Below are 144,179 nucleotides of genomic sequence, written 5' to 3' on the forward strand. Positions count from 1 at the left end.
CACCTTGCAGGGAAAAGTCAACAGGACCAAAAATGGCCAGGGCTGGGAATCACATACATCAAAGAGCCTGGACAGCAAGCACCCGCTGAGGATCCATTTCCTACTCAAACACTCCAGCCAGAAATCCGGCTGGCCAGTTTTGTATGGTTGCTTCTTTTAAAAAACAATCAGTGGCTGCCCAGCACTTTATTACCTTGCAATACCCACACATGTGCACACACGCACACCAGAGACTGCAGCTGTGGGAATGACTTTACACGAATAAAAATATGCAGTTTTTCCTAGGGAAAAAAAAAAGATTGAAAATTCAAGCTGCTTGCAACTCATCAGCTTGACAAAACCTATTATTTCTACGTTCACACCCAGCCTTGTGCACCATCATTTGTTACTGCAGAGAGGTGGAAAAAGCAGAGCTGGCACAGAAGCAGGGAAAAAAAATCAACCTCGCCCAACACTTACCCCAAGCGTGAAAGTCTTTGGAGGCTGAATTCTGCACTGCATCGTGGGAGGGACAGTGCTGCCTACGCAGCCCACTGTCTATTGGCTGATCATCAGGCCTTCTTTCTCACATATGTAAGTTAGTAAATTAATACTATTAAACTGACTTAGTAGAAACTGGGGATTTATATGACTAATAAACACTTCTGCGAGTTTTGGGGTCTCTGTCCAAAATAGGGAACACGGACAATAGACTATTTTGCTCAGGTTATGCTGCCCATAAATAAGCACAGTAGTAGTTTTGACTATAAAAAAGATTACAGGCTCATGTATCATTCACCACAAAGCACACAGAAAACAAAAAGTGCCATGAAATTTTTCATTTTCTCCTGTAAGCGCCGGATTAGCTGTAAAAAGCCAATATCTGTACCCCACAAAACTATGATACAATTGTGTGCTTGGGATGGAATTCCACACCATGTTGAGGCAGGCTGGCCATTGACATATTTACATGATCAGCCTGATACACATGTAGAGCCAGACTCCAGCAGTGCTGCTTTCTGAGCTATCAGCTCACCTGGGCTTCTGCAGGTGACCCTGTACATGGGGATCTTTTATTATAGTTAATGCTTTTGTTCCATGATAAGAGACAGAGATGGACATTCTGAGTAGGCCAAGATGTCCATGAAATCAGCTAACAGAAGATAAGGCCCCCCTCTCACACTCTGTATTTCATATTGCTTATCAAAATACTTCTATTTCATGTTATTTCTGGTTTTGACATATTTTTTAAATAAATACTACAGAAAGAAATTATCCCTCTAATTCTAGCAACCGAACCACAAACCCTCTGTTGAAAATGGAAGGAAGAAGAGAGCCCACTCCCCCTCCCCAACATACACACAAGTGGCAGAACTAAAGTGATGCTACTGTTGCCTGGTTGAAATAATTTTTTTTCCTCATTTGTGTTGTCTTATTAACAGTAATGCATTTTCTAACAGATGAACTTACTGTCACTGCAGAGAATATCTGTTTGATTGACGAAAAGAAGAGAAAATCATTAGCAGCCATGTTGGTGAAGGTGCAGACCTTGGTAGAAACAGAATGGAAAATACAGATAGTATATTAAATGGAACAACTCTCAGGAATATGAAATTAGTCAAGTGCAAAGGCAAGTGCAAGACAAATCACTCAAGGAAAAAGAGCCATACAGTTGAAATATTTGCAAGTAGTCCAGCCCTGCTAGCCAGAGTCAACTCTGTCATATTAGGGGACCCAAATACTCTGGTTACTGAAAAATCCAAGATTATTGACATATTACAGGGATTTAAACAGCTCTATAGACTCAGCTGGAATGAAGCAGGGCTTGCAAGTCATGGTTCAGATCTGTCCTCAGCTGACCTGGGCTGGTTCCTTGCACAGCCACTGAACTGCCTCCACACCCCTTGGCACTCTACTCCTTTGGGATCTTATTACCCGGATCCCCAAGGCAGCCCAGAGCCAAAGCTCTGAACTCCAGTGGCACAGTACTTCCCAGGAACAGAGTTTTTCCTGCCTAGGATGAAACCAGCTCTGCCTGGTGGGGCTGTCGCTGAGCTGCCGCTGGCCCGACGCCACTGTCTACAGGGCCATCTGGTGCTGCTCTTCCCTGGCTCCTTGGCCATGGCAAGGGGCTTGCCACTGTGCAGAAAGCACTGGCAGCTAGCTGGGGATTAGCTGCTTGCTGCTCTGCCTTTATCCTTCCATGCATTTATTATGTAACATACACCAATAACAAAGGAGAGATGGGTAAGGGATGAGTTCTGAAATGATGTATTTTAGTATAGTCAGATCAACTTTATTCCTGGAATTTCTCACATGTCCAACAAACACAGTATTTAAGGACAGGTGTAATTTTAGGCAGGCAACTAATCTCCTGATGTTTTGTGTTTGTGTTAAGCATTTGCCATAATATACAAAACCCTACGAAAATTAGAATTCATTTTACTAAAAAAAAAAAAATTCCATTGCTCAAGGAAAAAAAAAACTAAAGGCTGACAAACAAGATAATAAAGAAATATATGAATAACTTTCTATTGTAATTTTATTACAGTCTTCAGGAAAAAACCCCAGAGCTTCTGAACAGACCTTTTGCCCACTGAGTATAGCTTAAAGGACATGTTTTCCTTCGATACTTAATATGAAATTAAAGTGAAGTGAAACCTGAAGTGAGACCAGAAATCCTAGTGGACTGCTCTGCTGGAGCTAATTAGTATGTCCTGAAGCTGCCTCCCAGCCAGGAAAGGCTAAGGACACTGGAAGATGCCTGCCTCTGTTCCCGGGCTTGACTGAGGCTTCACATGCGGTAGTAGTGCCTTCCAGGAAACTACTGTGCATAGTGATCAACAAATGTTAGAGCTGGACAGGAATTTTCCACTGAAGTCTGTCCTTCAGCAGAAAAACCCCACAGTCACTGTAACAGCTACTGCCTCTCTCCCTGACCCAAATCAAAAGTTAGGATTTTCATCTGCACAGTCCCCCTGGCATGGGAGGATATGGTGGTAACTGATGATGAAAGCAGTGTATCAGGGAAAGAAGTGAGGAATGCATTTTAAAGCCTTCTATTTCATAAACACATCCATGTATTATTTCATATATGCATTTAAAGCTATAAAGCATTTGTTTTACACTGAATTTTATTCTTTTTATTAGACTATAATTCACTTCTGTGTATAATGTACCTACATTAATAACATCATTACGGGTTGCAGTGATCTTATAAATATCTTAAACTTGCAGAGGTCAGAAGAATCCAGCCTCATAGCTACTCAATCAAAACATCCATAATCATCTAGTATAGTCATATTCCAAACTGATGTGTCAACATATCATGGTGACAAGGAAAATTGCAAACAGGAACCAAAGACAAACCACTGCAATTCTCCTCTACCACATCATTCACCTCTACTCTAAAATTGTTATTTTTTAAGTTGTATCACTTGCAGAAATGAGTTGGTTTGCTTTTTTTTCCAGCAAATTCTACTCCTTTATGTTGGAATGATGTTTGCTTCCTTCCCTGTTATTTCATTTAAACAACAAGTCACTCCAAGGTGTTCTCCCACCCATGTCCTGAAGAAAACTCCTTTCTTCTTTTATTGCATTTTGTCCCCCATGGCCTTGTCAATCAAAGTTTCCCTTAGAGAATTCTCTACTCTAGTTCACACAGGTTGCACCTAGGGAGATGCTGTCAGTTTAGGGAGCCATGGAAGGAGAATGATTCCATGAGATTTTTGAACTCATTGGGGCAAATCAGTAGCAGAGAAAATACAATTTAATATTGAAATCAATTTCGATCTTTCAAGTTTGACCAGATTTGGGAAAAAAAGCAAGTGCTGGAATACTGAAATTTCCCACTAGGTGGAAACTGTGATTTTTAGTCCAGCTCTAATCAAAAGCATTTTGTTTGAAATGAAGCAAACAAAACCCCCTAATATCAGGTTTTCCAAAACAATTCTTGCTCAAACATCAATACAACATGGACTATATTCAACTATACTGAATAATGTTGCTATTTATATATTATTTGTTTTTTGATAAGTGAGTTTTAAGACTCAGTTCAGTCTTAATTTGAATACACATAAGTTCCATTGGCTGAACATATCCTTCTTGCTGTGATAACTCAAGATTTTCAAAATCAAGGAATACATTACTTTTTAGTTACTATGCAAAAATCACAGAAATTGGAAACCAGTAAACTGGATAAATGGTAAAGCACTGATTTAATGAGAAGCTGCCAGTGCTTAGGCATAAAATAACAATTACAAATATTTTTTTTATAATTGCAACCAGCGTCTAGCCCTGTAGATGCAAAGCTCCTTGAATGCTGAATTACCCTAGACTATCATAGACAGAAAAAAACCTTTCCTAAACAATTCTGAGATTCAGAAGTCTTCATCCTATCTCAGAAAAGAATTTTAGGAATCTAGAATTCTGGAAATTATTTTGGTACACGGCCTTTTTTCTTCCAAATTAAAAGTCTCAAAGTTGTTATAACATTCTGGTCAGTTTTGAAGTAGATGTGCACAGTGAATTATATTCAATTTTTGTCCAGATTTGTCATTCCAAAGTTGGCACAGAGCTGATTTCAGGTGTTTATGAAAGGGAAATACCCCACTTTCACCTAAATTTAGTACCTGTAGATACCTATACTTAGACAACTGAAGCATCCATCACCTGCCCACTGGTAGCTAAGTTTGTTATTAAGAACAACTCACACTGTTTTCTGTCAAGAAAAAAAAGAGAGAGAGAGAGAAGAAGATATTTAGATATTTCAGTGCAGAGCGTATGGCATCATGAAGGATGAGTTGAGCTTTGTGGGGTCTGGGGACAGGAGCATGCATTATATTTTGTGGTACTTGCTGAAAGAGAAACAGAAGCAGAAATCAGTAATTTGAAGTCCTTTACTGGGAAACTTTGAGGCTGTTTTGGTCTGACACTCTTCAGGCTCATAACAGACAACCATAAGCCTTGCAGCAGTGCCTGAGACCAGGCCATGCCCCTGCATCACATCTCATACTGTAGTGTCAGGGCAGGTGCTGTGGTCAATGTCAAAAAGGTGCCTGGCCATGTCAGAATACATCCTGGCCTTTAGACAGTACTAAAATATAAACTCCTGGTTCTGCCTCATGGTGCTTTCTAGTGTGCTGACAGAGAGGAGAAGACATGAATTTAGGACTGCTATGGCTAAGGGTGATGGGTCTGGTGAGATTAACAGCATCACTCTTTCCCTGACTTGAGGGGTATCTAGGATATCCATATTTATAGCTGAGGGCAGGAGGGGAACTCAAGAGAGACTGTAGTATAAAGGAGAGGGGGGCAAGACTGGGAGGAAGAAGTGAAGATAAATTCATTTCTTGAAAAACAGGACTGCAGCTGGACACAACAGATGTAAAACTAGATGCTGATTAAAGATGGGACAGCTGCTGCCAGCTTTACCCATTTGCTAGTACAAGACATTGGTACATTGCCTGGGCATGAGGAATTGCTGATAAAAGGCATACTTGCAAATTTGAGGGCTAACCAAACATACCTGGATGCATAATTCCTTCAGGATGAAGTCTGATCTGGCTATCTCCACAAGATTCATTGCCATTGCACACCTCTGTGCAAAAATAGTAATAAGAGAGGGGGTTTTTCTTTCAGTTATCCTCTTAATTCTAAAATTTTAGGTTCCTTTCTCTTTTGGTGGCATATAAACTGCTTCATACCTAAGATTAGCTCTGGTAGCTCATCTAATAAATAAAAAGTCCATAACGGCTCGGTGACCATATGGCATTACATATGTTTAATGTGAACTGCAGATGTAACACTCCAAAAATGTCATCCTTTAGCTGATCTGGATGTTAGTCCACAAATTGAACAAGTGGAGATCCTCTCAACCTTGTGAGCTACGGAGCAAATGCTCTGTCAGGTACGTCCTGATGAATGCTTGCCAGGATCCCCAAGAGAGCATCTGAAGCAGATTCTTCTTTTTAAACTCAGATATTTATTTTGACAATAAAAAAGAAAGCTTCAGACATGCATTGCTCTGCCATAACCTATAGTTACAACAAAATGAGCAGAGCTAGCTCTAAAAGGCTGCTTTGAAAACTCTAGTATGAATAATAAATTTACACAAAGCTGTCCTCCAACACTCCTGACCCGCAACTCTTTGCAGGTGCTGAACAGCATTTCTGGTCAGTGAAAAGGAGAACCAATCCAGCCTGGGCAATAACCTTTCCTGAAAGGCATTTATCAAGAATCAGGAGATCCCAGTTTGCACCCTTGTGCTCAACTAATCTAACACTAGGTTTATACACTCTTGAGTTTTTATTAAAGTGCTTTTTCTATTCCATTAAATTTTTTCAAACAATTTTAAAAAACATTTTGAAATGTCTGATGAGAAAAGTTTAGAAATGAGGCATTTTCTTTTGATATCATAATATTTTATATTGTCAGCATTTTTCATTATATTCTAGTGTACATACACACTTCCTCCTCTCAATTCCTAAATTGTTGTTTAACTCTTCCCTTCTCTTTCCATTTTGTGGGCATTGGCTCTAATACTGTACTGAGAAAATGGAAGTTATGAGGTTCTATGTAAAGTGGATTAAAGAAAAAAGAGTTAATTAAGACAAGAGACTGCTTTCTGGGAAAAAAATACTTTAAAATAATTAAGAAAAAAACCTCAAAGAAAGCCATAGCCCACAATCATTGAAATGTTGGACAAGCCATAAAGAATTCTCTGATCCCCTGGAGACATTTTTTGAGAGTAAGTTCCAAAAATGGTGCAAAACATACCTTTAAAAAGACTTTAAGTGCTAAAACTATACTGACTTCTGGGTTAGGGAGGGTTTTATGATTCATACATCTCCATGACAATTTCTACTTACACAGATGATCATAGAAGTGTAAAAATTAAGTGAGACAGTGCAAGTGGACTAATTTGTGTACTGCTCAAAGATAATACTGTCAAGATTAAATGAATTATCAGTGTGTCTAGAGGAGCAGACGGAAGCTTCAACAACCACAAATGTGGTCAGTCCAACAAAGGGCACAAAACTACAGCTCTAGGCACCAAACCTCATAGCAATGAGGTGGGTTTTTTTCATCTCTTTCTTTGAAATACAAGGAAAGGGTCTACCAGAATCTGCATAAATCAGCTTCCAAGGTTTGTCTATAATACCTTGCTCTGGTCACATCTCAGTATTTTGACCATTCACGATATATTCTTTGAAAAAGAGGCACTTGTCCTTTCCTTCCCATTTTCAGTTTGCACTTTTTAAATCACACAGAAAAAGGAGGTGTACTAAGTTTAGAATCTAACCAAAGATGGCTCAAGTGTCTACACTGATATTTTAGAAGAGACATAGCACCAATACATTAATACCACATTTGCATCACCATGATCAGTGCACGTCTAGGAGCTCTCCAGTGTGATTCCTATGTTTATCTTTTTCTGCAATACCAGAACAATAAAATATACACTTTAACAAAGGCTTTCCCTGCTGTAGTCAGGGACTGAGGTTAAATCACTTAAAGGAAGAATAGCCACAACCCAAGCAACCCTCCTGTGATTAGCAAATGGCTATAAATAGACAGTGATAGTTGTCGCCACTCTCTCAGGCAAGGCTGTGGCTATGGATCTCGCACAATAATTTTAGCAGGGATTCAGTAATAGAACACATTTATTAAATATAGAGTTAACAGAAAGTACAATGGTCAAATCATAAGGATTAATTCCCCACATTCATATCTTCCTTCCCCCAAGAAATCTGCAACTTGGCAATGTTAGAAAAAAACCTAATTCATCACTAGAAACACCTTCCATTATTGTTTCTTTTCTCCATTTTTCAAATTTTTTTCCACATACCTTTAAAGTACACCTTTGAGAGTTCATATTGTGGTTTTGATCTATTTGGCTTAGTGTTCTAAGTTATATTGAATTTAATCATGGGGTCACTTGAACCAAGTGGCTTTGCTGTTTCTAATCTACTAACTGCACATTTTTGCTGAGATTGGAAAGGACAAGTCCTATTAGTACTCTGACACCACAGGTCAATAACTCTTTATTTCTTCTATAATTTTATTTTTCATTGTGCCATGCTTTTCAGTTTTCCCAGTTCATACTGGGAAATTGAAATCACCCATCACTACAGCCTGTTTGTTTTCTTATTTTCCTCATGTGCTGAGGACTGCTACTCTTTTCCTTATACTGATGGCTTGTTCCAGGAGCAGACAGAATTCTTTTACTTTACCTAGTCTACTGCTAAGATGTGTATGTACCAAACATAAAGAGTCATTTTAGAAGAAAACATAGTTTTTCAGGTAGAAAAGTAATTCAGCAGATTCTTCACATATTTCTCATCTAATTCTTTACATTTAATTAAGTTTAACCTCCTCTACAAACTCTTCAAGGACATCACAGGAACAGTTTAAGGACATCATCTGCACACTGAAACTGAATTCTCCATCCCCAATAGCATCAACTTTAGAAAAAAAATCCTCAATGCTGTCTCTTCATATTATAAAAACATTATAGCTGGGTCTATGCAAGCCAAACCTCTAATCAAAGAAAGGATGAAAGGCCTCTCCTGTGATTTTCAGGCTGCTATCCCAAGATGATTTTAAGCCCACTGTCACTGGAAGAGTAAGTCTTGTCCCTCCTACCCCACAGCTATGCCCTCATCAGTCATGCAGCTCCACAGGGAGACAGCCCAGGAAACACAGCATGTGAAAAACAGGAGAGGGCATCACAAGCTGCTGGGAGGCACTTGCAGGTTGTACCCTGTTAAGACACTGTACTGCAGATGGCTGTGGTCTCTCAGTCCTTGTTTTCCGTGGTTGTACAGGCTGGTGAGCCCACACTCACCCGAGTACACGCACACGCACCGACTGCGGGTATAAATAAACAGCAAAGACCTTGGTTGTGCAAAGGGATGATTAAGTTAACCATTACATCTAAATGTTCTCAATCTAAACAAAACCTTCAAAAAAGCCTCTGTACTTGACTTCATTCAACAACAGAAAGAAAAATCCAGAGCAGAGGGTGAAGTTGTACTTGACCACACCTTGGTTTGTCCTTGTTTTGCTGTGCCTGTAGATACTGCAAGTGCAGCCCCAAATACAGTTTTGTTGCCATTCTGACTAAATGCTATAGAGCAGCCAGTCTTCAAGGCTAAATGCCCATGAGGCTCTATATTCACTTTCTGAGAATAACAACTCTTGATAACACACAGAAAAAGTTTTATCTATATAAAAAAGTATTAAGCAAATAGCAGGATATCACTAGTAGCAGTAAAGCTGCAATACTACCTTGTTCTTACAAAATCTAATCAAACAATTTCCTCCTTATGGTAGCAATGGTTTCTGACAGAGATGACTAAATAATAAAACTTTTTCTACAAGTTCATTGGAAAGAAATATCAAAATGTGGGGTCTGTGCTGTGCAATGAGGTTTTCTGTTGGTAGCTTCTTCCTTTGTACAGCCTACTTAGGTGTTGTGTACTCTTATCCTGCAGCTTGCACTCAAAGTCCCCCTATTTATCAAGAAAATAATGATCATTTAATGACTAGGTCCTCAGACATATTTTTGTCTTTATGGTTCCTGTACTATTACCTTCTAGTGACAATACCAGAAGTGATGATTCTTATTTTGGGGGGAGTGGAAGAACACTAAAAATTATAAAAAACCTCAGGTAAGTCTCCCAGAGAGAAGAGCAATTATTTTTATTTTCACCTACTGTTACCTGAAAAAAAAAATATATTAAAATAATTTTTAAGAAATCCTTTTATTTCTATATTTTTCTTCTTTTCAGATCACATGTCTGATAATTGCTGGGGTCTGAAAATTGGGAATGCCCATTAAAAGAAATTACAGTTCATTTCTTTCCTACTCACAGGGCATAGGTTATCCTCACTTCTTCCATACCACATAGAGGCAATATTTACCATTATTGGGCCTTGGAATTTAGAACAAAGCACACTTTAGCTTCTGTCATAGCACAAGTAATAAAATGTAAGTTACTCAAATGGAGACATATCAAAGTATATTTTATGATGATCTGAGTCAGAACACATAACTGATTTCTTTTGGTTTACTCCCTAAATATGGTAAAACGCACTGGTGGAAAGTTAGAGGTATTACCAAATATGCAGCATACAAAAGACACAAATGTACAGTTTAATCTGACATATATTTTTGTATCCTCTCCCCCAGTCAATGTGTATACTTTAGATATTTTTCTGCATTTTAGTCTTACAGATGATGGTGTATATCTTTATCAATATTTGTACAAAAATATATACACACTATATACATATATATATACATCAATCTCCATGTATATATATATATTTATAAAGAGGGAAAGCAAGTTATCTTAGCTTTATATAACTGCATTGAGTTAAAAAGGGAAAAGGGAGAATAAAATTAGCTTGGCATGACTGTGAGATTAGACACTAAAATTATCCTCCTGCAATCATATTTAATTCTCTAAACAACTTTAAATAATTTGCTTAGGCACACTACTTTCTAGTGAAACTAATGAAAAAAACATGCAGCCTCTGTGTTCATTTTTCTTGAATATTCAAACCTCTAAATGAAATAAGAATCTTTTTCTAAGCCTTTTTTTTTTAATCAGTTCATCTCTATAACACTCTCTTTGCTTACTCGAGCTGCCATTTTAGGCAATAGATTGTGCTAGAAGTGCTCATATTCCCTAAGTTTATTCATTTAAGGAACTTAAGGGATATTACATGACTATAGCCACCTATGGAATTAAACAAAATTTGCCAATATCAGACAATATTTTCCCTCAAGTTAAAAAAACAAAAACAAAAAAGAAAAACAAACACAACAAAACAAAAAGCAGGTAGCATTTGTTCACGTGAATTCGACCACAGAAGAAAAAATACAATAGCCAGACACCTAATTTATTCCAGGTGAGTTTTTTTCAGTTTTGTTTTCACTCTGTTCCAGGCACTAAACAATTTAGAGAGACTATTAGCACTGATTTGAATATGTACCTTTCCTCATGTTATGTGTTTCTGAAAATTCAGTTAATTTGCCCAGAGCTACAGAGCTCATTCCTGAGTACACCAGACCTCACATTGCTACTAAAAAAAGAACTGATTCTACACTTGTTTGGCATTTTTTCACTCCATCAACATATTTTGCCACATGCAAATCTATGGATACAGCTGTTACTCAATCAGTCAAAGATCACTTACAACTTCTGGTGGCCTTTACTTGCAAATTCTTTCCTCTGTCTCATCCCATCAGCTTCTGTGCTTCATGCAGATCAACCAGTAACCAGCAGAAGTGCCAATAACAATCAGGTGGGCTTGCTTTTCAGGTAGCCCTGGTGCTTTACCTCATTCTTTGTTTCCTAGAGTCATATGCAAGGTTTGCAGCTAATGACTTTCCCTCTGGCCACTGTTTGGTGGAAATCCAGCCCAACCCAATGCCACCCTGAGTAACTGCGGACATTCTGGCTAAGCAAGACTGCTAAATATTTGGGGGGTTAGGTTTAAATAGGCAGGCAATTCCCCAAAAGAGACAGTGTGTTCTAAGTCTGTGTGTAATGATTTCACTTTGCAAGAACATAATTTTCTGCTTTCTGGTAGAACTAGTCTTCCAATATGGTTGCTACATAACAAAACTTAGGTTCTTGTTACCTGCTGCTGGAAAGACTGATCTCTCACCACTATTGGTTACAACAATTTTGTCAACAGTGATTTTCTTATATTTTATTTAAATGTCAAGTGGAAAGCTAGAATATGCCTTGTGAAATAGCTTAGATGAGCAGTCTAGAGATGCCTAGCAGGTAAAGTATTCAGGCAAACCAAGTATTTTTGATTCTTAGCAATACTACCTTCCTAGTACCTTTCAGGGCATTTTCTGCAAGGTAATAGCTTTTTCTCCTTCTACAATTCTTAATCTGTGAGGTACATGTGACAGGCCTAAATCATAAGTAACTTAATGTTTGTTTTGATAAAGTCAATATTAAAAATAATACTTCAAGCATCTAACTAGAAGCCATTTTCCTGTTTTACTCACTAACTGTTACTCTGTGTAAACTAAATACAAATTGCTTACAGAGGACTCTTAACAGCAGTGCTGCAATTATCTTTGGCAAACTTCTGGCAATTTGAGATATTCTTTCTGAAAATTGCATGTGGAAAAAGCAAGTGCAGCCTGTGGAACGTCTGTAGTATATTAACACAGATTTTTGGTTTAGTGTCCAGTAGCCTAAAAATTCAAGGATTTCAAAAGCATAACATAATTTAGCATTGTCAAAGATCTGTGCTATCCTCTGCTGTCATTAAAATCAATCCCAGTATAGCAAAATGTGTTTAAACTGATGTAATTCCATTCAAAATGCAAAAATCAAGGCCATATATTTCATGCTGTTGCTAACACTGCCAGAACCTGAACACTAATAAGGCGCTAATTAGGAGCTGCCATTTTAAGTCTATCGTGCTTTTGCATGTGAACTTACCATATGCTCTAGATCAGATTGCCTACTGTGAAAAAGCTGAGATGGCTCAAGCGTATGATGTGCAATAAACCACTGCTTTTCAGTATTCTCTTCTCTAAAAATGTCTTTCGTCTGGTGATTGTTAAGTGTGGGTTTTTGAGACGATCACCGTATGTTTCTGCATCCCTTTTTTGTTTATTTTATCTGCTCAAGAAACCTGCTTTGGAAAATTATGGTATAGTGCTAGAGAACTGTCCATGATTAATACCAAGAGCTACCCATGTGACTGCATTCTTCAGACATTTAACAGGGTCTATTTACTAACATTAGAGATTTGCAGCAAAATGAATCACATAATCAATGCTGTTGTCTGTTGTAATATGTTTAGATTATTTTAAAACTAAACTTCATTCTACTTTTTTTCTGTGTCCAGACATCAAATGTAGAAGAAATACCTGATATTACAGATAAGCCACCTGTCCCATGGGCCTTGCGCTTGTGGCATTTTAGTCCTAAATTTAATCGCAGTAAATGGGAACAGTCTTTTTCTTGTCACAGTACACAAACTTTTCAAACTATGTATTTCTTAGAACACAGGTATTGTATGCAGAGCTGAAAATGGGAAGACAGCTTTAATTTGGAAAAAAACCCAAACCCCACAAAGTTCAGTTTGACAGTCAATTCCATGACAGTCAATATTTCATCTTGTTACAAAACTAAGCCATTATGTCATAATAAAATCTCAGGTTGCTGGAAACTGAATGCCTTTTGGATGTTTACAAGGCAAAAAAAAGCATGTTCTGGATAGCATCAACAAGAGTGCAAGTAATTGAGATCTGACGTTACTTAGATTTGTTGACTTACTGTGAAAATTCAATGTTCAATATAAATCAGAATTTTCCATTTCTTATACGTGTTGATGTGGGCTACTGGTAACATCACATTGTGGCACAAAAAAATACAGCCTGCAGCTCTTAGTCATGTGTGATGTCCCTGGATATAGTTCCACATGGGTCCATTGGGAGGAAACAAACCAAAAGATTTATGGGAGAAAGGAATACAAGGTCAGACCCCTAAGGAACACTTAAGATGTTCAGAAAGTATCTGAAATTCAGCCTGCCCTTCCTAGTTGTCAGCAGCTTTGCATGCAGTATGTAGACAAGACTTTTGTCTGCCACGTTCGGAAAGAACAGACTTGATGTGCACACTTGTGATACAGAGGGAAAAATCTCAATTTACACCTTGTAGGAGGCACTAGGTATCTCATAGTATCATTAGGGTTGGAAAAGATCTCAGAGGTCATCGAGGCCAACCCTTGACCTAGCAGTACCACCACTAGGCCATGTCCCTAAGCAGCACATCTACACATTATTTCAACGCTTCCAGGGATGGTGATTTCACCACTTGAAATGTCAACCTGTTTCAATGTTTGACCACTCTTTCACTGAAGAAATCTTCCTGAATATGCAATTTAAACCTCCCCCGTCTGCATCACAGAAATTTGAGCAAGGTAATGTTGGTCACAGGGGCTCACAGTTTCCACTCCAGCAGAGGTGAAGCGGATACAGCACCACAGGACAGGCAAGATACAGGGCTAACTTATCTGATGGTGCAACACTGTATTCCTTAACTGATCACCTCTCTAGCTGGATGCAGGAGGGCCAGTTTGAAATCAAGCCCAGAGGCAGAAAAGCAGGTAATTGCATTGCCCCCAGAGAAACTTGGCAGAGAGATAGTGACTTAAAAATCATAATATTCCTCACAGACTCTCCCTTGTGCTGGGTGGAAATGAAGTGACATACAGCTCCACCTGGGGTGATGTATGAGCCAAGAAACGTCAGTGTCATTGTGCCATCAGATGTGCTGGCAAATTATGCTTCTGCTCGTTCTTCATCTTTATCCATCTCTTGCCCCTTGTCTGCACAAAATGGGTTCTTATTTGCTCCTCAGAGCTTGCTCATGACCTGCACATAAAGCTGTGATAACTCCTGAGCTTAAAGAATAGGGTGACCTCCTCCTCCTCACACTTTTGAGAGGCAAAAGGTCTTCATTTTGCAAATAGGGACACAACTTTCTCGAAAGCAGCTTATATGTTCTCTAACACATTTAACCAAGAAATTATTGATACACAAGGGGAAATGTTGAAAAATACCATCTTGGAAGAGAAGCTTTCACAGACATTGGTTTACAAGAAGTAATAAGTTTAAGTGGATATTATTATACATTCTAAGTTAAAATCTTTCTCATAATTTCTATATGACATAGTGAAAGTGTGAACATTAAGTTCTTTCTATGTAAACTAACAGAAAAATGATAGCATGAAATTTAGAGACTAACAGGGTTGCTAATATCTGAATCAATACTGCAAATCATGATAGCAGAGCTGGCTACTTATTTCTTGGAAAAAAAATAGCAAACCTATAGTACCATTAGATGCAACAAAGGATATCCCAGCTTTGTCTGGCTGGCTTACTTAGATCTCTTTTTCTTTGCCTGGAGACATAAAAGATCACGACAGAGTGAACACCTTCACCTTTTAAGAGAAAAAACCTGAACTATGAGATGGATACTATTAATGGAGACCTAACAAGACGTTCAAGCCAATGGTATTTTAAATAACATTACAAAGTTAAAGAGCACACTAAGAGCACATGGCATAGAAGAAAAGTGGAAGGCAACCCTAACAGAATTAATTAAGTGTTTATATGCCCTGTACTGGCATGGCCATACTGTCTGGGGAAGTGACTACAGTACAAAAATCTCAAAACTTCAGGGTAGCTCGGCTGATCCTTTAATCACTGCATCCCTTGATGAAAACAAAACTACAACAGAAAGTAAAACACCAGTCTTTGAATTTCTGTGCTTCTCTTGGGCTGCACTGCTAGCATTTGATGAGCAGCAGCCCCAAACCCAGCCCTGAGGGAGGAGCCCTGCTGATGCTGGGCAGTCGCTTGTCCCTAGAATCCCTCAGAGTGGGAAGCCCTCTGGTCGGTGCCTGTGTTGCTCCGTCCTCAAAAAGCATCCTCCTCTCAGCTCACCAAAATACCCCTCTGCAGCTGACAAATTTGTGCTAGCAGACAAAAATAACTCTGCAGGGGAAGTTTACAAGTACTTGCCGGCATGTGTATAAATAAATGTTGCTCTTTCCAAATACACACAGGGTATGCACCTTTCACATACCCTGGGGCTCACCCATAACTGCAGAGTCCCAAAACACCCCAGTGTAGAGCAGAGATTAAATTTAACTGTGTTAGAAAAATGCCTGGGCTTGTCATAAGAAAACAGAGGTGATTTTAGGCATAAGACCCTGGACAAGGTCAGGGAAGGGCAAGGTCAGGCTCAGCAGCAGACAGCTTTGGTGACCTTGCGCAGGTGTTTGCACCTCGAGTCCTCCCCTTTTTGAAACAGTTCTGTAAGGTCTTCTTGTCTCTCTCTCTGTCTTGCTGTTCAGACTGCAGCTTCCTCAGACTAATTCCTTTTGTGCTAAATGTAAAAGACTCAATCTGCATTACATGATGGAACTAGATATTTGTTGTAGGGAGTTAAAATGAGACTGATTTTCTCTTATGTAAGCAGGATGGCAAGACTCAGAAAGGACGGAAAAGACCTCCAAGTCCAGCCATCAAGTACCTCCTAATCTGGACCTACTCATTGAATTCCAGACTCACTTGAACCCGTCTGTCATGAACATTCCTGCTTGGATAATTTTCAACTTTATTTGGAGCACCCTAGGTCCCTCATTTTTTGAGAAAATAACCTGATATGAGGCCTTTCACAGCTTTCATTGGCCATGGGAAGAAAACATCACAAAATTAGTATTTTGGATGATGGAAAAACTCTCAGAGAGAGTTTAATATGTTAGGGGGAATGAGAAAAGCAGAAAAACTATCAAAGTAATACCATGGTGGAGGTGCAATTCAGGCAGCATATCAAGAGAAGTGAGGGCAAAAACAGAGAAATGTTGCACTTTGAAAGCCTCATCATCTGAAACATAAAGTGCTTTCTTCCATTTGCAGTTAAAATTCACCCAGTGTCGAAGGAAACAGGGGCAAAAATTGCCTTCATCCCCACCCACCTTAGTGTTTTGTACTGCAGGACAACCCCTGAGCAGTCTGCAGGGGGAAGGGAAGGAAAGCGGAATGCACAGGATTGTCCAGGTCTGACCTTTCATTTCTTTTGCCTGAGAACCCCAGTAGTTGTTTCCTCTCTCATTATCACCACACATTTCAGCTGCTGCCATGAGGAGTGGCATTCTTGTTCTCTGCAGTCAGTCAGTTATTTATGGAACATGACTGTCTTCCTAATTTACAGCATTCTCATGGAATACCTAGCTAGCAACCTGCTTACTCTTGCTCATATCATTTTGTTTTTATAAACCTGTGTTAAATGTAAACAGAACAACCCTATAACCTTTTATACCAATTTAGAGATTTAATTGCAAGCCAAATAAAAGAGAAGGAGTGACAGATTGGTGTTACTGAACTCAGGAGCAAATCTGTGTTCTTTTTCTTGAAGTTCATACAACCTGTGTCAGAAGAGATCAACTAGTCCACAGGCTTGTGGCTCACAGGACATTAAGTGTAGCTCAGAAAGCACAGTAAAATAACTTTACATGAGTGTGTCCATGTGTTAACCTTTATTCTCCAGGCCCTTTCTGTCCTCCAGAAGCACAGAAGATGTGGTTTTAGCTCTATATAAAAATGTCTGCAGTCTAGGAAGAAGCTTTACCCTTTGCACCAAGGGGTTTCTGTGAGATAGGATGGTGTTTCATCTGAGACATGGCTGCTGAACTCTTCAGTCATCGGTAAGCAGTTCTCAGAGTAGGCCCATTCATTTCTGTAGGGCCATTTATAAAACAAATTACTGTGCGTGCAAGGTAACATTAATGACAACTGCTCCCTGCAAATAAATAGTACCTGGAGGCTAAGAAACCTGGTGGAAGCATTGCTTACTTGAATAAAAAACAAAGCTTGTGTTTAAAGTGTGAACATTTTGTTTATTCAAGCAACATTTAATCCAAGCATGACAACAATAAAATTTTTTACTTCTATTTTCCCATCATTCCAGAGCCATGGTTTGCAAAATGAAAAATGACTTATTGCTTTAGCAGTTATCCCCATTTCCTTTTCCTTATGATGGCTGATTAGCATCCATGGACTTCTGTCGAGTGAATCTTACAAGGGGTGCAAGTGAATAATCCTTCATTTGCTTTCAGTTTCTAGGAAAATAGTTTCTTTACCTGTTGCTTGTTTTAAAAAGTTAACAAAATTCATGAAGCCTCAGAGAATAACTTAGCTCCAGCTAAGCATGTTTCATGTTACGATACAATAAGCCTCCCACATCACTTCTTCAAATCCTATTTTTAAAAAGAATCAAAACTTTGCATGCCATGGAATCAATGGGGAAATGGGAAATGTGCAGTCACTAGAAATTCATTTGGTATTCATCATAACAGCATTTATCATAATGTACTCATTTGCCATTCCTGTGGCTGTCACACGTAAGAGAGTTCATTTTAACGTACACAGCTAATGAGCATATAAAGTGTTACTGAATCAACATTACAGTGCAACATTTTCTTATTTGCATTATTCACATGCTTCAGGTTTTAATACAAACCAGGGAAAGAATAAAAGGGCAGCTTTGAAAGGAAAACAAATATTATATGCACATGTGCTTTTCCACTATCTACTATAATATCACTTCTTTCTAGGCATCTGCTGCTTCCCACCTAGTTTGTGTGCATTGTTTTATAAAAGATCTCCAACTCGTCATTCTCTACATTTTTTCAAGCTACATTCAATTACTCTGATTCTTTTACTTGCTTACTACATGCCTCCTTCCTACAGTGTTCCTGCAACACCTTAATTTCTGCATTTTTAGAATACAAATGGATTCACACTTATCTATTCTTGGTGGGATGAGAAGGACAGCCACCTTAGTTTACAGAATAATTCCTGTTTCAGGTAGCTTTCCAACTCTGTTGTTCATAGTGAGTTTTTAATGTCGATCCACCTCAAGTCCCCATTCCAGAATCTGTGCAAATAGTCTGAAAAATCATCAAATTCTCAGCAATGGTATAAAGCATTTCAAAGCATATTGTGCATTTTCTTAAATCCGTTTAATATAGCCACCCTTTCCACTAAAGTCTGCAGCATAAAATTGTTTGAAACTAGAAGAACAAGATTTTGCTGCAGGTATTTAGACAGCCTAAGCTTAGATTTAAGTCTATATAAACAGCTACTCTAAGAAATTAGACCATTTACTTGGTGTCTGAACAGAAAACTGTTAAAACAATGGAAAATTTAAAAAAGCTTGTATTTTTAAATAAAAATATTTATTTATAAAATTTATAAAAGTCATGACTACAAGTGGGATTTTGTATTTGGCTGTTAAAAAAATGATTTTGTAAGTGTAACTAACTCGTATGTAGTAATTTAAGGTGAGTGGAAGAAACACAGCTTCACTTATATCAGAGTTGTTTTTTTCCTCCATTACAGTTATCATGCTCCCAACTGTGTTTGCTTAAGCACTGAAACACATTTGGGCCTGGTAAACAGCTAAATAACTGTATTTCTTGTTTGTTAGAATTTAGAAGCAGCCTAATGAGAAGAGGAAATCTTTATCAGACAGAATTATCGAAGACTTGCCTTCATTGAGGTAACACTAATATTTGTGTGTGATTGAAAGAAACGAAAACAGAGAAGAGACTGCAAACACAGATTTTTAAAGAGAGACTATAAGATACAGTAGTAAGAGATACAGAAAATTAAAGGGATAATACCTTTTGTTATCAAAATGAGAGTTGTACATCAAGGGAGACCCAAAACTTCATCTACAATCACTTTTAAGTCTCTAGTATATAAGGCATATTTATTTGCAATTTTAAAATAAGGACTGGATATAAAAATTGCTGATATAAGACACTACTCTGGGTGTATTTTAAAGTAACTTGAAGCTTGTTTCTTTTACTGCTTTACTTCCCCTGCAAAATTATCAGCATACAAAACGTGAGAGACCTCTGAATCCCTGAGGTCTGATGAGGTCATAAGACTGGGGAGAGTTGGAACTGCCAAAGCTGTTTCCATAGAGTAGGTGAAATGTTGATCACAAATTAGGTATACCAGCTGAAATGTGCAAACATATAGTGGGGTTTAAATGAAAGAATCCTTACCGTGTCTACTAAATGCCTTCCCCGTCCTAAATATATTGCTTTCTTGGAAAACATTTCCCCTTTCACATCAGTGATTCTGTTGCCAGGTTCTATCTGCTAATCACCTACAATTCAATTTTGGGGTATATGTTCAGCTGCTTAAATTTTCTGCTCAGCAGACATGCACTGGGTTTTGTTTTCTACCAAAAATTAGAAAAAGTGTTTGAGAGGTACTGAAAAATGTTTTCCTCTAACCACATAACTGGAAGAGCATCCATTTAACCAAATGCTACTCCCAAGTCAGCAGTCAGACCTGTGCTCCACGTGACTCTTCTAGTACTTGCAGATCGTTATTTGCTCTAAATAACAATCTAAATAATTCCTGCAGCTCTGTTTTATTATGATATTATCAATTGCGGCTTTTTGCTCCTTTGGTGCTTTTAGTATAGGATAAATGACTCATTTGATAAGAGTTAAATGCAGGAAGGTAAAGCCAGGTCATAATATCGTGCTAGAAATGTGTGTGCAGCACATGACATAAGCTTCAGCACAGCGGGGGTTTAGGCTTTATTGACAAGCCTGAAAACATTATCTCATAAATTCATTGCACATAATTCCTGAGTAATCAAGGATTTTGAGCATTTTTATGTATTTTTTAAATGAAATATGCATATTACAGATTGAAAATAATGAATGTTATGATTGGGAGAAATGTACCACTTATATGTACTCAAAGCCTTCAACCAAACCCTTTCATTAAAGAAGAATCATTTTAGGCTAAATATTAAGGAAGTTGGAATCTCCTTTAGGTAGAAATCTCCTGTTTGTGCTTTCTGGTAGCAATAAAACTTACATTGCCATTTGTTTGAATATAAAATACATTTAAACAGAACATAAATGCATAGTGAAGCCCACCTGAGACCACAGCAACTCAGTTTAAGGATGTACAATGATAGAAGCAGGGCTTTAGAGCAATATGTCCATGTTCACCATTTGCTTATATAATTTTACAAAGTCCAAGTTTGCAAAGAGACAAAGGCAAATCTCAGCCCTCATCTGACTCCCCACTGGATCCAAGGCCAAGCAACACGACAACCCTCTTGGAATAATCTTGGCTAACTCACTTTGAGTCCTCTGTATTCCATAGTACAACACCATCCGTGTCTTCCCATTGCTGACATCGCTACAAGATCTCCCTAAAAAGGACAGTACACCCAGGACATGCCCGTCCACCGCTCAGGTAAGTGTGCTCTGAGGCCTTTGCGAAGAGGCAGCAGAAGCTCAGCCTTTCCTCTTTTCCATATTTCAGAGCTCTCCCAAAAGTGGTGATCTTGGATCTCTGCTCAATTAGTTTGAATTACAGGAGATAATTCCGTCTGCCAAGTATTGAACTGTGCAATGTAGGCATGAACATTCAAGCTACTTGGCTGAATGCCCTTTACAGTAACCTTAATTCATCTTACACTAAATTAGGACATCTAATTCACTGCCACCAAATCACCAACCAGCTCAGAGGACAGTGAGGCAAAGAACATATTTAATTTTCTAATAAGCTCTACTGTTTACCTGTTCTCTCCGTGAATTGCTATGTGTTTCCTTATAACATTATTCCTTGTTCACTAATACAGTATCCCCTTATGTCTTTATTCTCTGTCCACCATAGAAATCTTTCAATAGCAGTATGATTCTTTGGCTGATATTAGCAAAGAATGAACACTGCCAATGTCCACTCTCATTTTCATTAAATGATCTATGCCTTTTTATAGATCCTATTCTTCGTAAGTCCTTGTGTAATGGCGAGCAACAGGTTTCTTAATTTTTCATTCAATATAGCTTTCATTTATATTTTATTCATTTAAATTGTCCTTGTCTATAGGGAACATGCTACAGCCATATAATAGATTTCAAGGGTCTATTGTTTCTGCACTGAGCATCAGGATAAAGAACTAGAAAATATAGTTATGATAAGGATAAAGGACTAGAAAAGAAAGTTATACTCGAAGAACTTACTGTACACATTTAGACACACTTCTCTGAGAGCCTCTTCTCCTCCGTAGATTGGACTCACTATTGGAAGAGACCTGGGTTCAAATGGCAGTTAAGTACATTTGATTGCCGGTAAATCTGGGATAGTTGTACTGTCTTATTTCTTCAGATGAGGACAATAACATTTTATTCAATATTAAATAATTTGAAATGTGTTCTGTTAGCTGAAAAAAATAAGCATAGTCTTCAATTCTCTGGTTCCAAGAAGAGGTGAAATTGTATTTCAAAAGGCAAACCTCAAAACATGAAAGGTCTGTGAAGAAAGTCAAATGGAACTCAAATTTTACCATGCTATCTTTGTTCTGAGGAATACTAGTCTAAGTCTCCAAGATTAACTGATGTAGGATATATCTCTAAGAGGAAAGTGTCCAAAATTGCCAGGAAGAATCTCCAAACAGGTGCTGCTGAACAAGAAGCCAGTTCAAAAAGTGGTAAACACATAACACAACTCTGTCAGACTGCAACTCTAAGGGACATAATGCCTGAAATCAATTATTCAACCCATTTATTCACAGCTCTCTACTATGGAATGACCTAAAAAAGACTGGATGCAGTCAATACCATGCAGTGCCAGAACAATTGCATCCAACTAAAACTGGAGCTTTTCTGCATTTCTGTTATGTTCCACAGTCTTCTTCTGTACTGAAGGCAGCTACTTCTGCTTGATTTTTTTCTTTGTCCATTGGAGTAACATGTGATGACCCATAAAATTCTGCAAAATATCATTGATGTCAGTGGTTAAAATGCAAGCAAATATTAATATTAAATATTCAATCTACAAAATATCCATTTTAATTAGTACATTTGACATATTAAAAATCAACACTTGAGTAGTAAAAAGATTCTGCAGTTTAGGCTACACTCCACATGAATGATCATTTCAAAACTAAGAGATGCAAATTTAATCAATAGATTTAAAACTTTACATCACTTGAGGTACTCAAATTACTTCTAATCAGCCTAGTAAGGTAAAAGCAGCATTTAATTGTTGTTCCTACCCCCTCTTTGAAAGACAATCCCAGCTTCAGGCTGGAATTTGCTCAGAATTAGCTAGATTATCTGCAGCTTTCACTCTTCCTTCTTATTCTTGACAATTAAAGGTACACTATAATGTCCAGAAAACAAATAGGTTAAAATCCCAGATATCATTTCATCATTTAAGAAACTTGTGCTGAGTTAATGGATTTAAAAAAATAATATGGGTAAAGTGTCATTTTCTCATTGTAATACATTTAACAAAGCTGAAGTATTTTGTTGCTGATGAGATATCAACCTTTATATTTAAATCAACCTTTAAATTTGTGTGCTTATTTTCCAGAATTATTTTAAAAATTGCTTGTTTTGTGAAACAGGCAGTATAAAGCTCTCATGTTTTGGTAACTTATAGTATTAACCACAAATTGTCAAAAGTTAAAATCCCTTCTTTTTTCCCCTCCCAATTTTTAATTTTACAGCCTACATGTTAACAATGTTGTCACACCCATCTGTTAAAATATATGCAAGACACCTTGAAACACAATTCACACTGAATTTTAGCCCTGAAATATATTTTATTTTTCCAGAATGTTCTTCAACAACTTGTTGAATGTACTTCTGAAAAAGGGCAAGAAAGACTGAAGACCTAATTTTACATTTTTACATGAAAAGTCACACTGACATTGATAGAACTACTCTCTTGATGACTTTTTACATCTGGAATTAGTATGATTTTTTTCACTGTATTTTCTAGAATTATAACTGTACAGTAATAATTACACATGCAGTTGAACATATCTTAAAAATTCTTCAGCTCAATACTTAGCCTGGAGATTTTCAGGCTAAATCTTTTGACAGCATGCATAAAGCCTATATTTCCTTTGAAATGGACAGGTGGAATTATAACGGAGAAGAATATGAAAATTTTACTCTTTTTCCTTAAAGTTGTCTGTGGTAAGTGCTGCGTGAGAAAGCTCCATGCTTTCAAATGGAGCAGAATAACTTCTTCATAAATTCTGGTATGCCACTACCTAGCTATTTAGCCTGCAATAGTATTGTATTTATATGAAGAAACTTTTCGACAACATATTTAAATTGTTATTCACACAGTTTTCCCATGAGCCACTAGAATTACATAAATAATTATAACCTGGGGTTACTAGTGGCTTGTCTTCAGTGAAAAGTCAGCTTCTGAGTCATGGACAACAGGGTACTTAGACACCAGCATGATGTGAACTGGGTCAGCAATCTTTCCACAAATTTCAAGGACAAAAATCATATGACACACACTTAAGAAAAAAACCCCCGGGCATCGCAACAGAATCACTCTTGTATTCTCTGATACCAGATGAGTCACTCCAGCAGGAGTTTCCAGGGCAAAATATTTTTGGACATGAGAGGAAAGCAGAGAATATATTTCATGTTGTACACAGGCTATTGCACTGTCTCAGCACTGTGACTCCTAGAAGATGTGAGCTAAAACCAGCCACAGATTTCTGACACTGGTCTTCAGCAAGCAAACAATGCTAGTTACTCTGTGGTGTTGTGAGGACACTAACATATTCAGCAGTACACTTCTCAGTGTAAGATGGACTATCAGTATAAACTCACAGGTTGCTGTAAGGTTATGTCCTTCCCGTGCATGCAAACCCAGATAGGATTCTGACTGAAATATTGAGTTATTCCCTCAAATCCACATATGGGGGTTATCAGTTGTTAGGTGGGAAAAAATAAAACCCATAACAGGATATTAGAACTTTACCATGCATCACCAACCCCTCATTTAATAAATGGTGCTAGCGTGACTAAAGAAAGATCTAGCAAGGAGCTTTTGAAGGAAAGGCTGGGCCTGCAAATAGAAAGAGGGCAGCAGCTATTTTTTCATATGCAGCAAGCTCAGATTTTTCTTCTTTTGCTACCAAATGGGAACTACGTCCCGTACCATCTTTTGACATCCTTTGACAAGGGTGACAAAGCACTGCTCAAGGGCTGGTGTGAAACCCACCCCCTTCTCTTTTCTTCCACTTACAGATGTTATGTAGAGTACTTGCACACACAGGTCTTGTCACCCATGTTCAGAGAGGGCCATAGGAGAAGAAAATCCAAAGAAAGCTGAAAGAAAAGCACAGAAAGAGCTAACTTTTCAATTTGATTCAAGTGCATTCTGTCAAGATTTTATTCTTCACCTGTGATCGTGAACTGCTCTTGGCAACTCCAAGTCATAGCCCAACTCTTGCAACGTTTGGTATGACTTGCAGTACAGATTTTAATTGTTTTTAAGATTGGAAATGATCATCAGGCTAGCATACATTTTCTTTTGTTGTCCTTTTGGATAGAGTGCTTCCCTGTGAAACACTTTTGCCTGAGCTTCATAGGCATTGTGTAAGAAATAAGAAACTTCGAGATTGTCATATTTCCAAATTGTCATGTAATTCAAAAGGACCATTGTTCTTTCCAGAAATTTAATGTATTATTTGCTGTGTAAAAATCTATACTGCTTGTATTTTCTTATCGTTTCCAACTTGTATGCAATAGTTAAAATTAGGCAACATTCAATATTTTATTTACTAGTAGAAAAATAATTTAATACTCTGAACAGTTGTGTTCGGGAATCCATATATTGTCTGAAACAGTCAAGTTATGGGCTTTTCGTTGATTTTACAGACACTAAAATGTCAGTTATTTATTTACTTTACTAGATAATGTATGAGCAATCAGTTATCCTCTGACCTCAGATCCCCCAGGCACTTCCCATCTGTCAGACATTTCTGTAACTACATGTTCTTTCCCAACATCAGACTAATGCACTAGGCTTGTACGCATCCCTTACAATGAAAAAAGCTGAAACAAAAACAAGAAAGGTGTCACATCCAAAAAACTAACCTTTGTTTTCCCCATTCCTCTGCAAAACTCCAGGGAGTCATTGTTTTTACTGTGTGTTTGAGCTTCATAATATTATACATCTGTAAGACCATCAGGTTGTTTTTTCCTTTGGTGAGACTGAAAGCTTGAACTCTGTTCACTAAGGCAAAAAAAAAATCTTTTCAATGAGGCAGAACCTCAAGGGACCTCCTGTGATTCTGTGGCAGACCCATCAAAAACATGATCCCTAAGGGTTGTTTATTTTCCTCTCATTAATTCTTTGAGAAGGTAATTTTAATGAAATACAGAGTAATTGGACCTCTTTAAATGGTTAAATGGGGAGCTTCCTGGAAATATTTTCCCTGTGTATTTACACAGGAACATTTAAAGTGTAAATATGGTCCCAGGGTAGTTTTCTCACATTGTAATGGATTTAATACAGTGGTTCAGATTCAGAGTTGACATAAGTGTTCTGCAAATATAGTGCCATTAAAGTCAATGAGGCTAAGTCAATTTACACCAGTTAAGGGTATGACAGTGTGTACAGAAGATTTTTTTGGCATAATCATCCTGGGTTTGATAGCTTCATGGGCTGAGGGAGCTTTTAATATGATTGTGGGGCTTCCTGTAAAAAGGAGTTCTTCTGACATACAGAGGAAATGTGTGGGGAAAAGGAGAAGAAAAAGTTAAAAAGTCTGGTTATGATACAATAATATTGAAACATCTGCAGTATAAGAAAACTGTATTGGTAGATGCCTTCATTTTCCGATGGGTGGGCAAGTGACTTGGACTGCCTCAGCTGTTAGAGAGGTACAGGGATATGTTTTGTATTTCTACCTCGCCACAACCCATTAAAAGAAGCACGTATCTCATTCAATCCCACAGATCTAAAGGTCTCTCCCACGTGCTGTAAAGCAACAGCACACCACCCTGGGAAGAAATCACTATGATAGCCACCTGAGGGCATGCTAGGAAAAGAAGAAATTTGAGTCTTGTATACAAGTGTGGCTTTGACTCACCCAAACCCACAAAAACTTCTAGGAACTATATCTTTTATTGTATTTATTTGGTTCATTGTTTTCCCACAGATTATTTGCCTTTCATCTTTGTGACTCACTAGTGGGGAGCTAAGAGCATCTGAGGCATGGGCCTGAAAGGAAACGTACTGGGCCGGTAAAAACAAGTTTGCTCTTCATTTTGTGCAATACATCCTTCTGCTTTGGGAAGCAGTTCTCTGCAAGCAGAAAACATGAACAAAAAAGTAAAATCGTCCATTTTCCAGTTATTCTAAACAGTTTAAAGTTTTCTTTATTGTTGTTTTTTTCACTACTCTTCTCTAACTCCCTCCTCTAATCCGCATCTCCACAGAATACTTGCCCTTATTACAAGGGCCCAACACCCAACAGGTACTTTATAAATATATACAGGTTACATATTCAGCCTCATTTTCTGATTTATTTCCTCATGATATTTACTTTGCCTAGTCTGGTTGTTGTGGCCTTTATTGCTAAAGTTACCTGACAAGCTTCCCCATCACCACCTGGCTTTTAATATAAAAATATTGGAAGAATACAACAACTGAAAGATAACATTACTTATTAACAACTTTATCCCATTACTGAAACAAATACCTACTTTTATTCACTAAAGGCTTTCTTGGTACTTAAAAAAATTTCAAAATATGTTTTGGGAAATTCAGGTTAATTTTTTTTTGTTATTCGTTATAAAGTAAAAAGAATCTAGAAACTATTTCTATGTGGTTGTGAACCTATTTTGTCAAACTGTGCTGGGAAAGGTAGTGGCACGTATTTGGTATAAAGTATAGCACTACAGACTCATTCCTTCAGGATAGTTTTTGAGCCTTTTCTGAATTTTACAACAGCCTAGAAGACTTCATGGAGGCACTTGCATTTTCCTTTTGGGAGAATGGGAAATATTTTTAGTGTTAAACACAAAAGGAAGGAAATCACAACCCTACTTGCAGCATTAATTAAAAAAGAGAATCATCCAAGATTTGTTCATTTCCTTTAGTAGACTCAAATTACAGTGTTACAAATAGATTTTGAAAGTGTGGAGTTTTGACTTGAAAAAATAATAGCACATAATAGCCTTATCTGATGCGTGGAAGAGATGTAAACCAAATGAGCAGGAGCACCATAATTAGTAAAAAATACCAGAAAAGGAGTTCTGATGTGGTTATATTGTGAGAAATAATGGACCTGCTTGCAGAGAGAATATTCCACTTGATATATATACTTTTTAAGTTTACCAGTGGGAAAGTTATGTCAGGCACATGCACAAGCTTTAGTCTGTATTTTTCAACACATCATTTAAAGCACAGGCTGGTAAATACCTACTCAGGTTTTACTCATTGCTCCAAGAGGCAACTGCATTTCCCTTAATATGCTTGGATAATAAAACAGTTGGTGGTAATTATCTTAATGATTTCAGCATGAAGATTAGTAACCCTTGTAATTTTTATCCTTGCTAGTATAAACCAATTTACAAGGGCTCAAAGTACCTGTTAAACTGCCAAAGTAGTGTACACATTTTCAGCACTCAAATTAACCTCTGAGTTTAGAACAGCAATACTTTTTTCTGTACAAAAGTGATGCCTCTCTACTTTTTAAGTAGGAAGCATTAGTAATTGAAATACTAATTGGGAACAGACGTTGGATTTAAAGCACTTTTTCCAGAAGGAATGAGGAAATGCTACTCTTCAAAATGAAATTTGGATATAAATGACCCAAGAAAAAAACACCCTCATTTTCCTCTGTTTTTTTAGAGTTTTCGTACATTGGAATTATCATCATTACTGTAGCAATACATTATGTGTGTTTTGTATAGACTGTATAAAACCCACAATAATACTATATATTTTATATATATAGAGAGAGAGATATTATCGAAGTCAGTGAAGACCCTCAAATTAACACAGTTCAAAGGCACATAACTGGATGCATGTTGCAGCCCCTCTTTATTCTGTAAGTCGGTTCAATAAATTCTGCTTCAGTGTGAGGTTAAGTAACCCCCTAACCTAAACACACAAACACATTCTGCAGTTACACCAAGAGCCACTTGCATACTCCTAATCTGTCTGTAAAAAATTCCATTAAGGAATTGCTCTCCCACGTATGATCGGTGAAATACAATACATCTTTGTACAGATGAAGATTGAAAAGCAGTCAAACACTGTTTATAAAAGACTGGTAGATACATCCTTGTCCAGTAGTTCAATTTACTGTTGAACCTGTGTACTTTTTAATTACAAACAAAGAGTTTGTCCATGTCTCTTATCTAGAAACTCCTTTAATTAAGTATGAAAACACTGTTCCAGGCTATGATTTTCCAGCAAGAATCAGGGAGTAGACTAACAAGAATTCTCTAACTGGAAAGGAAAGATAGAATGAACATTTAGATTTTCACCCACAATCAGATGCAAGGCTGATAGAAGCTTATCTGATAAGTTTACTTATCTTTACCTTAGCTTGCCTTTGCATCCAAGACACACACTTGATTTGTCAGAAGCAAGGACATTATTTTCTTTTTGTAAAAATTAATTTTCCTTTCAGTATCTCAAAGATGAGATTATCAGTCAACAAGTATAGTTTTCATTTTTTCAATTGTTTCTATTGTTTTCACTCCTATCAACATTGACTATTAAAGGTCTTAGAGTAACCACACAAATTTGTCTACAAAATACTTTTCAGCAACTTTGCATTTTTTCTTCTTCATTTCTGGCTTTATTTAGTTTTTACCATTTTCATTTTTTCTATAATGTAACTTTTATTCATTATTCATGACATAAAAACAAAATGGAGGAACCTCTCCTCTTATTTCTTTCTACATTCTTTATTTCAATGTGCAATTTTTGACAACCGTCTGCTTAGAGTAGACTTTGCCTCCCTCTCCAATTCATCCCTGTCATAACAAAAATATTGACAGAAACAATTTCTTCCAGGAAAATAGAAAGTTGATTAGTGAAAGCTTGACTTATTTTTTCATTAAAGTCCTGGTGTACTCTCACGACCTGTGTTGTATTCATTTATGTGTTCACATGAATTTATTAAAAAATTAAAAGGTAAAGCTCCAACACCAAACACTGGATTTCACAGAAGGATTCAGAATATAGCTAACATTTACAAATTACCCTAGGGCTTTTGCAAATGGCAAGTACCATGTCAGATGAAAATCTCTGGGTGCAACATATGTAGTGTAAGAGGAGGCACTTTAACAACAATTAAAGGGGAGAAATGACAGCAAACTTATGTAAATGAGAACAAAACGAGATTGAAAACACCTGCAGTGACAACACCATGAGGAGTGAAAGATGTTGCATGTGGATAAGGCGGACGTAGGGCAGAAACACTAAGCCACAGGCATTCAGTGGAGAACATGGGGAGTTTCTTAGGAGTAAAGTTTTAAAAAGCCAGTAACACAAAGTTACTTGATTATTATTAATCACTATTATTTGGATTGTTATTATATTTTACATTGTTTCAATTAAATTGTTCTTATCTCAACCCATGAATTTTACTTTTTTTGATGATTCTTCTTCCATCCCACCAGGGCCAGTGAGGGAGTGAGCAAGTGGCTACATGGACTCTGTTGCCAGCTGCGGTTAAACCATAGCACTGTCACAGCCAAAGCCAGGTGAAGCCCCAGCCTGTTGTTCCTCACAGACCACAGGAGCCACAGGTGCCCTATGGCAGGGATGACTGGGGCAGGTGCACCTTGCCTGACCCTGAGGTCCCCTGCCAGTGCCTTTCCCAGGACACACAGCATCAGCAGCTACCCACTGTCAACTTTTTCCCTTCGCCCTCAGCCTTCAAGGAAGGATAACCGCAAGAAGAAACACAAAGCTGAAGAGCCCTTCTTTTGTAGAAGTCTTCCCTTGCACAACTGTTACGATCCAGTTTTTAGGTTCTTAGAAATGCTTCTGCCTGAATTAAGGTGCAAGGGAGACCATATGCCAGTGACAATAGTAAGGGTTTTATTTGATGGTAAATATGAGAGACAGAGAGAAAGAAAGAAGTAGAAAAATAGGTGGGGGGGGAGGGGGGGACAGAAAGAGAGAGACAGGGACAGGATAAGGAAAATACCACCACTCCATGGATCCCGATGATATTCGTTAATCCTCTCCAGCTGGTCTTCTTGGTGGTGAAGGTCCCCCCAAAAAGCATAGAATCCAATGGCGTCGAGCAAGAAGGCAATATCCAGGCATGTCCCCCTGGGGGAGGCGGGCAGTCTCTCACAGCAGACTCGGGATCTGCTGCACCGGGGGTGCAAAGCCTCCGGGGAGCACTTCGGGGGGTTATGACTCCCCCTCAGCTCTCTCACGGGAAAGTCCCGCGGATGTGCCCTGTGGGGTTGGGCGTTCCACAGCCGGGCCGGTTTGTGTAATAGAGGATGGGTGTTCACTGCCTCTGACCGGAGGTTACACTACACACCTGAAACCTCCTCCTCCCCCCTCGGTTGGGGTGGTCTGTGTAAACCTGGCTTCTGTGAGCTGTGCTCTTCCCCCACCCCAAACTCAGCTGGGGATGATTCTCAGCGCAGCTTTGGCCTTTTGTGGATGCATACCTTTCCCTCAGCGTCAGATGATTGAACAATAGGTTTCCCTTTATCTAATCAGCAGTTCGACTTTAGGTTAAAAGTCCCAGTCTTCAGACAGGCTTATTCGGTTGCAGCTTCTTTGTCATGAACGAAACTTTCAATGCTTGAGGCAAGAACTATTTTCAGTCTCTGACAACAACCAGTTGGAAATTCTCAGGGATCTGATTTGTCTCTGCTTTGCTGGGTGGCTCTGGCAGCTGCATGCCAATGATGCAACTTTTGACGTTCTAATGATTTTGGCTGGAACGACCTTCACCGTTTCTGTAGTAGTTATATTCTTAGTTTATATTCTCTACTCGAGGCTCACATATCTTCCCATAGAGGCAACAGAACTCCGGCAGCTTGCACACTGCTGACTCTTACCTGATTGTGACCCCAGGTCCCTCTCCAAGCGGTGTTCCCAGGATATCATATCACACATTGCAGGTGTGCCCGACAATCTTTGTCCTCCACCTTGCAAAATTGCATTTGGCCATTTCAAAAAATTTGCATTTTTTCCAAAAGAAACACCTTAGAAAGGAAATTAGACCTGTGTATATATGAGCTATCTTCATAATTAATTACTGTTCAATCAGCATTAATGTAATTTACGTATTTTCTCAGTAATAAGTCCATATATTTTCTTCCAGATCTTTTGCTATGCATCTAATAACACTGAAACAAGTTGGTAAGGATTCTCATTAGAAATATCCACAGCAGATGATGATATAGCATTAGATAAAGTACTTTTTGGCACCTACTACTTGAGCAGCATGACTGAGCACTTTAGTCTTTTAAGGTTGTTTCCATTAACCCTGTGGCTGGCTTCTAAGAGGTGCTGAATTTAAGAGAAAAACCCTCAGATATAAGTATCTCTCTAATAATTAGGATACCTGAATGGCTAAGAGAAAACCTAAGAGGCTTTGCAAATTAGGTTTTATACTTGGAAGCTGATGCTAATTGGCGGATCTTAGTGAAAAAAATTTATTAAATTGATGAGCAACAATCAAATGGGGGTGATGCTAACAGAGTAAACTTTTAAGGAACATAAGCTTCATACAGGTTCCAGAAAATCTGAGATAGAGTTAAATTGTCTTCTCTTGCAGCCCTTGTTTCTGAGAAAGAGGAAAAAGGTTGCAGATAAATAAAGAGAGTATCAAGAAAGATGAATTTGCTGTAGCCATTTTAAAAGATTTGATAAGAAAGCTGGATAAACCCTCAATTTCCTGTGTCCTTCTTTTGAGAAAATACCACTGAATACTAAGCCTAAAGCACTGAGATGGCCTAATTTGTAATTAATGGTTATTGGTGGCATAAAATAGACACTTCAGTTTTACAGGATATGCCAGGGTAGAAATGTAACCAAATATGGGTCCTACTAAGAGACTAATCAAAATCCTAATTTCTGGAGGCTTGTGTAGTGCTGTTAAACATGATTTTTAAGTGGATGCCAGTCGCTTTATTAACCTTTCAATTATGCTGCACCAAGAAGTTTACAATATGAAGAGATGTTAAGGCCAGACAGTATTATTTGATCACATCCTCAAATATTTACATACAGGAAAACTGTTTTACTATCATTCTAGGAAAATAAAACATGTGTATAGTGTTTATAGAAACAAGTAAGTTATAAAATTTTCCCGTGCAACATAAGTAATTCACCTTCAGGATGGTTTTTAACAATTCTCGAGGTCTCTTCCAAATATTAACTCACAAGTTCTGAAACAACAGTGTTCAAGAGCATACATAAAAGTGTATAATAAACCACTTAATCCCTGTTTTGAGTGCAAACCTACAGACAACTTTTATTGTGGAAATACTCTTGCCTTGCCACTAAATTTTCCCTCTTCTGAGCACATGGGGGGAAGGAGGAGGAATTATTATTACTGCTGATTTAATTAAGCTACTAAAATTACTCGTCCAGTCCATTGGGAAATGACAAGTTTGAGATTGCAAATTGGATGTAATCATCTCACCTCATTATTATTTTTGGCACAAAAATAAATTAATTTTGTGTATTTTCTGTTCTCATTACTGTACTTGTCATAAGAGAGAACTATCGAACTTTTAATAATGCCTGCTGTACTTTGCTAATTATGGTATTATGCTCCACAACTTTGACATTTTCAACCCTGTCCTTGATTTGCTGGCTATTCCACTCTTCCCTGTCAGGTTAATAAAGGCTGTAAATATGGAATCAGCAAGGCAATTTTCTACAAAATACAATTGCCCCACTTTATACCTCTCTAGTTTTCAAATAGGAAAAGGGGTGGGAGTGAAGAGAAAATTAAGCTGAACTGCACTGATACTGCTGTATTTTAAACTATTGGAATTATTTTTGTGCACAGAAGTAAATAATATAATAATGTGAAATAATATCTCTGGATATCACATTTACATTCAAGTCCAAAGATGAAGCTCTTTTTCTAGAGGTAGGCGGGTTTTGCTAATGAAACTGAACTACAATTGTGTAAGTTACAAATAAAAACATGGTTTTGAGTCTTTGTACATAGAAATGCTATAGATTATTAGAGAAACACAATCTTGGTTAGCAAAATTTGCATCAAAAGCAAAAAAGAAAATCAGAAGCTTCAAACCAGAGAGTTATTACATTATTCATTCTCTTCTTTGTGGGCCTGTGGTAGAGAAAAGGACACGAGACAGGCTGGTTTAGCTGTCAGCAGTGTTCCAGTAACATACTGCTTGCTATATACCATTTATTTTCAGGTAAAACAATCATTAAACCTTCTTCACATCAGAAGACCTCTTAGCTTGTGAAGGAAGGAACAAACAACACTCACAGAAATGAGAAAAGACCAAAGTCATGCTAGATAGCAGAAAAACTTCAGAAAGATAGCCATGTTTTCCTCCAGTACCAGCAAAATCTGCCACTTAAAGTGATTCAAAGTTACACTTTGAATGGCAATGTTTTCCAAAAATACCTTTCACCACCTATACCTTCTTAGAAATGTGTTCCTCCTGGATGAAGGCATAGCTAAACTGTCACATGACTAGGTAATCTTATGCTCTATTTTTTTTAATTGTTGAGTAAGTCCAAAACTCAGAGTTACAGATCCTGATGGTAACTACGTGACTGACTTCCTTTTTCCAGGGCTTTGGGTTGAGTAGAAAATGAAGCTTATGCTGAAAAACTTCCGCTGGCATCCAGTCACATTCTTACACCAGCTGAAAGCCTTAATCCAAGTTTTCAAAGCAGTTAGGGGATCAAGCTCCAGCTACATCAGAGAATGTATTTTGATCTTTAAATCACAGAAATAGAGATATTTTTTAGAGAACACAGAGAATGAAGATCACAAAAGCCAGAACAAAGCATGCAAGAGCCAGGGAGAATGCATTTTGTCTCTAAAGAGGCACAGCTCTGAAGGAATCCTCTGTCTTTCAGAGGACGCCAGATAGAGCGGGTTTGATTGCCTTTCAGATGCAGCACATGGCTCCATTTTAAGTGACAGAACACACTTTTGATCTCCAGCTCACTAATCCTCCCAGAAGCCCTCCCCAACTGCACTCTCAAACAAAAAATTAAAATGCCAAGTCCTCAAAGTTTTTCAATCAAAAAGGCAAAAGCATCAGAGTCCTCGTAAATTTTATGAGTTACTATAATATTATTAGGGTATATGAAGCCAGGTTCTGCCTGGCTTCTTAAACATCATCTTCTTGATCCACACAAATGAGAAGTTTTCTCCTAAGCTTCATAGCAAAATAAGCAATCTTGGAGATCAAAAGTACGTAGTTACTTGGTAAAAATAACACTAACGTGCAGAAGAATTGAACAATACAGATTAACTGTAGAAAGACACAGATGCTGAGATGCCATTTCTAAAAGTTACTTGGCACTTGATCAAAAGTATTACTCCAGAATTTGACATCACATTGCAAACAACTTTCCTAAGTGGCCCATGTGAAGTTGTGTAAGCACCAGTGAATATCTTGACGTAGAACTGGGATTTCAAATCCTTGAAAGTTTGACACTCCTGTCTTCTTTCTTCTCTAAGGATAAATATTTCCCATATTCCAAAATTAAAGTAGATGTCCTATCTGTCGAGATCTTTCTAGCACATATCTTCTAAATATAAAATTTACGGCTTTGAACAAATGCCTGTAGTGAAAGAGCAAATTCTTGTGGAGAAGCAAAGGGTTATAGAAAGAGCATCAGATAAAAAACAGGATTACTTGCAACCACTGAAACAATTTCTATGGAAAGGACTCCAAGTGGCTAGAAAATCTGGTAAAAATAAAACCTAGAAAATTATTTTTAGCAGATATATTAATCATTTAGAGCTTTTAAATCAAATGAAACAAGTCTGTGGAGAAAAAAAAACCCAACAAACTAGTTTCTCTTAAATTTAGAGCCATATTTTCACTGACCTTAATAAAATCAGTGGGTGTCTAACATGATTCTGCTGTGTTTGGCTTATTATTTTGTCTAGACAAAAGGCGAGATCATATCTGTAAGTCACATAACAGTTTTGTATCTGTTGGGAAACAATAGTACTAAGCAAAAAAGATTAAAGATAAATTGCAGCAAAGATTTGGTTTCTTCTGAGGACACATGACCTATGCAAGAAAGATACACATCTATCACCTTGTAGAAAAGGCTTCCTCTGACTCTGTTAGCAGAAATACTTCTCAAGAGTTATACTTTAGTTGGCTTTTTCCTCTATATAAAACTATACAAAGTTTCATTTTAAGAAGTTGGGAAATCCCAAATTTTCAGGCTGTGTTGTGCTGCCTTTTAAGCCTTCTGAACAATCAGAAATTCGTTAGCAGCTCACTTTTTCTCTGGGACCCAAAAGCTCTGAGGCAGGTATTAAATACTCCCACTTTAAAGCATTCAAAACAAATTCACAATCTGTTCCATATTTACTGATTCACTAAAGCTTGATGGCCACTAGAAAGCAGATGTTAGGGCTTTCCTGTCAACATCTGTGCTTGCTATGAATAAGTAGAGCTCTTCTAATACAAAAGTCATTATTAAGGAGCGAATAAAAACCTTCAAAGAACTTAATAAAAATTAATCTGTACTAAGTAATGTATTTGTGCAGCAAGGATCTGAATGCTAGTTCTTTCCAAGAGATCTAAGGAAGCTTCAGGCTATATTTCCAGACAGTATATAACAGGGAAAAAAAATAACAGTTACATAAATATGTGTAGTTTTTTAGTGGTTGCCAAAGAGATTCATTTGATATTTTTATGATCCAAGTGTTTTCCATTTAGCCAGCAGACACTGGTAATTTTGTTCTGCAGAGAAAGCCATAACAGACCAAATAAACTACTTCATACAATAAAGCTGTTCTGCCCTTAAGGTACAGAGCTTTTCCATACCGTTTCCATTTGAAAGTTTATTCAGATTATGAACCCCCTGCTGACACCAATAGCTCTACTCTCTCTCTCCCTTCCCAAATCTTAAGTCAAATTGTTGGGCCAGCACTTTTACTTTGATTATGTGAAGTCCCTGTGGAAAGATACAGCACAGTCTAAAACATCTTTATTTTACAGTCTGCTGTGATCTTAAATATTTGAATGCCTAATTTACAGGCATGCTTAGGGAAGTGTTGGTGCAAAGAAACTGGCCATTCATACACAGCCCAGATTAAAGTGGTGCTTCTCAGTAACATGATCTATAGCACCAGTTAAATAATTGAGAAAAAGTCTACCCTAAAACATCTGTAAGTAATTTCAATTAAATTTTAAAATTAATGGCTGACTTTAGTCAGCTGATTGTCTGGGTTTTTTATCAAATGACCCTGTGCCCTACATGCTGTGCTGACTACCTGAATGATGGTGTTGTTGCAAGCACAGATCTGGGCAGATGTGGAGAAGCCCCAGACACATTGTCAGCTGACCAGAAACATCTTAAGGCACCAAATTCAGACATCTGTGCTCTGCCTCTCAGCTGTGCTTGGTAGCATGGGTTTACCGTGCCCTTGGCTGTGCTCACACGACACAAATCAGCTTTTAGCGAAGGCATATCCACTTGTACCTGCCTGAAATATGGTGCACAAAACCTTGTTTCATTACTGACCACTCCATAACAGAAAATAAATGTGGACAATCAAGACTGGTGCCTTAATGCAGATCAGTGCCTTAATTCACCAGCTGCAATGCCTTTTGGACTTGAGGGGGTCAACATGGATGCAAAGAGGCATCAGAACAATAGTGATGGAGCTCAGCGTGAGCTGCCCTGGTGCAGACAGAGCCACAAGCCTGCAGAAACAGACAACTCATTTCTATTTATATTATCTGGGCTTTAGAAGATTATGTTGCACAGTTCTTGTTCCTACATGTGAGAAACAACCACCTCTGTGGGCAGCCCTCAACCATAGCAGGTAATGTGTTGGCAGTGTCCAGCCATCAAACAACACATGCCATTTTTTTCCTTAAGAGGGGAATAGTTTAGTTGCATCCCAGATCAGTTCTCTTCATAGTATTGCTTTAGGCAGGAATAATCATGGGGATGAAATATTTTAACCCAATATTGCTGCCAAGAACTTTTTCAATGTTAAAAGACACCCTGAGTTATGGTTTTGATTAAATTAATATTTATATATTGTTAAAAGATGTGCTCAGCACTTTAGGATTGCTCAGGATGCCAGATTAAGAAATTATCAGCAAAACCAAAAATTTCAGTGATGCTGCTGTTCAGCAAGCCAACAATAATCACAGTAATTGCACCTTAGGGAAGTATAGGAACAATTTCCTTCCCGTGTATCAGGACTGTGAGTCATTACAGGACACAGAACAGTAAACTAAGAACTAGCAAGGGCTAGGTCAGAAATCACAACATATGCAGTAGAATTTATGAACAATTTTTGAAATGTCAAGATGATCTTTCACATGCTCTTACATCGACTAATAAAATGATTGAAATTTGCTGTGGTTTCGCATGTTCTAAAATCTGCAGTGTGTCAGGTGGATTTTCACATTTGTCTTGAAGTAGACTTTGGTTATATGACTGTCCTCAAAATAAAGAAGAATAAAATAAAAGCAAGGAGAGACAGTTGTGTGAGAGACTGAAATGCTGAAGGTTAATGACTCAAAACAATCAACAGTTTGCAAAATCATCAGGCTGCCTTGCTGAGGCCGGGTTTGCACCACCAACCAAAGAGGAGGATGAGTTTTTGATGTGTGGTGACCATGATAAACTGACCTTTGTTTAACAATAAGATGGGCCTTGAGCCAGATAAGGGACAAGACTGATAATAAATATATCCTGAGGATGTGGGATCCTGCTTTTCATCATGCCAATATCCTCTCTTACACAGCTGGCTCAGGTATAAAACTCCCCTCCAGGCAAGGTATCAGACCATTCATAGTAGGCCTGAAGGTTGTCATGCCTTCTGATGGGGCACACTGATGTGAGAAACAGCAGTCATGTCTTAGAAAGGGTCATAAACCATCAAAGACCCCTGAAACACCTTTAGGCTCACTTTTGGGGCTTTCCCCAGAGCACTGCACATAATCCACAGTGTTGCAAAAGACAGCGTAAAAAACCTACCCTGCCAGGGGAGGTACCTGGACATTCCCACCTGAACCTGAATGTAAATTAACCCATTGAACTTGGTGTTTCATGGGCTTCTGTCACCCCCAGAGAGATCAAGGTTGTGACAATCAACTCAACAAATGAACAGGTAAATTTCAATAATCAAGTCTTGTTGCTGGATCCTGTTGTGATTCAATTATAAGAGGTGTTTCTGCCCAAACTAATGAACAAATTAGACCATATGCCAAAGTAAATATTACAGATTTTATTTAATTTTAACTTATTTTATTACTAAAATGTGAGGTAGAGAGATAGAAAAAAGTAGGAAGGGAGGAGGGAGAGAAAGAGAGTAAGACAGAGAGAGAGGGAGAGAAGCAGAGATTAGTCAAAAGATATCACCACCATGTGGATTCCTATGGCATCCCACCCTGGCCTTCTCAGTGGTGGGGGTCCTGGAGTATGTCCTTACACAGTCCAAGTTCCAGGTATCCACGGGGCACAGATAACTTGAGAAGGTATGTGTATAAGCATATTGCTTCGTTTTCCACAGTTTGCCATGGTGGGAATTTTTGTCTGGATGCTAACTAAACCTCCACTTCTGTTAAGCCTGGAATTAGTTCCTTCCTGCTCTGCCGTCTGTGCTTATATCAAATTCCTGTTGTGGTTGCTTATCTTATGGGAAGTTCCTTCTTTTGAGAAGTTGACTGTATTCTTTAAGTCCTTACACCCTTCCTTTTTCTTTTCATTATGTATTTTCTTAAGCAGGATCTTTATACTTTTATATTGTTTCATTTCTATAGGTAACAACCAAAATGTCTGCATATCTGCCTTCCATTGCAATCAAATTGCTCTGAAATAAACCCTACGTATATGTATAGACAAGGGTCAGTCTGTGTTACTTCGCTCTATTCAGCCCCGAGGGATCTATTAACAAGAACCTTCGTTACCCTCGCCTTCAGGGGCAGGTTGCAACAAGTTGACACACCAGTGATGGAAGCAGAGCATACTGAAGTTAATACTGATTTAAGTACTCCAGTTTCCAAATATTCTGTTTCACTGTGCTTTTAAAAACAGAATAAATCCAAATTGTCTTGAATAGCTGTATTTAACCCATAATTTTAACTCTCTACATCTCAAATTTTGACTGAAGTTGAAAAGTAGAAATGCAAGTTGACCTAAAGAGTATGAAACCATCTTGGAAGCCCCCTTCCTCATGAACTCTCACTGATTTCAGTGAAATTATTATTGCTATTGATTGGTAGAAATTACTATTGCCATCTTCTGGTGCAATTGAAAATAGGAAGTTGTCCTTATTAAAACATGTGTTGAGATTGCTGATGCTATCTAGGGCTGGGAATGGTACTGTTCCTTTCAGAATGGAACTTGGAATACATAATAGGTGTGGTTTTCCTCTAAATAAAAAGCTGTGTTTCTCTAAAGACCTTTTTTGTACACTTGTGTGTATAGAACTCAAGATTTGTCTTAAAAAGAGTGACGACATATCAAGCTTGCTAAATTTCTGAACCTTTAATAAAATTCTGTTTTGGATAATTGAATGGTCTGTTGTGATGTGTTTGGCTAAATATCTAAGAATAATAAGTTTCTATTACCAATTCAAAGTTACCATCATCCTTTTCTAGGTTTTCAAGGATTTGAAGTCTGTAACAAAACAAACATACATTAGCTTTCACCTTCAGTGGGCAATAGCCAAATGTCTGATGCCTACAGCAAGTGTTCATGGTTCTAGACTGAAAAGTAATGGGGAGATCTTTGGGCACATTCAAAACACCCTGTGTAATTTTTTACTTTGATTGTGAAAAAAAATGTAGGCCAGCCCACTTAAGAGCAATCCACTTGTAAAAATTAGTCACGAAGATAATAAAACCCACCAACTCAGGAGTTAAATTTTCGATATAAAAGGCTGCCAGAAGTGTAATACATATTTCAGGGTAAAGCATATTGACATATTTTCAAGTATTTTTTAAATATTGCAAGGCTTTGTGGCTGCAAAGTAAAATGAACAAGTTTCAGCCTTGGAATATGTCAATGAATATCTAGTCAGTAAGGACCAAGCCATCAGGGAATTTTACATTATTTGATGGCTTTGTAGCTCTATGTGTACCCTTCCACCTAAGTACAACCTCCATGCACCAATAGCTTTGTGAAATTTTAATGGCCTGTGTTTTAGAGTCTAGGCGTTTTCAGGTTTTCAAATCTGCACATCTGTAAACTAATTATACAGAAGGGAATGAAATGTGCTTCCTTACCTGCTTAGGTACAGGAGACTGATTTCAGAGTTTTTAGAGACTTAAATTCAGGACAAAAAATAAACAGGGAACTTGTTCAAGGACCCACTGGGAGTTTTTTCACTAAGTGCATTATATATTCTCCTTCATTATAAATGGTGCTACTTAAAGTAAATTCTTAAATTACTGGAAATGATTCAGCATTAAAAGAAGTTTTTATGGGCTCTAAGATTAAATACATAATACCCTCAAAGAAGGGGGGGAATTAAAGGGGAAATGAAGAGGAAAAATCACATAGATGATGAACTGTTCCCCATTTTTCTTTACAGATCTAATACCAGACTAGAAGATAATAACAAAAAAAAGAGAATCATGAATATGATTACCTAACTACAGCACACAATGCCTTGGTGTTGCAGATGCTCTATTCACCCAGAGAACAAAGATGGGATCTTGCTGGATTATAGGCAGAGGTTGATCCACACCAGCTTCTCAGTAGCAGGTAATCATGAGGTATGCAAGGAGGTATCCAACTCCAGCTCGTTTGAGTGACGCTACTTAGCCCAGGTACTCGAGTCCTCCTCAGGACATTCCCATGAGGTCTGAATAGGGACTGGCTTCCCTTTGTCCCACGGCCATCCTAAAGAAGTAACCAAAGGCTGAGCTGGTCTAAAAACCTTCCCGGTCCCCAGAGGGAGCCTTTCTAAAATATCTTTCTTTATCCTTCAGCTGAAGATATTGTATCGTGAAACAACAATGGGTCAAGCTAGCACATTAGGCCGTGCTCCAAAAACACCCAGTCATGGCTGGTGCTGAGCCTACAGTTTTCCTCCTCTTCTCTCTATGCTTCCTTAGAGTACCCCCAGGAAGTGCCATCCTCCTTTCCTTCCTCAGCTTCTGCACCCCAAAATGTAGAGAGGTCAGCCTGAACAGCTGAAAAATGTGCTTCAGGATGCACTGGGCATTCTTTGAACAGGAGAGGAAGCAATAACTTTCTAGAGAAGAAAGTTGTAGTGGGTTTATGAAGAATTATTGGTTGCATGGCAAGAGCCTTGCAACATGAATTCAATTAAATACATAGATCTTTTACCCTCCATAAATTATGCATTTGCAGGCAGCCACTTAGCTGATACTCGAGTTTTAACCAAACTCCATTAGAACTGAAGGACAGAGCAAATTTTTTCTGTCATGGCAAATGTTGTACTGGTCCTCTATACCATGGAGAGATGAGTTTTCAGATGTCATCCCTCAATTCTCAGGGATCCTTCCTTTCCTAGTTCAAATCTCTAATCAGCCTATCTACCTTCCTACACTGACAGTCTTCATCACACAAATGTTTGGGAAGCATTCACTCATCACAAAACAGGGGACATCCTGAGCACTCAAGAACTTTTTAAAAAGACATTAACTTTGATTATTATTGAAGCAAATCAATTACTCTAATTTTAAAGTTTTGCTGGATCCAAGTCAACCAATACTACTCCTTGTCATCCACGAAAGACACATCAAACAAAAATTTAAAACTCTCATAGATGCCAAATATTTTGGCAGCCATCCACCAGTCTCTTAAAAACCTACTTAACTTTTCATGGCAGTCAGGGTTTTCCAAAGTTCATCTATTAAATGCACAATTCCTTGAAAATTAGAGCAAGCCAATGAGTTGAACCTGTCAAAATGACACAACTGGAGTTGGAGACAGTGACACTGGAAGGGGTCCTCAAATGTCCCCATCACAGCAAAGGATTGTGAAGGTGGAGCAAGACTCTGCTGAGCTGGATGCTTTACAAATTCAGAAAGAAAAGGTGATTCCTGTCCATACCTTCAGAAGATATTTGATTTTCTGTATTCTAGCCCCCTTCATTTTCTACGAAAAACTGGCAAAAATTGGCTACCTTCCAATCCAATTTCCCCAGGGCTTTTTTTCAATAGAAATATATGTTTCCTAGCTGACATGGCTGATTGTCTTCTTGATTCCAGCACTGACTCTACGGGTCACTTTAGGAGAGAATTGTTACTTACCTTCTTCTCAGGTTCCTCATATATAGAAAGGAAAAACTAATGTCTATTTTAAGTACCTTGATATCTGTGGCTGAGAAATGTTCCTTGTAAGCAGTTGTTACTTAGAAATGACAGAAAAACAGAAAGGGCTTTAAAAATAAGAAAACAATTCAAGGAATATTTTCTGTTACTCTTCACTCCTATGCACAGTAAGGTGTGATAGCATCAATGGAAAGGTTTTTTGGGGACAAAAAAGGTCTCTTGACACCTCTTTTTCTTATAGTTACTACTACATTTTCTACTTAATTTTAAGAGATTTGTTCTTCTATCATTTTTATTTTTCCCCATTTTAATTTTTCCCCATTTTAATGTCCTTTCCTTTGCCATTAACCTTTGCAATGATGTAAAGAAAGACTAAAGTTCTGCATAAAATATTATTAAATAAAAACTGTAAGAATGACAGAGAAAATTGCTTTTTGTTATTAACACACAGCATACTCCAACCAAATTTGCCAGAATCCTGCATTCTTGTCAAGGTCTGGTCTAAAAGTCATTTACCTCTGCCCCTTACCAGCACCTCTTTTGCAAGAAAGCATAGGCAGAAACACAGTTTTCACAGATATGCCACAAATGCCTGCGAAGGCAATTTTTCCTCACACCCCTTAGAAACGTCAGCACTCATGTCCATCCATAAATTCAGTGATTTAAAGGAGGGAGAGGGAAACTTACCAAAGCTTTAGCCATTTGAAAGGCCTAGGTAGGCCTTACCTTTTTGTCACCTCACTGATCTCATGAAAGCATGACAATATTTTTCTAAATGCTTTTAAAAATTGGTTGTTGAATATTTCACCATTCTTATCAATGTAAATATTATTTTGTACATGACAAAAATCAATGAGAAAAAATCCTTTGAAGTAACTCACACTAAAAAACAAATAATAGCCAAGAATTACATAAATATAGCTGGTGTGGTCTTTACTTTAGAAACAAGATTCTCTACAGTAAATTCAAACAAAGATTTCTTTGTAAAACATATGGAGAAAAATGGATTTTTGCTGTGCATACAATGGTGGTTTCCATTACTGTAAAGACAGCTTTTTCACAAGCTTTTTCTGGTTTATTTTCCTGAAAAACCTAAAATTTTTATCAAAAGTCTAGTTGCATTCAAACAAATCCTTAGCATGAGAACAATAAATATGTTCTGTATTAATATATTGCTAAAATAAGAATTGATATTTATCAAAGAAACCATGACAGGTACTCTTCTAATAATCTGATTTGCTGTTTTGCACATAGAAGGCTAGAGATTTTGGTTAGTTAAAGGGACAGGGAGGGTGTGCAGTTGTTTGGGTTTTTTTCTATAAATAAATGTAATATAGATTCATCAGAAGTCTCATATGAACTTCTGTGAAAGGAGGGTTGTTTTCCTTTGTTATTTGGTGGTACAGTTATATTTGGAATTTTATGTGGCTTATGGTACTGAAAAATATTATTATGTAGAGTAGGCTCATAAGCAGACATTAATCCTTTTCATAAGTAGGCCAATAGAAAGAAGATATCGATTTAGGAAAAGAAAAAAATCTCAGCCATGTTGTCATTGTTGATGACCTCTCCCATAAAAAATACATTTTTACTTGGCACTACTTATTAAGTAAGGTCAAAACTTGTAAATAAAATACATTGACAGTTTTACTCTAGAAATAAACATTGACAGCTAATAAGGATCAGGCATCATGGGAAGCAGAACTCAAGCAGCAGTAATCAGATGAAATTGCAAGAAAAAAAAAGCCATAAGAGAAGACAGTGAACACACTAAGTTAATATTCACTATAATAATTAAACACATTGCAAAATGAGAGAGGGAAAGAGCTTGTTTCAACATAAAACAAGCACAGATGTTACAAGACTGATAATATCAAGTGCATCTTCAGCAGCAGTAAGATTTATCTGTGCTTCCTGACAAATTTCTCATCATTTTCAGTCCAAATTGTTCTCTTGTGGCCCCATTTCCATAACCATAAGCTTATGAAGAGTTTGAGGCATTTTTCATTGAAAAAAACTGATTTCTCATGATATGAGAGAGAATATCAGTCAAAGAAATGTTGTGCTATGGTTGTGCTTTCTATGCTTTTCCACCACGGCTTCAGAAATAGAGGCAACCTGCTTGCTGGCTGGGGAGAAAAAAAAAAAAGACACTAGACATCAAGAAAAAACTCCAAAATTTGTATTCCTATGACAATTTCCTCATCCTCTATTTTTTGCTTGTTTTTCTATCGTCAGTGAACTCTCAGAGATTTGGATTCTCCTTGGCTGGATGCCCAGCCATGCAATGAGCTCAGTGATGTTCTCCGCAGAAAGTTTTTTGAATCTTCTGCAAATAATGCAAGCTCTGTTTTACCCTTCTCTCCTTTCCTCTGTCTGAATTCCCCCTTATTGTCTCTGATAATTTTTGTTTTGGGAGCACAGTGGGTGTGCATTTGGGATGCTGTCCTGTGAGCTGCTTTAATCAAACCGGGGGGTGGCAATGGAACTTTTGACTGGCTTATTTTTCTCTCATTGACTGTTCAGAAAAGTTGGCTGGATTGGGAGTGAATTTTTGCTTTCTCCTCACTAGGAATTCAGAAGATCAGCTTGGGCAAAAACGTTCTGCTGTAGTGTGGGACCACTGCAGACAACAATTCTATGGTAACCCCACGTCCATGATAGACTGACTCAGGAAAATAAATCATTCACTTTCCATTCTTACATGCAAAGGAAGCAGAGTAATAAGGAACAACATTAATGAAATATAAGGTGGAAGAGCTGGAGTTGCCCTCTGTCAAGGGATTAATACTGTACAAGTTTTCTCTTGTTGCTAGATGTGGTATTGGATAAAATGCCGTGTTTTTTTCATTTGACGTTTAATTATTACTCTTTTTTTTCGTCTGAATCTGCCCAGAATTACAACATACTGCAGGTAAAACCATATATGCAACTTATTTTACACAAATCAGCATTTTTTCTTCCTTGCATTGCTCCTGTAGAACAAACACTTCTGAGTGAGCTAGTTTCTTCCCTTTCTTGTGCATAACATTCTCTGAGCTGCCTGAAAACCTCTATCAACCGTGATTGCTATCAGCAGAAGATACACCCATCAGATCACAGACTTTGTAGCCTTCCATCACCTTCTGCTTTTGTGGTCTTTAAAACGCACTGCCCCTAGAGCACAGCTGGAGGCCTAATTTAATTTATGATTTTCAAAAAGAAGCCATTGGTTCAATCCAGCTTGCTTCATACAATACAAATTGTAAAGCCAAGGCTGTATGCTCCTGGTTACCACAACATGAGACCATGCACTTACACCAGCCCATCTGGCTATCTATTGTACTTTGTAAGCATGAGCCTAAATGAAGTGTTTCTGCTTGTGGGTAGCATGCTTTAAACGATGAAAATACCAGGTTGTCCTTCACCAAACTGATATTACATTAAAACTTTATGATAGCAAGCAAACTCATGCTGACAGGCACTGTCTAACAACAGTCTGTCATTCACCATAATTAGGAGCTTGTGATAAATTTGATGTTCTGCTCTTAGTGTGTATATACCTTTTAAATGTACTTGCTTTCCTTTTAATATTTAGTCATCTTTAGATATCATTATTCATTGTGTTCGGACAAGGAAAATAGAGAACATAAACAGAAGAACATATTTAAGTCTTCTGTGAAGTATCACACTGAGAACATATCAAAGAAAGCATGCAACAATTAAAGGACACATATCCCAGAGAAAAAATACAACTTTCAAATAATTTTGGGTTAGTGTTACAAAAGGTTTATATCCTTTTTTTAGGATAGAACTGAATAATTTGATAAATTTTTCAAATAGTTTGTATAAATATTTATATATAAGAGAGATTCCACTCCACCAGAAGGTATCAGAGGTTTTGACCTACATTCTTTGATACTGACCTACCTGGGACACATTCCTTGGAAAGAGCAGTATTAGTTATCTATTGGTTTAAGGGGTGCTAGTAAGCATAACCCAGAAACTGTATCGTCATCATCATGATTTAGGATGGCATTTTTATGGGAAGAATAAAGTAGGCGAAAATACTTTATAGACTTATTATCAAGTACCAAATAGAAAAGGGAAGGGAAGGTGCGGGAAGGTGCGGGAAGGTGCGGGAAGGTGCGGGAAGGTGCGGGAAGGTGCGGGAAGGAAGGGAAGGGAAGGGAAGGGAAGGGAAGGGAAGGGAAGGGAAGGGAAGGGAAGGGAAGGGAAGGGAAGGAAGGGAAGGGAAGGCGCGGGAAGGGAAGGGAAGGGAAGGGAGGGAAGGGAGGGAAGGAAGGGAAGGGAAGGGAAGGGAAGGGAAGGGAAGGAAGGGAAGGGAAGGGAAAGGGAAGGGAAGGGAAGGGAAGGGAAGGAAGGGAAGGGAAGGGAAGGGAAGGGAAGGGAAGGAAGGGAAGGGAAGGGAAGGGAAGGGAAGGGAAGGGAAGGGAAGGGAAGGTGCGGGAAGGGAGGGAAAGGAAGGGAAGGGAAGGTGCGGGAAGGGAGGTGCGGGAAGGGAAGGTGCGGGAAGGGAAGGGAAGGGAAGGTGCGGGAAGGGAAGGGAAGGTGCGGGAAGGGAAGGTGCGGAAGGAGGGAAGTGCGGAAGGGAGGGAAGGTGCGGGAAGGGAAGGGAAGGGAAGGGAAGGGAAGGTGCGGAAGGGAAGGGAAGGGAAGGAAGGGAAGGGAAGGGAAGGCGGGAAGGGAAGGGAAGGGAAGGGAAGGGAAGGAAGGGAAGGGAAGGGAAGGGAAGGGAAGGGAAGGGAAGGGAAGGGAAGGGGGGAAGGGAAGGGAAGGGAAGGAAGGGAAGGGAAGGCGGGAAGGGAAGGGAAGGGCGGAGGGGGAAGGGAAGGGAAGGGAAGGGAAGGGAAGGAAGGGAAGGAAAGGGAAGGCGCGGGAAGGAAGGGGAAGCGGGAAGGGAAGGTGCGGAAGGAAAGGAAGGAAGGAAAGGAAAGGAAAGGAAAGGAAAGGAAAGGAAAGGAAAGGAAAGGAAAGGAAAGGAAAGGAAAGGAAAGGAAAGGAAAGGAAAGGAAAGGAAAGGAAAAGGAAAGGAAAGGAAAGGAAAGGAAAGGAAAGGAAAGGAAAGGAAAGGAAAGGAAAGGAAAGGAAAGGAAAGGAAAAAAGGAAAGGAAAGAAAGGAAGGAAAGGAAAGGAAAGGAAAAGAAGAAAGGAAAGGAAGGAAAAGGAAAGGAAGGAAAGGAAAGGAAAGGAAAGGAAAGGAAAGGAAAGGAAAGAAAGGAAGAAAAAAGGAGAAAAAAGAGAAAAAGAGAAAAAGAGGAAAAAGATGAAAAAGAGAAAAAGAGAAAAGAGAAGGGGGAGAAAGAGAAAAAGGAAAGAAAAGAAAAAAGAGAGAAAGAGGAGGAAGAGAGAGGGAAAAAGAGGAAAGAAGAGGAGGAAAGGGAAAAGAGGAGAGAGGAAAAAAGAGAGAAAAGAAGAAAAGAAAAAGAAAGAGAAGAAAGAAAGAGAGGAAAGAGAAAGGAAAGAAAGAGAAAGAAAGAAAGAAAAAAGAAGAGAAGAAAGAGAAAAAGAGAGTAAAGAAGATAAGAAAAGAAAGAAAGAAAGAAAGAAAGAAAGAAAGAAAGAAAAAGAAAGAAAAAGAAAGAAAAAGAAAGAAAAAGAAAGAAAAAGAAAGAAAATTTTAAAAGTTATGTATACCCAATCTACAAAAGCTGAAGAATCTGGCTTGTGAGGGAGACACAAATCCCTAGTCTGTTGGGATCCAATCTTTGTAGACTCAATTTTCATGCTGGATTAACTCCTGATGATGACTTCAAAAGGACAAGGTTTTCACCTCAACTGTTCAAAGCAAAACTGAAAAGAAAAAAGCCCACACAAGACTCCCCAACCTGTTTTTTGATGTGGAATGTGCAGCACAGGATGACTGGGACTCGCTGAGCAGCTCTGATCCTCTAATCTACATTGTTCAAGAAAATGACTTTGAAATGCATTTTGTGGTGTAGAATATTTTGTGGTGCAAATGATTATGTAACCCAATATAACCTTTCATATAATTTAACATGTAATCATCAGGTTCTGTACAACGAAAATCTAGCCAAAATGTGCGGAATAATGTCTTGTTTACAGCATCATATAGATTTGCAGAGAGATGTCTGATGTGTACTCCATGTATTTTTCAAGTGTAGACAGCTTTAGGGATAACTTAGCTACATATGTTATACCAATATATTTTTATTCTTATACGTCTCATTCTAAAGCTTTTGTGTACTTCAAGCTTTTTGTGTTTTAATTTTCTTGTCACGTTTAAAGCAATATATCAAGCTGAGCTTCATATTTAAGCCCAGACATGGAACAGCTGCATCTTTATGTTTTGACTAGGAAACATTAGGCTCTGCACCAAAAGCTGACTAAAATATTTTCAAAATAGAGTGCTTGTTACAGGAGAGCAAACTACAACAACAACAAATAATCACATTTCCTATCTTTCAACAAAATAGAGGTAGTAATGATTCTTCTAATGGTAAGGTGATAATTGTCATGTAATGTTATATCATCTTTGCTTGAAGGTGCTTTTTATTTTCATTTTTAGCAGCTTTTTGAAAGGTTACACAACCCATAAATTAGGTATTATACAAAGTTGGGGTAAGCAACCCAAACTCAACACCGAGCCAGGCACTAGAAAGTTCATTTCATTTCAGGAGAATATAACTGAAGCTTCCAGCAAGAAATCAAATGGATACCTAAGGATGAAAGGTGATGATAATCTTGAAGATTAAATGAAGAATTGTTTCAGAACACAATTCCCCTTTTTCTAATGAAATGACAAACTTATTTCCACTTTGGAAAGTGCTTTTGATGAGGTTCTGCATTTGAGGGCAATGTCTGTGTGTAAAGGGCAAGTGTTGTGGAATAAAAGTTGGTTCAGAAAATTACAGACCGAATGAGGAAAAACAAATGAATAGTTTTAAATGGGTCCAGAGAACAGTAAATAATAAGGAATCAGAAAAACAAATATTTTTTCATTTAAATGCTAATATCACCTTTGCCTTCTAGAAATAAAGAAAATTAATAGGAACGACATGAATGTACTTAGATCAAGCTCAACAACAAGCTCAAGCAGGATATTCACCATTTTGTAACCAAATGGGGCATTTCACAGCTATGTAATTTTGCAGCTATTTGTGCTGAACTGAACAATAACTAAACAGCGTCCCACAGTTATATCTGTTACCAGTTTCCTCTAGTCCATGACCCCAGAATGAAGCTGAAACATCCAGGAGTATAGAGAGGGAAAGAACAGCGTTCCTATGAATGAGACCCTTCAGCTCAAAGATGTGTGATTTGGTATGAGTCAAACACGCCAAACTCCAAGCCCAGCTGCATGTCCTTTCTCACTCAGTAGCTTGTGCTGTGGGTATTCAGGTGTCTCTTCATCAAAATGATGGTGTGGATGCAAAAAACATCCTTGTTCAGAACAGATGTAATAAAATACATTGATCTGAGGCGACATAAATCTTGATAACTTTTATGAAATCTCTCCCAGACTTTTGCACCTGGGTTACTTGTCATCTGCACTCGATTTAAACACACTGGTACAGTTAGAGCAATATGCTTTCCATCCTCCCTGAGTCTCACAACAGCATGCAGACATGGTGCTAAAAGCTGTCTTTCAAATGATTTCTGTTCAGGTGTGAGAAAGAAGAAGAGTTTGGGAGCTGAGGGTAGCTGTAGGAGAGGGAAAAGAAAAATTGAGAGCTGAGGGTTTGTGTGTCGCCATATTGGTGAGGAACTGAACTAAAATATTTGTAAATTATTACCAGTTTTCATGTATTTAACACTAATTCTCTTTTCAAGCCTATATAAATGTACCATTTGTTCTGCAAATTAAGCAAATTCCCTGTTTTAGGATTTACAGAAATAAGCCTTTATATACAGGCCTTGACAGAACCAGGTAAACAGACTCATTGCTCAGATGTGAAACATGCTATCTCACAGTACATCAACCACAGCAACACTTGGCTTCTCACTTACTAGGTCTGAGCCCATTCACAGATACACAGAAGCAAATGCAGGGATCCTGTACTCTCTGCTGGCACAAGGCAGGTGAGAGGGAAAAGGCTAGAAAGAAACGGAAAAGGTCGGCAAAAGAGGGAAAGATCACTTTTAACATGTCCTCCTTTTTCTTTTCTCTCTTAATTTTTTGAGTCTGTTCTCTGGTAAACATGAAAATTAGGCTATGTAAGCCTTTCTTCTGACCTGATATTGGAGATCTTGCTGTATTTCATTACAAAGTGTGATGCTATGTCACAAAACACTCTCTCTGTTGTCAGAAAGAGCTTAAACTGCAAGCCAGAAGAATGCACAAAAGAACATTTGAATCCTCTCACAGACTACATTCAATTAAAAAAAAATTAAGTACCCATTTATCCAAGAAGACCTATCAACCCAAAGCATTCAAAGCTTGTTAATAAAAATGTACTGATAGGAAATTAAAACTATGGCATAAAAAATTTTTAACAGTGATCCCAAATTCACTGTAATGCTGTTTAGTGAAACTTCTATGCGGTTAGAGGAGCCTTCAAAGTGACAGCATCGCATTTCTAGCACATAAGAAATTGAGTCCCAAATTCCTGCTGTGTCTTCTGTGATGCCTCAGTGTACCGTCTGCATGAGAAAGAGCTCATTATGTCCCACGTGATCAGAGATGCCCAGCAGAGATAAAAGTCTAAATCATTTGTTCTCTTTAAAATAATTTATTCATAGGTAGGAATATGAAAATGTGCCCTTTATGGAGTTTATCTGTATCTATAGCAAACACAACTTAAATCAATTCTTCGTCTCCAGGACCGGCAAAGTTTGACTAAGGCATTAGGGATTTTTTATTAACTTCCATTAATTCAGCAGTCCTACCACTTTAATAACAAATAAAAATGGATGGCTAAGAAGTTTCATCTTATTAAAAGCTGTGAGTGACTACAATTAAACATGCCTTACATATCTTAAGATATATTATACATTCTAATAAAAGTCTGGGGTTATAAAGAAGTATGTGAAGTTTATTAGGCTGTTGACTAGTGGTCACATATAGCACATCATTTCTGTGGTAGGAGGAACACACTATGATTGTTTCTCTTGCAGCTCTAATTTTATTTTTGCCATTTCTATAGAATCCTCAGATATCCCACTGCAATTAAATTTTAATTAGATGAACAAATAAGATGATGAAAGTAATTTTTTTCATAGCATTCAATGAATTGCCTGCATATTACATTCTACTATTTGAAAAAGCATTAAAATCTGTATGGGTTACAAATCTCTGCAAAACCCTTGTATTTCTGCTCATTTTCAATTCAGACAACTCTAATTTTCCATTAATCTAACCTATTTTAAGTAAGTGTCTCAACTACTTAGTGTCACTCCTTACCTACTTTTATTTAAATAAAAAATTCTAGTCCAAAATTTTAGTAGCCTAAATTTCAGGACCAGTCCATATTTAACACATGAGAAATAAATTAAAATAGTCTAGAATCAGACCATATAACCTTTTAAAAGTGAGAAATAATGCATAAAAGATGTGGGGAGAAAATACCAGACTACACCATTTAATATAAAACAATGAATTAGGAAGAGGGGGAAAAAAAAGAATATATATCAGATGATGTAAAAAAAAAATGGGTCCAGTATGCTACTAATACAACAATGAAGAAAGCATGCACACAATGCTACACCATTGAAAAGCTGAGTCAAGATAAGCCTGCTTTATGTGTCATTTAGAATGAATAGGCTATATTAATATACAGTCCATATTTTAAAATTACCTCTAAGATAAAATGAATAATGCTTTTGCTGCACAAACCAAACTCCTTTATCTGTGCAATAAAACCAGAGTACTGAGTTAGTTAAAAATAAAGCTCCTTAGCACAGATAAAAATTCAATGAAGAAAAATCATCTCTCCTGTGATGAAATATGGAAAATAAATTATGTTAGTTGCTTTTGCTCCTTGCTAGAATGACATTTATAAAAGCATAACTTAATTTTGGGAAGAGATTTGTTACATTTCAAAACCTCATGCAAGTTCATCAAGCGTGAAGCCTCACAAGTGTTAGGTGCTAAATATTGCTAAAAAGCAACTCAGCCCCTTCTTCTGCATCAGTTTTCTGCGGGCATCCAGTTTAAGATGGCTTCTTACCTTCCACATGTATATGCAGAATTTGAATAGAATAATCAGCTTTGACTGGTCAAAATGGTCTACTGACATACTCATCCTCTCTGAGGCAGAAGGAACAAAAAAAGTCCATTACTTTTAAAATAACATCCAATTTACTCTGGTTCTCACAGGGAATCTAAATGTATCACCCCATAATTTTCAATCAGAATACACAAACAGTTCCACATTTAAGACAATTGAGGGGTTTTCTTTTCCAGGGTGGCTTTTTTAATGACCTTTTCTTTTTGAAACTGGAAAGAGTAATGAAAATACCTCAAATCCAAAGAAGTTTAAGACTGCATTTTCTTTAAAAAAAAGATAACATTTTTCCTCCAAATCTTTATTAAAAAAAGAGTAAGAAAGGTCTCTCATTTAAGAAACTGTAATCAAAACTGGTAATAAAAATCATACATTGTTTAAATATTAGCAATTTTCCCTCTAAATATGAAAAAGAAAAGGCAATCTATGAAATAGTCTAGTAATTTCTTCTATTGACAAGAATACAGAACTAGATCTATGAGGTTATTTCTTGAGGCATAAAGATACTACAAAGACCAGAGAACTGGGAATAGTGGTCTAGCAGAAGATACTACAGGTAATGGTACGTACAGCCCATGTCACAGCTGGTGCTTGTGCCTCACTGGAAAACTGAGCACAGCCTAACTACATATTTGTATTTACAATTATTATTCCACCAGAAGGCTTCATGGGAAGTGCTGGAGTTTGATTGCTATTAACTCATGGGACTTTATATGTTTTCTTTCCCTCCAGGTCATCAAAGGACTGCTGATGGAAACTGAGATTGTGTGTATAATTTCCTCTTATTTTGTGATGACTGGATAGCCTAAAAACTAATTTTCAACCATTACATTTTGAACTCTCAGTTTAATCTCATTGCTGCACCAATCAAGTTTTAATTACATACTTTCATCCTTTCAAGAAATACAATTTTTAAGAAGTTCATTAGATTATTTTTTTTTATTATGTGAAAAAGAAATACATTGATTACTCAGTCAATGTTGCACCTCAAATGTATTATAATAAAACCTTTGCTGTCTGATTTTTCTTCACACTATGAGAAACAGTTTGAAACTAAATAATGGGACAAAGAAATGTGTTTTATTTTTGGTTTTGATGGAACAAGTGACAGGCCTGATCCATTGTATTTGACAGTTTATATCCCCATAGCCTGAGCTGAAATTCCAGTTAGGATTGAACAGATTTATCTGGATTCCCCAGACTCATCTTTACCTTGGTGATACTGGTCTGTGACAATAAGTTGAGTTTCTCTTTTGAAACAGACAGTGAACCTGGCTGATGCCTTTCCCTTCATTGCTGCTGGGAGAAAAGCTCATGATTGTATAGCACAAATCTACCTCCACCAGTGAATGGAGTGAAAACACATCAAGAAGCAAAAGGGTGTCTCTCCTCAAGGCTGTTGCCTTCTATTCAAGGTGCCAGCAGTCCAGGGCAGCAGAAGACAGCCTCAAAGGGTCAATCCAAGTTAGCAGGCTCAGCCCAAACATTACAACATTTCTGTACGAAGCACTTAACAGTCTTGCAGCACCCCAGGCCATCATTTAGGAGCTCTTTTCTGCTCCAAACTCAGAGGATGGTGCAGTATGTCACTATGGCATTACTTCCAGACAGGAGTGAGTAGGCAGTGGACAGGAGGGAACATCATGTCCCAGTGGCTTTGACGACTGGATCTCCCCTTGCCTCCAGGGAAACCTAGCCATCAAGTCTATGTGTGCTGTACTCCCTTAATACCAAATAGTAAGGTGCAATGCAGGAATATAAACAAATTATATGTATTAAACAAAAGAAAAAGAAAAGAAAAACCAGAAAGGTTGGAACAGATAGTCCTGGAAGTCTTCTTCGTGCATGGTATTCTATGGCTCTGAGATTGAAATAATGGACAAGACAGTCATGGATCACTAAGTCACCCTGATCACCACCAGACCCAAGGGAATATAAAACAGTTTGTGCGAAGTATTCGGAATATATATAGTGGTCAAATTCAGACGAAACAGAGCCTATATAGAATCAAAATTCAGATGTAAAAACCAGGTAAATAAAATCACAGAATTATGTTTTGTATTGTTTCAGTGAATATGGGCAGTGGCATTTACTAATTTTTCCCCTTAATTTTTGTCACAGCATTTGTGGATAAATGTGCCTGACTATGGCATTGCTTATAATAAATATTAGGAATTATATGATGTCAGGTATTTTACCTTGAAGTTTAGTAGTCGCGTGCACTCAACAATTGCATATTTCTAGAGTAGTAAACCAAAAACATTTTTAAGGCCACCTTTAAGATCTCTGAAAGTAAAATTGAAGGCAACAAAGCAACAAACCTCCCCAACAACTTTGAAAATTGCACCCAAGCCCTTCTCATCCTCTCCTCTTCCTTTCTGTCAATACTAGTACAGAGCTAGTGGGGGAAAAAAAAAATACAATGGGATACTGTTGTAATAAACATCACAGCACATTATTTTGAGAGAACAGGGAAATGCAAAGCAGCAAAATGTTATTACTCAGTTTAGAACTTTATGTTTTAATTTTAATGACTGCTGTTCTTGTTTAAAGATTCACGGACTTTTCAATAACTCTGAACTGCCAGATCCTCATCTTTAAGTTCCCTTTTATCAGATTTCCAGCACTGCAGTGCTCCCTAGAGTTACATGGATGAACTAGTTCGGTTCTGGCCTGATGCTTTACCAATACTCCAGGATATCCCAGGGCAAACCTCCCTGGATGCTCAGACATCCAATGTAAAGAGAAGTATCCAAGGTTCTCCATAGTTCAGACATAGGTAGCTGACTTCTTTAATATTTGCATGTTTCTTGTAACTTACCTACTATGATAACATTGGAAAACTTCCTACACAACCTATTCTCTTAAGTATTTTTTGTCTTTTTGATGTCTATCACATTCTGTTTACAAAGATGCTGACATTTTCCTTTTCTGAAGTTATTTCAGTTTCCAGTCTACTTCCAGTGACAAACTCTATCAAGTGATTCTTCCACTATGCACATGGAATACCCATGGCTGAAGATAGAGGCTACTATTAAGCTTCATGAATTATGGTAGCAGATGTTTCTTTTACCATATTTTTTACCAATTTTTTACACGTTAATACAAAAAAGTAAAACTTCAGCTTTGGCAGCAAAACCACATTTTCTTTATTTTAGTATTTACATTATTTTAATGGAAAATAGGGGGAGAAGTACATTTTATGTATAATATTTTTCTTAGATCTATACCTAATATCTCAAATAATCTTTTATGTTGATTTATTCAAATTTTTGGAAAATGCGTCTCTCTCTCATTTCCATTCATACCATTATAAAATTAGAAAACAAATGCAGTCATTAGAATTAATATCAACAAATTGATGAAGTGCATAACAAATGCAGGATAGCACTGCTAGAACGCTGCTTTAGGAAGACCATTTATTATGAAACCCTATAGTTAATAATGATCTTATTTAACAGCAATTATTTTCTCCAAGTAGCAACATGGTCTTTTTTGCCCATCAGTGTAACGTAAGAGGAAGGAAAGTTTCACGGTTTTCAAAAAGGCCTAAGGATATTCCACTTGGAAAGACAATTCTAAACCTAAAGAGGCCTAAACCTCTTATCTTTCAAAGTCTTACCTTTAATGTGGAATATTTCTGGAGATTTTGCATTTTAAGTTTCTAAATCCACTTTATGGTCTTTTTCTATTGCAAAATATTACTTTTTAGTTTTAATAGGAAAAAAAAAGTTTTTCTGACAATGGTTAGTTAAAACAACAATGACAACAACTTATTTTCTGTTAATCAGCTCTTGTCCCAGGTAAGTATTACTGGAAGAAGCAGCCTCATCTAAAAAAATCCATAGGGAAATTCACATTTCCGTCTAGACTGTAGCAATTTATTGTGAAGTTCAACTTTTGGAAGTTTTCTACCCTCTTCTCTGCACCAACCCTCCTAAAATGATGATCACAAATATCTTCAGTGTCTCTATCTTTCACAGTAAAACTGAACTTCCTTGATAATGGATTCTGATAAGACATTTGAGATATCAGATCCTGAGTGTGTCACAAAACTCCTCAGATCAGTACTCAGCTCTCCTGGTTAATTTAATTTTTTAAACTTTCCCTTTCTGCCCTTTAGAAGTGTTGGGCAAAACCCAAAAGTTTCACATTCTTTTTTTTTTCCTAAATCTTTCTTTTAATGATATTCTTTATCCCTTGCAGCAGATGCCGAAGACAAGCAGGCAGCAGACTGACTAGAAGTATTTGAGGTCGGGTTGAGTAACTATTTCTAAGACCCAGTTCATAGTGCTTAAACACACATTAAAATCCTATTAAAATCAAGAGTTTACTTCAGTTAAACAGGACGTGAGCAAAGCAACTTTTTCTGATGAAAAATAAGGCCATGTTTTGTATGAGCAGGATGCACTGTGATGGGCATCTCCCCACTGCTTGTGACAGAACTGAGCCACCAGATTCATATTCAAACCTAGAGCAAAATATCATGATGATGTTCTTTCTTCCAGGTTAAATCAGTCTGTGGTACTTTAGCCTGTTTAAGTTAGTATTTGAAAAGTGCAGAAGGATTCCTTCGGCAGCTCAATAATTTGAGGGTCAGCCCTTGTGAAGCTGCATCTGGAGCACTAGGAGCAGTTCTGGGCTATTCACTCCAAGAGAGACATGGAGCTCCCGGAGCAGGTCCAGCAAATGGCTATGAAGATGATGGAAGGACTCGAGCATCTCTCTTATGAGGAAAGACTGAGGGAGCTGGGGCAGTCCAGGCTTAAGAAATGATGACTGAGAGGGGACCTCACCATCTGAGAAGAGGGTGCCAAAAGGGTGGACCAGGCTCTGCTCAGTGCAGTAGGACAATAGGCAGTGGGCAGAAACAGATGCACATGAAGTTCTGCCTGAGGAAGAACTACTTTACTGTGTGGGTGATCATGCACTGGAATAGATCACCCAGAGAGGCTGTAGAGATATTCTCACTGGAGATATCCCAGAACTGTCTGGACGCAATCCTGTACAATGTGCTCTAGGATGACCCTGTTTGAGCAGGGAGGTTGGACCAGATGACCTACTGTAGTCTCTTCAAACCTTACGAGTTCTGTGATCATAGAAATATCAGCAAGCATCAGGACCCTCTGGAGCAAATCCAAAGGAGGCCTCCAAGATGATGAAATGTCTGGAGCACTTCTCCTACGAAGACAGTCTGAGAGAGCTGGGGCTGTTCAGCCTGGGAAAAGGCTCTGGGGAGACCTTGAAGCACCTTCCATTACCTAAAGGGACCATGAGAGAGCTGGAGAGGGACTTTTTACAGGGGCATATAGCAATAGGACAAGGGGGAACAGCTTTAAACTGAAAGAGGGCAGGTTTAGGTTAGATATTAGGAAGGAATGCTTCGCAGTGAGGGGGGTGAGTCACTTCAACAGGTTGCCCAGAGAAGCTGTGGGTGCCACATCCCTGGAAGTGTTCAATGACAGCCTGGATGGGACCTTGAGCAACCTGGTCTATTGGAAGTTCTCCCTGCCTATGGAAGCCAGGTGGGTTCTAAGGTTCCTTCCAATCCAGACCATCCTGTAATTCTGTGATTTTGCAATTGAAGCAGAAACTTTCTTGTACAATGTTGAACTCTGCAGTCAAATTAGGAAAATCACTCTTAAGTCCTTTATAGTACACTGTGGTTTTGGGGCGTAAATTTCAGAAATATGGAAAGGGCACCACTTCAACACCAAAATCCTCAGATAATTGTTAGTCAATTATGATAGTAAACACCGCTTGCACTTAAGTTGTATTATTTCGTCAATTATACTATTTACATACAAAAATCACCCTTGTCAAATACTCCATGACTCAAGTTTTAATTCATTTTGAAAGACTTAATGAACTCTGTCTTGGAACACATGCTTCCTGTTCCTTTGGTAGATAGGTCTTCCAATGCTCCAACAGGTGAAATGCAAGTAGGCTACATATGCTTAATTTGGTTGGCTATTGCTATCATAAGGTATTTTTTTGCCCTCAGTGCCATCAACCATAAAGACATTTCAAGTGCACATAATAAGTGCTTAACAAAACACCTCACTTCCTCCAAGATTTTAATAAACTGAACTTGAAAAGGGCACTAGAACAGTAAGAAGAAACTCAAGGAAAAAGAATAATTGCAGATGATTTTTTTAATAATTGTTGAGATCTTGGTGTTTGGCTTTGGCAATTTTCTTTTCCTGAACCCATATTATGTTAATATGCATTTTTTCTTTACTTACACAACATTTAATGACCAATTTAATTTCTTTTGCAATTGTTTATTAATTTCTCTCAGTTCAGGACACCTTAGAGTTTTTGAGTAAAACAAAACCAGGTTTGCATGCTATAGAAGACATTTTGGTAAACAGCTGCTCAGAATTGTGCTCTCTTAGACAAAATATTCTAATCAAAATATATCAATGGGCAGGACCTTTATGTAAGTCTTCATGATATATTAGTTTCTCCTATGCTTTCATTTTACTTTTTTTTAATCACCAATCTCTGCTTTTCATCTTCTCTTTAGTAAAAAATTATGCTGCTGTTGTCCATTGGAAGTTTGCTTAATTTTTATACTTCCTTATAAGCTAAATATTTCATAATAATGTTAAGTTCTCCCTATGGTACATTGATTGGTTATTCTCATTAGCTCCCTGTATAAAACCAGAATCAATATCCCTTTCTGACAGTTCTTTAACACATTCATAAATAAAGAGTTATGTCTTCCTCTGACACGCATGTACTTACTTGATTTATAGCAGCTTAAGTCTCTGGGAAAAATCATACACTATTACCTAGGCAAGTACAAGATTATTGTTCAGAGTTTCTATGGGAGAAAACGGGGAGAAAATCCTATCTGTCAGCTCTTCCTGTAGTAGAAGAGCTGCATGATGGATGCAGTGCAGTTGCAGAGATCTGGTAGCCTTCATAAGGCATTCAGGCCAATACATGGGATTAAAATAAATAAAAATAGCGTTTTGAGCCATATAATCAGAGCTACACACCCAGGCCTCTGCTGCATTACTGTTGAAAGCATCCAAGATTAACCCAGGGCAAAGGAGGACGGGCCTGGTTCTTCAAATTCTGCTGTTACCCAAAAAGTCTGTCTCGTTCACTCTTCTCCCACCCCAGGAAGCCACACATGCTGCTTGTGCACACTCTACACTGCGAGGTAATAAACCAAGAGCAACCCCAAACAACAAAATCACCTCTCTTTCCAGTTCAGTGAACTGTGACATGCAATAAGCACAATATTTTGCATGATGATTGTAACAAAAAATTAAAAGAAATATTTCATACATATATAATACATAGACCTAAATTAAAGAGAAATTTTTCATACATATATAATGTGTATATATATATACATATATCCCTGTAGAGTAGGAAGAGATGGCACCAGAAAGAAAACAAACCAGAACCATGCCTCAATGTAATAATGACCAACTGCTTTTCAAGTAGCAGTTTGAAGAGAAGTGGTAATTAGAATATGAAAGCTGGGAAGTATTTACTACAACATATAAACATATTTATAAACATATTTATAAACATATAAACCCTCCTTAAGCAACTCCTTTGCCAGATTCCCTTTGTCATCAGGTTCCTGAGTTAAACTGTATAGCACTGGAGAATAAGCATTAAGTAAATGCCATTCATTAACATGACTTGAAACTTACTTCCACAGAAGAATTGAACCAGAAAAATTACTGTATTATGTGTTCAGTTTGTCCCATTTCTGGATTTTAGGCAGCATCTTGAAACATATTAAAAAGAAATTGGAAATTACATGGACTTTTAAAAAATATTTCTGTTTTCTATGCTCATTCACCAGACCAATCATCTCACACACTCATGTCTGAAGCTGAAACTTCTATAAAAAAGCAGCAGTGAGTCATAGAGAGTACACTTTGCTTGTTCGTATGATGATATCATTATTACTGTCTCAGTGACACTCCTTAACACCATTGCTATTGAATGTCTAGGGATGATCTCACTGGTCATCAATTTATTTAAAGTTGGAACATTTTAGAATACTTAAAATATTGCTGTTCACAGGAACAGATTTTATTCAAGTGTAGTTACTTGTAGTTACAGTAGTTACTGTAAAATCCCAAAATAACTTCCTCAAGAAATAATTTCAGCAAAATTTTAAATTTTAAATAAGAACTTTATCTCAAGTAATGGTACAGGATGTTCCAGTTTCAGAAACTTGTGTTTTTGTGTCTGCATCATATTTTTGTTTTCATAAATTTTTGAGTCTGAGAACACCAGAAAGCATTTTATTATCAATGTAAATGGAGATGATTCATACAATAATATTTAAAGAAAATGACCCTGAAATTCAAAGCAAAATGATGTATAGGTGGTCAAGAATATATTTTTTCATTATATTTTTGCACTGGATGATGTTAAGTCCTCACTAGTTAAAGGGACTATAAATGTCATTCATATAAATAAAAATAAAAATAAGTAGATGTTTTTCAAACATGAAGAAATATTAGGAAAGGAGCTGCAGAACAATAGGCTTCATCTTAATTTATGGTGGAGTATCATACAAAAGGAATAAAATGAAGCTCTTTTAAAGAGACTATGTGAATTTAGTAGATTAAACTACCTGAAGAACACTTCTTTTGAAAAAGTTCTTAGCTAATGGTTCCATACTAACAAAAAGCAACAGACCCCATTAATCCAACCAAGAATGAATTGAAGTACAGCTGGATGTTAAAAACACTACTCTGTCTGTTTGACATAATAAACAGTACAAATAAAAAATGTTTGCTAATAAAACAATCTAAACCGCAAATACTGTGTTTAAAAGAAATTTGGAGGTTCTGGTAATAGCCACAGAAGTTGGTTACAGAGCGAAATTAAAAGGGCTCTGTATACTATGGGAATTTTACTGATCTCTGCTGATAAAAATATTGTTTAAAACTACAGCAAATGTTTATTAAAGTAGTAAAAGCTAGGGGGGAGGACACACTTTCATTCTTTTGATACCACATTAATCATGGGTTTGGCGCTGTACAAGGCACAAAGGATTAGTACTGAAACATTCAGCAATCTTGAGCCCAAAACCAGGCCTCCGAGTTGGGAAACACATCTCAAGCAGGAGCTTTGCTTAAAAGTAACTCCCTATTGCATCCATCAACGACCCCATATGTAAGCTGCACATGAACACAGGTAATTTACAAAGTATAAGGTGCTTTTTTTCTTTCTTTTCTTTCTTCTATATCTTGATGAAGCTGGTGAACACAGATGCTGATGCTGAAACTTTGGCAATCTCCTGACATTAAGTTAAACCGTAAATAAGAACAAAGAAATGTAAATGGGCATGTTATTTTCACTTCATTTATTATAACATTTTAGAAGTGTTACAGGGGATTGGTTGTTGTGTTGGGTTTTTTTCACCTGCTTTGAAGTTTCAGATTTTGTTCTGAACGTGGTTCCCACACAGGGATTGTCCTCACCGCTCCCCTTCCCTTCAGACCGACCCACCCCTGCTGTGTCAGCAGCACATGAGCTGTACACTTCTAAAGCTTCCTGTAATTAAGTTCACCTTGTTGCATTATAGGCAAACATGTTCAGACTTATTTTGGATACATTTGGGAAATAATAGCTTTTTAGAGTCTACAATGAGAGGCAACGTGGGCTACTAAAATAAGCTGTGGTGAGGACAGTGTCTTGCAGTGCTTTTACATGTGGCGAATTCCCTTAGTGTCTTGGTACTTTCATCAGAAAATAAGGAACATTAATTTCTGTTGTTTTGCATCAGAACTAACATAAGTTTACAATAATGTTTGTGTTTAAAGTATATTGTTTTTGTGTGCACCTAGGATGGGATTCAGTTGACAAAAAGCCAAGTACGTGGTTCCATTTCAGACACAATTTGGGCATCCTGCCTGGACACCACTGCCTTTCCACAAGGCTTCTGGTCTCCCCTCAGCTCCTTTTTCATGTTTCCAATCCCAATAAAAACATTTCCAACATCCTAGGGCAACTTGCAGTTGCGCAAGGCACATAGGATTTGGCAGTTGATTCCAGCTCACTCAGAATTATGTAAACTATGACAGAGTAATTTTCTGGCACATTTTTATGTATGTGAAAAATACCAGCCCAAGATCCTTCAAGTGACAGAGACTCTCATATTTCATGCCATGACACAGCAACTAACAGAGCAAGGGAAACCTATGGATGTACAATCATCTGGGTGTTTTTCAACCCTAATAAGATGTTAACACAATTCCTTGCCGGGTAATAAGAAGTTGACTTTGCCTCTTGCCAGCTGGGACAAAGAGTTCAGCAGCCAGATGTTTCAGTGGAAGAATTTCAGCCTCAGCAAAGAAACAGCAAAATACCCATGACAAAACACAGAGCCACCCACCCTGACAACCCAGCGATCCTATGGCTTGTGCCAGGCTGACACGCTGATGGGGCCAGCCCTGGGGTGCCACAGAAGTTGCCTTCCAGCCTGCAAAGTGGCACAGTAGCTGGAGTACTGCATCCAGCTCTGGGCTCCTCAGAACAGGAAGGACATGGACCTTTGGAAGCAGCTCCAGAGGAGAGACACACAAATTATCAGAGGGATGGAACACCTGACGTGTGAAGACAGGCTGAGACTGTTCAGCCTAGAGAAGAGAAGGTTCTGGGGAAGCCTTATAGCACCTGCCAGTACCTAAAGGGAGCTACAAGAGAACTGCAGAGGGACTTCTTTTTACAAGGGCAGGTAGTGGTAGAACAAGAGGGAATGGCTTTGAACTGTCAGTGGGTAGGTTATGTCAAGTACTGGGAAGAAACTCTTCACTCCTAGGGTGGTGAGACACTGGCACATGTTGCTCAGAGAAACTCGGTGCTCCACCCTGGAAGTGTTCAAGGCCACATTGGATGGGGCTTTGAGCAACCTGGTCTAGTGAAAGGTGTCCTTGCCCATAGCAGGGGGTTGGACTAGCTGACCTTTGAGGGCCCCTTCCAACCCAAGCCATTCTATGATTCTATGTCTTGCCCTGTCCCCAGCAAGGCTGAGTGAGGATGCACCAGTACCTCATGTGCAGCTCAGGGCCAGTCCTACCTTCCCCAAAACACATATTTTATCCTGCCCTGATGGCAAATGCCATACCAAAGCCTCTTAGCCAATAGAGCAAATACAGCAGAAAGACAGCCCTGGATCTCTGCAGCTCCTCCTGTCTCCTCCAACCATGATGGGAAACATCAAAAAAGGGCAGAAATCTGCTTTTTGCCTCCCTCTGGCGTTTTGATCTTTCTCTGCCTCAGAAAGGGGAAAGGAAATCAGCCACTACTGACATGAATCCTTTGTACCCATTTTCCCTTTCCACAATGGTATGGAAATCAGACTTTCCCAGAACACTGCTATTTCACCCTCATTGTCCTGACTTTTGCTTTGGCAGTGTAAATTAGAACTAGTGTGGTTTGTCCCATCCTCAGACAACATGTTAGGAGACCAGATTTCTGCTGTTTTAAAAGGACTATCCATCTGCAGATTTAGGAACCCAAACACATCTCCTTCTGGAAACAATTATTACATCTGCTGTTCTGAATGGTCATTAGGACTGGCTGAAATTATTACTGAAAATGGGCTTACAACGACAAAGTTTCTCAGGGAATAGCTGCATTTCTTACAGTGGGGGAGGTGGTGGTGGGGGAAGAAGTTAAAGTCTTTCAATTCATGGCTACATTCTAGATTTTTTTTTTTTTTAACTATTCGAAGAAAGCGTTCATATTTCTGTGGCACTTTCTTTTAAAACCTCTGTGAAAGGAACATCTTCTTTAAAGCTGGCCTTGAAACAGCCACTAATGGGAATGCTCAATTTTAAGATGCTCCTTTGAGGGACAGATTTACACACCAAGGCAAACCACATAGGCATTTAAAATATTTTCAAAACCAGGGCACGGAAAGCTGAGGAATCTCGGCATCTGCAAAAATGTGACTCTAATTTGTAATACTGAGGACACTTAAAAACAAGGTCTTTATTAAGGAAATAAAAATGAATTCTGACTCATTGATGTTAAACTGGTATTAAAAGAATCTGGAAGTCACACAACAGCACTGAAGAAGAGAAAGGAGAGAGATATAAAGAAAGTACATAAGAACAGAAGAGATTAATAGGTTTAAAGGAAAAAAGCCTGACAGTTTTAAATATAAATGTACTATGAGATGCTATTCCTGCCTGTTCCCTTACTTTGTAGGTCTTGTTCTGATACATAGTAGAAAAGGAATGTGTTGAACCTTTTTGATCCATTCAGTCTTAATAGTAAAAGTAATTTTCTGAGGTGGGCACTGAACAGTTGCAATTACAGTTTATTTTGGCAAAAATCTTTTAAGACACTAACGGTATGAGGGTAAGGAATGACAGCACAGCATGTCTTCTAAGCTTGATACCAGCAGATTTGCAGAAGACCCAGAGACAACAAATTGTATTTTTCTGTTGAAATCTCAAGGTGGTTTATTTCAAACGCACTTTACCTGGGGGTAATGAAAAAGAATGAAAATATTCTAACTGCGGTCATGCGGCTATTGCTATTATCGTTCTCAAGATCCATTTATGCTCTAGCACAGTTGTCTTTGGGCTATCAAAACCAAAAGAACTTTCTTCTCTGAAAGACTAAAGCTTTCACTATCTACTTTTCATTCCCATTCACTCCATGGTTGCTTAAAAACATAACACCTCCCCACCCCTTCACATCCTACCTACCAATTAGGCTATTTATTGTAGAAGACCACACTAAAGGTCTGTCTCTTTTTTGACACAAAGACTGCTTAAGTATCATATCATGCATGACAGGTTAGTTCTTAAGACAGGAACTAGTAGCAGAAAATTAACTTTTTAAAAAGTTGTCTGCTTTTATCCTATTAACATCAACATATCACAAAATCAATCAGGTTGGAAAAGACCTCTGAGATCATCAAGTTCAACCTTTGATCTCTTCTGAAAGTTCTATTTGGTATGGGATTTCATTTTCTGGAGTAAGAAGGTATTGGTGTTTTTCTGGGTTTTGTTTTTGTCTTTTTTTTTAAAATTAATTGTCAACTTCTTTCAACAAGTAAAGTCGTTGTTTAAAACCTCCATGTCTTCTTACCCAAGATACTCCTGGCAGCTGTTTTTTCACTGCTGAAGTAGTTCTTCATAAGCTTCTACACTTAATATAGAAATGAACTTGTTTTTTTAAAATACTTTCCACACACCCATTAAAAGTATACTAGAGAACAGCAACACAATATGATAAGTGAACTACATGGAAGATATGAAAAAATCCTATTTTTTGAATTTTTTCTTTATCGACTAGATGTGCACAAGGACAGAGTTCGATCTCTGCTATACAGGCAGTTCACAGGAGGTCACCTTATCACTACAGTGCTATTTTGCTTTGGCTTGGTTGAACTTTTCCAAAATCTTTGTGATAAACAAAACAATTTTTCCATTACTAAAGGCCACTCACCTGACAGCTCAGGGTCTCAGGACTCATATGGGTTGTCTTCGCTGGGCTGATTTTAGCCTTAAAAAAAAAAAAATATTTGTGATAGCAGTCAGCTGGTGGTCAGCTAACTACCAACTACATTTTTTTCAGAATTCTTTAGTTTACAGTGATAATGAGCAGCTATTCATGTTTCTAGAATAAAATGAACTGCCAAAGGGTGCATGAGTGCAGAGCAGTACCAGAGGTGCAGGAGTTCTGACAGAAACCACAGCTGTAATTCAGAGGTCACTACAGGATTTCAGCCTTCCATTGTTCAGGTAAACCCAGCTTTAGAACAAAAAGTGAATGGTGAGGAACAAATGAAATGAGTAAGCACAGAAGCTGCATTCAAAAAACTTCCAAAAATAAAGTCTGTGGAGGACAGGACTATCAAAATCTTTCTTCTCCCAATAAAGGGAAGAAACACCCTAAGCCAAGACCATATGCATCCCAGTGATGACTTCAGGATGCTGATAGCTCATTCTGAGTCCACCTCTTTCTTTCAGGAAGGCTGAAGCTCCCAGTCTTTGGACCCAGAGGGTTTCTGGAAAGGATTTTTTATTTCCCCAGAAAAGTAATATAACTGCATTATGACTTTTTTTTCTTACATTATTTGAATTATTAATATATATTATTGTAACTAATAAATCAGACTGTTAGATTGCTAAATCACTAACTGGAGTAACAATAATTTCCGAGTTTCAGCTGTGACTGTGTTTCTCTTTTGCCCAAGCAAGAGTTATGTATAATAAGCATGAAGCATGATGACTATATGTATATAGTCACACAATAAAAAACAAACACCAAACAGAGCTCACAACCATGTATTTAAAAGATGCACATCATCCTAATTGACAAAGAATATTAGAAAATTAAAAGAGATGTGTGAACAGCTATAGTTCTTCAATCACAGGTGCATTTACCCTGCCAAAACTTTGCAAAAATATTTTTGCTCACTTCAGCTGTGACTAGGGAATTTATTTCATCTGTAAACAACAACAAAAAAAAGACATAAAAAATAGCAAAATCATAAAGTTGCTGCAATCTGTTCTAGAAGCATCAAATGAGTTTTCATCATCAAATCTTTTCAACCAGAAAGTGATTTGTGTTTTGTACAAATTATTTAACTGAATACAGTGAAACTGATGAATTTTCAAAGATACACAGTACTCATTTCATAGAAGTGCACTTTAAGAGGTAATTTTGTGGAAACACACATATTCCATCTATGGTTCAGAAAAAGTGAAACTTTGTGAAGACTTTTTATCTCCTTTTATGTTGCACTTACTGGGTGTAATGGACAAGCTTTTGGGGCTTTTTGGGGCTCTTTCTTTAGACTTAAAATAAAAGCAATAAACTCAAAGTTGAGAATTATTATGATAATTATTTAACCAATTCAAAAGAAAATGGTGGTTGGTACCAGCAGAGCAGAGGGAAACATCAGCAAGCAAAGCAGTAATAAGTTCAGTAGGTCTGGTGGGACAGAGAGGTCAGGCAGAGGTGCCACCTGGAGAGAAAGGCCAGATACTAGGGAGCCAGTATCTCAATGGTTTTTAATGTCAAGTACAGCTGTGAATGTTAGCTATGAATATACTTATTTTTGGTAGTTATTTCTTAAGAATCAGGGCTGAAAGATCAGAAATGCAGTCTTCCTTTTCTGAGATACTGTTCTTCATCTGGCAAGTGCACACATTTTACCTTCATAAATTAATTATAGAAGGTCATGCTAGTGGTTATCTGATTTTGTCCATGGAGTATCTGCAGGGGGCTTTTGGTACAGTATAGGAAAATGCATTTCTGATAGCTTTGCTCTGAGAGACATCTAATGCTTGGAAAATTATGCCAGAAATTTTGTGTATTTTCAGCTTCCTCAGGCTGGTATCACTTGGTGGACATTCACCTCTGACACACCTCTCTACACAAGGATAGTAAGCCACTTCAGTGCCCAAAGAAGGGCTAGAATCATGCCAAGGATTCTTGGTATGCTTCAAATAACTGGTAGGGAAAACATACTGGTCTTACTTAAAGTAGATGGTGTTCTTTCTGCTTTATGAGACTCACCAACAACACCAGCTTGAAAACTTTTTTCCAGAGGCAGCTGAAGGTGGTACAGTCGCTAAGTTGATATTCTTAAGATAATTGTTCTAGAATTAAAACCACAAATCTATTTAGAATCTGATGATTTCATGAATTATTTTAAAGGAAAATAGATCAAAAAACCCCACACCCCACTCTGCCTTACTCTGGATTAAATATATTCAAAACGAAAAGTATTTTGAATAAGGAGACTGTCCCTTTGAAAATTGTTTTAAATATCCTATGTAGTCAGTGGTTTTCTTTTTTAATTGAGAAGATTCAAAACTTACATTTTTGCATTAACATCCCCATCAAAAGCTTTATCAGAAATTCTCCCAACAACGCTGTTAGTAGCACATATGCAATCATCCTCACGCTGTATTTAATTGGGACAGATACAAGAGTCACAGCTGTTTCTGTGAGAGTTTCAAGCTAAATTACATTTTTGATTGAGTTACTTGAGTGGCAAATCTCCATTAGTCAGTTATATACTACATGCTGTTATATCACTCTCAGAAAAGCAAAAACTTCATTCATCATTACTACAGCTCTCTATCAAACAGGCTTTTTGTATACATTCACTGCATAATTTCGATTTGAATATTCCCCCCATAAAAAACCTAAACCAACCAAACAAAAAACCCACCACAACTCAATTGTCTCCACTATTTAAAGTATCATGGTAAATGTCACTCTTTTTAATAAATAGTTTGCTCAAGTATATTTCAAGTACTACACAAATAAATAGTGTTCTTTTAATACTTGCAAGTAATCTATGTTAGTTTATAAGTAATAATTCCGCTAAAATGAGAAGAAAGGAGATTGGATTACAAGTCCCTTTCCAAAAGAGCCAAATGTGTATATATGGAAAAGCGTTAAAAAGATGAACTTATATTAAAGTAAGCAGTATCAGTTCATTTACCATATAAATACACTCCTAAGTCCATTCTTTGGTGAATGGTTACTGAAAAGACTGAAAAAGATCCATATCAAGTTAATGAATTCTACTCTGCTGACTTACAGAAAAGAATATAAAATAGAAAAATCTACATATATTATTTCAAACTGCTTATTAGATAGACTTATCTATAATATATATGTTAGGCACAAATTACATTAAAATAACATTTACAGAACTGCAAAGGAAAAGTTTCACAAGTTAGAAAATGGGAGGGGGCAATGAAAAAAATCAATGTTGGCTGAGTAACCTCAGCTCACCCCTTCTGCTGAGGCAGTATTTTGTGATCTTTATTTAAAGCACATTATGACATAGCAGATGTTGGAAGCCAATGCTGAAGAGCAGTGGTAGGAAGCTAGGAGACATGGAGCAAGGATAGATCACTGACATTTTCCCTTAAAGTGATACAATCACGGTGCCACAATACGGTCCTGAAGCCAGCGAAAATACTGCTGCTTCATTAAACTCCACACCTAGAAATATATCAGAGGAATTTGTGGTTTGTAATTTCCCAAGTACAACATAATTAAGTTCAATCTAATCTGATAAATGTCATATGTGATTCACTGCCACTGTCAAGGTTGGAAAAACCCCAAAACTCCCAGAATGGTGGTGGTAAATCAGTGCCTAAAAGGTGGGGGGCTTAGAAACACAAAGCAGAGGCTTCAAACCATTGATAAATTTTTTTGAGCACCATGGTCATCTGTTTTCTGATAGAGAAAACTAATGGGTCTTGGCAAAAGGACTTTAAATTGGCAAGGAAGAATAAGGTCCTCAGTAAGGGACAGGAAGAAACAGAAAAAAAAAATATAAAAAGCAGCAAGTACACAAGAAAATCAGTAAGAAAGATGCATCAATAGAAGAAAGAACAGAGGGCACCAAACTGGGATCCAGCAGGCAGGTAATTTAAGGGTGTTTCTAGAAAGTGGCAAGAAAGATAAAAGCAAAACTCAGCAAAATGAAATAATGAGAAATAATGAGAATTGTATGAGGCCACAAGATATTCCTGTTCCAGTGAATTTAAAAGTTCTGTTTGGGACAATAACAGAGAAACTCAGAAACACAGTTTAGTTTTGAACTGTGGTTTAAAACTAAATCGTTGAAATGTTAGTACAGGAAAGCCCATGAGACAGAGGAGTGACTGCTACATTTGTACACACAGGAGGCATTCCCTCCTCCAAGGTAACCATCGAAATAGGAAGGAAAATAATGTCTTTAAATCCCTGGGTGAAAATAGAAGCAGAGAGAGAATGAATGCTTTCACTAAAGAATATCAGCACAACATACATGAGATGAAGTCTGGAAGGTGACAACACATACTGAAATTAGTTGAAGAATGATTAAAAGCTATACCAATTTTAATGCAGAAATTATCTTAGAAATAAGAATATACAGAGTAGAATCAATTATTCTCACATTCATTCAGCAGGCATGGTTCCTATGCACAATGCAGGGAACATCAGGATCCTGCAAAAGGAAAACTCAAGCGAAAATGCTTTTAAATGCTCTCCCTCTCTATTTACAGACACCTTTCACCACTAAGCAGGACAATGTCACAGTAGTCATGCTTCACAGCTGGAACCGAAAACTAATATGCTTGGGTTCCTTTTTTTTTCCTTTTTAATTATTTTTAAGCACCAGAATTACATTAAAAGGTAGAAGTCTCTTTTCACCACAATCATCCTTAACTCATGTCTGCTAAGGAGGTAGGTGGTGCCAATGTTTATGGTTGCCCTGTAGAGAAGGGAGAAATTCATCAGAGAGCCAAAGGAATGATAAATCCCTTTCTTCTGAGGGAGTTTCCCCTCTGTGAGTGAGACAGGTGAAACAGTTTCTGACTAATTTAATAATGAATATTAATCTGTAGAAAACAAAACCCTGTTAAAAGAAGCTTTCTGGCAATCTAACGTAGTGGTTAAAAAATTAAAGTAAGGACAAAAGCACTGAGATGAGGAAATCTTTAGCTCTTGCTTGCCTTGGAGGTGTAAGGAATTCAAACAAGGCAGCATCTCCAATTAAACCCATCAGGTCCCTTTCTGGATTTTCAATTGCCACTCAGATTCAATTGCCTAGCCGGTAAAGGCAGACACATAGCTCTGAGGTTTGGATTCCTTTCTGGAAACAGATACCTAAGAATAATCCATTTCAGTGCTTACTTCTTAATTACCAAAATTCTGCTGTTTTCTAGTTTGATCCCAGCTGTCTCTTCAGCTGCAGCTGACTTCAATGAGACAGGCATGTATTCAGTGGAAGTCTCAAGGTAATGGAGAAGCTTCAGAGGGCAAGAAAAAAAATCCTAAAAAATCTTTTTTTAAAAGAAACAGAATACGTAAATCCCCCAAGCTTTCACCGAAATTACTAGAATTAAGTGAGGCAGCATGAATAGCATAGCATAGCATAGCAAAGCAGAGAATGGAATGGAATGGAATGGAATGGAATGGAATGGAATGGAATGGAATAGACTAGACTAGAATAGAATAGACCAGACCTCCTTTCAGGTAGGAGGGGCCTACAGTGATCATCCAATCCAATTGCCTGGACAAAAGTTAGAACATGTTATCAAGGGCATTGTCCAAACATCTCTTAAAAACCAGCAGGCTTTGGGCATTGACCACCTCCTAAGGGACCCTATTCCCATGTCTGAAAACCCTCTTGGTAAGGAAATGCTTCCTAATGTCCAGTCTAAACCTCCTCTGTCACAGCTTGGAACTGTTCCCATGTGTCCTGTCACTGGAGAGCAGGGAGACCAGCACTTCGTAGTCCAATGCTCCAATCTATCCAGATCCATCTGCAAGACCTCCTACCTCTCAAGAGAGTCAACAGCACCTCCTTCCAGTTTGGTGTCATCAGCCAACTTGCTAATGGTGCATTCAAGTTCTGCATTCAGGTCATTCATAAATATATAAATATCTGGAAGAAATTCTTTACAATACACAGAAGAAATTCTTCACTGTGAGGTCAGTGAAGCACTGGAACAAGTTGCCCAGAGAAGCTATGGATGTTCCCTGGAAGTGTTCTAGGCCAGATTGATCAGCCTGGTCTAGTGGGAGGTGTCCCTGCCCAGGGCAGGAGGGTTGGAACCAGGAGATATTTAAGGTCCCCTCCAATCCAATCCATTCAATTATTTTATGATTCTATATTTAACAGAACTGGCCCTAGAACTGAACACTGAGCAGCACGGCTGGTGACAGGTCACCAGGCAGCGTCGGCCATTCACTACTAGCCCTTGAGTTCTCTCCCTTAGCAACTTCTCCACCCAGTGGACCATGAACGAGCTCATCCCACAGTTTGACAACTTGTCCAGATGATGCTGTAAGGAACAAAAGTATGAAAAACCTTGCTAAAATCCTGAAGAAATGCACCCATGACCTTCCGTTCATCCACTGGGTAGGAACCATTACACAGCAGTATGAGTATGGAATTGCTGAGGTAGTCAAGACAGAGGTACAAGTACAACACACATGGCTGAGAAACAGAAAATGATTTGATTTTTTGAGGGTTTGAATGTATTTCAACATGCTCCTCAGACAAAAATATTATCTTGTATATAATTACAGAGATTTCATCAAGACCGTCTTATGAAAAAATATACTGTAGGAAAAAGAAGAATCTTCAAATAGAGAGGGGTCGCATCAAAAATACAGTGTCATATATCAAAACACTGCTGATATAGAGTAGTAGATCAAATAACATCTACTGGCGTGGCAAACCAAACATCTGCCTGGAAACCAGGGAGGCACTTTGACCGATGCCATACTGATTGGAAGTTTACTGTGAGTTTCCAGGAAGATTTTTATTTCAAGAGAAAGCATTGCAAGAAAAAGGGCTAAGCACACCAGAGGTTATTTTTGGAAGCACATGTTGTCTTAAAGGCTAAAGTTTTACATTGCATCTGTAAAATATCAGAGTTAATCAGCTTGAAAAAAACCCAAAGTGCTTGGCATTTGAAAGTTCTAGCATCTGTGTCAGTGCCACATTTTCATGTTTGAATAAAGAGATATCCAGGAAGAGGGCTCTTTTTGTGGAAATAAATTAATTTTGTTTTTATTTCCATCTCTCCCCTCTCAAATTTAAGATTCTCTTAGTTTAGAAGCTGAGGGCCACATACACTTAATCCACGACATATTTTTATTGATGCTTTGGTGTAATGGCAGATTTCACTTCTCCGTGTCTGTAATTGATATAAGCAGATCCTTGCCACTGAAGTTATGGTTCAAGTATGTTTTGAAATAGAAAGGAATCCTTCAAATTGATTTATACAGCCCTGCCACCTGTAATATCTGTAGGTGAAATTGTAGCTACAACAGCCCACAATATACCTCCTGATGTCATAAAATTGCCCTTTCTAAAGGAAAGATTCTCTTGAAGGATCAATTTTTTATCTTGTTTCGTTCCCAAATCTATACAACATTTCCATGAAGCTAGAATATCTTCCATGTACAAGGATTTCCCACTAGAAATTCATCTCTATTCCTCTAAAGTTTATATTTATTCTAGGCTATGAAGCTTTTCTAAAAACATCTAAGAATTCCTTGGCTGGGTCTGCATTGTGCTCACTTTTCTCTGCAATCAGACATATTCTTAATTTTCAAGTTAATAGCATCAATTAATGGTTTTGAATTAGACCTCATTTTTGTGACAGAATTCTACTTTCAAATGGCCCTGCACAGTGACCTGGTCACAGCCCTCTGTGAATTCAGCAAAGGCTATGACCTCTTGCAGTTGTCCCTTATTGTGACCTCCTTAATTGCACATATTAGGAGACACCAGCGAGTCAATAGCCATCAATCTCTTCACTCTGTTCAGCTATTAAGGTCTTATTTCAGACTGCTCAAAACAACAGAGAGTTGATTTTTACTCCTAAATCAATGGGACTTCAGCATATTAAACATTTTCATAAACACACAGAAGTCTGGTATCCCATCAAACTTACTGAAAAATATTATTTTCAGGTGTGTTCTTGTATGTAATGTCTGTGTAGAACAGCTGAGGGACTATATGTACTTTTGCTAGATGATCCTCAGCAAAATCATTACTTAGAGCAGATCAATAATGTTCTCCCTCTTTAAGAATCACACCCTGATCATGGTTTTTGTAAAATAAAAAAAATAGATGAGCTGCAGGTTGTTCCACTGGACGCATGGCTCTATCTCTACCAGCATTTTGACCAAAATCCAAGCATTGGCAGACAGCATTTCATCTGTTACTACTCTATCAGATCTCCTTATTGCTATTTTCTTGCATATTTATTAGGCTAAGTTCTCTCAAGAACAGACTGTAGTAGAGCAGAATACTTAGTGTACTGGTTTATTAAAATCCCTCCAATGGGGAGACTCACACACCAGGAGATTTAAAATTGGTGAAAATGACCTTGCAGATATCAGTCTGAGGTGTAGCTAGCTTTTCTGGAGCCATACTGTGTGAAGAAGTTGAGCAACTTATCTGGATAGCTCTAAATATTTTTATTTTTCTATTTTTTGAGGGAAGGAGCTGCTGCATCTATAGAGAGATTAAATTATTATTTCTCCTTATCAGGCCTGAAGTTCTGCTACCTAATACATCATGTGTTCCTGCATCTTATGGAACTGCAGATCTCATAATGTTTCTTGACTCACAGGATTTTTCATTTTGCTTTGGTGGCAGTTTTTTGCACAGAGCTTGCCTGTTTAAATTGGGATGCATTTTCTGGCTCGTGGAGCTCTGGCGTTGTCATGTGGTTTTACAAAAATTGTAGTATCTCAGTTCCTAGATACCCTTACATAAGTGTTCTCATATATATATATATATATTCTTAATGGTCTGCCACCATTTCTTATATGTGCAAATATGTAGAGAGCACGTGTAAACATTGAACTCAACAACACCTTCTTGTAATGCATTTTTTTCACCTTATGGTTTCTACCTAATTTGTTGCACTTCTTTAATCTGGACTGAGGACATGACTAACTTCAATGAAGAATATTTTGGTTTACACTGCCTTTTTTTACTAGTAAGATGTATAAGGAAGAAGCATTCTAACACTTTTAGTAACTTTTATTTAAAGCTGTTGTGTTTTTCTACTCCTGTTTGACCACAGCATTAATCCAAAGGCTAAGTATACTTGTTAGTGTAAAGCATTAAGTCCAAATCACAAATTTATGCTTGATATTTTTAAATGGGTAGCAACAAGAATTATTTGATGACTACCACAGACTTTAAGATAAACTGAAGATCATAAAAATGTTACCTTAAAGTTAAATTGATGCTTAATAGGAAAAAGTTATATTTGTGGTAGTAAGAAAAGGACTTCCTTTCTTCTGGTACATAACCTTTGCTCGTCCTGCTCTTTATATACGCAGATTTCTTTTCAAGCTCTTCTTCTAGGCAACCAGAAAAAAAAAAGGATTTTTAATCTCTGATTAACAGAATTTAGCTCAATATATACAGGATTTTGCATCTATTTCCAATCTTTTAAGGAAAGTCTCAAAACCAGCTAAAGAGGTCATTGAGTTCCATTTTTATGCATGCTCTCTGTATACTTTTGCATATAAGAAATAGTGATAGGTTATTAAGAAGAGCTGGTCTTAGAGACAAGTGTCAAGCCAAATTGTCCTGCATTTCACTTTGCTTGGATACCATCAGCTCTCACCTCTCTTCTCTCCTTCAAATGTGTGTTGGGAGCTGTATGGTATAGTACTCACTAAATTATTTCATGACACAATAACAGCAATTTAAAAGCTTTTAAAAAAAAATTGAGAAAATGACTCTCTTTTTTAAGTTCTTACTTTTTTCACAATAGTTCTGAAAACTAAATATTTTATTTCAATTTCCTCTGCAGAAAAATTTTGTAGGAATTGGGTTGATCTTTTTGGCATTGAATTTTTTTCTTTTTTTTTTTTTTTTGAGATACAGTTCACATATGCATGCAGTCCACCACAACTTAATTTTTCCTTAGAGAGTTTGAGTTTATAAATAGGAGATTGGGAGTCAACTGTCTTAATGCAAGAGTTTAAAACAAGTTAAATCTTTATCCCAGAGTGGATAGTATATATTAATCTACATGCACTCTCTGAGAAGACAATAAGGGAGCACAGAAGTCCCATGTCACCAGTAAAAAAACATTGTATTTTTGTCTCAAGGCAGATTTCACACATGCTTTCTACCTATCAACCTGTAAAATTACTTCACAGGTTCAAATTTTATTTTCAGATGGGCCAAGGGAGTTGTGACCCTAAAATAGCAGCAAAGGTTAATTAGCAAGTGATGCCCAATCTCAATTTATGGTGAATTTCACTGTTTGCAAAAGTGGGAACAAGGGGGCCACAGCAATTCATCTGTTCATCCATGCCCCCGGTCCTGCTTTTGGCTCTGAGATGAAACACCTCGACTGACAGTTGTGTGGCGAAGTTTCCATGAAAAACAAAAAAGACTCAGAAAAGGGATTGCCTTGCATCATCTGTCTACTATCCCATCATCCTGCTGCCCCAGACACTGTTTGGCTATACTGCAATCCTGAAGTAGAAGACTCATGGATCTATAGTGGAGAAAGCTTTATTATAATGTGTAATGGGTGACAATGCGGGCCATGAGATAGATGACTCACTAATCTCTTAACAAAAGATTTATGCTTCAAACACAACCACAACCACAAGCAATATATTTCAAGTGATTTATTAGCAGTGTGAAAAATGACAGCAACTGACTAATTAAAATGAGAAGTACAACCCTGAAAGTGTTCCAACAGTTGTCATTAACATATATCTGGCATACAATCACAGGTAGCCATAGGGAACATGCAGAGCGAGCACACAAAGACACAGTCATGTGTGGAAAATGGAAAACATTCTCACATCTGCACAGGCATTGGAGTGGAAGCAAGTTCTTAAGATGAGCACAAAATATCCCTCTGATCAAGGGGTACAGTACAGAAAACCTCCCCAAATAGCACTGTTAGTGTGCCTTTGCCTGGTTCTCCTCCAAACACAGGAAAAAGTAACACAACGTGAGGATAACTTGTTAAGTTTGGCTTCACTTCATAACAAACCTGTTCATAAACTGCCTTATTACAATGTATTACAACAGAGGTATTATCTCAGTGATATGACTCAGAGCTCTTAAATAGATAATAATTTCTTTGTGACAGAATCTCACCTACCCTAATGTAGAGGTTAACTCCTCGAGTCATAACATAAAGAATCCTGTCATTAACCATAATAATTACAAGCCGCAGATCAAGCCATACCCTGAAAGGAGCTGCAAACACTTCTACAGTCAGTTCTGTTTCAGTCAAAAGACAGAGAAACAGGAACCACCAGATGAAAACATGTGGAACGGTTATGTCAATCCACATGACACAAAGTTCAAATCATGCACAACAATTATTATGTTACCAAAGTTGTTGAAATGCTTTAAATTCTGTCACCAAAAATTCGTTTCGTCACAGGCTTACCTGCATACGGAATGACTGGGTTTAGGATGTCCCTTGAGTTGCACAGACCTACAACCCACCTTCAAGTATTCAGCATAGCTATATCAATAGGGGTTCATAAAACTCAGACCTAGAATAGCAATGCTGATATGAAAAAAATATATGGGGTTTTTAAAATTATGTTTCCCTCCCAAACAGAGTCTGTAAAGGCATATATTTGTCCTTCATAAATAATTTGGGAGACTGAAATATGAAGAGGAAGAAATACTTCTGAAATCGGAAAAAATCACCCTAGGAGGAAAAAAAATAAATATGAGGATAATTGCCTATAAGAGGAATGTCTTTAACTTCTGCAGCAGTGAAGTTCCACAACAGAATGGAATAATATTCAGAGGATCTTTGATCTGTTTATGAAAAGGATAGGGTGATATTGCTGAGAGCAGAACAGAGAGTTTGATGACACCTAGCAGGTCTGTCCAGCTGATATTAAAATAAACCAACTTGAAAGAAAATAATACAGACTACTCTTTTTAAAGGACCACAAGGAAAATAACCTGTAAAACAAATTGTTCATGAGTTTGCACAATTAAATACTGTGCAGAGATGTAATTTAAGTACTGTATAATCCAGGCTCAGCTAGCACTTTCATTATGAGATGTCTGTGCTTAGAAGGAAAATCTTCAACACATTTTGGGTCAGACACAAAACTCTTGGGCTTTTCCACTTCTTGAAACACTGACCCTGGGTCTTTTCAGGATATGCAGGTACCATATTTTCCACAGTTCATTTTAGTTTATGTTCACATTATCAAATACCTGTCCTTCAGATAAAATTTTGTCACTGGTTATGTTACTCATGACAAAGTCTCTTCATTTGCCGGGAAACACTGAAGTCATACTCATGTCCAGTAAAATTGCTGGACGTGGCTGCCATGTTGATGCCTCTCCACACTGGCTAAATTATTTCAGTACTCTACATAATAGTTGCAAACACCAGGTCCCTTGAAAACTATCTGAAAGAAATGTTCATTTATTTAGTTGGGTCTTTTCACAGTGCATTAGCGTGTAAGGGTTGTTGAGGATGTGATGTTTAAAAATGAAAGCAACCATATGTATATATCAACTGTTGACCAATCATTAACACTTTTTCAGCCCAAAGTTTATGCCAGCAGTAAACTGAGATCATAATCATGTGCTCAAACACATCTTCATAATACATTACAAATGTCAGCAGAACCTAAAGAAGTAATAAAGTACCTAAAAGTGGTTGTCTTCTCTTTCATTGGCTCAAAAACACTGCCTAGTATTGAATTTTCTGCTGTGCATATTATTCTCTTCTTCTCCTTCTCAGTCTTTGAAAAAAAAATCAGAAAAACCTAATTTCTGGACTGAAAATCCCTTTCTTTTTCAAACTTCAAACTTCTCAAATTTGTCCACGAGCCAAGAGTTCGCATTAGGATGTTAAATACCAGCCTATGTGCTTAAAATAAAATATTGCTTAAAGTCAACAAGGTGTCATTCAGGTACATTCCAATACCTTTCATTATAGAAGAGGTTCAACCTATTTAAGCTAAAAGTGGATTTTTTCAAATGGCTAAAAATGATGATCAGCATTACAGCATTACTCACCAATGCCTGAAAAGTGAAATTCTATTTCCTTCGGAGAGTTCACAGCTTGTTGTTGTCATTGAAGCCTAAGTTTCATTAAAGAGTGGTCTTAGTTTGCCCACAATATTTGCATTGTTCTTTGGAGAAATTCCTACTTAAATGAGTCATCTTGTATTTGGGCGCTTTGGCTCCCATTTGGTAATATTTTAAAGCAAATATTTATGGAAGAAAAGGTTCACTAAGTCATTTCCTTGGTAACATAATTTCTAATGATTCATATAATCGTGCATATCTTTATAAATATATTCTGAGAAATAAACCACTGAAATTAAGTAAAATACACTCTTAAGGTTGATTTAATCTCTTTTACTGAAAAGTCATTAAAAATAAAATTCTCTCCCAGGATACTCAAGTCAAAATGACAAGCATGATAATAAACATTTGGTAATAAAAATAAATTAAAAATCAAAGCTTTATGATATATTTTCCTATCAAAGTGAAAGTGGCAAATTGAAAACAATAATGACGCTCATCCACAGTTACAGTTCCAACAGAACATTTCAGAGTTTGATTTAAAACTAGTAGCAGCTTGAAAATGAGCCATAATGTTACATTTTAAACTGCTACTGCTCAATCCATCAAGTATTAAAATATTGATGTTGATTGATGGCATTTTCTCACACTGTTTCTCTTGATGAGGCTTCAGAGAAACTGAAGCAACAATATTCACTATGTTACGAGGTTGCACACCTCCTCTATGCCAGTTCAGTTGCTACCACTGTGTTCATATGCACCAGGAATTTCTTTGGTGGTTTGAGAAATTCTAGCATCTTCACCAGGTATGAGTCTAGGACACACACTTTGGTAGCTTTTCAACCGATAGTGGTACAGGTTTCCAGCACCTGGAACACGTGGGCTGAATACAGTCACTAACTGCAATAATCAGTTTTGCAGCTGCCACGTTACTTCCTAAGAAACTGCAGTGACTGAGCGATTCCATTAGGCTTTCTTGTGGAACTTTCACTGTCAAAAAAGGTCTCAGGGACTAAGATCCACTGGAGTTTTTATGCCTGGTGCAAGATGAAGAGATAAGACCCAGTAGTATACTGGCTGGTCTAAGCAATTTCCTGCTGGCATTTCGGCTTTGCTCCTACTGCTCTGTTGGTCTCAGGTTTTGAGGTTTCACATCCCATTCAAAATGCTATTGCAGAGGGTTATACCAACCCTGCATGTTTTATTCACACTGACCCACTTGCTCTTATCATAGCTTTTAATGGCCACAGGACTGGAAGAGCCTAAATTGCTTTTTCTTCCTTTTTTGCTTATTCTATTGAGTAGCTTCCATCTGGATTTGTTGAGCAGCAGCAAGAAAAAAGAAATTAGAAAATATGCATATCCTGAAAATAGTACCTGTTACATCAGTTCAGACTATAAGCAATGCAGTTTCCTTTAATTTGCAGAAACAGAGTGAACCATAAGCACCCTTTTTTACAGCTATTTCTTTTAAATGTGGATATCATGGAGAACATTTGCAACTTGGCCATTTCAAAAAACACCCGGGCTAGTTCATAAACTTTTGACCTGTGGTATGACTGAGACTAAAAACTTTCTTCCTTTAACTTTTTCAGGAATCTTTAATGCACAAGAACAACAGGCACAGACACTCCCAAGTTAAACAGCAAGAATGAAAATTTAAAAAAAGAAAAAAAGCACTTATAAATATCACCATAGTTGCAGGCTATTTCATACCTTTCTTCTTTAATATTAAACAACATCTAGGTGCAAATGTCTCCTAAAAAAGACACAGTTATTTAAATTGGGAAAAATGCTTTATATTTGCCATATGTAATATTATGTAAAACTAAACTTCATGTAGAATATTTAATTATAAGATTTTATATTTTTAATAAAATTTTATATGCATTTAATGATAGGCAAAAATGCCATTCCATCTTAAATGTTAGTTACTCATTTGAAGTGGCATTACTATACTATAAAAAATAATTAAAGTATAAAACCAAATTAGTAAATATTACACAGGCTTTTACGCACTCTGACAAATTGATTTTGTGCATTATATTGTGACTGGATTAATTAGTATAAAATAAACAGTGAAACTGTCTATTAATGGCTCTTGGATTGGATTTTATTTTATTTTGAGCCTGTTCCAAATCCTCAAGAAACTTGGACATCACCTTCAGTGGATGGATGATGAGATCTTTAGTGCTTTGAAAATGGCTCTCGTAAAAACTTTCAAAGGAATGATCCAGGTCTTAAAATGGTAACATGGAATGGCTGTGGCTTAGCAAGAAAGAAAACACCTTCAGGGCTTAAATTGGCTACACCCTTTTTGTTTGAAGTGACAAGGCTTATCATTAAGCAGAAAAGTTTTCCTTCTCCACCATGACCCGAGACACCAACAATGCATTCTCACGTTTTCTTTCCGCCTGTTATTACCTTCTCAAGGAGAATTATTTCACGCATTTCTGAGGAGTCAGGGTCGAAAGCCATTTGTTTCCCCAATAACACACCCAGCCCTGCACACAGCTAATGAAGGTATTCCACATCCCCAACTACTGCCATGCTGCTTTATCTCTCCAGCAAGTTTTTCCTCCAATATCATGCTTCCTAATGCTGTTTCAGGGTAGATATATATTTATACATGTATATTGTTTTCCTTCTTTAAGTTATCACCTTTTCTTAATCTTTTTGGAAGAAACAAAAAGGAAAATGGCTGTTAATTGTTGGGAGAAAATCTGATTTGCAGTACGCACACAGAAGTTACATTGAGTACTGTAAGGCCCCATAACTCACACTATGACAATTTTAGAAGGGCTTTACAGTTTTTCATGTACTCTGAGTTAGAGGCATTGGAGAAATACTGAGAAGATATTCTCAAGAGGTCAAAACAATAAGGGAAACTTTATTGGCAACTTTAGAAAACCATAAAACTGGCAAAAGTTTAGGGCATCATTCAATCAACAGAAAACATTTCTCAAAGCATTCACGTGGCCCATTCAACTTTGCAAACTCTAAGCCCATTTGATTTTAAGTTACTCAAAAATTCTTAGGAGAGAGAATTAGAAGAAGAAGAAGAAGAAAGAAAGACAGAAAAGATATAGAAAAGAACAAATATAGCTACCACTCCTGGTTCCAGCGGTGTTCAGCTGATAGAAATTCCAAGAGGAGGTAGAGTCGAGACTTTTGGTCTTTACTTTCTATTTCTAATATCCCATAAGTGTACTATAAGAATTCAATTTTAAAAAAATAAAAAAAAAGGGGAGGGAAATTAGAAAGTAGTTTCAAAAATTAGACAAAAATGGAAAGAAAACATAGCAAACTAAAAATCCTTCAAAGAAAACAAATATGAAATCAGAGCTGCACATGGGTACAGGTGATTGCCTGGAAGACCCTGGTGGCAGCAGGGAGAACACTATAGCATGAGTCACCCGAGTAAGGAATCAAAATGCTCTTATGAACTGTTGGACATGGCTTGAAATCCATGTGTGAACAGACTGACTGGATCTAATACTAAATTTCCCTCTATTTATAGCATATCTGGATGTACAGTTAGGGTTAAACACATGAATAGGTCAATAACTGATATAGGCAGTAACACACACATGCAGTGTCGTGCTAAAAATGCATGCTGTGTCAAAACACAAAAACAAAAAGGATTTTGGTATTCTATAAACGTCTAAATCTGTGTCTCCACATGCATATAGAAACTCAGGACTCTGGCCTCTGTGTGTGGAAGATGATGCTGTAGCTCTGTGAGTCCTGGACTACGACAGCCAGACATCTGCCAGCCACAGAAGAAGGGACAAAAGGTGACTCTCACAGGAAGAATGCGGGACCCGCATTCATTCCCACTCACTATCCATAGAAACAAGAGTGAAACAGCTGGATAGACCCCAGGGGAGAAGAATTAAGTGAGAAATGTGACAAAACCACAAGACACAAAAAAGAAAAGCCAAGGCTGTCAGGAATATGACAAGAGCCTGCAACTGGACTGAGAAAGCTCCAGAGCAATTACAAACCCAAGTACTACATAGTAAACAAAGCAAAGAGGGGGTTGTTAAATGCTTCCAAAATGTAGATGAGACCAAAAAACCAAGGAGCAGCAGGTGATTTTACAAAAAGCTAAAGATTTAAGAAAGAAAAAAATCTAAATTAATACTGTCCATGTAACTGATGAGAGAAAAATGTAGGATTGATATGAACCGTTATGACTTTAAATTTGTGAAATGAGCTCTCTATGCCTACCCACATATCCCTCTGAGTAAAAAAATTATTCTTCAAATTATACACTGATGACACTGGGACTCAAAGCACCTAATCATCCTTGCTCCCCTGTCATGAGAGGAAAGAGCTCCTATATGACATATACAGCCATATAATCAAGATATCTATCAAGAACTTTAAAAAAGTAAAAAATTAAATGCCATTTTGTAATCAAGAAATTAGTATTTCTGCTTGCCAACCCATTTCTCAATGTGCAGTTTCACTTACTCTTTCTTACTCTGTACCATCTGTTTTCTTTCATTCCTCTTCTTAGCTGCTTAATTTCACTGAAAACAAGGATTTTTCCCTTGGAAAAAAAAAAGGCAAGCAACCATTTCCTATTCATTACATTTTGTTAAACCTCTTAATTCTTTTCCCTCTGTCAACCACTTTGTCACCAAAATGACTTTGTCTGATATTCTTCCTTTACAAGTAATAGTTCAAATCTGATGATCCTTTGGAAAACATTTCCTCTCATAATGGTATGTATGAGTTCATTACTTCATCTCCCTCAGTTATATTATCCTGTCACAAGAAACACAGTGACTTTTGAACTTTGAGACTTTTCCAGCCCTACAGGAGCTGATGATCAGAGGATTTTGGCTTTGTCTTTCTTTGCTTTGAATCAGAATAGATTTAGCATCCTCTTGACCTGGAGATTGAATTGAACCATTAGGAAAAATTGAATGCTTCTAGAAAATATGTAAAATAGTGTAGTGATATGTAATGTAATAGACTCTTTCAAAACCTCTTCTATATAATTCTACAGATGCTAAGGAGGTTATTTACTGTGCCTCAGACTTTCACTCGATTTGTTCTCTATGAAAGTTTCAAGATAAATTCATACAAATTATAGGGAAACGTTTTTTTCTTAAACAAAATTTGCAATCAGCATTGCCAGTGACCATTCAGCATACTTAAGAAAATGAAGCAGCTCATTTTATTTCTAAAATCCATTGATTTCCAAGAATTATTTTTTACCTCAATTAATATTGATAAAAGTATGCCTTCTCCATACTCCATACATATATTTGTACTTTCATAGATTTCTCAAGCAGCACTTTAAAATATTACTAAGAAAAAGCATAAAGTATGTTTCATTCTGTATAAGATTCCAATTTACATGCCTGACCTATGATTAAGTATTTCATTACTGTCTCACTCATAGCAGGAAGCATTTATTGGATACAGCATGCATGATTTATTTCAGGACAAGAAATTCAAGTTAAAACACTTTTCACATCTCCTATCCTAGTGACTTAGCATAGTGGAGAATGTTCCATAGATCACCCAGTGATAGGCTTAGTTCTCTGATTATTCAGTGCTGGGATTTTAGTTGTTTTTCAGTGGAGGTTTTTTATTGTTTGAGAGGTTTTTTTTGTTGTTGGGGGTTTTTTTTGTTATTTTGTTTGTTTGGTTGGTTGGTTTGGGGTTTTTTGGGGGTTTGGGGTTTTTTTTTGTATTTGGGGGGTTTTTTTGTTGGGTTTTTTTTGTTTGTTTTTTTTGGTTTTTTTATGCCAGCAGTTGTGATCAGGTGAAAATCATTCTTGTACAAACCACAAGCAACATTAACCTAAACTGTCAGTTTTTGGGAAAACTTGTAAAAAGAAGGTTTCTGTTCAAATTTTATCAATAAATCTGAAACACAGTGTAAGAAACTGGACTACCTGTCCCTGGTCATAAGGCTATATAATTTGAATTAAAGTCTCTTGCTTTTAGTTACATTATTTTCAACTCTTATTGTCTTCTCTAATTCAAAGTCAATTTGCTTTTCTGGCAGGCATAAAGAGGTTTTTATTTTTTTCCCTCTGAAGTGGCTTATACTTAAGTATAATAAGAGATAGTTCATTTGTTTTGAAAATGAGATCATTAAGTCTCCATGGCCTGACAATAGTCAGAATAAACTGTGCAATTAATGTATTTTTTTGAACAACGGAAGTTAATCAGATGGACTCTTGAAGTCCTTCTGGAGCATTAGAGTTTTAGACTTGTGTTCTGTTTCCCACCTCCTCCTCTCAGTGAGGAAGAATTTGGCTCTTCACCTTATCATAACCAAGATTCCTCCTTCCACCAGGACCTCTTTTTTCCCCCTACATCTCCTAATATCAAAATGCTGCAAGTACAGCAATAGAAACAAAAACAGCTGAAAAAAAAACCCACTAAAATAATGTTTGTAACAAAGACAAGTAAATTTGGTACTACAAAGCAAGCCAATTGTACTTACCAGGTGCTAAATAACTGGAAATACCTACAAAGCCACCTTACAACTTAGGTTTTTATGTGTCCTATTGGAAATTGATGACATTTTTCCAAAGCTTTCTGACGTTTTTAACAGCAGGCACTTTTCCCAATCCATTTGCATGTTCTAAATCAAACCAAGGGCTGAAGGTGTATTCAAAAGATCTTTTTTCAGCTATTTGAAATTACTATTCTGAGCTAAAATCAATGTTCTTCCAACAACCTGTTTTTTAAAAGTAATTTTAAACTATAATTTTAGCTACTAACTTCAGCCCGTCCTTTATTCTTCCTCTGTGCCCTCTTCTTTCCTTAAATCTGACACCCATTCTATCTCAAAAGCTGAAAATTAACTGAGAGACTACTGGTTTAAAACACAAATAACTGTAAAAAGCACTAATAACTGTATTGTTTACATTTCACAGTGATTACCTATTGCCTCCTTGTAGTCAAATCAGACTGGAGTTTGTTTCTTGTCAATGCTTGCTCCTTCTGAAAACTGGCATTTCCAGCTGTGAAGTAACAAATAACCAATCTTCACCCCTTCTCTACCTCCTGAATTTTCCAGGACTTTCAGATGTGAAAATTAAATATCTTCTGTCTGCAGACTCTCATTAAGGCTTTTTTTTCTAGTAACAAGTTGTGGAGAGCTTAATGTCAACACAACTCTGGAAGGGAGAGGAAGTGAGCAGATACAGAGTGGAAAGAGATCCGCTCAGAACAAGACTAATATTCAATAATCTTCTACCTTTGCAGGTAATATTCAAATCTTCAAGACCTAGGTTAACACAGAACACCTCTGACTAGCTTGAAAAATACATTGATCTCATTCTTAACACATCCTTACCTTCCCCTATGTATTGTTCAGAGTTGGTGGTCAAAGATATCTGCTGCAATCACCTGTAACATGTTCCCCCATGTAGTGTCCTCATATCCATCTCTCCCAAAAAACACACATCCTCTTACTTTTTACCCCCTTTAAGTGTCTACATATTTTTTTTAGAAGGTCCATGTGACAGTATTTAGCTGTGAAAGCTGCTGCATTTTAACACACGAAAATCAGCCTCTAAGACCGGTTAACGAGGTATCTGTATCTACCTTTATAAAAAGAAGTCTTTTAGTGCCCAGCTTAGAAATGTAACAAGATTTCTGATACTTTAGTTTTAAAACTGCACTTTTTTTTTTTTCCCCCCAGTATTTCCAAGTGTACATATTGTAATAGTGTACAGTGTTTCCTAACTGGCAAAATTATGTTTGATTTAGGAAAATTCTTTCAGGAGATGATCCTCAAATAACTAAAATCCTTAGCTAACAACCTTATCCTGTCCCTGCATTTATAAAAGAAAAGTGCCCACACAATTTTTACCTTTTAGGTACTTTTTTAGCAAGTAAAGTTGCCTACAAAGTAAGCAAACTCCCTGCAAATTTTCATCATCCTTCATTTTAGTTGTTGCTTAAGGTATCTTTGAAGAATTAATAGGAACTGCTGTCAGTAACAGAAGCCAGTTGGTTGTATAAATAAAATTCTATTTTACTTCCAGGAGTTGAAAATGAAAATAAAACCTGTTTCTTTCAAAGAAATTATTGCTTTACTGTGCTAAAATGTAACCTCCAGAGCCACTGCTGTGCATCCTGTGTTATCCAAAAAGGAGTTAATCAGCTTTCTGTAGTGCTAGAAAGACCCTGACAGCAAGTGACAGTGTGGAGTGATGATGAAATCCTAACACTGTTCCATCAGAGCACCTGCCTGCACAGGTACACAGGCAGACTAACTGCATTTCCAGCTCCATCACCACATGTTGCTACATAATCACCATCCAGCCCCTGTAGCTCCAATGCAACATTAATTTTGCAACATTAATTATGTCTGATAAACATACTGTGAGAAAAATGTTTGAATGCCACAGTTATTAGCATATGTTAACTACTATCTGAAATCAGTACAAATTTCCATATTTATAAAAATCAAGATGCAATAATTGAATGTATTTTCAATGGGAGAAAAACATGTCATTTATCTTTAACATTTTACTTATTTCACACAAAAAATTAAATTTAAAATGAAGTCTCAAGAAGCATTGACTTAAAAATACCAAGCACCCCAAAAGAATCCTTTATCAAGAAGAAATTTTGAATTGTGACCTGAGTAGGACTAGAGTGGGAAGGGGTTATTATTTCAATAGCTACAGAATATCCATAAGGCTCTAAGGAAGATCATAAGGATTATAGATCATCAGTTCTCACTCTTTCTTCATACCACTTCAAAAATGCACAAATAAAAATGAGGATAAGATATTTGCTGTTAGGAATCTGGAATTCAAATAGACTAGAAGAGTAATCAGTACTATGCCATTAACATTAATACTCGTACAGCAGCTACGATCTTGGTTTTTTAAATGGGAGACACCTCCAGGAAGATTTTAAAAAGAATTCTGAAACCAGAAGCACAGTTAGCCCCAGGTCAACAGCCTGAATCCTGACTCAGTCCAGGGACATCAGATCATAGATCAATATCGCTGATAAAAAAGAACAAAAGCAGAATTAAGCAGGTTGCATACAGGCAAAGATGTAATGAACAGCAATAGATTCTTATCCTGACTTGGAAGGGGAAAATAAATTAAGAACTATGATACATCAGCCCTGTGTTGATACTATTGCTATATTCTTCTGGGGAAAAAAACCTTTTAAAAATCAAGCTAGGACTGTGGTATTTAATGCCTAGTAATCGTGAACCTTAGTGATCTAATGCCATGTTCAGACTCTGTAGCTACAGACCCACATATATATAACTTTACCCATATGAATTGTCTCAAAGATTTCAATGGGATAAAACATATACCAAACGTATGATATTTATCTGCAAGGAATAAGTACACTGTAGCATGAATGAATAATTCTTAGTGAAAGGCTGGGTTTGAGACAACCTTAATCCAAGAATCACAGAAAGGCTTGGATTGGAAGGGACCTCAGAGATCTTCTAGTTTCAATTTCCCCTCCCTGGGTAGGGATGTCACCCAGCAGATAGGTCACTCAGGGCCTCATCCAACCTGGCTTTGAACACTTCCAGGGATGAGGAAACTTTATTTAAAAAAAAAAAAAAAAAAAAAAAAAAAAGAACCATTGGTTCATTTTTAAAGACAGCCATGTCCAAATGTGAATATGCACAATCTGATGCAGTGACTTCTTTCCGCCTCCATCACCTCAGCTGCCACGGCTGAGGGAAGGGAAAGTGCAGAACCCTGGCTCCCTGTGACACAGCTCTTGAGTATGAGGGATCATCTGCCAGCCAGACACCACACTTCTACCCCTTCAAGTCCTCTCCTAGGTTAAGAGACCATGGGAGCATTAGTCATTGCAAAGCCAAGAGAAGTTCCTTTTCCACTCTGAAATATGACAGCATTCCACATTAAATAAGTGTTGTCGTTACCAATCTCCTTTGGTTTTGTACTTGCCTTAAGCTGCTATTAGAGAATTATTTCCTTCTTTGACAATTTGCTGACATCTTGCTAGCATGGGTGAAGTCATCACTAAATTCCCTTCTCAAGACTCACTGTAAACCTGATGGGAAAGTAAACACTTTGCACAATGGGGTTTTTTTGCTTGTGTGTTTCTCTACTTGCTTTTGCAACACAAGCAGCTTTGCTCAGCAGCAAATCCTATTCAAGTAGTTATTGTGATTGCCTGCACTAACATGAGACACTCATTTAAGAAGATTACAAAATAATGATGAAATTGCAGCATTACTACATTGTAAATCTCATCAGTGAGGATAGAGAGAAGCTCTCAGAAAGTAACAGATTGTTATTTCAAGTTTCTCTGTTTCCATTATCTGACTACTCTGAACATAAGGAAACTAAAGACATTGATATCTTAAATATTTCAGAGGTAGTTGTATGTAATGCCTATATTGTGGTTTAGAAGTTTAGCTTCATCCTGCAGTTAACAAATGAATAGCAGGTGATTAAAATGCTGTTTATTGTACCAGTAACTTGTTTTATAAGCTCCTATGTTGGCACTTTAAATCACTGTGAAAAGCAGGGCAGCATCAGCTTGTGCACTGGGCATTCTTGTACCATGTCAAGTATTTGAAGCGCTTAAAGCTCTGACGAGTCTATCTGCTGAAAGACTCAGTAAGATACCCACTACTTTAAAATGATCTGTTTTTAACAAATATTCAGCTAAACAAAGTCATGAGTTCAGACTGATTACTATAACCAGGCTGAGGGACTCCAAATCTATAAAATTTAAATGTTGAATTGCTTTTATTGCTCATCTGAGAGGCTCAGGGTCAGGCAAAATTGAAGACTACTGAAATTATCAAAAACTTCAGTCCCATCATAAAAACAAACTGGCTGATCTTGTCGCAGGACACCTCACTCCCTGCAGATAATCTCAGAAAAATATTCCCCTTTTCTTCCCCCTAATTCCACATCTTGAGGGGTTTGTACATTTCTGTGCTGTACTGTGCTCATGTGCTCTGCTATGAAAGTGGGGATGCTGGCTGCCCCAGGACAGTGTAGTGAACCATTGAAAAATGAGTAGCTTCTCTTCTCAGCTTGGATGTATTGGCACTTTTTACATCTCTGGCATCCTAACGGTGTTGTGAGTTACTGAGAGTAGTCAGTGCTCTCACTTGGCCTGAACACCTTTTTTGAAGCAGTTTATATAATCAGCTGAGCAATTTATGCCCATATTCACAAGTGGTTCACACAACCAGGCTCTCACTCAAAGTATTATAAAGCACATTACCATATGTATAAGGCTTTACGTACCAATATTCCATACACATTCATACCTAGATATGTCTTAATTTAACATGCTTTCTGAAAAGGACACATGCGTATCTTATAGAGGCAGTCACACACGGATATGTTTTAATGTAACAATCTTTCTGAAAAGGACAGATCTGAGCAAGTGAAATCTTTCTCCTTTTGAAGTTAATGGTAAATAACCTCAAAAGTACATCAAGCTTGGGACAAAACAAGGAAGATTGTTTTCACAATTAAACTTAGGTAAGGAGGTTTTGGGGGTGATATTTCTGGTGAAGCTAGTGGATAACAAATGGTAGTTGACAATGAATAGCTATAATCTGCTCCCTTCACCTCTGCCTTTGCCCTTAAAGCAAAGTAGGTACTCCAAGGACAGGAGTCTTCTAGAAAAACTGCATGTCTTACGTGCAGACAGAAGAATAGAAGGTTAAAAGAAAATCTAGTTCTCATTTATCAGGAATACTCTAGCCACAAACAGAGCTCTATTTGAGCTACCTGTTCAGGTGAGTTATCTCAAAAGGATTTTTATATTTCACAATTAGCTGACAGCTGGGTTGCATCTCTCTTGTGGGTAAGGCAGCTGGCAGAATCGTATCTCCTTTGTACCCCTGGTGCTCTGCAGGTATCTCTGCCCCAAGACATTCTGGGCTTGCAAAACATGCAACTGTTATTAGCAACTATTGACTCTATTTTTTAAACATTTTAGGAATTATTCTAGTTGCAGAATGTGCATTTCCATAGCCTTCACTGCAGCTTGCCCACAGAGAATTTCATCTTATTTCCATCCAGAAAGGAAAGAGTGACTTTGATGTGATCATCAGAGTTAGAAAACACCTTAAAGACCACCTTGTTCCAGCCCCGCCTTGCCATGGGCAGCGACAACTTCTACCAGACCATGTTTCTCACAGCCCCATCCAACCCAGCCTGGAACACTTCCAGGGACAGGGTATCCACCACTTCTCTGGGTAACCTGTTCCAGGGCCTCTCTAGCCTCACAGTAAAAAATTTCTTCCCAATACCTAATCTAAACATACCATCTTTCATCTTGAAGCCATTCCCCCTTGTTCTTTTCCTTTCCCCCTTGTCCTATCACGGACATGACATACTTGCAGGGACTAGCCAGAAACCCTGCTAAGAATTTGCTTTCATTGTAAGGCACAAGCACTTTTCAAATTCTTGGTCTGGTGATCCTATTCTAGTCATTTTAGTTTTCAAGTAATTTGAAAAATCTGTATTGCTTAAAAATACACCTTTATTACAGCCTTTATAGCCAAATTTTAAAAATATTAACTTTTTTGGAAAAAAAAACCCAAACAACTTAATGTCACAGTTCAGAGCATACTGTATTTAAAAGGAGCATTTCACCCTAAATGTAAATGTTTTACTTTTGAAAAACAAGGGAAAGGAAAACATTATTGTGCTTTCAGATTTCAAATGGATTTTGGCAGATGACATATGTTCCCCAAAAAGCATACTTTGGGGACTTGGGCCTTGACAGAAGAAAAGTATTAAAAGGATGAGCAACCAAGTGATATATTTTATCTCTGTTTTCAGTGATGTTACCATTTGTAGCATTTACAACAACAACAACAGCAGAGTAGTCACAAAACAACAGCTGTCCTTCTCTTCAAACTACTTTTAAAGATTATCTCTCTCATGATGTTTACAAAAACTTGACAATGGTTAGGCAGATGATATTCTTCACTTGCTTATTACTTATTCCAAAAATGAGAATAATTTCATCCCTAACTGGAGTTTCTTCTATCTCCTTTTTGTATTTGTCTTGGTGAATAGAGACTATATTTTCCTCTATGTCCCAAACATAGGTAATAGTGATAGAGACCTTAGATATGATCAATATTAAAGAAAAAGGAAAGAAAATCATGTTTATTTTTCCACTGAAGCACAAGTTCTCAGTTACAGACTATTATGGACAGCAAACGACTCCTATATTTACACTAGGTAATAATAATTTACTCCAATAAGTTATGAAATTACATCTAATCGTTTCTCTGGGGTAACTGTACAATATTAAACAATCTGATGTGTGAAATCAGATTTAAATGTCAAGTTGAAAAAAATCTGCCAAACATGTCTCTCTAGGTATCACAGGAATGTTAACATTAAACTGCAGACAGGAACACAATTAATAAAAACAACAAAAACAAACCCAAACCAAAAAAGTATTTCCAGCATAATACCAGAGGTAATTTTTGGGATATATCACAAGAGAATTTTAGGCAAATAAAGAACTCTTTAGGTGTACTGCTGAGATTCAACTACATCAAAACAGCTAGTTTTCATGAGCTGCCTTACAATTCCTTAGCTGTTGCTGTTTCTGGCACAAGTGATATAAAAACAGACTTGATATCTAGACTAGTATGATTGCAGCTCCAGGGGTAGAGGCAGTAAGATTCATCTGTCACCTTGTCTCCACCTAGTACAGATCTATGTGATAGGTGATCGCAAAATACCTTATCACACTGGATTTCTTAACACACAAACCAGGAGGAAATGTGGAGGTGAAAAAAGCTGTCCTAAAATTCCAGTGCTTCAAGAACCCTTTTGAATACTGGAGAAACTGCTTCTAATTTTGCTGAAATTTTAAGTTCCTCTCTCTGGGACATTGATTTCTAACTCCCAAGAAAACAGCCCAATCCTCAGGCCATGGGCATGATCTAAGGAAACTGGGTTTCTCCAATTCTGAATGTTTGGGGACAGGGAAGGAGGGAAAAGAAATTGAAATACATTCTCCATTCAGCTAAAAACAATCCAATGATCAGATGATTCATATCAGTGAAGTGTTAGAGAGCTATATAGAATATTCTAAAGATAAAAATCTCCTCTGAATATGTATATAAAAGCTTGAATGATTTTTTGAGTACTTCGACAGCTTCAGCAGTAACCCTAGAAGAACAGGGCTGGAATTGCTCAAACAGGAGCTAGTATTCAAATAACCCATCAAAACTGTATTTCCAACAGACTGGCATCATGAAAAGAATTTTGGATAAAGGGGAACAGATGAAGAGAAATAGCAAAAGTACTCAGAGGAGCTGTCAAAGTCCCCCAGGACAGTTTTAGACAGAATTAGGACACCATTTGCAGGAAAAGTTGTTGTTATGGACACTAAAGGCTCAGCCCCGGCTCTGCATGAAGAAAGCAGTCAGAGAGGAACCTGACTGTTCAGCTCTGATCAGAATTAAATTTACATTTATTTATTCCCATAACCTGTGGATTCCAAATTTAAAGTAGAAGTTCAGCCTCAGACTGGACTTTAATATTGGATACAATAAAAAGAAAAACCCTGGGGAGGTCTCTCCCTATGAAATCTGAACAAAACTGGGATATGGAGGCACATACAGGATACTGATATATCCTTTAGAGACAAGAGTTAAAGAACAACACTAAGTTAAATACTGGCAGGTAGCACTGGGTAGCTGAGTGCAGGTAGAGAGATACCATCTGGGAGGTGTTAAGTGAAGTTTGGAAAAGTACTTCCCCTCTCCAAAGAGGCGGTGGCACACAGCAGATTCACAGCCTTAGCCTGGTGTTTCAGGGCTTATCTCAGCATCCCCGGGCTGCTGAATCCCAAATATAAATCACAGCACTGACTTGTACCTGACTTTCCCATGTCTTCAGTGAGCACTGTAGGCACTTCCGCTCCTCCACAGTCTTCATGGCCAAAGCTTGGCATAATTAATCTTTGATTAGAAATTAAAAACAGCTTTAGAAAAAGGCAGATGGTTCCTAGAACAACACAGACTGTGGTGTTGGGATATTCTTAGTGAATGCAAAAAGCTTCTAAATTCTGCACCAAATAAGACTGAAATTTATAAAAATTCCACTGGGGCATTAAGCCACAGATGCAGATGATTCTTTTTGCCATGGAAGGGGGATAATCTGCCATGGAATCCAAGGGGCACTTTCTTCTTTGGAACCTCCAGTCCAACAGGGCACAGTATTCTGAGAAGTTGGACCCTGACTTCTCATTCCAGCATTTCCTAATGGTTAGGTTTAGACATTTCCCCACCTTTCTATTGCTTGCTATTGCCTCTGTATCACACTCTTAGCAGCTCCCTGTGCATAGTGTGAGATTACTCAGCAACTTGAATTATCCAAATTTCGATAGACAATGCAGTTTCCAAGAGTTAGGGAACATGGCAACTTCAGTAGACAGAGCTCTTTGCCAGTATTCAGTCACTGATTTATTCTGTAGTGATACAACAAATGTTTTGAACCATTTGCAGAGTAGGTATTATTGGCTAAACAGTCAATTTATCAAATTACTGTATCTCCAGACTGTGGAATATACCCTGGCTTTCTGACAGAGTGGAAGTAGGAGGAGGAGAGTAAATATTTTCTTTAGTAAGTACTAAGAGACTGAAGAGACAAGTTATAAATACACATTGAAATACAGAACACTAGAAAGCAGCAACCAATTAAAGCCTTTACATCTCTCTATTTCTTATCTTTTTCTCAATTCTTATCTTATAAAACCTTTGAATAGAAAAGACCACTCTAAAGGCAGTAAGTGGAGTCCGAGGTAGATAAGCGATTATAAAGTCTCTAGAGGCACAGAGGGCTTTTAGAAGTAGGGATAAAATTTAGAAATTGATACTACCTCTGAATGCTCAGCCACAAGACTCTCCACATTGCTCTAGGTGATCTAGAGATACTGGCAGCAGGAGTCACCTTGGTTCAGAATTCTGCAAAATTACCATCTTCCTTCCAGAGAAGGGAAGGATGCAGCGTTCTGCAGGGCATGGAGCTGTACAAACACAATTGGTCTTTCAGTAGTAGCTAACTCCTAAGGCCAGTCAGCCTTGGGCAGTCATATAGATCTGATAAAATGAACTAATGGTGCAAAGCCTACTTTCGACAAAAGAAAGAGCTTCAGTAATTTAGGCTAGTACTCACTATATTAATTTTTAACAGAGGTTCACTGACAAAGGGCCAGGTAGATACCTTCAGCAAGCATATTCACAAGACTTAACTGTACCAAAACCCTTCTTTTCTTTAAGTCTGTCTCTAAAATTACTGTGCAAAACATGGCACAGCAATGTGTGGAACTACAACAATAATTTCCCTAAAACCAGAGCTGGCAACATGCTCTACATTACTGGCTTGCATAAATACTTCTTCAGGTGGTTTAATGCACTATTCAACAAGTCATCACAGGCTGCTGTAAATTATTTGTGCATATTTCAGGCAGCAGCTGTTAGGAAGCCTCACAGGTCTAGATGTAAATCACATGGCTACAGACTTCCTGGGAGAAGTAAGCACAGGTCATGCCAAGATACTTCTTATATTAAAGAAAGGAAATGTTAAAATAATGCTCTAGATTTGGAGCATTTTCTTTCACTGATGAGTTGGAAGCTAACAGACCAGCTCCAGCTAAGGAAACTGACTGGAAATCATGGTGGTCAGTTTATTCTTTCTTTCAACATGCAGCCTCAGGATGTGGTAAAAAATGTTTTATTCAGAACTAATTTTAACTAAAACAAGATAAAGGGGAAGATAGTTTCATGTTTAAATAAAAATGCTAAAGACAGCAACTCACCTGTCTGTTCCAAATCCCAATTAGATGGGCTAAATTTGAATTTCAGAGCTGGATTTGGGTTAAAGCACAAAGGTTTTAAAACTCTTTCAAACTTGTGCAAAGTAAGTCATCTCAAGAAACAAGTTTTAACTGTTCTCCAAAGCCTTCTGGCTTTCTGGCTGAAAATCTAAACTTGGCCACGCTGAAAAAAAGAAATGTGTCATGGAATTGAGCCAAAAAACTTAATGCAAGTTCAGGTGTTTAAATATATTTAATATATATTTAATATATTAAGGCTGAAATGCCACACAATACTGGTCATGAAATTCCAGCAATCTTTCACTATCTACTTGTTCACAGCAATAAAAAAATAGTTACGAGTCTTCCAGAATAAATAATTTAAGTATTAAGAAAACTAATGAGCCAGAATGCATTTCAAAAAGAAGGATATGTGTTTCAGGGAATTTGTGTACACAGAAACTTCTAAACTTGCATTTAAAAACTTTAAATATATTTTTAAAAAACTAAATTTTTTATGGAGATCTAAAACCTGTACTGCCCTATTCCCTTCCTCCCTCTGATATTGCCCTAGTCTTCTGAGCACACCACCTAGACCTTTTCTCAGTTTAGCTTTAATGAACATTAAAATAAACCAATTCTTCTGTGTAAAGCCAAAATACAGCGTTTCAGATTGAAACTGGAACTCACTGAAACTGTTGAATTCAACAGGCAACCACCTTTAGTTAAGATTGCTGCAAGTTCAGGTATTCCCAAGCTGTCCAAAACATGACCTGCTGAGGAAATCAAGCAACCAGGCTCAGAGATTGTAATTGGAAATTATTTTGTCCATTAGGAAGACATGAGAGAAGGTAAATGTAGCAGAGAGGTGGCTCAGAGAGGAAAGCATTATCCAGGCAAACTCTGGTAGGACAGTGCTGAGGGGATTTCCCCTTGGGAAAGGTGGAAGTAGAAAGAGCTGCAGCTGTGACCAAGCATCTCCTCTTCTCCTGTGTTCGGGTAGACACCCTTCTGTATGTGTCTGAGAACGAACAAGAGAGCACCAAAGGTTAATCCAGTATCACAACATGATATACAGTGCCTTGGCTGCTGCTCACCTCTGCTGGTTGGGTGGGTGACAAGGAAGAGCCTGTCAAAAGCCTGGGCACTTTCAGTCATTTATACCCCCTTCTCTTGAGTATATACATACTGAAAAAAATGCAAGTACATTTTTAGTCATCTTCACACTGCATGCACATACATATATAAAAATACACAGACACACACACAAAGTCTCTTTGGAAGCCATAAAAACAGATAAGCCATTCTTAGCACTGCTCCAGAGCTTTCTGGAATTACACTGATCCTACACACAGGCACTCAGAGAAGACCTCTCATCACCGTGGAGACCAGTCCACTTTGCAGCACACCACTAGCCAGGCAAGGTGCAAGCAGGAAACAAAACTGGGTCCTTGATCCAGAATGCCTATAACCAAAATACAGGATGGTCTCAAGTTGCGCTAAGTTTTGATTAGACATTATGAAAAATTTTTTCATGGAAAGGGTTGTCAAGCACTGGCACAGGCTGCCCAGGGAAGGGGTGGATTCACCATTCCTGGAAATGTTCAAACACTGCTTGGATATGGCACTTGAGGACACTGTTTAGTGGTTAACACAGTGGTGGTGCTGGGTTGACAGTTGCACTTGATGATCTTAAAGGTCTTTTCCAATCTTAATGATTCTGTGATTCTAAGAACTAAAGGAAAAATAAAGCCATGCAGGCACTGAAAAAAATATAAACAGGTGTCCTGTTTCAAAACTTCCACTTTAATCTAAAAAACGGAAACTTTTGATGGACATCAGACTGTGTATCCCTGAAATGAAACATGGATCTCTAGCTTTTATGAAAGTAAAGTATTTCAAAGACATGGAGGAGAAAAGACATCTTATATATAATACCTTTCCTCAGGACGAATCTTTCTCAGTATCAGTTCATGACACTGCAGACTTTGATGTTGCTTTGACAAATATTTTCTCTAAGGTGAACTTTAAGTTCCTTTAGGTTAGTTTCACCATTTTATTTTTTCCACTTTTAGTTTATGTAGGAATTGCACTGAAATGACAACCTCTATTCCCTCCAAACAGATGGATTGGAGAATAAAGACTATTTATTTCTATTAAACTGTACCACTTCTTATTAAGGTTATCCAGGCCACTAGCTCATGACAAAATATCTTGTTCAATGTAATTTCAATTTCAACCTGCAAGAAAAAGCAGAAGAAGATACACTTGAAAGAGCAGTGCAAATTTTATTCTTTAATTTCCTTAAAGAAAGAGGAAGGAATGAAAAAAAAGTTATTTGTAATTCTGAAAAACTTAATGAAAGATTACCGTGATATTTTTCTTTTTTTCTTTCAATTTTGAAATGGCCTTCAATTTTCAAGACGTTGTTTTAAAATTTTGTTTCAAGTTCTTGCCTTAATTTTTTTTGTGAAAGGCAAGTTATCTCCTCATTCCACATTACTTTGCAATCTGAAAATAGTCATCTAACATGAGAACACAGTAAGAGCTGTAACAAGCAGAGCTGCCAAGATAACAGCAAGAAATTCCATACTCTGCTTTCACCTTAGTCTAAAATGTGAAGTACAGCATTTTAAAATTATTCATTTTGAACTATTATTTGAAGTCTAGATTGAAAAAAAAGGTAAAACAGGCTATGCCACCTGAAAAGCCTCAGGCCAGTCTCAATTCTGATTTTTTTTTTCTCTTTTAATGCATTAGGTTAGAGAAGAAATAATTTCCCTGTTCTTTTACTCAATCACTCCATTTCCCTTGCACAATTTTTATGGACTGCCATCTCCAGCTCTTCCAATTTTTTCCTCCCATTCATCTGCTGTCATTTCTTGAAGCATAATGTAATGGCAACTTACACAGTAGTACTAGATAATGATTTATTTCTTTGCTCTTGCTCTGTTTAACAAGGAATACCTCTTTTTCTATGCATATGTTGAGCCTTTTTTGTTAAAGGACTGCAACTTTTCAAGTCTCCATTTGAGCTCTGAAATTTTCTTCAAAAGGTCCCCTAAAAACTTCCATGTGTAATTGTACTGTCCACTATTTTAACATTTTCCAAGAATCACAAGCACGTGTTTTCAGTTTTGCTGGAAAACTTTTTTCTTTATAATATAAGACTATGGTTTCTGGTCCCTGTATTTCAGGAATTTGCAGTCATGAAGTTATACCTACATAAAAAGTTGCCAGTAGTCAAGGCTGAAACTTACTCATTTACACCTCAAGCAGCAGCTGATGCATAGAAAGGAAAGATCTCTCCGTTCTGGACTCAAAATGCTTTGAGCACTCTTAAAGCACTAGTGTAGAGCAGAAATAGAGTGAAACAGTTCCAGTAAAACAAATGAAAAAAACATCCTTGAGACATTTCTCCAAATTAGTCTGTGTGATATGGCCTAGTGGAAGGTGTCCCTGCCCATGGCAAAGGGGTTGGAACTGGATGGTCATTAGGGTGCCTTCTAACTCAAACCATCCTATGATTCTATGATATGTTCTGATTTGTTGTACGTGTTGTAAGTGGAGGTTTGTATCTTTTTCTCTAAACTCACAAAGAAAGGCAAAAGAATACAGGCACTGCTAAGAAAAGTAAAATGTCAAAAAGTAAAAGCAAACTACTCTTTCCAGCACCATATAAGAAAGCCCGTGACTCAGAATAGCATTATTTCACAAAAAAAGTGTTTGCAGATTAATTTCTTTGCCAAACCTCAGTTTGGCACAGGACTGTGGGAAAGCATTTCAGTTCCAGCCTTCCTTCCTCAGAGTTACAATTTGTGTGTGCAATTTGAGAGCCAAGATTTTGGTATCCACCGATTCTCTAAAGAAACTAAAAATATAACTAAAACGACTAAAGCAAGGCCTACCTCTGTACTCCCCGGGGCAGCATCACTTTGTATCAAACCAGAAGGCATTAATGAGACAGTAACTGATGGTAATCTATGTTGTGATGTTCAAACACTAAGAACCAAGTAGAAAGCCATACAATTAAGACTGCTGAGGACAAAAATTATATCCCAGACCACTTGCAGAGCAGTTATCACAGTAATATGGCTTAAAATAAATGAGCAAGTTATAGTATTCGGTTTTGTTTCTGTTAGAATCTATCTTTGTTAGAAGATAGACTATGCTTGACACTGATTTTCTTAAACATGATTAAATGTTTTAAAACTAGTTTACTTGATAAAATGGCACATTTTGATACAATTATGTTCAAGTTGTCTTCTTGGCATGTAAATCTTACCAGTTGTTTCACTTGAGGAAAGAAATAGATATAGGGATAAACAGTGGTTGGTAAACCTTGAAATTATTCCTCATGAGAAAACCTCCTAAAATGAGAATAATAAACTGAATTCAATGCTACTGTCAGGGTAATTGGGACAGGGAGGACAAATAAAACTTAAAAGCTAAAAAACCACTTGAATATTTTCAAAATAACCCAGAAAATCCTGTATTTCAAGCAAAAGGAAAAAAAATTAAGAACTTCTTAGCTAATGTTAAGATGATCAAAATTAAAGATTGTAAGAAAAATATTTCTGTTTCCTACATGAGAATATGTTTGACTCTGGGTCTCAGATCAGTGTGAATTTTTTCTTACTCCTTCTTCCCAAACTCAGGAGAAATACTGTGCTAGGAAATTAATGATTATCCTTCATGGCTCCATTGAAGTGAACAGTACTGTGTTCATATAATGAACAGCATAGACAAAATGAGAGCCAAGTCTTTTACTGGCTCAGCAGTTCAGCTGGGAGATGGATTTCCTAGCAGAACTTGTTTAGACTGCCTATCTCCACACACGATTACACAGGAGGCTGCTGGTGGCAAATTGAAGTATTCAAACGTCTGCTTAAAGGAAGGGGAAACCAGGAGAGAGGCAGCATCCACCGGACAATGGCAGATGATGGACAAGTAAATGATACTGTAGTTCCAACACCTGGACATCCCCAGGGATCCTGGATAGTTGCCATTCAGCATAGACAATAATTCAAATCTTATCCCTTCATCGTAAGCTCTTCTGATCCAGTTTCCTGCCCTTCTCCCACATACCAGTTCAGTAAGTAGCTTTGAATGGCATGCCATAGATTTCCCTTTCTACTGACTTGGAAAAGCCATGCCTTTGGGCTCTGCTCATTTTGAGCCAGCAAAGAACTTAGCCCTGTGCACTATACACTGTACTTCAGTACAAAAGTAAGAGCTAAGATTTAAGCCTACTAAGTTTTGGCTTCTACATCAGCCACATGAAAACAGAAACACCATATATATATATATATATATATGTATATGTATATATATATGTGTATATATATATTACTGAAATTAAAAATGCTCTAAATTTTGAATCTCACTCTTACCCATCCCTTATTGAATTTTTTAATGCCTTTTGAATTACTCCTGTCCTCAAGTTAACAGATTGTGCTCCTCCTGAATCACAGGTCTAAAGTATTGCAGTCCCCAAAGCTTGTCCTTTCTCCTCTGAGAAATATTTTATCATTAGGTGGCTTTAAAGTGAAATTTATAACATTTATGAAACAGGAAGGACATTGAAAAAAACCACCAAAACAGAAAAATATTTTAGTAAATAATACAACTCTTTTTGATATTTCAACTAATGGCTGTATGATTTCTTTATATTTTGCTTAAAAGTAATTTTATTTGGGACAGAGAAGCATTCAGATCATCAAAATCTAGAATTAAAGGTAAACTCACAATCCTAAAGTAGTCTATTACACGTAGTTATGAACTTTTATGTACATCTTGTATCTGTGGTGAAACTAGGTCCAAATTATCCTAAACCAATCAAGGGAGAATGAATGATAGGCTCAGTTAATCAAAAACATGCCAGACTTTCCTTACACTGATTCACTCTTTTTACAAGCAGGATTTTAAAGGCAGAACTCTATATCTGCTCTAAAACAATTTTCACAATATTAATGCAATTATAAAGTAACTGGTAATCAAAATCTATTCCACAATGCCGACCAAACATTTTTTCATTCTAATAGACAGATAAGAGAATTTTTCTTTAAAATACTCAAAGCTTTAGACAACAGCAAAATAAATTTTCACCTCAAGAATATATTAGTTAATAGCACATCAAGCCTTTATAAGCCATGAAAGATAAAAGTAACTGTTCCCAGAGAACAACTTCTGTTACTCATTGGCACAAAAAAATGCTGGCCTCACATATTTAAAAACTGAAGCTATCAGCTTATCCATAAGAAACTCACAACAGGGACAGGAGCAACATAAAAATTCAGATCTCTTCATAATCATTATGACTAATTGTGATGAAGGACTTACATTTGTAAAAGTCTGTGATGTGCAGATTTTCACCCCCAAAAAACCTAAACTGTAAATATTGCATTCACAGCTGCTCCTGTTAGATGTCTAACTATAAACCTATTTAGGAATGGGAGCATGATAGATACACCCACTTCCATGGGTATAAGCAATGATACATAATGACTAACACCAGCTTAATTTGTTCTTTGAAGAACTCATTGAACCTTTACAAATCAGTTTCTTCATTTTGCAAATGCATGTCTTTACAGTTATTGGCATTTGGAAAAGTCTGTTACTCTTTCAAGTGCATCATTTCTTAAAGAATCTGAGTGCGCACAATACAGTCATTTGGGAAAGGATGGATAGAAGAGAAGGAAAAGAAGCGCTATGGTGGTGCTTCTCCCTAAGGACTTCTGTAGTTTAAATATTTTATTATGCATTTTTTTCTATGTTAATTTAACTTTTTAGCAATTTTCTTTTAAATTAAATCAAATTAAGTTTAATAAAGTTTCACTAATGTGATAATTTAAATTTTAAATTACATTTATTTTTGATAAAGAGGGCAAAACAGTAAAGGGGGCACTTAGAAACATCAATATTCAGCATCCTCTCTCCCTAGACTCAAGATCGTAATCAGCTACATTTTCATGGAAGGAAGGATATATTCAGAGCTTCTCAGGAAGACTCTGGAAATAAATAGTTGCTTATGTGCCTTCTGTCAACATACAATTCAAATCACTGCCAAGTCCTCCTCCTTTCCATCATGGACTTATGGCCCCCGGGCAGCTGCCAGGGAAGTACAAAGGATATGCCCATGTCAATGTCTGAAGCGTTTGGTAGTGATTCCACATCACTGCACTGGTATCTACTGGTGACAACAGAGGAGCCCAACAGCTGCTGGCGCCGATGCTGAAGCAGCCCCGGCACTGCAGACAAAAAGCCAGCGTTGGCAAGACCTGAGATGAGTATATTAAGCACATGTGCTAGCCCAGCTTCTGGAGCTGCTCTTGCTCAGTCTGCATAAAAACTGGCCCAGGAACAGTAGATCACCTGTGAAAAGTCTCTTGCTGCATGAACTTTGAGTCCACTGAGCTATTAAAAAAATCCCCTTTTAAAGGTTGCAGTGACCCTTTCATTCTAAAGTTTCCTTGCATACAAATGGAAACTTTTCCCACCTTCCTCCACCAGCCGTCTTACCCCATCCCTTCCTCTAATGAAATTTCCTCTTTTTTATCCCTTCTCAGTTCTGTGGCAGTTGACACCATAAAAGATAGATGTAGAACCCTGCAGAAGAGTCCACTAACCTTTCATGCTGATAGAGGAGACCTTTAAAAGGTTTGGCTGCAGCCTATATACGCTACCAATAATGATTTGTGCTATCACCTTTAGAGATGCATAATGAATTTCAAGTATCCAAACATCTATACGGGACATACCTTGTTTGCTTGTCAAAAGGGACACCAGGGTCCTCCTCTGACTCCCATTATGCAGGTCCTCCAACTGAAGAATTCACACAGATCTGCAGAAACCATATTCAATTATGAGGACTGAAAAGTTGGGGTTTTTTTCTGTCTAAATTATTGCAGCAATGTCAAAGGCAAACTGAAAGTTCTTTAAAACACTTCTGACACACCAAGCAGCTTCAAGAAAATCATGTCTCTGACCTCATTTAATGCATTTTACATTACTTTCACCACCTTAGTGTCATGCACTCGCGTAACTGAAGTACTTCTGACTTCCTTCCTGTTCTACTTTGTTTTGCAGCATCTCCTCAGCTGTGCAGGCTTTTGTGGCATGCAACTGCAACACATCTCTTAAGATGGTTAGGAGTCCTTTATGATGAAATTAGCAAGGAAAAGGCAGAGTTCATTATTTTTATGTTACTGCTACACAAACACATTTCTGCATCACGGGCTATGGAAATGAATTTCAATGTTGAGCCGAGCAACATCATTCCAAAGTTAATATGATAGCTTATGGAAGTAAAAAATTATTCAGATTGAGAGGACTACAGGTCTCAGAATGAAACTGGTGAGAAAGTCATGCAGCATCACAACTTGCAAAGCAGCTGCTGTGTTTAAGTTTTTCTTTCACATAGAAAAAGGATCTAATGCCAGTTGTGAAGTTCAAAGGATTGGCACTGCAGACAGGAGCAGTTGAAGAGTTTATCACCATTGCTTTTCTGATATTTTGTATATACAGGAGAAGAGAGAGGATTTCTTTGTAAAAAATTAGTATACTATAACACACATGCAGTTTGAGGACAGACTTTTTAGAGATTAGATCAAAGACACAGATCTACATCTTGTTTATGAGAGCATTAAAAAAAATCCATTCAAGATCCCACCAGTACATACTACCAAGTTAACTTTCCTGTAGTAATCAGTATATTCATCTGATATTGAGCATTTCAGTATCAATACTAGTACTCTGCATTTGCAGTATTTTAGTTGTACAAAAGACACAAGCCTGTCAAACATCTTTCAAGGGGAAAAAACCAGTCCTATAACATAACAGCCTGGGTAGGTTTTATAGTAGCATCTTTTCTTCTTGTCTCCTAATTTGGTACAATAATTTAATAGTTTCTCACCATCTTTCCCTAATAACAAAAATCTCTTTATTATAATTACAGGTTTATTGTGTCCTTAAACCGTGAAAAAACCAAAGCTGAATTTGGCAATGTATAGTGATTTTCAGCCTTACCATTTCAAACTAAGCCCAAGTAGACAGCCAATCCAATGTTTATGAAATCTGGGATGCGTCAGAGAAATACGTGCAATTAAAAGAGACTTCTCTGTATCACTTTATCTTGGTATTGCTTAAAAATATCACATGTGAAGCGCAAAGTTGACCTCCATCCTTCTGCTGCCAATTCCCTCTGATTGGAATGGGAAAAAATGGAAGTAGCAGCATCCACAAGAGTGTGCCTCTGCCACTTTTATCTCTGAATCACCACTTTCTTCCTTCAGTTCAACTACCCAAGTTATAGCAGAATAATTTTGTGCGCTTTGTGCAATACTGAAAACCTTTTCTGTCTCTCATTTGCATGTCTTTTGGCCACTTTTTTAAGCTCATAAAGTTAGAACAGTATCATAGTTTTGAGCTTCTCAGCAGTAAGGGAAAAAAGCGTAATATGGTCTCTGTTGGGTGAGCAAGGATGTAGAGGGAATAAAAGCAGCAAAATGTACAATAATTGCTTTAGGGCTTTATCTTTCTGGCTTTGCTGTGAAAAGACCTCACACAAATAAAGTGATTAGCTCATGTTACAGATCATTCCTAAAAAAACCCCAGAACTTCTCCAGCAACAGCTCACTTGAGATAGGGCTGCTTTTGGAGACATTTGTTGTTCATGCATCACAAGTCCTCCACAAGTAGGAAAAGCAAAAAAAGAAAGTACATGCAAGCACTTTTTGTCCTTTCACAGAAAAACTGTTTGCACTGAGGTCTAAATAAGCCAGCTACAGGACACCCACAGCTGCAGCAACAAGAGAAAGATATGTTGCAAGCTGGTAACAACTGTGGGAAAATCCCTCTAGCAGAGGCTGAAATTTCATTCTTGCACAGGAAAGGAAGGTGAAGAAAAAGCTCCAGTCAATTGTCACTTCTAAGCAAATATAGAGGCAACTGTACCTACTAGATGCATATTTAGAACAGATGTTCAAGACAAAGGTCATACATCAGCATGGATAACAGGTCAATTTTATCTTCAATTTTAAAACATCTAGAGATTGATTTTATGTAATAGCAACAAGAGATGCAGTACCACTAGCTGTAGAGTGGAAAAGGCTGAAATATTTCTCATTAAAGTGTCAAACAAACAGAAATTGCTCAAATGGCATTTGGTCTGCATTTTACGAGCACAATGAAAACACAGGTTACTTGCAGGATTAATCACCATGAGAAAATATTTTTTTTTTATTGCTGGCTGGTATATTTCTCTATCCCATTTCTACATACCTATGTAGTTACCTTCTGAAATTCAAATTTATATGTTCCTTAAATCAAGTTTTTTCTGTTCAGCTTTTTTCAGAGTACGAATATATTGCTTTTTAATATAGGATGGGGCAATGTGTTCTGCCAAGTCTTTTCTAAGATTGTAATCAGTGCATTTTCTGAAGAGACTGATCTGTTAAGAGTGTTCTCTGATGTTGGATCAGTGTAGTCTTACGAACCTTAAGAGTACAACTTACATCCAAGGGAAGTGAACACATCACCTCCACCACTCCTGTATTCCATTGTGTGCAGTAACCAAACCCTGAAGAAATATTTACGACAGCAATTGGCTATGTTGCAAAATTTTATTTTGCCTCATTTAAATACGACTAAAGAAATTAAATACTTCCAAAGCTGGTTCATTACAAGTTTCTTCTTTATTTGGTGGCTTAGAGACTCTGAGGCATAAAAGTACTCTCTGTGAATCCATGAGAAACAACTTTCCACTGCCGCCTCCTTGAAACAAAACAGCAGAAGCCAGAGAGACACGGCAACACCCAGAGGAAATCCTTACTTGGAACCACTTCCTTATCAAACAGCATTTGCTGTGGGCTACTGGCCCTTTTCTAGACCTACATAACAGAGCATGAGATGTTTGGTAAATAAATCTTGCATACTTTGAAGTACACTCCCTTTATTGTGACTAGTGCTTTGAAACCACATTGTAATTAAATATTTTAAAGGCTATGTTGCAAAATTTTAAAATGCATTTTAATATAGTGTATTTATAAGCATTAGCAATTACAAAAGAAATGTAAACTATTCTGCATATGTTATAATGACAGAGAAGTTATTTTGCTCACTGAGAGAGAAACAAAAAAAACCCCACTTTTGCCTCTTTCCTTTTAAACTTTTTTCTCTGCTAGAACAAGTAGTATCACAACAGAAGCATTTAATGGCACTATTAACTCAGTCACATAAAACCAGAACCTATATTAATTACTTTCATTATGCTTAATTGAACATAATCATCTAAGCTAACAATTCCTTGTACACTAATTAATAAAACGGCATGTCTTCTGGATCAGAAATGCATTAATTTATTTCTTTCGGAGGTAAGATATTTAGGAGACAGAATTCATAACTTCCACCATTACTATATTTGGGCAGACTCAACCTTTGTAATCACAGTGACTCTTAGGGGCAATGGATCTCCTTGGTGGAATTGAAATTTCATGCAAATTTTCATAGGGGATTTTCTGTCTCTGTGGTGACTTTTGAAGAGAAAGACATGACTCAGAAAGGTCATTTCCATAAAAACACTTCAAGGAGTTACAAAAAACTCTAGAAATTGTCATCTCTATTTTACGTAATCTTCTATTATGCTACATTTCCATGTAATGGTGTTCAAGTATACAATGGCATCTCCTTAAGGAGGTAAAGAGTAAAGCATCTATTTGATAAGCCAGGTCAGATGAACCATCGCCAAAAAAAGTATAAATTGATTTCTCTTCCAGCAGTAAGCTCATGTTTTCTCATGAACTGATCTGAGCTGTCTCTCATCTGTTCCTCTGCTAAGCATGAGCCAGGCCTAATTTCTCCACCTTGCTCTTGAGAAACCTGATTATTGTCAATAGATATTTTGCCCATGATTTCTTTTTGTGAAGGACACAGCTGAACAAAAGCAAGGAACACTTTCATCCTGATATTGTACAGTCAGGATTATCCTCTGCTAGAGGAAACCAATATAAAGATGACCCTCAGCCTGGGAAGTCATCCTAAATAGTAAACAATAGGCATCTCTAAGGCAGCATTATTCTCTAACCTTATTATTGAAGCTACTATAATGCCTAATAACTAAAGAAGCAATAGGCCAGAGGGAGGAAGGTCTAACCACTTTGTTATTTGGTAGCTATGTAGGTTGGCATCCTAAAGCATGCATTTCATTTCATATTGAATAAATAATTTCAGTAATATTAATAAGTAATCCTTGAAGAACAAAATGAAGGAACCAGACCTATACTTCATAATCAGGACACTTCCCTGGGAAGGGAGAGTAATGTGTGTTTGGCCCAATTAATCTTTGATGTTGCTCTGCTGTTCATAACAAAATTAAATTCAAGAGCTGGAAAATACCACAGACTAACTCAGCAAAATAGTTTAGAAGGCAAAAAATTAAAAACAAACAAACAAACAATGGCAAACTCCCATCGTGAAGAAACTGGCACCTTGATTTCACATCCTACAAAAGCATGCTAACCAGTGAGCTACATTTGGTGAATTAAGCACAGGAAAGGATGGAAAAGAGGAAGGGAAGCATATGCTTTACCTCCTAAATCTCCCAATCCACTAAAGAAACAAAACAAAGTGAGAAAAAAACAGACTACACATCAATATTCAGAAAATAACAGTCACCTTGTGACTGTTTTGTCAGTCACAAGGTGAAAGTGCATCCCTCAGAGGAACTAAGAAAGGGGTCTAAATTTTAGCTTTACAGGAGTTTAAAGACCCATTCCCTAGCATTTCCCTCTGGTAAGCTCAGCAATACCTTGTCAACACGACGTGCACTGACCCAGCAGTGCAGCCAGAGACGTCCGATTCTCCACCTACACCCTAATGTAGTCTAGATGCTTAACACGGTTCCAGATCTCACACTGGAAACTGACTGCCTAAACCAGTAGCTATTCACCATGCACTGGAGCAACATTTCCACACCTGCTACCGTCCCTTGGAATTACACAGGCTTAGTGAACATGATTTGGTGTTAAGTTGAGGCTTGTTTCAGGGATACTTTTTCTGCACGTAATGATCAAACACGCTTTCGTTTCAGTACATGCTCTGTATGATACAAGTTCTTTCCCTGGAAAGTTAGACAAGCTACACGTTTGAAATGATAAGTCTACCTGGTTTCATAAAAACATATTAGTAGAATATGGTAGGGTCAGTCATGGCAGAGGCAGAAATAACATTCAGTGGTTGTGTTTCCCAGCTCTCAATTAATTTAACCAAATTGCACATCCTTTAAGGAGTTTCTTTTTAACTTCCTTCCTTAATAAGAGTGACTGAGCAAAAGTTGTATTTTACTCACATCCAGATAATTAAAAGTTTAGGTATTAGGATAATTTTTTAAAAAGTCATCTGTTCCAACATCATTTAAGTTCCAACAACACATTTTAATTGAACACACCTCTGAATTGCTACATTAATATGCTACATCCTACTTGAGGAAAAAAAAAGTTTTTCTCATGAACCTCCCTCCATTCTTCTCCTTTTCTCCCTCAACCTGTTTCATTAAAAAATCTCTTCAGGCATCTCTCTTTGCAACCTTTGCCTCTTTGAACAAGTAAATGATGGGGATCATCTTCCCAAACTTCACCTAGGCTGTCCACAAGAACCTTTGAACTGTGTACTAAATACACAGTAGTTCTTAAATGCTCTTAAATACAGTAGAAACAGATAAAATGCAACCCAAATTTGATTCCCTCACCTGAATTTACAGGGAGCACACGCACACACGCACACAGCTGTGAACAGCCATGTTCTCCTCTTGTGAATTTATCTACATAAACTTGATTTCAGATCAGCCCCATACAACCCTGCTTCCCCTCCTCCTGCTCCTCAACACAGAGTGTTTGTGAGTTTCTGACCAAGACACAATTTGAATATCCTACTGTTTGAGCTAAAACTCTTGCAGAGACAGCATATCAATTTTCAGGCTATACCAGATCCAAATGACAGCCTATTCTAAACTCTGATCCCTATTTTGGATCCTAGTCCCATTTTCTTAGTCTCTAATTAGCAATATTACTTTAGTGCCTTGTTAATAACTAATGCCACAACCTAAATTATCATCATTTCAATAAAATAATCTTTGAAATCCAATAACACAAACAGTGTAAAACATTTCCTGTTTGCAGACAGGTATGCTATAGCATGCAATTTTCAATTTCATAGGCATAAACAGATCAAGTTTCACTACCCTGTCATTAAGTAAGAGATTATAGTAATTAATGAATTAAGCAACTTTTTTTTTTAAAAATAATAGTTTATAAGTAGTATACATGAATCACTGGTTCCAGAGCTCCCAGCCTTTCCCAGGAAGCATTCTGCAAGTCACACCCAGCCCCAGGTCTGTTCTGTCTTGCCTCTGCAGCTCAAGCCTTCAGGGCTGTTATCTTTAGACACTCGTAACTGCACAGCATCACACAATCTGCAGCCTTACACACCATGAATATTACAAATTCCTTCTGAAAGAGATTTCAATGTAATTTTGGCTTTGTTACAAGCATTAAGTCCTGCTAACAAACTTCACCTGATGCACTGAGTCTCAGTGGTGCAACAGGATTTCTTTATAAGGACTTTTCGGAAGAATCCAAGGCTGGAGGGACATTCATGTCCCAAAAATCTTGAATATCTTTGCAATTCCAACAGCTCTAGGTCAACAAGAATTACTTATTTTCAAGCAAAGCACTATATTTCTTCAAAAGCAGTTAGACAAAAGATAGACTTTTAAATTTTAACGTATTTAGAAATGTCTGTGGAAATCAAAGCTACCAGGTAGATTTGAGAATGGCGTGGGTTGTATTTGTGGTGGGTGGAGATGAACAGAATTGGGATATGTTGAAACTAGCTTAGCTGGTTCCAAATGTAAGCATAAGATATGCTTATTGTATGCATTCTGAAACAAAAGAAAAATTTCACTTAGTGCTGAGAAGCTGAGGGTGGAAACATTATTTTCCTAGCATTGTTACTCAGAAGCCCAGAGGAAAATTTTAAAATATAACCCAAATCTGAGTTGATTCCTGTCCCCACACTCCCCCTTCCCCAAACAAACAAAACACTCTCAAGGCATGACTCGCCTTATTTAACAGCCCTATTTAGAAGAAAATTGCTGTAAGAGTTTGGCATCATTAACTTTTCCAGAACAGTCTGTCAGCATGTGAGCCAGTACAAATGTGGAACTCATGCATGTGTGTTACATGGTACAGAGCTTGCCTTTAGCAGCTCTCCATTTCTGACATACAGGAAAGTAATTATTAAACTACTTGATGCAGGGGCCTGAGGCTATAGTAACTAGCTAATGCAATTTAAATTTTGCTGGTTTTGCCAATATGGAATTGGTTATTATTTTAATTTTTAAATTGTCAGGTTTTCTCTGTTCTCTCAGAATTCCCTTTATGTAACTAGACATCACCAAAGAAATAAAAAGTAATCATTGAGAGTTCCAGATTTTTCTCTCTCTGGAAAAAAAAAAAAAAAAAAAGTCACAGTATCATAGAATGGTTTGGGTTGGAAGGGACCTTAAAGATCTTCTAGTTCCATCCCCCTGCAATATACAGGTACACCTTCCACTAGACCAGGTTGCTCAAAGTCCTGTCCAACCTGCCCTTGAATATTTCCAGGGATGAGGTTTTTCTAGGTGACCTGTGCCAGTGCCTCACTACCCTCCCAGTAAGGAATTTCTTCATTACATGTGAAAAAAAAAAAACATCATTCCTAAATGAACCTCAATTAAAGAAAAAAAAAAGACTGTGGATTCAAAAATATGCTCCAAACCCATATTTAATTTTTGTCTATCATCTCTCTCCACCTGTGAAACTCTGTTTTTCCACATTTGGTTTTTTCTTAGACAGAAACCAGACCATAGCTTTACAGTATATTGCTGTCCCTCTCTGAACCTACTGCAGATGTACTATACCCTTTTCGAATCAGCAGGAGCCAGAGCTACATACGGTATCCAATGAAACACAGAAAAACCTGGGATTAATACATGATGTACTCTTTTGCTGTTTGCTTGTTTCCCAACAACCCCTAACACTCTGCTTTTTTTTTTGATTATTACTGGGCTGAGGTTTCCACAGAACTCTTTATCATAAACTCCGAGATTCACTCCTTAGGGATAATAAGGCTTCAACCTCACCAACAGAATAAACATGCAGAGCAAGGACAGCAGCAGGGCAGCAGAAGAGAAACCTTTAAAGATATACTTTGAGAGCTATATTCCAGGACTGGCTTCTCAGTTTAGGGAAGCTTACATTAAGAATTCAGAATTTATTTTCATTTTCCATGAATGAAAGCATCTTTTAAACAACTGTCAGTGAAAAAATACAAGAGTAAGGAAGCAAGTTAACAAAGATAAATAAGAACACAACATCAGGAATGACTAGTGAAGGGCAGAATGGTTCAGAAACCACTGAAAGCTAAAGGTTCCTGTGTTTCCCACATCCCAAGCAAGTGTTGCTTCTCATCCCTGCAAATGACACCTGAGTCTGGTGATACTGCTGAACCAGAGCTACTTCCAAACACTTCCTGTACCAGCTCTCTTAGGCAAGCAAGCCTGACATCATGTCTCCAATCCACACCCTCTCTCCATGCACTGGGCTGCAATGCAAGCCAGCAAGATTCCCAAAATCTCGATAGTGACAGTGAGTGAATTGCTTCACTTGAGCTTTAAAGGCCTCCTCTCAACAGGATTTATGATCTTAGCACACCACTATGCTAACTGCAATGACATAGCTGCCTAGTCAGTTCCCCAGAGGGCAAGAAATGTGCTGAAGTCTGGTAGGAGAAGACCATAAAGACAGACCATGAGGACATGTACAACTTTTTTTGAATGGGGACTGTTTGTTAGTGGACTGAGCAACTCCAGATGCTAGCCCATGTTTGCCTTTTGCCTTTGGGCAAATCAGCTGGCATCTTTCCTGGATTAAATTAACTATAAACACAGGGATGAGATAAAGAGTGACTTGTCTCTTCTCCTTCAATGGCGGCTTAGCTATCAAAGAACTGCCAGCATGAGAGTAGCAGTACACATACCAGAACAAGCTACTTGTTATAAGATTCTGTTAACACTCCAGAAAATCTTACGTGGTGATAAGCCACTTATAAGAGTGCAGGGAAATTGGCAATCTAACTTTTACTGTTTGAAAAAGATTACTTACATCCACAGGAGCAGGCATCTTGGACTCAGTGTTGAACAGCCAAATAACATCACCAAGAGAATAGCACACATTTGAAACTTGTAATGCTTTCTTCTGTGAAAGGCAGATAATCTTCTTCCAGACCTTTCCAGGGGCACAGAGTAACAGGAGTACTTTTGAAGAAATTACATAGCTGAAAGCATTAAGAGACTACACTTGCTCTTTTGGTGGCACACAATGCAAGACTCCTCTTGGGTCAGAGTCTATTCTGGTGCATCATTCATCTTTGCAGTAGATACTGCTGAGTCAGGAGGATGATGTATGAAGGGAGGCTTCATAAATCCACTGAGCAACAAACAGAACCAATAAAGCTTTCAGGAGAATGCTGCAATGGAAGACTATGATATTTTTTTCCTATAAACAAAAGACAGTCTGTATTTACCATCAGATCAACTACCTGCATCTAAATCTGATGGATCAAAGTTGACAACAGTGACTAAATACTCTGTTCAAGTGTCATCTGTCCAAGAACTGGCTTGATTTGTCACTTTATAAAGTCTGGAAACCATTGAAGCTGGTTGATAAATGGTCGCCCACCAATAAAGATCATCACTTAATTTCTAGGCTGGCCCCAGAAAATGCCAACTTTTTCTAAATCACCAAAGCACTTTATCAAAATATAAACCATGCTAATTAATTCGGGACTTTCCAAATTACCAGCTCATCTTAATTCACTATACAAGACACTTGTCAGGTGTTTGCAAGAAAAATTGACACAAACAAATCCTGGGGGGTGGAGGAGTAGGCAGCATGAGCAGAACAGGAGCTCAAGAAGACTTGAAGACTGTCTTACCAATGAATGCTCAGCTGAATATTTCCAGAAAATGGTATGGATGTACCCAGAACTAGACACAAAAACAATCAGGTAAGATATGAGCATTATCTGATGCAATAATTTTTCTTGGAGAAAAATTTCATTTTTCAAGAGAAGATGACAGACAAGATTATCTTCCTTTCAGGTCATTGACAGATTTTAGGATGAACAATACAGGAAGCTAGAAACCCTTACCTGAAGAGAAATCACTATTATTATTTAACAGAAGAACCTAAAGCAGCATGCAGACCTTGATATTGTATTTCATGATCATTTAGCCAGGTGGAAATCTATGCTCAATTAATGGAACTGCAAAGATTTCCTGCTTGCTAAGGAAGCACAAAACACAAGGCAGTTTCATGTTTTCTGGAGCACGGGGTAATTTAGCTCACATACTTTGCTATTGCTTTGTCACAGAACCAGTACAAAAACTGGTTATTTCCACCACGACAAACGATCAAGCATAGATACCAATTCAGTTCCACATCACACTTGGTAAGGTTGACAGCTTCAGAAGGGAGAAAATCTGTAACTGCTTATTTGGCCAGATTGTCATGAAATGATGCGGGCATTTGCTGCACAGCGGGGGATGGCTTTTACTAGACAGGAGCTCAGCAGACAGGAAAGCTGTGTTTTGAAACTTGCAGACCTTGAGTTTCAATCCTGTTTCCTAGTGCAGGTCATATTGAGACAGACCTGTCTTTGTAACTTGTTCCACACTGTTGGAACCGCTACTGCAAGTCTATTTGCTCACATACATTATTAATATCAGCTTCTTGTGTCATCACCCTTCTAACCTTCAGTCCAGCTATTTGAATTTCATTAGGCTATAACTAGACTCAGTTGAAACTTGGGGCTGAAAACAGCCAAATTGCAAAAATTCTCTTACCTCATTATTAAAGATTCTATTACAGCATAAAAGATAACATTTACAAACTTCATGATTTTAAATGGGGAAGAAAATGTTCTTCTCTGGTGAGGACAAAATTTAGCACTCCTCAAATATTCTTTTCTTCTTAATATTATTTTAGAAGACTGCAAAACTTGGTCCATTCCCTGAGAAGGTTGCAGTTGCAAAGAAATGTAGTTTTCCCAATGCAAAAGGATTCCTTTGGGTCCCCTTCCAAAAGCAAGAATCCACAGTAACATAAGGGTTTTCAAGAAATACAAGGGAGGAAGTGTATATGGATTTTCAGTCTAGGTGACGGCTCCCTGTTCTCTTCTTCTCCCAAGAAGCCTGAGAGATGTGAGATCTCAGGCTGTTCTACCATGCGCAGTAGCAGAACATACAGCATTTCCTCCAAAGAAGAAGAGCTATGACAATTATTTTGTGGGGGGGGTTTTTTAAGTTTTAAAACACCATCTCAGCCATTGCTAAAAAACAAAAGCAAAACAACAAAAAAGGGAAAAAAATTTAAAAAACCAAAAAATACAAACAAAAAAACAAACAAACAAACCCAAACCAAAACGGGAAGAAAAAAAAAAAACAAACAGAAAAAAAATTTCATGAGCTTACTTTAAGGCTAGCATTTGAGAATTTTTTTTCACGTTAAATAGTTTTGCACACAGGTTGGGAGGTTCCATACCCGCAGTCACACAAGCAACCAAGGTTCACAAAAGATTTTTTTTTCGTTCCATACTTTCACCCTCTAAAAGGTCCTTTTTTTGCATAGTAGAGAATGACACCACTTAAGTTTTTGACAAAGATCCCTGAATATTATGAAAACCAGAGTTGTTAGTCTTTCTGTCAATCCTAAATTCTCTTTATATATGGTTTCAATTATTACTACAGTAATTCTCCTGTAGTTTTCTTAGTGGCTGTTGCCTTTCTCTTTTCTTTGATTCCCATTCATGTGCTGTCTGGTACACTAGCTGTCCTTGACATTTCCTTATTAGGTTTACAAATAATCATTAATTTGTTTTGTGTTCTGCCTCCTGTTTCAGTGATATATAGGCATGTCATTACCTTTCTAAAGTGTATTCATTATTTTTCTTCAAAAACATCTCACTACTTCTCACACGGCGTTCAAGGAAATTTGCATTGTACACACGTAATGGTGTATACTGATCATTGCACCTTCACTAAAGTGTGTGCTATCTGTTCTTTAGCTTTCATAATTAATGAACTTGTGATCTGAAGTCTCTTTCACTGTTTGATTGTTCTTTCCCTTGGTCTGTTTGAAAGGCATCGCACTATAGCCAACAGAATACTAAACTCTGACTCGGGCTTGTTTCCTACTCCTCATTTTGTCCCAGGCCTTTTGATTGCACCATGTCCATGGTCCTCCCACCACAGAGGCAGCAAGACATACATAAAATATGAGTTTGTGCAAGGTGGGGTTTTTTTGGTTGGGCGTTGTGAGTTAAAGTGATCCCCAGAGTTGAGACTCTCGTACGCCAAGAAGCTAGCTTGGGATGGCTTGCTTAAAGTCTCAGCAATCTGCTGTGGCTGACTTGATTGACATTTACTGGCAAGTAATCTGAATTTGAAGCCCCCAAAGAAAAAAGTTAATATTTTTCTCTACTTTTTTTTCCCCTAGTAGTTGTGGCAACCCAGTTTATACAGTACTGCTTTCCTACTGTTTTATATATATATATATGAAGATATTTTTTTAATTAAAAAGTTAAAAACCGCACCAAACCAGTTCAAAGTTTCACTCAAAATTTCTGATATTTAGACACTATATTTCCAAAAGTAACAGAATTTTAACAGCCAAATAAAGAGATAGCTATGTTTTGTTTAAGGTTTCTATCATGAAGAGAAACTGAGAGATCAAGATAGAAGGCAGACCACCCTATCAGTGATTTTAAAACAGCAAAAGTCAGACGACCTCAAGAAAGGCACATTAAAAAGAAAACAATTAGAGTAAGATTAATCTGATTTATACTGGAGAGCCAGTATGAGTCCAGAGCTCTTATGTTCTGCCTTAAAGAAAACAGTAACAAAAATCAGTTGTCATGTGGATTACATTTTTTCCTCATGCACACTAAGCTAATACTGGAAAAGTGATGTGCTTTGTTATGTTATAAAGCAAGCTAGACTCCATATTCAGCCAAAGGAGTTATCTGTCCTACACTCCTAATGTGCATTAACCTGATCCATGCTGAGCATCTTATTTCTCTTCATAGTACTTTTCAAGCCACCATCCTTTATTTTGCTCTGGACCTTATGTCAACACCTGCATATGCGCAAACCAAGTGTAAAACACAATCATGTCAGGAGTGATGGTATTTCCCGCCCACTCTGTGAAAGGAATTATGCTGTGTTTAAGGCTGTTGGGAAATCTGTTCCAGAGTGTCTTGTAGTAGCCTTTTCCAACACAATCCAATTAAATTAAGCCCTGTGCTGTCCTCCGTGTGATGGTCTGAAACTATAATGTCAAAATTAGGCACCTCAGAGTTGAATGAGATTTATTTTTTTATGCGTTTCAATTGTTAACACAGTGGAGATGAATTAACTGCTATTTTAATTTCTTCCCAAGTGCTGAAAAAGGTTAGTTATTGCAGTTTCTCTGAAGTGAAATCTTACAGTGACAGATTTCCCCCTTGTATACAGTATCTGTACAAATGACAACAAGAACGTGCAGCAGCATGTGGGATATTCTCAGCGTTTTACTAGGAAGTTATATTTGCAATATATTTGCCAGCATTTTCCTAATAGGTCTCTGTATTCAGGAGTCCATAACTCTACTGAAATTTCAGTCTCAAATAGAACTTTGCAAACAGATCCTCCACTCAACAAATCTTTCTCAAGTGAGCTTCAAAAAAAAAGCCATTAGATGGGAAAGTATTTGCATTGCTCATTACAGAAATGACATTACAACTGAAAAGAAACAGTACTTACTGTATTAGTTAATACACCAATGGGAACTCTATAAGCTATAGAATTGGAAAGTTTTTCTTAAGAAAAAATAAAAAATTACACGGAAAGAATACTCCACCCTTCCTGAAAGAGGAAATTGTTAGTGTCAGCTTTAAGAGAAGAATGGAAGAATTTTTTGAAAGGTAAATTATCATATATTCATCCCTTTCCTTGAGTTAGCCAGGTCATAACTATCTGTACCTATGCTAATACTGGGAATGTCTGAAAAAAATTACATGCAAGTAAGATATAATAAGAATTACGTAGGTATATTCAAAGAAAATTTGAAGTTAAGTCTAAAAGTCAGACTCAACCCACAAAAGATACCAAAAAAAAAAAAAAGCTTTCTATAGATCCAAGAAAGTGATTTACAAATCCAAAATACAGTAGTGCCATGCATTAACAGAATTAAACCTGTTGTTCAGTAGGAGTAACATAAAAAAGGAAATAGAAGTCAACACGTAACAAGTTTCAGCTGCTTTAATCCAGTAAAACTTGAGTGTCACAATGCAGCCAGTGCCAAAAAACAAATGACTGAGCTGCCCCACACCACTTCCATGGAATCAAAATCTATTAACTGCCTGCACATCAATATTCCTTTGCAACGACCACTTTAAATCTCAAGGCTAAAGACACACTCTCAAATGAAGTACATCATCAAGTACCAAATAATTTAAAAGGTCATGAAGAAAGTTATGCTTGAGTAGCGTTGTAACAAATAAGCAAACCAAACAAGCAATAGCTCAACCCCTTCCAGTTTCTGCCTCACTTAGCACCGTCCCTCCCTTCTTCACACTGGGGTTTGAAACCTCAGACAGTAAAAGCTGTCATGTGTTTATTAACGTCATGAACATACAACACCTGAATGATCTTAATATCCTTGCTGCAACTCCTGAACCGTACGAACCAGCCACACCTGGCACTTTAAGACAATTGATAGTGCATATTTTATGACAGGTGTATGACTTTGACAGTGGCAATATTTGCACCCTTCCTAAATGTTTTAGAGTGGGAAAAAAAGTGGAATTCAAACCTCTTCTGTATTCATTTACTTGCATCATATCTTACTGAAGATGACCTCAAAGATTATACACGTATCAGAATTCTCTAAGCATAACCTATAGCAGCACTGAGAATCTAATTCAGACAGGCTTTCATGCATGACTAACATTAATCAACTTATAAATCATGATGTAGAAATTTAGCTTAAGAAAAATACAGTAATTTAATCAGTGTTGTACACTGTAGTTCTATTTTGTTCATCAGTACCCATAATACTGTATCATAAAGCTCATTTAATTCCACATGAAGCAGTCAAGCAGTGAACGCTAAAGCTTTCCTCAGACATCATTTAACCCAGCAAGCCTCAGGCACCAGTGGAAAAAGCCTGCAATTCGAGAACAGGGATAAATCCAATCATAACATGAGTTTGGAAATATTTTATGTCTCAATGACCAAATGCAACAAGATTGTATTAGTAACAAAATCCTGATATTGATAATACTAATTATTCATAGCAAGACATACTGCATAAGAGGACTGTGATGTTCTGAGGTACATATTAGTGTGTTAAATACATAAATCCAAGATAAATACAGGCTAATTTACTCTTCCGTTACCCTCTTTAAGTTCCAGTGGAATCATTATAGCAAAATGTGGATGCATGATTTGACAATTCCACCCCAACATGGGAAAGTCTCTCTCAATCACTCTTTCCTTCTGAAGTGATCAAAGAGGCATCCTTCAATCTCAGCAGGATGTATAAAAAATGTTTACTGCTCTGTCCCTCACAACTCAGTCTTCTGTCTTCAGTCAAAAACAGTGCAATAGGGAGATCAAAAAACCTTACGCGTCTACAGGCTGTTCTTTTAGATTTCCATGACCCCTGAGGTTTTATCTCTCAAAACGTGAAATGAAAACTGTGCAGCATCCCCCCTTTTTAGTAAGAAAACTGCTGAGGAAATCCTTATTTTCTTTTTATGCTAAGAGTTACAGATGACCATTCTCACACAGCAACAGAATCCCATTAAAACCAAATCCTCCATCATCCGGCAATGATGCAGGAGAGTGTAATTCTTCCCTGAAAGCAGACCAGCAGTTGTCACTGAGCAGTGACAGTGGAGAAAATGCTTTCCTGTGGAGACCTGAGTCATCTGCCCGAACTTCTGCAACATTCTTGCATTAGGCATTTGCCTGCTGAGCAGTTATTTGCAAACACAGCAAGAGATAAACATGTTACCCATGAGAACAGAAGGGGAGGGGCAGAACCAGTAAAAAAACTAAAAAAAAGTGAGGAAATAGTATAAAATTTTGTAAATATCAGAACCAAGAAGTAGAAATAAACCTCACCCCAGCACTCATAAAACACAAAAGGTTCTGTAACACGTTCCTTATAGCGACTTCTCCGTGCATTGAGAAGTACTTGCTCACATCTGGCACTTCAGAATTTTTACCTCTATTTCTGCATGCTTTTTTGACCTGGCAATTTCTGTTTGCTGTTTTCTTACAACTTCAAGTATCAGGCTATAAAACCCTGAATGAGCTGTTCAAACCACCAACTAAACTGAACCATTTCATATCAACTGAACTCAATTGTTCTGTTTTAATTAACCACAAAAAGATCTAACCCCTTAGAAATTAACAGTTCTTTCATCTTTCAAGCAAGTAACAGAGTACAAACATCAATAAATTCTGAAGTGCCAGTTAAAACTGAAACTTCCCAGATGTTTTATTATTTCAGTATGTGTAGATGCATGTTGGAATAACCAGAATTCCTTCAAGAACTACCCCCCCAAGCCCCACCATTTCATTAATAGTGAAGTCATTGATGCAGTAAACAAAATGGACCACAATGACAAAATAAAAAATACAGTTCCAAAACCCTGTGGATCAAGTGGTATCAAAGAAGTCTTGTCAGGAGGAAAGATAAAAAACCACATGGGAAGAAAAGATTTGGGATAAAAATAAGTGGATTATTTTGAATTTCGGAAAAGTTGAAGAAGGAAGGTACTACAAAAGCCTACACACTGGTTTGTTAAACCTTTTTTTATATTTTTTCCCTTTTGTAGTAATTTTCTCCAGTGCTGTCTCAGGTGTGACTGCACAGACCATGCAGCCTGACCAAGCCAGCAGAGGCTGTGGGCATGTTGGCGTTATCTGGCAGATTTCAGATTTTACAGTAAATTATATGTACACTTATGTAATGGCCTGGTTTAGTTATGGAATGTAAAATATAATTCCATGGAGAACCTACCATCAAGAAAAATAATCCACTTTTTCTCTTGTGAGAGAAATCTAATTACATGTTCAAATCCCCAAACATTTGAACTGTAATTTAAAAGAAAAGCAGGTGAATTAGAAAGCAAAGATAATAAGAATTAAACAGTTGTGAATGCCTGTAATATGGCTTGGCAATGTCTGTTTTACTTAAATCATACACATTTTAAAAAATCTCTCTTCATAGATTAACATTTTCCTTGCTCAACAAGAAGGAATAGCCCAGTTCACTACAGCAATATCTACTGTTTCCTAAAAGGGAGCTTACAAAATATTCTGGCAGCCTCCAACTGAATTGAAACTTGTACAGTAAGTGAAAGGTAGAGGGAGGAGATAGACACAACACTGAGGATGTAATTTTATTCAGTTTAAGACAATCAATGTGGGCCATCTTTCCAAACGCATCAAGAGTCTTCATGGACTCAAAATACAAATATTGAACCTTTGGGAAGATTAGTACCATTCACAAAACTATACTCTTATCAGATAACAGAAATGTCTTCAAATTCATTCTTCTTTAAAAAAAAAAAAATTGCTATTTGCCATTGATGAAAAAAGAGCAGAAATTCATTCTTACTCCTAGGATAAATTCACCTCTACTTAGTGACTGTATTTATTTGAAGTAGAGATGAACAAACACACCCATGGAAAAACACTGGAAAATGTAGATTCAAACTCTAAATCCACTGTCAAAATTATAAACCTTCCAAACATGTCCTATACTGTGGTATTTGCAGATATCTGCACTCCGTTGTCATGGTCTCTGTGTCAACCTCAGCTTTCATAAACTCTGCAAATTAATTCTGAACTATTGTTGAAACAACTCCACAACAATTTAGAGCCTAACAAGTCTCTTAAACAGCTTTCAAATATGCATAACTAAAGTATAATTTTATATTCTAAATCTGTGATCTAGTTATGAGGACATGCAACTGCACTGCAGAGAAATCACAATTCAGATGATCACAACTCCTCCCACATCGCTCCCATTACGTGAAGGATAAAAAATTATTTCACCTGCAAACCTCTCTTGAAATGTTTGGTTTCATTTTTTTTTTTAATTTTATTTTTAAAAACTCAAAATTCAGCCTTTCATGGCATGTTATCTGTAAAAATGTTCTTGGGAAATTTCAAGTGAGTTTCTAGCCTTCTTTGTACAGGAATATACTTGATGATATCAGCCATAGATTAAAAAGAAAAATCCAGAAATTATTATATTTTTTAAAAGCTGTACTTTAAAGCTTCTTCCCATCTTTACTGTTTTCCATAGAGCAGTTTCATCTCCTTACATGCCTAATAAGGAAGGACTAATGTGATGCCTTTCAGTAATTCCTGCTCTTTTTATTTTTTCAAGAGAATTTGAAAGCACATGTTCCTTCTTTATGTGACTTAATGACAGACTAGTCTTATGAAGTGGGAATGAAGATCCTGTCCTTTTTGCCAAGACCAAGCTCAAGGCCTTGTGTGAAGAAACCTGTTCATACAATGCTTCCTGGTAAGCAAGTAGGGACTGAAAGATTTTAGGCCCAGAGAGCCTTGCAGAGAACATGCTCTTTACCAATTAATTCTGATTACCTTATAGCTTGGAAGGACTGAAATACAGGGAAAGTAATTTGAATTTTACTGCTGAAAAAAAATATTTGCCACTTCTACATTATATGACAACACATTAGTCACACAGCTAATTTAGGGACATAACTGGTCATCACCCAGTCATGAAATGAGTTCTGAGAAGTAGGAACTGTTTCAAAGGACAACTATTTTTTATTTGGAAGATGTTAACAAGTTGCTTGCACCAAAGCCATTACTAAGCATGCCACTGACTTTGAGAGAATGAATGCAGAAGTGCAGGTACCTCTAGAAGAAAAATAATATAATGTGCTGATGAATCACATATGCAGTACGTAGGTCTTACTCAGTGTCATTCTAGGTCAGTCTTCCTCATTAGAAATTGCATCTCTACTCTTTCTAAACTTAGTACAAAAAACCCCCAAACAAGATAACTTAATGAAGACTTGATTAGTAACTTCCTGATCTTCAGTTATAGCCGGTGACAAAAAAACAGAGCATAATAAAAATTACGACAGGACTTAAAAAAACCCCAAAATCCAAAGCCAAAGCCTAAAAACTCCAACATTCTTCTATTAACCTTAAGCCATCAGTTAGTGGAAGACACAAGCAAAACCTACTACAAATATACCCTCAGCAAGATTAGTTGGACCAGAAAGGTAAAACATAAGGGGTATAGCAGTAGCTCAGCAACAGAAATACTTGGTGTTAGATTTTCGTAGTGAGTGCCTTCACCACATTAAACTGAGCTCATCAGGCAGGTTGTATATTGAGATTCCAGAAAAAACACAGCTGTGAAACGCCTTAAGCTAAAATCCACATTTTCTACTTAAAATTTTTACATCAAATTTAACATAATAAGTATCTTCTTCCTTTAATAAGGCTTCACAAAACATTTTCAATATCTAGTTCTTGAATAATCACATCAGCGCACACAAAACTTTATGTACTGTACTGGATCATTCAAACTATTTTCATGTAACAGTAAAATGTGTGAGCGAGCTAGGTGCTCATAAAGTTAAGTCAAACAAATTTAAAATGTATAAGTTTAGCTTCAAAGCACTCACATCAGAAAAAAATGTGCTCAACAAGATTTAAACACATTAGGTTTAGGGTCTGTGCAGGAGAGTGTTTTTAAGTTGCAGTTATTTCCAAGTCAAAATCACCTCCATCTCCATTTATTTCAGAAAAAGAGAAATATGCTTTGATTACTTGTTTTAACTCCAGCTGTAATCCTAAGCAACACATTTTCTGACTTCTTGAGAAGGCAGCTATTTACAGGAAAGGAAGAGATTTTGCTTCTGTAATACATGTTTTCAGTTTGTGTACATTCATGAACTGCTTTTTATGCCCATTTGAAACACTGCAACCTGCTTCAAAAGTATTACAGATTTATGTAAAAAGCCAAGTATTAACGCAAGATGATTTCTCCAAAGAGAATTCTGTAAAAGCAGGACATTCACTTAAAACTAAACCTGTAAATTTTATATCTGTCTACTCCTTTCTGATGGTGTTAATAATGGAGCACGGATACAGAGAAAGCATGTGCACAGTTTAATATACAAACAATATATTTTTCTTAATGATAAATTTTCATATCTCCCCGTTTCAGCCACATGTACATTCTACTTGCTCATCTAATCCTACAGTGATTGTTTTCTGGGATTTTACTGTCTTTGAGCAAGCTGAATAATTTCAAAACCTGAAAGGCAACAATATCGCACAACTTTCCATGAAGTTTGAAGTTTGCGAGCAAATCAGTTCTACATCTGCAGTAATACTATATAATGGATTACAGAAGAAGGGCTCATTAGATCTTTAGCATGTGAAGACCTAATATTGAATCAGTATGCACCTAGTTGGGAAGCAAAAACTACACAGTAATTAATGTACTATAGTATGCATGCATTGATTTTTACATGGACTATATTTTAGCAGTAATAATGTCTGGCACCAGACTACAAATCAATAGGAGCCACTATTGTGCTGTTGGTTAAAAAAAAAAAAAAAGAAAAATTAAGGATAACAATATTTTCTTTAACTGGCATGATCAGAGCTCCAGATCTCAATTTTGCTATTGTAGTTCTTGACATCATTTTAAATAAGATTTTTATTCCAAACGTATGTGAAATACATATAAATACCCAATCTTTGTACTCATGCTGATCTTTTCATAAGCAACACACTGTCAAATTAAGAAAAAAGCAAAACAGAAACATCAAATAGAAAAGGGACTAAGGCTCCTTCACGTGAGTATTCATGGGGATTTGTGTCTGTCATCACAGTTCAAACACCATGTTATGATTTGCTTCTCTTCACTGTTTTTCTTAGAATCGTTAAGCAAGTTTCAGACTAATATATGAACACAAGATGGGAAAGAAACTGCATGGGTTTCCTGAAAAGGTGATATTAAGAGTATATTCAGAATCAAAGAAAAAGAAAAATTAATTCTGAAAATTCAATATCTTGTTTAATTCTTGGAAGACCTCAAGAGAACAGGGTGTGTAGCATCAGAGCTGCACAAGGGTCCAATTCACCCATAATATAGACGGATAAGTTAAGGAGTAGCTCCAAAAAAGGCTTTACTACAGAAAATGGCAGGCAAGTGGCTCAGGATGGAGGCTACAGGGGCCAAACAAGGAAGGCCTGTGTGTCTGGACCTGTGCAGTCATTTCATGAGCTTTCTTTCACAGACTTAAAAAAAATAATAATTTTGTAAGTTGTAACTTCACAGAACCCCATGAAAATGACAGACGGAAAGAAAATCTTACACTAGTGAGAGTTGTAAGATGTATAGAAATCCAAGGACAATTATGGTACATGTGAAGGTTATCTTGCCCTCCGTCAGAAATTATTTTACTTAAGACTTGAGGTCAGAACAACCTTCAGAACAGTATAGCCAACATTACGGCATGCTAAAAATTATCATGGCAGACAAAAGAGTACTCAATTAAGATTCACATTACTGATAACATAGCCCATTTTTAAAATGAAAGCCTAATAAAAGGAAAATAATATTAATTTAAGGGGAAAAAAAAAAAAACAGTCTGTGTAATGTTTCTTTCTCACTAGCACCTATAGTTCTTTTACTTCCAAGGCAATACTAATCCTGCTTCCGCTGTCTTTTCCTATTAGCAGTATGCAGACAAAATAGTTGGCATGGGTAATTTAAAATTCATTGTCATTGTCATTAGCACACAGAATGAAGCTGATGAAAGCAGTGTATTTTCCACTTTTTATACTGTGGTTAGCATTTCAGTATTTTTAGAATAAACAAAATAAATGTGTTTATATTATGAGGAAAATAATCTAAAAATTAAATTAGCATAATAACCTTTAAGAGAAGGTATGCATGCAACCTCTATAAAGGTTGCTGCTAATACACGGGAGAAAAAGCATTATTTATTCTAGAATGTCTTTAGATTAGCAGGTTGGTTCTCTTATATACCAAAAGGTTAGAGTTTAAAGGCTATTATGGACCTAGAGATCCTGTTTGGCTCAGCAGGTGTTACAAATATGCAGCTCTGGGGGAAAGAAAAAACAGAATAGACAAGAGCTCCTGTGATCTCACCTTATAATTCTTTTCTAAAATACACTGCCAATTTCAGAAATATTCAGCCAATATTTCCAAAGGGTTGTGATTTAACTGTTTTACCATATAACAAAAGACTTAAGCCCAGAAAGTAGTAGTTTGTGAAATCTAAATTAGGAAATACTCCCAATTTGTAATTTTACCTTAGAGTGAGGATTGAAAGCATTCAGCGACTCCCAGCATTTGATTTGCTATTTTTAGCGAGGAAAGTGTGTGATCTAGTGCAGCACCATTTGCTTTTTTAAAATTGATTGTGCTGTCTTTTCGCTGGAAATAAATATACTATCCTAACACCATTTACATAAAAAATCTGGAACCAACAGTGTCAAGCTGAAATGCAGAACAGCAAATCTGTGTTTGAGTGACCTTTACGTATAGTGTGCCCACAAAAACCTACTAACAAAATAAAGCTTTTTCAGGGCTGTCAGGTTTTACCAACACAAGGTTGGAAAGGATAAATCAAGATACAGCAGAAAGAGTAGCATGTGGTGAGGAAAATAAAACAAAACAGCACTCTTCAGAAGACAGGTTAGTTAAAGAGAATCCAGTATTACACTCACTCTGATCTGCTGGGTTTAGTATTCAAGTGGTTGAGACACTGATGATTTACATTTCAAAGAAAAAAATGAAGCTTGCTGATGATGTTCCACAGAGTATGGGTGAGACTGCCTAATTCTGCTTGACCCATATCCATGGAAGCAATGCAAGCACCTTCAGAGCCCACCCTTCCCAGCACTGTTCATGAAACTCGAGCCTTGTCTCTCTCACCCCAAACACCCACACTAACCAGTATAAAACCTGACTCGAGCATGAAGGTAAACTGTTACAAGATTACAAGGATTCTGGTATATCCCTTTGTGAGAGTATCTAGGGGAACTACATCTAGGAAATTGATATAAGCAATGGCAGGTTTTTCACCTGCAGATGAATAAATTAAGAAGTGAAGTGCTTCAACTGGCATCCATCTTGATTTCACTGATTTTTTTTCTTGCAGGTGGTATTAATGCAATGAAACTAACAGTCTCATTGTTGATTTCTGTCCATGTTCTTTTGAATTTGAATATATCTACAGCACCAGATGTCAACATATCCCCTAACACTGTGTAGCACTAAATTTCTCAGAGGAAGATTTTGGTGCCTAACTGCCAAATTGCACTATCTTGAACCATTTTTAGGGACAGCCCCCCCCCACTCCCCCCAATAAGCTTAAGAAGACTTTTCTAATGGGCTCAAATTGTTGTTGTGTAAAGAAGTGATATACACAAGAACAGCATTTGGCCATTCTCTTGTTGAACTTGAAGTTTGGATTCAGTTTATTGCAAAGTTGAGAAAGAAATTTGCTTTCATTTAGATCCTTGACAGGTATTTCCCTTGCTCACTGATCAAAAGCAGATTACAAGAAATTAGGTCTGAAAGGGTTTTTTAGGAGAATAAACATATGTGAGATATTCTCTTTAGAACCATGGTTTCTTCTGTCAGATACCATTGGATGGTTTGGGTTGGAAGGGACCTTAAAGATCGTCTTGTCCCAAACCCCCTGCCAGGGGCAAGCACACCTCATACCTATATGGGGAAAAAGGAGGGCACTAATTTATTTTCCCCCCTTGAAAGGCATCAATTTATAATCAACAATTTTTACCTGAAAAACTTTTCCTGCACTCTTAGAAGTATAAATAGATATGAACAAATAAGTAAACCAAAAGGAGAACCAAGCCTTACTTCCTCCTTGGAAACTTAATATTTTCAAAAGAATATCTTTGAGATTTTTTCTGCCACCAACTGCAAAAGACCAGACTTCTGCAACTTCACAGTCCTATTAAAGTAAATTGGGCATAACAGTTATATCTGTTTTCTCCACTGCAATTTTAAGTTCTAGTCCTCAAACAGACTGCAAGTGGGGTGTCTTATCATCTTCAATTCAAGAAGTCCCTCACAGTCAAAAATAGCCTTAGTGAACTTCATATCAACTTGATAGATAAAACAAGAGCATTTACATTCATCCTGCCTCTTTCTCTAAACTCACTGCAGCTAAAATAATCCCACTTGTGTCTGTCTGAAGGATTGCTTGAACACAGTATTTGGTCATTATAGGTTAAAAAAAAAAAAAAAATTAACTTCTAAACATTTTGATTCTTTGTGAGGGTAACAGAAACAATGTTCACTTCCCCACACACACATCTCTCCTCTTTTCTTTCACAAGAATATCCTATTTTCTTCCACAGTCTGAAAATGACCTTTCATTTCAACAGCTCTGTGGACTCCACTACTTGCCGAAACAAACAATTTCTTCCTGGCACAATAGCAACTATTTTAATATTCTCTTCAGACTTTCTCTTCGTTGCAATCCTAATAAACGCATTCAGGTTTACGATGAAGAGGGATCTTACCACACAAATGGCAGCAAGGTCACAAGCGCAAGCTGATGACCTTCTGAAAGCTTGTTTTCCAGAGCTGCCTGATGGGGTGAACATTCCAGTGATGTTATTCATTGAAATAGGAACTCCAAATATTCCCCTTTTCTGAGCAAAGTCATTTTACCTTGACAACATATCATCACTGGCTCTCTTCCGTACATCTCCTAGGACAGGAAAGAAAGGTGAACAATTTATCACTCACGAATCCTTGATTTTAACGCAGATATTAACTGAAATTCAATTTCTATTGAATACATATATTGAATATTATATACACATTCATATGCAGTAGCATTAAGGCACAAAAGCTAAACGTATCTGTCATCTGACCTGAACTAGGATAGAGATACAGCATTTTTTAACTACCGTATAAAACATTGGTGACTTGTACTTCACAAATTCCTGATTTTTCTAAAACCTTTAAACCATTTAACCCTTAGAAAGCAAACAGCTTAACAGGATTTCCAGTTTTGTAATTCATTTGACTTCAGCTTGTAAGAGTTAAAAAAGTATTAGGTCACCCAGGCTAAGTTATTCTGAATACCAAACCTGTAATGATTTGTCTGCTTTCTTTCAAGGAAGAGCATTTGTAGGTTGGATTACACCCCACAGAGCTATACACAAAGGTGTGCTTCCATGTCCTAATCTTCTTTTAGCACAGAGATTTCACCTCTAAGATACTCCCTGTGTCACAGAGAGGGGCCCACCACCGTTTTGTCCCAAACTGAGAAAGCTGATGCCATCGCTTCAGATGAATATGGGGTTTTCATTTGGGTACTACTGCAATCCAAACTCAAAAGCTACCTCATGAAACTTATTGTCTTTCTCTTTTCTGCCTGAAAAGCAGACAGGGTCAGTCCTTACCTTACATCCTGAAAGGGCACTTTCAATTTGCTGGGAAAGAGTCAGAAATTCAGCTTGCTTCAGCAGAGAGAATTACAGGGTACAATCCCAAGAAAATTAATAACACACCAGGGCTACGGAAATAAGGTCACAGTGTCTTTGGCATGTTTTTGAATAGGACACTCACAGTTGGTCTAGGTTCTTGTGCTAATACCCTCTTTGAAGGTACAGTTTTTTCCACTGCAGTTAGTTAAAGTGGGTAAGAGAGGTGTGGAGAGCAAGCCTCATGTTTCTTTACCCACTTTAAGCTAGAGGAGTTTGGTTTTATAGTGTTCTTTTGATACAGTTCCTTCCAGACCCCTGAAGTAAGCTCAACCTTGAGCTGAGTCAGACTTTAGTCCCTTGCTGAGGTGAACTGCTCCAGAGCAGGGATGGCAGAGCACAGGGGTGCCTTGAGCAGGGGGAACACCAATTCCAGACCAGCCCACCCAGAGCAGCTGTAGAAAAAATTCTGCGGGAATTCTGCACCATGAACCCTTCCTGTGGCCAATGCCTGCACCCAGAGAGAGCTGTAGAGGAGAGAGGCTACAGCACAGACCTCACTGAGATCCTTTTGCTGGGACAGGGACAGGCAGCAAACCTGCCTGCAAAGTTGGGCCCAGGTGGAGAACCTGCATGTGGCTGAGCTGCATGAGGCAGTGAGAAGGCAGTGGAACATCAGGGAGACTGAGAAAGAATTAGACAACTCAAAGCACAGTCTGCAGCTGGACCTGCAGCCAAACAGCCACAAACTCTTCCCTAGCACATACAGAAGGAGATGGGAGACAGTAATGCAGAACAGAAGTTTGCAACAGCAAGATGCTCACAAGGCTGGGGCACCTCTCCGATGGAAGTCAGACTGAGAGTTGTGGGTTTTCAGCCTGTAGTAGAGAAGGCTCTGGGGAGATCTTAGAGCACCTTCCAGTACCTAAAGGGCCTATGAGAGCTGGAGGGACTTTTTACAAGGGTATGTAGTGGAAGGACAAAGGGGAATGGCTTTAATATGAACGAGGGTAGGTTTAGATTAATTAGGAAGAAATTCTTCACTGTGAGGGTGGTGAGGCCCTTAACAGGTTACCCAGAAAAGCTGTGGATGCCCCAGCCCTGGAAGTGCTCAAGGCCAAGTTGGATAGGGCTCTGAGAAACCTGGTCTAGTGCAAGATGTCCCTGCCAACAGCAGGGGGTTGGAACTACAAGATCTTTAAGGTCCCTTCCAACCCAAACCATTCTACAATATGATTCTACGATTACAGAAGCACTATCTCCATCTGTGTTGATGTGCATGGTTTTCTGTAGCTCTTCACTAAGTACATCACCTATCACCCAAGAGTGCTGCCAAGCTTACCCTGCAATGTTGGGAGCTACAAAATAACAGAACAACAAGACACTGACCTATTTTGTCTTTCTCAAGATTACCCCAAAGATTTTACAGATCTGTTGCATATTCAGGTCTGTACTTGTGGATCTCCTTCTGTTACATTCTGGTAAGTAACTGTACACATTCTAAATGGTGCCTTACAATACCATGCATTCACATTATTAGTATTTTTCTCAAAAAGAACATTTTTTCCCCCTGCAGTGCTGAAATAATCTTTTGTTGCCATCTTTTAAACTAACCAGCTGCTTCTTGCCAAGATCTACAGCTCAGCTGTTACCACTATAAAGGCATGTCTTCAAAACATTAAAATTTATTGTAGCTTTATTTGTTGACCCAGCTGTAATCTTAAAACTACCTTTGTCAGTGTGCATTGCCCCTACCAATGTTCTGTTCTTACTGCATCAGTTCTAAACAATGCAGTACCTTCGCCTGCAGTTACGCTTTGTATAAAGGAGCCTGTAACTGGGAAATGGGAATAAATTATACCCCAGCAATTCCAACAATGCAAAGAGACTCTTGAGATCATAAATGTCAGAAAGTTCAGTGCCAGTTTTTCACAGGGTAAAACAGAACAGGAAGTTAGCAAAAAAAGATCCTGCAAAGTAAGCAATAGGGCATACATGTACAGATGTTTGTCAAGCAAACAGGGCTAGGTGAGGTGCCTTAGAGCTGAACTGTTCCCATCCAGATTTATTCTCCAAATCACAGTCACTAAAAGATGCTTGGATTTATAAGCCCACTAATATTTTTGAAAGGTAGTTTTCTTCCTCTATTAAAGTCTAGAGGATTTAGTTGTCCAAAACAACACTGCTTAAGAGACTGATCTGCATACAACTGAGGATCACCCTTTATAAAACAAACTTTTAACTTCAAAATTAAACTAGAGGTATGCAGTATAGTTCCAAGCAAGCAACTCTTGCCAAGTGTTGTCAGATCAGAATGCTGTGCAGAGTATTTGACAGAAAAGCTACTGTAGTAGCAAGAAACAAACCCCAGATTTAGTAGTGGAAGAATTCAAACACTGCCAAAAGAATCACACAATAAGTGCTCTCTGTAACAGAGCTTTTGGGATTCTTACTCATGCATACCTCTATGTGGATACAAAAATGCTGTTAGCAAGGAATTTTCCTGCTTCTTTCTAAGCCCGTGAGATACTTTTCTCTCTCACGAAGATGGTAGCAGAGTTCTATAAACCATGAATACCTGCGACCTTTCAAAGCCTTGTTTATGGTACAGTAGAAAAATATTTTGACAATGGATGTTTAGGATTTTAGCCAATCACCCCGGGGGGTGGCTGATCCTTTGTCCAATTAGATTATGAAGAAAAAAGTCTATAAAAGAATTTGTAAAATAATTAAATAAATCAATCTTGCTGCACAATTCCTGCCTGCTGGATCTCTCTCCTCAACTCCCTACGGCTGCGGGATACAGTAATACCTATACGCTCACATTTACGATCAGGCACCTGATTGTTTCAGGGACTCCTCAAATTTAGATTTAAGAGATATTCTTAGGCCACTCTTAATAAAGACCAAACATGTATTTTAAAGGAGTGGGGAAATAACTAAAGATATGAGGAAAAAGCCCCTCACCCTCAAAGGCTTGGAACAATAGGACTGCAATCATACAGCACCACCACTCTAATCTGCATGACTAGGACATTTTTACAGATCCAAGTACTCTTTATATTTACAACTCAAGGGCTATCTACACCACACTTAATGCCCTTTTCGACTTGGCCCCCACCCACCAAACTTCTGAACTAAAATACAGGCACACCTTACTTGCGTGAATCCATTTAAATTACCCGGATTATGTCATTCTGATGCATATTCTGTTTTGAAATGCATCTGTGTTAGGCAAATGCATTTATATTAATGCAAATGTCTTAGTTGAGACAAACTACAAACTGAAAGGAGGATATAAACATTGCAATGAGTAGAGCAACAAAACATCTAAAAGTGAGGCATTAAATATAAGAGGACTGAAGCCAGAAGTCAAATTAGCTCAAGGGCTTAACTACACCTCTAGAATGAAGTGGTAGTCATTGTAAGAAATACAAAGCAGACTCTGACAAGCCTAATTAACGAATTAACAAATAGAATTCCAGTAGAATTCTTTTACAATAGACCTTCAAACCGTTCCTACTCATTGGGCTCAAAATTGTTTCACTGTGGGGCACAGGGGCTATTGATCTTAAATAGAAGCTGTGTTGCTCAGTTCACCTCATATCGTATCAGAATCCCTGGAAGTTTTGCACTGCCTGCTAGCATCCCCCATCGCCCCTCCCCACCAAAAAGTAAACTGAATCATAATATCCAAGTGAAACATTCAGGAAACAGTTCACATTGCTGTTTAACAAACTTTTGAACCTACTAAACCCACAGGTCTCAGGTTTTACCTTTCCCTCCCTTATCTTGCCCAGGCACGCATCAGTGAAGCACAACCTTCGCACATTCACAAATTCCCATATCTGTAACTCCCAAAACAGAGGTCTATAAGGGAGGCGGTCTCATTTGTAGGTTTCCGTGAAGCTATAAAACATTTTCTGAACCCTGTAAAGAGTGCTAAAGTAAGACAGGTCATCTAAAGTTTATTAAAGCATCTGTGCCTTGCAGCATGGAGTTCACATATTGTGAATGCAACATTACTCAGCCAATTTAACAAGATTAGCCAGCCTGCTTTTTCCACTTTCTGTCATTTCTTCATCCATAACAAGCCAGCTTGTAGCTAAGGGCAGCCAAGCTCTTTTAAAGCTTTATTCTTTCACAGCTAGTAAAGTACAGCATTTACAATTGGGAGCTATCATGTCAGAAGCACAGTAGCAGTAGCTTCTCACGGGTCATTCAAAGTGCGCTACACAAACCAAAACCAGGAAAATAGAAAGGAGACTGGGAAGAAAGCAGACTAATTAACAGTTCTAAATTTTAGTTAAACTCTGCTCAACCTTCTGCTTCTCAGATCCAGCTAGACAGCTAATAAGCCTCGTGGAATCCCTGCTCTTAATTAACACACAATTATTTCCCCAGAAGGATTAGAAGTTTCACCAAATGTTCAAGAAGTCAGTTTTTACAGCTCTGGTTAGATTACTGTCTATGTTTAGGAGCAAGTGTTACTGCTCCATGTCCTATTGATAACAGACTACTTTTTTTAAATGCAACCACATCTTGAAAGAATACCTGCATTTTCATTGCACAAGGCTTCTGTCTATGTGAGCACGTAACATTTTCAGGCAATAATTCAGTCACTCGACATGAAAAGACAACAGCCAATAATGTAAGCATGCCAATTATACATTAGCTGTTTGAAAGCAGAACGACATCTGAGCATGCACCCTTCTGAAAGGCCAGTTCAACATTTTCTAGGTCAAGGTCTGAGACTATCTGCTCCCTAGCAAGGAGCTGATCATCAGAAGCAAAATGCTAATCAAAGCAAAACCAGTTTCACCAGCAGCTGCTATACTAACTTCCACCAACATGAGTGATGTACCTTCCCAAGGCATTCCAGCTTCTCTGCTGGCTATTAGTCCTTCTTGGGCTTCTGGCTAAACACACATTTCATTTTAAAGCCCTGCCTCAGTTTTGTGGGAGCAGGTGTGAGTTTTAAACCACAGTGCTGAAGCTCTTGCCCTTAACAGGACAGTCAATCATCAGAACTTTATGTTACTTTAAACCATCCACACTGTCTTCAAACAAAAGCTGTCTATGACACTCTTATACTCCCACAGATTTCTTTCTCAAGGTACAAGAGTGAAACCCTTTCTAAACACACTAGATTTCCTCTGCTCTTTCTGGCTGCACCTCTATGCTGAAAATTAATACATATTTTCAACATATCACTTGAGGAATTTGGATGCATTATGCTAAAAAGGTTTAGAAAACTGACAAATCTGGATGGCTTTACACTTTAAAACTCTACAAAGCACACTTACTGGCAGCAGCAGGCAAATGGCCAGCCCTTACACCTCGTTCATCATTTTAGCTGCACACAAACCTGTCAGTCTTTCACACTACTATCGTAAACCATCTGTGACTGGCACACAAGACCACAGGGATGATGGAGGTCCTTCACTGCAGAGATGAATGTTATCTGGTCTGACTGAAGCCTCCTCAGCTAGGAAAGGTGGGTCTGAGGAACTGCTGTTGCTAGTGCTCTTTTACAAGTCATGGCTTTCTTCTTCCCACCCTGGTGGCTCACACTCCCGGGGGGCAAGGAAGGACAGGGAAGGGCAGGAAGCCGCCTCCCTCCGGTGCCAGTGCATCCTGCCTGGGGGCTGAGCCCCCTCCGCACCAATTGTGAGGCAGGGCCGGCTTAGGAACACACGCCCGCCTCCCCAGGTCCCCTGCTTCTCTTCTGAGCTTCTGTTTGCTGAAACAGTTCACCTCTGTCCAATACCTCCTTCTCCCCTCAGCCCCTCAACAGAAATAGTGCCCCAGGTAATTAAAAAAAAAAAAAAACCAAAACAAAAAACAACACACATAACCAATTAATCACCTAAGTTTGCAATAAAAATACAGTGTGACTTCGAACACCTAAGCCTTCCCCCAGAACCCTGTGTCACCTTTGTCCCTGTCAAGCCAGCTGCTAATGCCACCAGAGACTGCTGGCTATAGACCAGCCACTGTGGATATGCTTCCAGCCAGCTGAAGAGTTAGGAAATTGTGGTTTGGGAGGCCTGGGAACATGGAGAGGCAGCCAAAAAAAGTTTTCTGGCTGCTCAGTGCCTGGATAAGTCCTGTAATAAAATACACAGAATGAAGATCTACCTCCAAAACTGTCAGCCTGGGTCCTGCTCCCATGAGATCTGCAAATTTGCTGAGGCTGCAGACAATCCCACTAGCTATGCCATTAAGGAAGATGATATTCAGCAACAGCAGTCCCAGTGGAGACCCCAGGGTCTGACAGGGTCTGGCATAGTTGCATATGCTGCTGCTAGTGCTCTTTTACTCTTCCATATTGTGGCTTTCTTCATCATGCTGTAGAGTTTACCTTGCCAAAAAAAGGACTTTTACACTTTCAAAAGTTTCTCTCTTTCTGAAGCGAATAAGCCTTCTCCCAAGGAGGCCACTGAGCGGTTCCTGAGGGTCAGCCACAGACTAAACTAAGGAGCGTCTTCAATGAAGCATATTTCTCCATGCAAGTGTAGCTCTTCAAGGAGCATCAAGCCCACTGTTTACTTTCGCCAGATCAAATCTGCACTGACAGTCCTGTGACCAGCCACAGGCCTTTGGATAACGCTACAAAGTGGTGTTTGGATGCAGAGAAGCTGTGCTCTGCAGCCCCCATGCCCTTTATCCTGGAAGGGACATCACTTTTTCAGTCCCATGGCCTGTCACGACTGCTTGGCAGAGCCAGGTACCTCCAGCCCATTTGCTCTTTGTCCATCGCTCTGCAGAGGCCTCTCCTACCCCTCGGCTGCAGAAAAAGGCAATGAAGGCATCAGCATGGTCACTCCAGTGGGGCTCAAGTACCAGCAACCTTTATTTGGCACACTGCCCTTAGCTAAAGCAGTCCTTGTCCCTGCCACCCATTCCTGGTAGCTCTCCTGTTGAAAAGGATGAATGCTGTGGCAATAGTCTCCGCAGGACTGCTGGCAGCTTCTTGTAAGGGCTGGCAGTCCCTGGGCCTTCCCCTCAGTGCTCCAACAGAGCTGTCTGCACACCCTTGCTAAAGGAGACAGAAAAAAGGGCCTCAGTTCTGTGGCCGGGCAGAAGGGCTCCCAATGCCCCAAAGCCCGGCTCAGGAGGGTAGTTCTTGGTGGTGCCAGCCTGCTGCTCTAGAGGGCCTGTTGTGGGCCCTGGTTCCACCCCACTTACTCTTCCAGCACTTTCTTCAAGAGCCGAAACTCTGCTTGCTGCTCTGAGGTGCTCTGCCTTGCCGTGCTTTGCCCCATCTCCCTCAGCTTCTTGGCGTAGGCCTTTCTCAGGACATGGGAAGGGCGATAGGGATCCTCAAACACATAGGGGCAGGAGGTCTGCAAAGGCAGAGGAGACTCTCCTAAAGCGCTGCCGCCCATAGCTGGGGCTACTCTCAAAGCTTCAGCCAAAGCGTGTGCCTTGCACAGGCCTGGCTTAGCGCTCACAAGGCAGTGGTGCTGCTCCCTCACAGAGAGGGCACAAAGCAAACAGCCCATGCCACAGCCAGCTGCACGCTCCAGCCCGGGGCCTGAGGGACGGTTCCTCCTGCCAGGGGACCGGGCAGGCAGAAGACCCCTGTCCGACTCCCAGCCATGGCACTACTGCTGTGCTAGGACACCTTCCCTGCTCCCCTGCCAGCAAGCAGAAAGGCAAAACGTCCTTTCCCTGGGGGCTGTGAGGTGCATGCCATACCTGTCCTTTCTCAGTGACCATTCGGCTGCCAAAGTATTTGCGCCACACTTCTGCTTCCACCTCATGGCGCTTGGATGCCATCAGCAGCTGGAGCTCTCTTTCTTCTCTTTCAGTGCAGAGGGGGTGCGCTCCCTGAAGGCCATGCACACACCACGCATGCAGCATTAGCCACCTTGAGCTTGGGCAGGGCAGGAGGGCTGGGACCATGGGCAGTTCTTGCTGCCTCTCCTGCCCCAGCCCAGAGCCTAGGCCGTGACACAGGACTGGCAAAACCCTGGGATGAACCTACCACTTCTGAGGGTTGTGGAATAGCTGCAGAGACCTTCAACCCTGGCTGAACTGGAGATGTGAAGTGCTTCAGCATCATCTGGGTCTTCTCTTGGATTACGGGCAGGTATCTAAAAAGGACAGCCAGCAGTCTGACCTTAAGGTAGCCGAGTGTGAGCTTGTATCTGTGGGATCACAGCCTGTCCTCTGGCACCACCCAGCAGTTCAGTAGGAGGACCACGTGTCCAGCAGGACAATGTCTCCAGGGCCCTTTGGCATCAGCACATGCACCCCAGATAAGGGAAGCACCACCCATTATCACTCCTGATAATGAGGGTGATAGTGAGGGCACGCCCTTAGCCACACTGTTCCTCTACAAGGCTCACCCGCCTTGGCCAGCTTCCTTGTCTCTAGCCTGATCAATTTCCATCGACTGCTGACTGGCCTGAGAAATCCTCCGCCGAGCCAGGAACACTGGATCCAGCACACTTACTGCAAGCAGGAGGCAAGAGAAGTGCACACAGTCTTTGAGATCATGTGGGACAGCATGGGTGGCAGAGCTGCGCAGTCATGCCACACAAGGCTCACAGACAATCCTTGCCACAGTTCCAGGCAGGCCCCTTTCTTTTTTCCACACTGGATCTGCTCCAGAGTTGAATTCCCACCAAGGCACCCACTGCCCCAGGGCATAGTTTTTCTCATCTCCCTCTTATACCTTGCTGGGAGAAGGGACCCACCAGTGGGAAGAACTGGGAGGTACTGGGGAATCCCAGGGGGCCACTGGGGAAACTGGGTTGTAGGGGCTGCCCACAGCACAAAGCCTCTTCCAGAATAGGTTACCCCACAGTGACCTCAGACCTCTTGCCCTTGTGAGGGCAAGAGCACCCACAGTCCCCTGCCAGCACTCAGCTGGGACATACCTCTGCGTGAACCCCCGCCCCAAGGCGCCGACTCTCTTCTGGGCTTCAGGGAAATCAGCGGGGCCAATGGCTGGTGCGGGGTCTCAACTACAAGACTGGAAACAAGAAGGCACCAGCTGGGTAAAGCTGGGGCGACAGGCTTCATTGGAGGCTGATGCTTATAAGCTGCTGGCACATATCTTTGGGGGCCACTGCCTAGTCCTTGGAGAACACAGTGCACATGCCGTCCTTGCTGCCTGCACGGACCCTCTTGCCTCTCTCAGGGCACACTGGAAGCAGAACGGCCACTTCATCTGCAATCTCCAAGCCAGGGAGGAGTGAGCAGTGGAGAGGGAAGCTCTCCTGTGAAGTGGCTGCTCTTCCCCAAGTTTGGCTGGAAAGGAGCCTCAGCAGGAGGGTATCCCCAAAACGGTGGCTGAGCAGACACTCAAGGAGCTGAGGGCTGTAGCAGCCATCCTGCTCACCTTGGCAGTGTGACAACCTCATCTTGACTGACCCGACTAAAATCATTTTGGCCCGGAAAGGCAACAATGCTCATCATGTTGGGGTCCTGGAAAGGAACAGCAGTACATCAGCAGACATCTAGAACATGTGCTGGTTGCTCAGAATGGCGGCAAACCACCTTGGTGCTCAAAGACACAAAGGCTGCCTCACACTATCTTCTCTCTTGATGTCATTAGTCCCCTCCCTCAAAGGGGCTGAGGCATTCCCGAGACTTGGACTAGCTCACTGGGAGTGTGCCTAGGCTGGGTGGTGAGGCAAGTGACAGCAGCCCAGAGAAGGCAGCTGGATAGTTTTGACAGCACATTGCCACAGAGCCATGAGGAGAAATCCCACAGAAATGACAAGCTCACCCCAAGAAGGGCTTTCAGCATGTTTCCTGTTGTATCCAGCTCCAGCAGACAGCTGTCAAAGAAGGTCATGATGACCACTTTTTTTCGCACAGCAAGGATACCAATGCTCCTGAATGAGAATTCCACCTCTTTGTTGTCTCGGAGGGCCCCAGCAAAGCAAAGCAAGGTCTCCTGTACACACTGCTCCACAATTTCATGGCGAAAGTGGGTCTCTCCAGCGATCTCCTCAAAGTCTGGCTGAACAACAGGTATCTCATCTAGAAAACAAGCACAAAGTAAGTGTCCCATCACAGTTCAGCCAATTCAGAGACTAGAGAACACCAGCGCCCAGCTCTCAGGCAACATTGCCCAGACAGTGCTTCAGCTTCAGCCACATCTCCAGAATGGACACAGGAAAAGCCAAGCAAAGCTTTGCCTCCTGCTGTGAGCAACCAGCTGGATCACAATGGAGCTGAGCAGATGAGGCTGGCTCCTCAGGGAGGGGCAGGGTGTCGGGCTACCACACCTGTGCCCACACTCAGCACTCTGCAAGTTGGAAGAGTCTTTGTTTGTCATATCAGGGGTGTTGACACCAAGCCAAAATGCAAGGCCTATGTAAGGAAAGGATCCCATGTTCTTACCAGGAATTTTGGTCTCATCACTCTCAAGGTTGTAAAACATCCTCAGAGGCTTGCTCAGAATGAACATAGGTCTCTCAACAGGCAAAACCTTGCCCTCTTCCACACTGGCATGCACTGGGACAACTGCAAAAGTCCCAACTCCAATCTCCACTGCCTGCAAAAACAAGCAAGAGGAAGAGTTGGCAGGGCTGCCCAAAGGTAAGGAGGATGACTTGCATGGCCCTGGGGATGGCACTTTGCGTCCTGCTCCGTAGCCTCAGAGGAGCAGGATGAGGCACATGCAGGAGGCAAGACTGACCGTCTTCTGCAGGAGCTGTCTGTAGATGTACCAAGACATTCCAGACCAGACTTTGCAGATTTCTGGAAAGCAAATGAAAGCCATACCATGTTCTGAAGTCAGCATAAGCCACCATCCCCCATGCCCCTACCCCTGCAGGTGACGGTGGAGTGCTCTCATGCTCCCCCTTGCCCTGAATAAGCACTCTCACTGATGGGGCTGCCCAGCTGTGTTCTTGACTGCCTCCAGGCTCAAAGCCCACCCTGTGTCCAAGACAGGCCTGGAGAGGAAGGGCAGGCTGTAGTTTTGCAAAGGGAATTTCCACTTTTAGACACTGCCAGTGCCTGGAGGCCTGGGCTACTCTGGATTCCCAGATGGGGTGAATGTGTATGTTTAAAACACCCATAGCCGGATAGCTGTGGAGCTAACCAAGGGTTGTTGGTAATAACAATGACTGCGGTTAATAACCAAGGACTGTTGGTATTAACACACTGTTAAAGGGGGCTAGAGAAGAGGGCCATGTGGAAGTAGAGCAGCACTTTTCTGGGACAAACATCCTTATTCTAGATCCTGGACATAAGCACAACACAGTACACTGCAAGAACAGGAATGAGGCCAAGAAGTGGGTATGAACTATAGGGGAGATCACAACCACCAAAGACCCCCAAAAGCCCTCTAACCCATTTCCTGAAAGGTGTGAAAGAACAGACTGCACATGATAACTAATTTGTGTAGAAAGCAAGAAATCTCTCAATGAAAAGGTACCCCTACCAAGCCTGGATTTATATCCATGTGCTTATATAGTAGTAAGTTGGGGACTAACATAGAAATTTCCATGCCAGCCTTGTAACTTTCTAATGAAACTTAGTGAGTTTTTGTGGACCCTCTGATTTTTGTTGTTCCCTTCTGTTGCTTGATATCAAAAGAGAAAAACCCTTGCAAGAGTGTTAAAATAGTAAAATAAAAAGCAGGCCTTTATTTGGAAGTCTCCAGGTGTCACAATGGTCATGGGCACACCCAGCATCGGATTTCTACAATTTTGTAAGTTTAACAAATCATCATGTCTAACAAACTTTGTCCAATTAGAAGAGCAGTTGGTTAGGTAATTTTCCCCCGGATACTGCCCCACTGGAGTTGGTCCAGGGCTTCTTTCCTCCACTTCTTGTGTCTTCTCAGATTCTGATTGGAAAACAAAATGTACTTCTAGGTTCTCTTCTTGAAAACAAGACTAAACAGTATTTTAGGAATGTGTTAGAAGATTAGTTTATTACTCTAAAATCTAAGATAAAGGGTGGGAAAAATACCAGGAGCTATATAACTGTGTAATAGTAATCTATAGACATATGAATATATGAAAAGTGTATAAAAAGCAAGTGGCCTTTAGGCATCACTTCTACCACAAGCAGCTATGAATCTTGAGTGCTCTGTTCTCCTTAAGGATGGAGAAGCTACCAAAGCCACCTTCGAGCTCCAAGGCACAACAAGGCAGGGCTTTCTGAACCCTCCAGAAGGGTCCCACCTATGGCTCCAGCCTTGGGCTTTCCACAGCTCATCTCCATGTAATCCTGGCACTGACAGTGCTCCTGCAAGGGACCCCTGGGGCCTTACCCATGGTGCTGAGCTCCCTGAGGGTTGGGAGCTCCTCTGGCTCCACAGCGTTATAGAGCAGGTACTTCTGCATCTCTGCCCCCCTGCACTGCAACAGTTGGGGAAGAAGTGCTTTTCCTGCTACAAAAACCCTCTGCTCCTCTCCTCCCCCTCAATGCTTCTCAAGCAGTGTCTCCAATGCTCTGCCACAGCCTCCTTCCACCTCCTGGCAGCAGGACAGCTCCTGCACACCACAGTGCCTCTCCAGAGACAGTGGTCCAGGGACACTGAGTGGAGAAGGAGCTGCTGCTGTGGGTGTCCCACTGTGACATCATGCCGTGGGACACAGGCCTTCACAGAACCTGCCACCACACTGCCTCACCCATGTTTGGCTTCAGCACTAGCAGGGCAGCCCCGCTGGGCACCCCAGGCTGCTGCACTGGTGGTCCTGCCTGCACATCTCAACTCATCCTCCCTAGCTGGCCACACAGAAGCTCCTGGAACCTGAAAGGCTTTGCGCATTCAGAATAGGGCTGGAGAGGTCCACCCCAGGTCATGAGAGAAATTAATGCCACATTTTGGCTCAAAGGACAACATTCATCCCCTCCTATTCCCTAAAGCCACTGGAATGCACCTCTTTCAGTACACCAGGATCCACAAAGGACTGCAACTGTACATAGGCTGATGCAAAGACACCATGTGCATTGCAGCTGCATCCTCCAATGAACAGTCACCCTCCTGGAAGGTTCCCCTGGGCATGACTATTGCCTTCCCAAACTCTCCACTGAGCTTGAGGAGACTCTTTGCACCCGGCAATATGCACTCAAATTAACCATCCAAGACAGGGACTGATAACCACATGCAAGTGATATAAGAAATCACCTTCCCTGAGACAGGAATTTTGTTTGGCCATCAGCTTGTCATTTTCTCCTACTCACTGTAGGGACATTACCCTACTCACTGTTCAGGTAAACAAGGCACAGCTGAAACCCTGGTGGACCATCACAGCATTTTCACTTAGCCATAAGACAGGCCCCATGAACATTTGTCCCCACGTTGCTTCCCATGTGAAAGCAGAGTGCCAGGCTCATTCATGGCTCAGGTGGTTGCCCGTCCACTGATTCTTCTGCAACACTGGCCAGCCACAAAAATAAATGAAAACCCATACTCAGCCACGGAGTACGGTGTACCAGGTTTGAAGGAACACGGATATGGGTGGCTGCTGTTTTCAGGTAGAATATAAATAGCTACCATGAGCTGATGGCCGCTCCAGATTTATTATTTTTAATATAGGCAAACTAAGTTCAACTTCTGGTTGTTTATTTTAAACATTGACCGGTTCCTTTATTTAATTATATATGACTTTAAAATGCTGTTCATGAAAACTTAAGTTTCCATAATACCTTGAGGGTGCTGTCTCATTAACATTTCTTAAACTTTCCATAAAGTTGTGATTTATGGCCTTATTTGACAACTACTCATTGGACAGATTTTGAATTCACTGAGACAATCTCCATGAGTAAATGTTATTCATGTACATTAGTGGTTTCCAAGTCAGGCAATTAACTTACAAATATTTGCAGGCTCCTTCTTCATTTTTTTCACAACATAGTCAGGCACAGTATTAATATCCAGTACTGAGTCTAATAAAATTTCCATTGCCTTCTGGGGTTAATAATGAACACAGCAGGGATAAAATCAGTATCACTGTATTAACTATCATTAAATAAGGTATCTAAGCATTAGCATCATAGCAAGTGAAAAGTTTAGTGTCTATAGAAAATTTGTACTTGTCTATTTATGTCATTCAAATTCTAACTTTAACATTAAGCCTTGGATTTTGAAATTAGCAACGTGCAAACACATTTTGCACGGTCAATTAAGCTGAACTCC

The 144,179-nt window shown here is 38.3% G+C and overlaps 1 long non-coding RNA gene across 2 annotated transcripts; it reads right to left on the bottom strand.

Moving 5' to 3' along the window:
* Positions 1–21,110: 21,110 nt before the first annotated feature.
* On the bottom strand, positions 21,111–109,294 carry LOC109145596. Of its 2 annotated transcripts, XR_005601859.1 has the most exons (6): positions 109,214–109,294; positions 104,169–104,251; positions 68,577–68,659; positions 66,498–66,554; positions 24,641–24,723; positions 21,111–22,348 (listed from the first exon to the last, which is right to left on the bottom strand). It is a non-coding gene; the product is annotated as an uncharacterized LOC109145596 (long non-coding RNA). The 2 variants fall into 2 exon arrangements; XR_002047068.3 differs by lacking the exons at positions 66,498–66,554; positions 68,577–68,659; positions 104,169–104,251; positions 109,214–109,294 and adding exons at positions 25,495–25,633; positions 30,576–30,936.
* Positions 109,295–144,179: the final 34,885 nt, after the last annotated feature.

Source organism: Corvus cornix, chromosome 4 (genome assembly GCF_000738735.6).
Source record: "Corvus cornix cornix isolate S_Up_H32 chromosome 4, ASM73873v5, whole genome shotgun sequence".
NCBI classification, from domain to species: domain Eukaryota; kingdom Metazoa; phylum Chordata; class Aves; order Passeriformes; family Corvidae; genus Corvus; species Corvus cornix.